This window comes from Ostrea edulis, chromosome 3 (assembly GCF_947568905.1).
Source record: "Ostrea edulis chromosome 3, xbOstEdul1.1, whole genome shotgun sequence".
Lineage (NCBI taxonomy): Eukaryota > Metazoa > Mollusca > Bivalvia > Ostreida > Ostreidae > Ostrea > Ostrea edulis.
The window spans coordinates 76,389,772-76,526,674 of NC_079166.1; the positions used below are offsets into that span (position 1 = coordinate 76,389,772).

Genomic DNA, 136,903 nt, shown 5'->3' on the forward strand with positions numbered 1-136,903 from the left:
GTTCCTCGTGATGGAGTCAATGCAGAGTAGTTGTGATTAGAGTAAAATCTCCTATGTAAAACACGCGTTTTTCTATATATCTGAAAACATTAACAGATGCTTTAAATTAATTATTTCCCATCAAAGTGAACGTGTGGTTTTTTTAGAATTTTTTTTATTTATTTTTGGTTGTTGTTTATTTTTAAACACTGTTTCCTTTCATCTGAATGATACTGTCCGATGTATTCAACTTAACAGGACAGGGTAAGCTTGAGATTTTCTTTCGGACAATTTTACTCACTTTTCGGTTACCTGTATGACAAACAGTAGAAAACCACAGTATTTCTCCCCGGAATATGGTGCCTTGTATGCAATGCCGAGCGTGGTCAATGCTCCAGGTAAACAACACAGCCCCTGAATCCATCCGATAGGCGACACTAAGGCAATGAAACACACCCTGGTACTATGTGCTAAGTTTGAATATTCTGTATTGATAATAAAATACAACCACATTTCCAGGTACAGTTAAAGTATACGATAGTTTTATACGTAATTGAGATCAGGATTAACCTTACATGTGATTATACACGTGTATTTCCTGGTCGTGTTTTCCATTACCAAATCGCTATCAGGGGTTAACTCGCACCCATGTTCCGCAAATTAGTGTTTTTCTAGTGTCCAAGTACAGGTATAATGGAAATATATCATAAAATACAGGTGATATGGTAGGGCGGAGCTATGTGAACTCTAAGATGTATATCTTATGAATTTTGGTTTATCTGAATCTCAGCTGAATTGATAAAACATGTTATATGTCTATTATGAAATACTGTCAAGTCCAGATAGTCAATGTGCATTTAAGTGTGCATAATCTACATGTTTTGTGTGACAATGACTACAATGTTAATCTTTTAGATATAAAAAGGCAAACAACACAGCTGGATAAAGCATCCTAAGTGTGCACCTCGTAAAGCTATGACAATGAGAGAAATGTATCCACCCAGGCAATCAGAATATAGGTAACTCACCAGAGCTCTTTATGCAATATATGCTCGTCAAGCTATCAATATTAAATGTTATTCATTCTGTAATGAATACTTGTATACATGTAAATTCAGGTGATCCCAAAATATAAAGCTTCACCAAAAATGAATGCATCTCCAGACAACATAGACATTTTAAAAATGTCCTTTACCTGCAACAGCAAAGGATGCCTGTGCAAACACAGATTTTTTACTAGATAAATGCAGATATCATTATAAAGCTTTTCTTTACAAATTCTATCAGAGTGTTTTTTAATAAATATTTTTTTGGGGGGTAAAATTTTCAGAGTATAACCGGGAAGGTGCACTGCAGCTCAAAGAGAGCCATGGTTATTGGCATCAAGTTCTCCATCAGCTTTATCTCACAGACACCACTTGTGATTTCATAATTTGAACACCAATGAACATGGAAGTGATTCTCATTCTTCTAGATGAATTATGGGAATTATACTTGGCATACATGTTTGAGCCTTTGTGCCCTCTCTGCAATAACCAACTAGACAGACTTGTGAAAATTCAAATGTCTTCCATTAATTTTATTTTGTTTTTTGCTACAAATGATCAGTGTAAAGATGTGCATGAATCACCATTGTAACAATTTCTTTGACTAGCAACCTTAAATAAATGTTCACTTTATCATTTACTTGAATGCATTTAATACAACTTGACAATGCAGAATAATGTGAGTAGGAAGTTGTACATTTATAGTATCTCAGTCCAAAGGTAAGATTAATATATTGTGGAATTCATATCAGCTATTTCCTTTAGTAAAGGATTTGCAATTGTACAAGAGTCACACAGAGTTGAAAATCTTAGCGAACAGATATATATGTCTGTATTGTGAAAGTATATGATTTAGAATATGGATGTTTTTAATTATTCAATTGCACACTCTACATGAATTTTACTCTTCCTGGTCTTGTAACAGCTGTGCTTCATCCTTACTGAAATGAGATTTTGATGAAAGAAAAGGTGATATGTTCAATGTCACTCCTAATTAAAGTTTATCAAATATATCAAATCCTTTATTAGCAAGAATCATATATTATCTGGCTTCAACGTCTCCAATACACATCAGTGATCAACAATGTCACCATCAGAGGTGGATCCAGGATAGAATTCAGAACAATTGTGCTACACAAGTGATAGCCTTTGCTGTGTGACAAATGTTGCACAATGTAGTTGCTTTCAAATAATGACTAGTTATTCATTTTTAAAGTTAAATCCAGTGTTATGTTTGTTGTATTCATTGCGATAAAATCGGCATTGAGCCCTCTGGCCTGCTAAATGTAGATCCCTTAGATTTAGTTGCAACTTCATAAGAGTCATGAGAAAATGATCACTGGTATGAACCCTTGTACCGCCCATCCTAGAAGTTGTTAAAATGGGCCCATTCTCTTCCTAACAGCCACCAACACATTGATACTTCTGAAGGAAATGATGTATATAACAGCATCTGTAACAAGCATAGACATCAAGTGAATATCATTAAAAGTATTACAGGGGTGGATCAAGAAAATTTGGAAAGGAGGGGGGGGGGGAAGTGTAATTTATATTATCCCCGTAAAAGAGGTATGTGTTAATTAAAATTATCAAATTTGCAACCCAAATCCCCATATTTGACACCACTCCCACCCCTTGTCCCATCAAAAAATATCATCATTAATTAAAACATAATGAAAATGAGAAACTGCATTGCTTTGTAAATGTGTCCTTCCCCCCCCCCCCCTTTAGCTGTCAGTATCCCATAAAAATGTGTTATTACAAGTTTATATGATCAACTATTAATCAGGAAGATTGACAAAACATGGTACAAATAAATACCTGCATATATTTACTTTACCCAGCTAATTGTTTTATTCCCGACCCTTTTGCATTCAGTTTGTCTCCTTTACCAAAAGTAACATACTGAATAATTGTGTCATGTATTACAAGGCTTGAAGCTAACTTTTTGTGTCACCAGTCCAGCCGGACTGATGGGATATAATTTCAACCAGTCCGCAGAAAAATTTACCAGTCCAACAGAGTGTTCCAGAAATAATTAAACATATTTCGGTAATGTTATTAAAATGAAATTTAACTCAATATGCCTCAGACAATATTGTAACACTTAAATGTGGGATTTATATTTACAAATCAGATTCGTCTGATATCTACATATCGAAGCATGCCAAATGTGTGTATAACATTTCATAAGTATAATTTCCAAAATTATGCTTTAGAAAATTAACCAGTCCCATTGGACTGACTAAAACAAATGTCAGTCAGTCCGTCAGACTTTTAACCAGTCACAGACTGACGGGCATATGTTAATTTCGAGCCCTGTGTAATGTTAGTTTTAACTCATAAAAAACTAAATTCTTCAACTTGACAGCTATTTACTATCGAAAATATTCAGTTAAATAGGTTTTAGATCAATCACCCGCTCCTGGGTAGAGCTCACTGCTTCTCAGTTCTCAATCGGCGATTAAATTATAAAAATATAAGTATTATGACTTATTTACCTGCATCTATAAATCCACTTCTTCCTGTTTTTGCATAAGTAGGGAATCTATATAGGTTGTAGGTTCATTTTAACGCTATCATTTACATGTATATATCACTGAACATAAAGTATGATCTACTGAATGCCTCATTTACATGTAAATATAACTGAACGTAAAGTATATACCGAATGCCTCATTTACATGTTTATATCATTTGTAATAAATGTACCTCGTCAGATAGAAGTATTTCACATATAGGAGTATTTAGATTTCAGTCATAGAGAGTACAGATTGTGGGTATATTTATGACAGAGCTCGAATCATTCTCTAACATAAAGACAAAATTATTGTAATGTGATTTGATTAACTAATAATGATCCATAGACTGATGCTTTCACTATGCGTAATAAATCAAGAGATTTATTGTTTGGGGATTTCCTTTCAGTAATTATGTGGCTAAGGCTATAATTGATGTAGTTAAATATTTCCTAAGTAAGCAGTTCGATTTACTGTAACATAAACATCATTTTGATGTCTTCATTTACATTTACATACATCGTAGTACAAACACCTGTACTTTTTACATATATTGTAGTACACGCCCCTGTTCTATATGTTCTTCAATTTACTTTAGTACAATGGTAATCTGGTTTACTGTACATGTGTAGTACAAACATCGGTGTGTTGATTTACGTAGTGCAAACCTTTCTTCTTTTGAACACTGCAGTTATCTATCTTTAAATTCACCTCATTATAAACATTGATTCTTTGATTAATATGGTAAAATAGTATACACTTGTTAACTTACCTTTATGGTATACTTCCTTCTTTTTTATTCTTAGAATCCCATTGTATTATGTTACGTTTAGTTTACTTTTGTATATTTGGGATATTTGGGGCAGTGTATTATGTTACATCGTACGTTTGGTTTACTGTTGTATATTTGGGGCAGCGTATTATGTTACATTTAGTCTACTGTGGTATATTTGGGGCAGTGTATTATGTTACGTTTAGTTTACTGTTGTATATTTGGGGCAGTGTATTGTGTTACGTTTAGTTTACTATTGTATATTTGGGACAGTGTATTATGTTACGTTTAGTTTACTGTTGTGTATTTGGGGCAGTGTATTGTGTTACGTTTAGTTTACTATTGTATATTTGGGGCAGTGTATTATGTTACGTTTAGTTTACTGTTGTATATTTGGGGCAGTGTATTGTGTTACGTTTAGTTTACTATTGTATATTTGGGACAGTGTATTATGTTACGTTTAGTTTACTGTTGTATATTTGGGGCAGTGTATTGTGTTACGTTTAGTTTACTATTGTATATTTGGGACAGTGTATTATGTTACGTTTAGTTTACTGTGGTATATTTGGGGCAGTGTATTGTGTTACGTTTAGTTTACTGTTGTATATTTGGGGCAGTGTATTATGTTACGTTTAGTTTACTGTTGTATATTTGGGGCAGTGTATTATGTTACGTTTAGTTTACTGTTGTATATTTGGGGCAGTATATTTATGTTACATTTAGTTTACTGTGGTATATTTGGGACAGTGTATTATGTTACGTTTAGTCTACTGTTGTATATTTCTTCTTTAGTTTTTTGAACACTGGAATTATCTATCTTTACGTTTACCTCATTATACTGAATATCTAGAACAGGATACTTAAAGAAAACAAAGAAGCCTATTATTAGAATTCCTCTTACCTATAAACACTCTGTTTACATTCATCGCTTATATCATTAACAGATTTGTTTTGACGTTTTTAAAAAGTACAGTAGTAAATATGAAATTGTAATTTGAATATTTCTTAGGAATTTTAAGTCTATGGAAACCAAGAAAATTAATTTATTGTTTAATAATTATCATTAATAGTCATGGTTTTGTTCTTTATCAACTACCGCTTATATTCATGCGATAGTTTGGTACAACAATACAGGGTTTGATACTCATTCATTCAATATGTTCCTAACTGTTTTTTACACTTTGTACGGAATTTGGAAGGGTCGCTTGGATTAGCCAAGTGTTTATTAATACCCATGATAACACAGGTAAACAATAGAAATTAGGGAGGCCACTCATGTTTTTCAGACTTCCGGTAGATAATTTCCCATCTGGCTTGTAGGTCCGTCAATTTACACACCTGGCCAATTTTGATCACCCTCTGGCCAACATGTTCTAATCTTCAAAAAGTGGCCGGTATTATAAGGGTAAATTACACATATTTGTTAACAAATGTACTTTAAATAGTGGCCGATGTCCGGTTTTCAAGGGGGGGGGGGGTGTAAGACTTTCTTTGTAAGGAAATGTTAAGATTTCTGCCAGGACTTTGAAAATCGGCCGATATTCAGGGTGAACCAGTTTCCTAAGGGGCCGGTTTGGAGAAGTTTCACTGTATAGATAAAATCTTTAAAAATCTTCTTCTCAAGAACCACTGGGCTAGGAAAGTAGAAATTTACATGACAGCTTCCTGACATAGTGCAGATTTCAGTTGTCAAAAATTATAGCCCTCGGGGGTAGGTTGGGGCCACAACAGGGATAAAAGTTCTACATGCGAATATAATAGGAAACATCTTTAGATATATGCCAAGGTGACTCAGGTGAGTGATGTGGCCCATATGATTTCTTGTTTTCTGAAGAAAAAAGCTCCTTTAATCTGAATCTCCAAATCCAATGACAATTCTATTTGTTTAAAGAAGTAGTGAACATCACTCTGATCTATATGTGCATCTAACATGTCCATTGAATTATAATTGCTGCATGTTACTCACAAGTCTCTTTTAGATTAATGGTTGAAGTATATATAAATATACAGTTTGTTTAGATGTGATATTAGTGATAGCAATATCTCTGTTAATGTCAACATTTATCTCCCTTTCATATCTCTGTCTCTTCCATAAGTCTGTTTTTCTACCCCACAGTGATCAACAATGGTCCTGACGGCTGTCAGTCAGTATACCATCTCCATATTCACGTAATGGGAGGAAGACAGATGGACTGGCCCCCAGGGTGATTCATGTCCACAAGTCATTATAAAAGAAACTTTCAATTAGATATCGTCATAACATATATTGCATGCATTCTGAATCACGTGTCTAGGAACTGTATACATCACCGTGTAATGTGTGGAAGTATTGTATCAGTAAAATAGTAGTCATAGTTCAAATTAATAAATCATAACAAACATATGATATCATCCAACATACCAGTGCTTTCTGATACATGTATATAACCAGGAGAAGATTGATTGTATATTGTTTAACGTCCCACTCGAGAATGTTTCACTCATATGGAGACGTCACCATTGCCGGTGAAGGGCTGCAAATTTTAGGCCTATGCTCGGCACTTACGGCCTTTGAGCAGGGAGGGATATTGATCTTTATTGTGCTACACCTGCTGTGACACGGAACCTCGGTTTTTTTGCGGTCCCATTCGAAAAACAGCCCCATTCGGTCGCCTTTTCGACAAGCAAGGCGTACTGAGGACTTATTCTAACCCTGATTCCCACGGGATACCAGGAGAAGAAAAAAAATATAATTGTGTGCATTGTATTTATAATTAATTTATAGGAAACCATCATGTTATTTTCTGCCCAGAGAGTAATATAACGACATATCTGTACATGTAGAATTGTGTACATTGTATTTATAATTAATTTATAGGAAACCATCACGTTATTTTCTGCCCAGAGAGTAATATAACGACATATCTGTACATGTAGAATTGTGTACATTGTATTTATAATTAATTTATAGGAAACCATCACGTTATTTTCTGCCCAGAGAGTAATATAACGACATATCTGTACATGTAGAATTGGATTGATATATTGTTTTACGTCCCGTCGAGAATTTTTCGTGATCACTCATATTGAGACCTACTCCACAAATGTATACCTATGCTTAGCGCTGAAGGCTGTAGCGGGGTTCTTTACTGTACCAACGCCTGCTACGACAGGGGACTTCCGTTTTTAAGATCATATCTGAAAGATCAGTGATTTTAACTTTTAAATGCCAAGCGTTTGGCGTAGAAACAATCGCCTCCTATGATAACGTCTTTAAAAGTTTGACGCGGCCATGACACGAGCGGGGCTCGAACTCACGACCCCCCGGTTACGAATCGAACGCTCTGTAGAAGTGAATAGTCTGTAATCTACAATGTAATTTTGATCTAAGCTGATCTTTGGTACCCACGATTTGGTTGTTTTATAAATTACACAATAAAGTTATTATACTTTCATTTAGCGTTGTTCTCTACTTTAGTAATGAAAACAATAGAAGGGTGTCTTTTGAATTCTAGTTAGAACTAGAATCTACAGGTCTCATTCTAGTATTCAGGTGTAAACCTCACAGGAAAAGACACGCTTATATAAACCTGGATGTGGGCGTACCCTATACATTCAGGCAACTCGCGATCAAGAACATAACTTGGCACACCGGAGTTTCAGCATCATTTACCACGAAAAATAAAACTGACTGCAGATTTTTATGTCACCGTCGTACGTTAACAATTGAACATATTTAACTTCTTCTTAATAACTACTATACCAGTCCCATTCTTTTCAAATTTGGTATGAAGCATCATTGGGACAAAGGGGATATCAGTTGTGAATTTCAGGACTTCAGCACCCTTAGGGCCCTAGGGGATTGGCAAAAACTGCCGAAAATTGTCAAATTTTCAAAAATCTTTTTCTCAAGAACCACAGACGTGTAAGAAAAACTAAATACATAGTGATGCAGAACAGGAAAGTCTTTACCAAATTTGTAGCTTTCATGTTCCCCGAGGTAGGAGTTCTGACCCCTGGGCGGTGTCAAATTGGTATTTAGGGTTTATGTGTACAACACTTAAATGACATCTTCTTTAGTGCTATTGATACTAAATTGAAATGAAATGGATAGAGCAGGTAGTCTTTTACCAAAATTGTAAATTTGATGATCCTCGGAGTAGGGATTCTGACTTCAGGGTGAGACCAAACTTAGTATATAGTATTTATGTGTAGGTTTGCTGATACTGTATAAAATTTAAATGCCGACTTAGGAATAGCAGAAAAGGATGTACCAAAAATGGTGAATTTTAAAACCCAGGGGTATGACTTTAAGATGAGTCCAAATCAGTTATATCTTTTGATGTTTTAATGTTAATACGCCTTTATCTAAAGCCTCTCGTCGGTGTATGCACTTTTGAGGGCAGTGAAGTTCTAAGAACACATCTTGGTTTACACTGTTGCTGAACATTAGAATTTAGCTTAGATATTCGGAACGGTACATTTGTTTCTAGATTTCATAACCTGTAGGAGTATCGATACTTGTTCACTAGTGTTCGGGTGACCGATAAGGCCTGTGGGCCTCGTGTTCAATATACATGTATATCCATAAACTCTATCTCACAAAAAATTTAGTAATGAATACAATTTTCACCTTTGGAGTTAATGAACTTTATTTATGATGTCCATTAGATGCCTATGGTTCTATAATAATTATAATGATATTGTAACTTTAATCATATCGATGTCAAAAAAAAAAAATAGTAAAGAAATGAGGCCTACAAATAGTAGACAATCCCGGAATTGTTTTGATTGCATGTAGTACAGAAACAACAACGGAAAATACGGAAAAAAGAACCCCAGAAAAGAACTTCACAGAAATGCACCAAGAATTTCTTGTTTTTAAAGGATTTCAGTTTTTGATGTTGTTTTTCCAATAAAATTTTAGGTGAATATTTCAGAATAATACAAAATATAAGATAATTGCATAGGAAAATGATGTGGTTTTTCAACAATAATAAAACATTTGCATATAATTTTACAAAATTCTATAACAAGTTTTACCACAGGCACCTGAAGTATGGATATTACTAACACCCCAACACCCCAACACCCCCCCATTTTGATATATATTTTTTTGGTGGCAATAATGAAACATTTAGATATAATTTTACAAAATTCTATAACAAGTTTTAGGGAGTACACTATGCCCTTATGTTGTAAAACTTCATGAGATCTTCTGCATAGAATCTTATGACGTTTCAATATTCGAGGAACTACGGTGAATTTCCCTGCCATTGTGTTCAACTGCTTGCCTCACCGTCGTCGCGGCTTCCGTAAACCTGGTAACGTTTTGTTGTTACAAATGGTCGACCAGGTCTTGTGCAATCATTAATGGACCCTGTTTGGCGATGACGTCGTATCAATATCGGCTTATCGTGCTAGGGTGAGCGTTAACACGTCTAACTACTTCCCGCTGACTAACGCCTCCTTGCTATATATAAACTGCTTGACATCGCAATGCATTGATTAAACATGGTGTTGTTTAACTTTCTAATTTTTTTTCTGTTGTTAGTGCATTTACCATCGACAACAGAGTTGTATCACAATCACAAAACTAATTTTTATCCTTTATAGCTTTCGAATAGAGTCAAATTTAAAAAAAAATAATTTAGGGCAACTATTGTACTAGGGATAAGCATGAAAGTAAAATAAGATGTACAAAAAAAAAAAAATTGGAAATTTTACAAAGTACACATTAAATTGAACAGATGGAGCAATGAGCAAATTCATAGGTATGAAGCACTTTTCATGCATGAAAATGGCTCTTGAAAAAAGAGCCATTATTTCGTATAGTATTTAGCACAAAGTTCTCTTCCCTGTTATTAAATTTGGAGAGAGAGAGAGAGAGAGAGAGAGAGAGAGAGAGAGAGAGAGAGAAAGAGAGATTTGAAATTCCATGCATGCCGTGTTTAATACAAAAAAAAAATGAGAGAAATGAAATTCCAGGTCTTGTGTCTAAAAAGACGAGAAATACATGGAGAGAGAGAGAGAGAGAGAGAGAGAGAGAGAGAGAGAGAGAGAGAGAGAAGGGGAATAGGTGCTGGAGGAGGAGGAAGAGAGGGATCCCGGAGGAAAAAAGCAAAGTTGGAGTTTGAGATAGGTGGCTTGGGTAGCGAACAATCGTGCTCGGATATGACCTAAAATTGACAACCATTCGTGTCTACCCTTATGACACGTTCAGTCGCCAGGCGACCAAACGTGCCGATACGACCAAACGTGTCATAACAATGCCGCAGTCATTATTCTGTGACATACATGTACCTTCATACGTAATAGCTCGGGGGCGGATCCAGGAATCCCAGTGGGTCCAGAGCAAAGCTCCTGGATGTTACAAATTTTATAGGCCTTGAAATATGTCTCCTATTTAGTCATTTATACTATATTTCTATCATTTTTGATAAGGTGATATCATTACAATGACGCACATTTTAAGGGTTAATTTTGGAAAAAATAAGTTCTCCCAATAAAGTAATTCAAGAAATCAAAAGATTTTGTCTTTTATTACTCCAGGAGTGGAAGAAATTATTGCTTATTTTATCGTTTAGTACATTTTTCTAAACAAGATACCAGGATTTACCTTAAATTTTCAAATTTTAGGGGTGTGGCTGCGCCAGCTGCGCCCCCTTAAATCCGCCACTGTAGCTAATGATGAGAAAATTGATATACATCTCTACTGCACTTCTACGGCCTGTAAAACGTTGCTATATTCAATATCTTGTGATGTATGTATATTCAACATCCTGTGTGTGTTCAATATATTGTGATATATGTTCAATATATTGTTTTTTATGTCCAAATATGTTGTGATGTATCAGGGGCGGATCCAGGAATTGCGGTTACGGGGGCGCCACTTTATGAGGCAGTGGGTCCAGGGCGAAGCCTGGTGGGGGTCCAAGGGGCGAAGCCCCCGAAAGCTCCTGGATTTTACAGATTTTATGGGGCTTGAAATATTTCTCCTATTTAGTCATTTGTACTATTTTCTATCATTTTAATAAGGTGAAATTAATAAAAATGACCCAAATTTTAAGGTTGTTTTTTTTTTTTTAAACTTAAGATATCCCAATAAAGTAATTCAAGAAATCAAAAGATTTTGTCATTTATTTCTCCGGGTTTGGGAAATTATTGCTTCTTTTATCGTAAAGTACATTTTCCGAAACAAGATAGGGGGGGGGGGGGGCGCCGGCTGCGCCCCTCTAAATCCGCCACTGTGTATATTCAGTAACCTTTTGATATATATCGTATAATTCGATAATTGAACTTCCCTGGCCAATGTACGTATAGATGAATATTATTACCAAGAAAAAAAATATGTGCTGAAAATTAAATTGAAGGGAGGAAGAAAAAAAAAAACAATATAGCGAAGAGGGACATTGTTTAACTATTGTTTATTACAATACAGTGAACATGACATCATTGAGTATAGAGATTAATCGTAGAGGGAGTGTGTGTGGACCCGTCTATCATGATCCGGAATTTTATTCGCTGCCCACATTGGTTCATTAATTAGTGTGAGATGTATGATTTCCTGGTATGTTTCGTGTACCGATCATGAGTGAGAACAGAGGTTGAAGATATTGTTTTCCCTCATGATATATGCATTACTAATTTATTTTGTCAGTACTAATATGTCTTACGGCGTGACCGTGTTTGAGAGCAAAGCAAACAATATTGGCATTAGTATCTAGATCCACAACAGGACTTAAAATATCCCGAAATATTAGCACCTAACGTGTGAGGGCAGAGCTCAGTCAAAGTAATGAAAGTATCTAACTTTAGACATTTTAAAATGATTTTTGATCCGCCTATTTATTGAACGCGGGAAACTCTATGCAACTGATGTAAACAGTGCATTGTGACCACAGGGGGCCTGTCACGAAATATTTGCATTCTTTTATATATGACCCTTCTCTATATACAAAATAATAATTTTATACATAGGGAATGGTCATATATAAAAGAATGCAAATATTTCGTGACAGGCCCCTGTGTTGTGACGTCATATTCAGCGTCGGTGTTTAGCAAATTTTTTATACACAAACAGAGGAGACATGACACAATTCGCTCTAACTGAGGAGTGATTTTATATGATTTAGAAGAAAAAAAAGATTTACATGCTTTTACGGATTTTATGTAACATCTCAGAACGACGTGAACTAGGTTAGACGAGATTCAAAATGGAGAAATACATGTCCACGCGCCAGAGATGGGGCGATTACATTGTAAATGTAATTGATTACGATTACTTTGAAAATCTATGATTACGATTACACATATTTTGAAAGTAATTGATTACAATTACGATTACTGTGAAAAGTAATCATGATTACATGCTTTTGAACAAGAAAAACAACAAATATTTACTGGTTTTATTAATAAGATACATTATATAATACACTTTATATATTTATGTACAGTCTTTCATAAGTATTGGTAACATGATAACTGGTAAACCATTCAGTGACACTTAAAATGTTTATAAGAAATGTTTGTTACACTTTATGAACATAAGTCTCTCAAACTGTGCATCCGTTAATCTACATCTATCAGGGCGAAACACTTTCCCAGCAATACTAAACAGTCTCTAGTATACTAGTTCAGATTATTAAGTTTAATTTAAACAGATTTAGACCTTAGTTGCTATTGAATACATGCAAATACTGTAAGTATAATATCATATAGATATGGATAAATCTTATGATGGCACACATAACATACATAAGCTCTAACTGTTATCTATTAAATAATTATTTTAATATAAATATAAAGTAATCATTGTAATCATTATTGTAATCATAAATTACGATTACTTTGCCAAAGTAATTGATTACAATTATGATTACTTTTCTTTAAAAACAAATGTAATCAATTACGATTACTGATTACGATTACCCCATCTCTGCCACGCACTAGTATTCGAATTGATGCCATTGGGACAAAAATTTTCAAGTTCCATAACTATGGGTTAGTTTTTCATCAGTTTTCTATATTTTCCTTTTAAACATGTATATACGTGTTACCTATAGGGAGAGCTCCGCTCTCATGGCCCTTCGGCTTCGCCCTCTATAAAGTAACCAGTTAAAATTGGATATTTCTTTGAAAAGTCAGCTTCTTAGATTGTCGTACGATCCACTTTCAATATATACCCCCACACAGCCCAGAACTGGTAGAAGTTATCAGGTTATATTAGAAATCCTATTGGTAAAATTAATTGTGAACGCCTGTCATATACTGCTATACTAGAAAATGATGATGATCATTGATGATTCAATTTTAGTTGTTTTACAGTTCCTAACGTTGCATGACATGGGAAATCAAGAACCCGGGATCATGGATTACGTCCACCTGAGTGGGTGGAGATTATTCATCAAATTCAACACACATTCAGGGTAAAATTTGCTCGGGCCTTCCCATACTTTATATTTCTTCCATTCTTAATAAGTTTTGTGCTTGTCATGAGATCTTACCGTTACTTAGGGAAATTAACTCCTGAGTTTTTTAGCACAACTGGGCAGGATGCTCTAGCTGAGTATCTACTGGTTCAATACTGATCCCATTGGTGCCAATATCAATAATGATTAATAATTTTTATTTTTAAAGCTGAATATACATATTAAATCAACAAATAACATTAGTTATATCCTAGCTATTTTACCGACTTGAACGGATGTTTGCGCTAGGGGGCCTTTAAGTGGGAGGAAACCAGAGTACCTGGAGGAAACTCACGTGCCCGAGTGGTTGACCACCATACCTTCTCACATACAGCCACTGCTGATCACGGGGATCGAACTCGGGTCGCAGCGGTGAGATTCTCGGAGAAGCGAGTGCTTTAACCACTACGTTACCTGGACATTCATAAACAAACATATTGATTACACCTTTATTACTGATTCCTATCCAGGTGGAAAAAAATGTGTCATTTCAATATTTGAAAGGGTTTGACCAGGGACTATATTTTGTGGAAGAAAGTTTGATTAATAAACAAAAGTTCTAAATCTGCATCATTTTATAACTTATATAATTCATGATACAAGCATTTCATACTTGGAACTAATTCAAATATTGTAATTTATTATTTTTTTTTCCGAACAGAACATTGTTTTTGAAAACAGTCAAAATAGATTTACTTGAATTTAAAAAAATGAAAATAAAAATTCAGTATTTTGGCCAATGATTTAAAGATTTGATTTATAATCCCCACCTTTTTAGTTCCATTTCAAATTTTAAGACAAGACTGAACATTATGTGAAATTTTAGAAATTAACATTACTCTTAATGTGTCCTTTTTCAACTCAGAAATTTGATATCATGAATTTTTCTGTATGTCAAGTGCCAAAAGGTCATGATTTATTTCCATAACTACTACTGGTTTTTTTTAATCTGTATTGCGAGAAGCCATGATTATGTATCTATTTTTTGTAATGATTGATTTGTGTTGTGTTGACACCAACAGAGAAATCAAGTTTACACAAATAAATCTTGTCTTGAGGGAATTTTAAATTCAGAATGGTCTTGTTAAAACACTGTTGTTCAATAATAATCCCATGGAGATCCGGGTTAGAATAGGTCCTAAGTACCCCTTGCTTGTTATAAGCGGCGACTAAATGGGGAGGTCCTTTGGATAAGACTGCAAAAACCAAGGCCCTGTGTCACAGCAGGTGTGGTACGATAAAGATCCCTCCCTGCTCAAAATCCATAAGCACCGAAAAAAGCCTAAATTGTGCAGCCCTTTATTGGAGTACTGAGGGTCTCTTCTAACCCGGATCTTCACGGTATGCTTGTAGAAATTAAAGGAAATCAGAAAGTTTAAATTAAATCATGAAGTTCTTTAATTGTGATACCTTTCCTTTGTAGCACCATGTGGACCTGATGCAAATACTGACACGTGTTGGTGATCCTAGATATGCCTTCCTTATTTATTTCCCATTGGCTTACTGTTTACACCGGGCCACCGGAACAAGAGTTTTGTGGATTGCCTGTCTGTCTGAATGGCTGAATGGAGTCTTGAAATGGTACGTAACCATGTACATACAAAGTTATCGCTAAAGATTAACCGCTGGGCAAATATCGTATAGTTTGCAAATTCTGTACATGATGTGCCGCCCCTTAATTAAAGGAACATGGACACGCTTTGAGCAGAAAATTTTCTAATTTTATCTTTAGATTATTAATGTTTAGAATGCTTAACTAAGGTATCACTAATGATCATTAAAAATTTGACTGTCAGTAGTTAAGGTTCATGGGAAATACAGAGGTCACAAATACTTTTTTATATAGATAAGGCTCGTACCATGTTTTTGGTTACATAGGTTAAATATACTAGTAAAAGTTTCGTTTAAAGCAGAGTATTTCAATTTATAAGTGAATTGTTAACACAATTAAATATTTTCTAGCATTTGGCGCATCTCATTTTTTAAACATGCTATTTTCTATTAAACAATCTAATATAAACAAAAACATGGCACAAGCCTTGTTTACATAACAAAGAATTGCGAGTGCTGTATCTCACTTATAACTCAACAACTGATATTCAAATTTTGGTTGACCATTAGAAATACTTTAGTTATGCATTGTAAACAATAAAAATGGAAAAATAAAATTTGAAAATTTTCAGATCAAATCCTGTCCATTCCCCTTTAAGAATAAGATACACACAATGAATGGAATTTCTGTGAATTGATTCTGTAAATTAAGTGGTTATTCACGCATGGGGAAAATTTACACTGATTACACGGACAGAGCTGATTACTTGTACGGATTGTCCGAATTTTCCACGGATTTTAAAGTCAAAATACGCTTTACGGATTCACGTTAAGAATCTATGATTTTCCATGAATCTGGAAAAATTCAGTTTCCGAAATTTGCCGATAGGTATGATAGAAAAAGACCTTGTCAATTGAATTAAACTGTTTCCCCGCTGATTAGTCCGAGGAGAAAAGCGAAGTCAATAGGGAACGAGTTTAGTCAATTAAAGTTACCATTGTTTAAAGCGCACCATTGATACTGCTTTATGTCAAACTTTTTAAAAAAGCATGTATGGTGAATGTTAGATTGACGAGAATGCAAACGAAACATCCAAACCCATTCAGAGGTTCAAAACAAGAAAAAAAAATATGCCCTAATTTTAAGGACTCATACAGAGTGCTTTGGCCATGCCTCCAACAATCAAAGAAAGATCACATGGTGTTTTCATGGATATTTCTAACATTACTTTAATATTGAGTATTTATTTTTGTTCCATATTTTATCAAGTTCAAATTGTTTTGAAATTAAGGGATAAATGGTATGGATGTAGGGAATATAATTTAAACGAAATTTATTGAACAAAGAGCATGGTCAAAATTAATACAATCGGCAACCCTCTACAAGGAGATAACCTCGTGGACTCTATAAAAAATTATTTATCAAAATGATGTGGTATTTTATAAGATATGACAGATTTAATTAAAGAATGATGGAAAACCATGATAATTACACATTGCAAATTGTAAAATACAAAAGCAACAGTAAACAGCAACATGCTATTTATATGACAACAAGGAGTTGCATTTTGTTCATATAAAAAAGGGTTTAACAACCCACGTAGCATTTTTTGCTATATTCAACTTTTATACTGACAAAGTGCTCAAAATACTGTCAACTTGGTTCTAGAATACTGACATCAGTTGGACGGGGTAAACAGGTCTGCACAGACATGTAATAAACGTGTAAATTTTCCCCACGTGTATAGGTATAAACATTTGATATACATGTAATATATTTTATAATCAGTTACCACATATTTTTCCCCACATGTAATCTTGGTCGTAAAAAAACGTGTACTTAACACCCAGCATAAACCAGCACTTTTGCAGTAATTAGTTTCCTTCGAGAGAAAAATTATAATACAAAATTGCACATTTTGTTGTTTCAATAGTTTTCTGTCCATGCTGGTATATTTGATTCAAGTTACCTAGAGTATCCATGTGTGTATTGAATGACTTTGTTGAAGGATACTGCACGGACAGCGGCCATATTGGTGGATTAATGAAGTAAAACTACACGACAATGTTCTAAACATTCCTTCTCTGGAACAATACAGTCTCACCTGTGAAACGGGACCAGGTAATGATTAATTTGTTGTATTAATAATTCATAAAAAACACATTATTTGAATGAATCAAAAAATGAAGTTTTGTTTGTTTGCTGTTTTACATTGCCTATAGGTGTTTTTAGTCACTAGCTTTTTGTGAATTAAAACAAATTTTGACCTAAACTAGAGATCTGTAACTCTCTGGGAAAATATTGGGACGCACCATAACTCTGATGAAAAGATAAAGATAACAAACAGTAATCAATCTTAAAACTCATAATTTATAAGGAATGCAAAATAGAGAGTTGGGCAAACAAGGACCCCTGTTTAAACCAGTGGTGGTATCAGGTGCCATGGAGGAGTAAGCATTCCCTGTCGACCAGTCATACCCACCCTGATCCTTATATAATAATCAGGTAAACGGAGTTATCCGTAGTCAGAACCAGTGCGCCAAGAACGGCCCAACAATCGGTATGAAACACGTCAGACAGCATTTGACCCAATGACAGGTTGTATTGGCAAACTTGATCATTTTAACGACCATAAAATTTGTAAAATGCTCACTTTAAACGAGACTGTTGAAATCCCTATGATATTAAATTGTTTGTCATTAGCCTGCCTCGATTTAGAAACTGAGTATATGCAGAACAAGCTCTCACTAATTTCCCAGATAGCTACATTTCTTTTGTTAATTTTGACCTAAGCATAGTACATACTGTCTTATCCATGGGGTTCTTTATAATGCCAACATATCCAGTGGCATAAAACCTCCATTTGTCAGGTGATTTCTGAAATACCAATGACTTTCATTTCCTATACAAGAGTTCTAATTTACTTATTTCTAAACTTCTTTGGTATGAAGCAGCATTAGGATTGGGAATCAAACTTGCATGTAAACATGGTAAAAAACCAGATGTGAAGTGAGTGTTGTATCCACTAGGTTTCTATGACCGATAGTGACCACTGGTCCATAATGACTCACAATAAAAGATAATTACACTGTATATACTATTGTATTATCAGGTAGTCCTTCAGTACTCACAATAAGGGTATTTAGACTGTATACTATTGTACCATCAGGTAGTCCTTCAGTAATCAAAGTAAGGGATATTTACACTGTATATACTATTGTACCATCAGATAGTCCTTAAGTACTCACAATAAGAGGTATTTACACTGTATACTATTGTACCATCAGGTAGTCCTTCAGTACTCACAATAAAGGATATTTACACTGTATATACTATTGCACCATCAGGTAGTCCTTCAGTACTCACAATAAAGGATATTTACACTGTGTATACTATTGTACCATCAGGTAGTCCTTCAGTACTCACAATAAGGGATATTAACACTGTGCACTATTGTACCATCAGGTAGTCCTTCAGTACTCACAATAAGGAGTATTTACATTATACCATTGTACCATCAGGTAGTCCTTCAGTACTCACAATAAGGGATATTAACATTGTGTATACTATTGTACCATCAGGTAGTCCTTCAGTACTCACAATAAGGGATATTTACACTGTACATAATATTGTACCATCAGGTAGTCCTTCAGTACTCACAATAAAGGATATTTACACTGTACACTATTTTACCATCAGGTAGTCCTTCAGTACTCACAATAAGGGATATTTACACTGTATATACTATTGTACCATCAGGTAGTCCTTCAGTACTCACAATAAGGGATATTTACACTGTATATACTATTGTACCATCAGGTAGTCCTTCAGTACTCACAATAAGGGGTATTTACACTGTATATACAATTGTACCATCAGGTAGTCCTTCAGTACTCACAATAAGGAGTATTTACGCTGTATATACTATTGTACCATCAGGTAGTCCTTCAGTACTCACAATAAAGGATATTTACACTGTATATACAATTGTACCACCAGGTAGTCCTTCAGTACTCACAATAAGGGATATTAACACTGTGCACTATTGTGCCATCAGGTAGTCCTTCAGTACTCACAATAAGGGATATCTACATTATACCATTGTACCATCAGGTAGTCCTTCAGGACATGCTATGGTCACTTCAGCTGTGCTGTATTCCATTGGAACATCTTTCATGAAACATGGAATTCAACAGGCAAAGTACTTCAGTCCATCATTTGGAATCCAATCAAATTCACGATTTTTTTTTGAAATTGTTCATGTATGTTATTTTTTAATACTATGTAACTTCTATTGCAGAGCTGTAGAGCGTGTGTTAGTCTGGGTATCTTTTACAGTGGTACTTGTAGCCGTGAATGTATCCAGGCTATTCATAGCAACACATTTTCCACACCAGGTAGTAGCAGGATCGCTGACTGGTAAGTACATCATTGTTCAGCAGGTTAACAGGTTGTAGCCACTGTTAGGATCACTGAGTGGTAGGTATTTAATAGTACTAGGTAGTTGTAGTATCACTGAGTGGTAGGTATTTAATAGTACTAGGTAGTTGTAGGATCACTGAGTGGTAGGTATTTAATAGTACTAGGTAGTTGTAGTATCACTGAGTGGTAGGTATTTAACAGTACTAGGTAGTTGTAGGATCACTGACTGGTAGGTATTCAATAGTTCTAGGTAGTTATACGATCACTGAGTGGTAGATATTTAATAGTACTGGGTAATTGTAGGATCACTGAGTGGTAGATATTTAATAGTACTGGGTACAAATGTAGTTGTACGATCACTGATTGGTAGGTATTCAATAGTACTAGGTAGTTGTAGGATCACTGAGTGGTAGGTATTCAATAGTACTAGGTAGTTGTAGGATCACTGAGTGGTAGGTATTTAATAGTACTGGGTAGTTTTAGGATCACTGAGTGGTAGGTATTCAATAGTACTAGGTAGTTGTAGGATCACTGAGTGGTAGGTATTTAATAGTACTAGGTGGTTGTAGGATCACTAGTTTGTAGATATTTAATAGTACTAGGTAGTTGTAGGATCACTGAGTGGTAGATATTTAATAGTACTGGGTAGTTGTACGATCACTGAGTGGTAGGTATTTAATAGTACTAGGTAGTTGTAGTATCACTGAGTGGTAGGTATTTAACAGTACTAGGTAGTTGTAGGATCACTGACTGGTAGGTATTCAATAGTTCTAGGTAGTTATACGATCACTGAGTGGTAGATATTTAATAGTACTGGGTAATTGTAGGATCACTGAGTGGTAGATATTAAATAGTACTGGGTACAAATGTAGTTGTACGATCACTGATTGGTAGGTATTCAATAGTACTAGGTAGTTGTAGGATCACTGAGTGGTAGGTATTCAATAGTACTAGGTAGTTGTAGGATCACTGAGTGGTAGGTATTTAATAGTACTGGGTAGTTTTAGGATCACTGAGTGGTAGGTATTCAATAGTACTAGGTAGTTGTAGGATCACTGAGTGGTAGATATTTAATAGTACTAGGTAGTTGTAGGATCACTGAGTGGTAGATATTTAATAGTACTGGGTAGTTTTAGGATCACTAGTTGGTAGGTATTTAATAGTACTAGGTACTTGTAGGATCAGTGTGTGGTAGGTACTTAATAGTACTGGGTAGTTGATGGATCACTGAGTGGTAGATATTTAATATAACTAGGTAGTTGTAGGATCACTGAGTGGTAGATATTTAATAGTACTGGGTAGTTGTAGGATCAGTGTGTGGTAGGTACTTAATAGTACTGGGTAGTTGATGGATCACTGAGTGGTAGGTATTTAATAGTACTAGGTAGTTGTAGGATCACTGAGTGGTAGATATTTAATAGTACTGGGTAGTTGTAGGATCACTGAGTGGTAGGTATTTAATAGTACTAGGTAGTTGTAGGATCACTGAGTGGTAGGTATTTAATAGTACTAGGTAGTTGTAGGATCACTGGTTGGTAGGTATTTAATAGTACTAGGTAGTTGTAGGATCACTGAGTGGTAGATATTTAATAGTACTGGGTAGTTGTAGGATCACTAGTTGGTAGGTATTTAATAGTACTAGGTAGTTGTAGAATCACTAGTTGGTAAGTATTTAATAGCACTAGGTAGTTTTAGGATCACTGAGTGTTAGGTATTCAATAGTACTAGGTAGTTGTAGGATCACTGAGTGGTAGGTATTTAATAGTACTAGGTGGTTGTAGGATCACTAGTTGGTAGGTATTTAAAGGTACTGGGTAGTTGTAGGATCACTGAGTGGTAGGTATTCAATAGTACTAGGTAGTTGTAAGATCACTGAGTGGTAGATATTTGATAGTACTGGGTAGTTGTAGGATCACTGTGTGGTAGGTATTTAATAGTGCAGGGTAATTAATTGATCAATGAGTGGTAGATATTTAATAGTACTGGGTAGTTGTAGGATCACTGAGTGGTAGGTATTTTATAGTACTAGGTAGTTGTAAGATCGCTAGTTGGTAGGCATTTAATAGTACTAGGTAGTTGTAGGATCACTGAGTGGTAGGTACTTAACAGTACTAAGTAGTTGTAGGATCACTAGTTGGTAGGTATTCAATAGTACTAGAAAGTTGTAGGATCACTAGTTGGTAGGTATTTAATAGTACTGGCCAGTTGTAGGATCACTGAGTGGTAGGTATTCAATAGTACTAGGTAGTTGTAGGATCACTAGTTGGTAGGTATTTAATAGTGCTAGGTAGTTGTAGGATCACTGTGTGGTAGGTATTTAATAGTGCAGGGTAATTAATTGATCAATGAGTGGTAGATATTTAATAGTACTGGGTAGTTGTAGGATCACTGAGTGGTAGATATTTAATAGTACTGGGTAGTTGTACGATCACTGAGTGGTAGGTATTTAATAGTACTAGGTAGTTGTAAGATCGCTAGTTGGTAGGCATTTAATAGTACTAGTTAGTTGTAGGATCACTGAGTGGTAGGTACTTAATAGTACTAAGTAGTTGTAGGATCACTAGTTGGTAGGTATTCAATAGTACTAGGTAGTTGTAGGATGACTGAGTGGTAGATATTTAATAGTAGTGGGTAGTTGTAGGATCACTAGTTGGTAGGTATTTATTAGTACTAGGTAGTTGTAGGATCACTGAGTGGTAGTTACTTAATACGTACTAGGTAGTTGTAGTATCACTGAGTGGTAGGTATTTAATAGTGCAGGGTAATTAATTGATCAATGAGTGGTAGATATTTAATAGTACTGGGTAGTTGTAGGATCACTGAGTGGTAGATATTTAATAGTACTGGGTAGTTGTAAGATCGCTAGTTGGTAGGGATTTAATAGTACTAGGTAGTTGTAGGATCACTGAGTGGTAGGTACTTAATAGTACTAAGTAGTTGTAGGATCACTAGTTGGTAGGTATTTAATAGTACTAGGTAGTTGTAGGATGACTGAGTGGTAGATATTTAATAGTACTAGGTAGTTGTAGGATGACTGAGTGGTAGGTATTTAATAGTACTAGGTAGTTGTAGGATCACTGAGTGGTAGATATTTAATAGTACTAGGTAGTTGTAGGATCCCTGAGTGCTAAGTTAAAGAACAGAATGGTGCTAAGTTAATAGCTTGTAGCAAATGGTAGGATCACTCAGTGGTACATGTAGGTACCTAATAGTTCTAAGTATATGTAGTACTATTAGGATCAGTGACTGGCAAGTACATGATAGTACATGGTAATGGCAAAATCACTAGTTGATAGGTATTTAATAGTACTATGTAGTTGTAGGCTCACCATATGTAGTTGGTAGGCAGTTAATATTACTAGTTAGTTGTAGGTCTGGACTATTGAGTGCTAAGTACTTTTAAAATAGTACTAGGGAGTAGTATCACAGAGGGGTAGGTATTTAATAGTACTATGTACATGCAATAGCAGAATCACTGAGTGGTAAGTACTTAATAGTACTAGGTTAGTAGTTTGTAGACATTCAGTATGAGAGAATATAACCCACCTTACAGAGCTCTTATTAAACTGAACATGTCAAACTGTTTAGGAATTTTGGTTCTGTATCATATGGCACATCCATTCAATCTTAAATTGTCAATCACATCAATTGATACTAAAAACTATATGCATAAAAGTAATTAACTAGATTTGTCAAAATTAAAACTTACATTTGATACAAACAACAAAGATTTGCATTAGCTAAAGAGGTAATAGAAACCAAAAATGAAAACAAAATGAAATTAGTGCTATATAATGGTATTCCTTACATTGTACCTAGAAAACAATATGGCCTGCTTGAATAAACATTTGAAATGTATTTACTAAGTATCTACAACATTTGTGGGAAGACAGATATAATTTACATGTACTTGCATTCGATGCGCTAGCGTTTGATATATTTTCATGTGTACTTACAGGGATATTATTAGCAGAGGTTGTCAAACATGAACACACATCTGGTCTCACTTTCAAGCATTATGCGATATGGTGCATTGTGTTGGTGATTGGGGTGTGTGTCACATATTTTGGAATATCCATTCTCAGTTTGGATCCTCTTTGGAGCCTCACTCTTGCCAAGAAATGGTGTGCTAATCCAGAGTGGGTTCACCCAGATACAACTCCGTTCTTCGCCTTCACAAGAGACGTGTCATCATTATTAGGTATGAATCACTACTAAAACTGTGTGTCTTAGTAAAAAATAAAATCAGAGGTTGTAATGATCTCTGATAGAAGTTTAAGTTTGTAGAAATGTAGCCATCAAAGGACTGAATATTTCTGTTATTGCAGTATCTGTTAGGATGATGTCACAGATATCAATAGGATGTCAGCATTCAGTTTACTTAAGGAGGTATGCTACACCAGAGAAATTTGATGTAGATGAAAAGTGGAGGATATGTACAACAATATTTTGAAGTTGAAAATTATTATATTTACTTTGTTTTGTCAAAAAATACAGTTTTAATAGAAGGTAATCAGAAAAAAATTTAAAACCCCTGCTGGACTTGAACCTGCGACCTACAGTTCAGTAGTCAGTATTCTAACCTACTGAGCTACTCGGCTAGTTATTTAAATGGAAAAGGAAAAGTCTAATATTGCTGATATCGATTTTTTCATCCATGTTTTTAAAGGAAGTCATCCATTATGACGATGTAGAGTACTACCTTAAAGAAATGGATAACTTCAGTGAATAGCTTGATATCTTATTTCGTTGATTGTAAGCTTTGATATTTTTAAAACATGGTTTAAGTAATGTGCATTATTAAGAATGCTTGGTAAATGTTATCTCTGTGTAATGTCTGTTATCCCCAACTTTGCTTTTGAGATGACTTTGCAATACAATATTTTAGCTCAACTGAGCTGTAAGCTTGTGTGAGCTTTCTGATCACCTTTTGCGTTTCATCTGTCCGTTCGTAAGCTTTTCACATTTTCATTTTCCCCTACACAACTTGACCAATTTCAATAAAACTTGGTAAAAACATCCATGTGTGAAGGAGATCTATGTTTGCTCAAATGAAGGGTCATGCCCCCTTCAAAGGAGATATACTCACGAAAATACAAAAGTAGGGCAACATGTAGATTCAAGTTTGTTAAAATCATGACCCGAGGGATAGAAAGGGCCACAATAGTTTTATATGCAAAAATATATTTTAGGGAAAATCTTTAACAATCTTCTTCTGAAGAACCACTTGGTCAGAGAAATTCTTTACAGAGCAGCTTTCTGATATATTGTAGATTCAAGTTTGTTAAAATCATGTTCCCCGGTGTTAGGGTTGGCCATTGTAGGGAACCAAAGTTTTACATGGGAATATATAGGGACAGTCTTCAAAAATCTTCTCAAGAACGGGTACCTTTAAAGTGCGAAACAAAATTGAAACGAAATCCACCGGAACGAAACTAAACCCACCGAAATGAAACGAAACATACCGAAACGAAACAGATTGTGTAACCAAACTCTTAATTATAATAATTAAAAATGGTATCTTTGGCCCCTGTGAACGTTACCACATATAAATAAAATTCGCCTCCCATTTGATGTAGGCTTTTGGTTTGACTGATACAAAGTTTTAAAAGCTGGAAAGGGGGGGGGGGGTGTTGAGTAAGCACAAAGTACATATCCGAATTGATTAGATACCATGTGCAATTAGTTTCGGATCCATAAATTACAGAACAGAGGGTTACAGCCTCAGAAGTCTGGTGAATTATAAATTTCATGACCCCTGCCCCACCCTAAGAGGCCTTAATTTTGGGGTAAACTGTAAAATTGATGTATTCCTTTAAAAAATTTCCTCTTTACTCCTGGGCATCTAGCAGAGAAAATGAGTATAAAGTAATGATGAGCAAGAAGCCTCAACCAAAAATGTAAATTTCCTGATCCCCGGGGTAGGGCCTGGGGCCGAATTTGGTATATAGTGTTTATGTGTAAAACACTTAAATAACATCTTTGTAGTGCTATTGAAACTAAATTGATATTTAGAAAGAGCTGTTAGTTCTTTACTAAAATTTTGAATTTGATGAAACCATGGGTAGGATATTTGTATCAGGGTGGGGCCAAAATGGTGAGTTATTGAATGTGTGAAAAATAGAAATTTTTAACTTTTCTTGATAAATATTATTAGCTATTAAGAGGCTGTCTACGATAGAACCATGCAAATGGCTATTGATGGACATGTGTCAGAATTTCATGAAACTTGGTATATATCCTTTAGATAACATAACTTGAACGTAAAAATAATTATTTTCATTCCACTCGATCGGTAACCATGGAAACGAGAGACACTTGGTTTTCCCCATTTCTATATTTAGATCTATTGAAAAAAATCAGACAATGTACTTTCTTTTTGGTTTATTGCAAAACCCATGTCTTGCAATTTAATGATACCTATTTCATGATATTGCAGAGACAAATAGGAATTAATAACACATAAGCAATCAAAATTTAATACACAGTGCAATAAAATATCAAAATTTCAAAATGAAGGAAATGCTGAAATTTTACCTAATTTCACCTATTTGCACTGAAACAGGTATAGTTGCCCAAGAAACGCTTCAATAGACATCATATTTGATACATGTGTAGAACCTATCAATTTCTAATACATGTTAAAGGGAATTTGGTCGCAAATGAAATTTAGTGGTATATTGGGGGGGGGGGGGGTGATAATGTCGGTTTTGTAGAGTTAAAATCTTCAGATAACGTAATAATATCATTGCACATGTCATGCATAAGCATTAATGAAGGGTAAAAATTATTGTTTGTTGTACTTTGACCCAATATTGGAGGGAGAGGGGTTATTTTGAAAACATCTTCCACCATTACCTTCCACCAATAAATAGTACATTTATTGTAGCCATGGACAAGAATCGTGTATTCAAAGCGTTTTTGCTTTCTATCAAATTCAGCAGGCAATTACAACATATGATATATCTCTCATGTTTTAAATTCACTCTGCATATGTAGTTTTATTGTAAGTAAAGCCATAAAGGATGTGTGTGTGTGTGGGGGGGGGGGGGGGGATTTTACACTGTAAGTCAGGTAATGTAAAAAAAATTCATGAACATCACATACAAGATCATGAAAGACACATTCATTATAAACATAGAGATTTAATCATTGCAATTCTTTTTTTCTTTTTTTTCTTCTTTTTTGTTGTAACTTTCAACTGAAACTATTGGCAAAACTATCCTATAGAAGAACATTCAATTTTTCTGTACATTTATACCAACAAAAAAAAAAAAAATTAAAGCACAAGTGTGAGTTTTAGGAAATCTGACATCTAGAAAATCCTGAGAGATGTAAAATAACCTCCAAGCAGTGACTAAAAAAAATAAAACAGTTTTCCTTAACCACTTATGAGTTCAGTCATAGATAATATATATTGGATAATAATTGGTTACATTCAATTGCAACAATATCACTGATGACATTCTGGAGGTATTTGTCATTTTCTGGACCCTCCCCATTTTTCACCATGTCAATACAAGGAAAGTAATTGTTTGGTTCCTTGGAAAGCAGGGGTATGACTGTCTTACTTCAGAAACATCTGCAAAATAACAAAACAATTCTTATTATTGCATGAGTTTGCCTATTGTCCGGAACCCCCCCCCCCCCTTGGTCATACAGAAAACCCAGACATATTAGCATCACATGTGTTTTGAACGTTAAATAACCAGAAAAGTTATTATAATATTTAGAGGTTTTATGGCTACGTTTAACCATAAATTACAATTTCAGCAGCTCACTCTTTGGTATTAAAATCCTCCTTGCAATTTGTTCACTGTTTTTATTGCACAAAAATATGCATCTCTTTTAATCATTAAATTTGAATTTAGAGACCGAGATAAAGATTTTCATTTTATTGTGAGAATTTTCTTTTTCAAATGAGTATGCACTGATATACTCTTTGTGATCTAATAAAATTTTAAATTTGATAATTAATTGATTTATAGATGGTGTTTCTTTTTCTAGTGTTTTCATGAAAAACAATATTTCATGGGTCAAGTTGTCTAAACAAGGGGTGAGTTGTCTAACCAAGGTGTTAAGTTGCCTAAACATGGCTTGCCTGAAACATAAAACTGAAAGTAACACAAGATGTGAAACACTAATGGCAACAAAAAACTATAAACAAGGTCCAAAATTTCGATTTGAAAAGAGGTCTTGTCACAAGGATTGTTAATATGAAATATGACAGCCTATCATTCACCCAGTTTTAAAATTTGGGTCAAATTCCAAATTTAAGGTCACAAGGTCAAAAACTTTAGCACAAAAAGTAACTTGACTTGTAACCCATTGATATAAATGCAGGTGTATAAATTTTCAAATCAATAGTTGCAGACACATTGCCAAAAAAGTCATGAAAACTGTTAATGCACAGATGTATAGACAGGCTGAGGCCTGAGGCCAGATAAAATAATGTGTGGTTCTGGTTACACTCCCTTGAAAAATATGGTAGGTAGGTAGGTATTTTATTTCATTTTTTTAAAATTTACTTTTTTAATGATAGATTTTAGATGGAAACACAATTTTCTTTTACTTTCACTTCTTTTCATTTACCATTTATATATATACCTATCAAAATTGGTAGGGATCACCCTAGTTTTGACAATTCTTATATATTTATTTCAAATAAAAAAATAAATACAGGGGGAAAAAATCAGTGCAATTGCCAAAATTATGTTTTTTGAACATGAAAGTAGGAATGATATTTCAACTAGAGTACTGTTTTCAAGCCCTTCCAAGTTTTTAAATCTATTCAACATTTTCAAAAATAAGGAGGGTAATCACTTATTATATTCAAGCAACCTGAGATTTGCACTATTGTTTATGTAAGCACTCTTTAGTTCTACTTCTAAGTCACTTTCTGTCTAATGTTAGATGACTTGTAATAAGTGTTTACAGTTTAGCATTTTAGTGGTATCTATATATTGGCTGAAGGAAAACGGGTCAAAAACCTATATATATATATTGTGGTATATACTATACAATCTTGAAAAGAGGTGTGCATTATATTCGGCAAAATACGGTAACTGATTTTGGAAATGGTCAAAAAATGTTTAGGGTTGGGGGTAAAAACTAGGGACGGTCGGGTAACCGGAACCACACATATTCTTTAATTTGGCCTGTTCACTGTAGGGCTCTTGACTATAGGCAGGGTTTTAATTAAAACAAATATCTTATATACTCTTAAGTTTAATATTTTTTTTATTTGTCTGCAGAGATATTTATACAATACTACATATACATATGGTATATGCTACATCTATAATGTGAACTTGTTGTCTTACATAAAACAAAATTTTATTTATCGAAATCACAGGAAAGTTTCAAAGTGATTAGAAGCATTTCACATATTACTTAAACCTGCATTTATTATTAAGTGTGTAATAAACATGATACAATGTAAATAACAGAATAATTAATAAAATCTTACTTCTTTCTGATTTTCAATTCATTAATCACAGATCTCACAAATATCTCCATAGACTCATACATAAATATTTAATGACATTTGATTTTATTTAAAATTATCTTGATTCCAATATGCACTGCTAAATAAATTTTCTGTTTATAGAACCAAAAAAAACCTAGTAGTTAAACTAGTTACATTAATATTAATGCACACCCCCTCCCTTCAATCAATTTTATTATGGTTTTCTTTAAAAGTTAAAAAAAATGTCTAAAAACTACAATATAAATTGCTCTTACATTCTCCAGAAAAATCCTGGACCTGAATTTTACTTTGTTTGACTTAATTCAGTTTCCATCCATAATTCTATCAACTTATATGTTAGTTGTTAACCTAGAGGGTGTCACTTGAATTCCTATTAGATTTTATTCAGACATTTGTTTGCATCATACCTTTCAACTCTTTCTTTACATCTGTCTTAATATGGACACAATTTTTGTGTTTCTCAATGCATTGTCTTGTCTGCAAACACCAAACACATATATTTCATTATATTTCCTAAATATATTGTAACAGTATTTTAATCTAGAAAATTGTGCATTCAGCAAATTGATATCTTAAAAATTTCAAATTGAAAAATAGAAGTAAAATTTTATAGATTTCATCTATGAGTATTTATGCATAAGTGCATATTTCAATATCTGTTAGTGCAGGAAGATATAAAAACAATTTAACTTACCAGAATCAATGGAACATGTGTTGTCAGCTTGAGTAATGTGGCAGATCTATCGGCTTTGGAGTCACCCCCCCCCCCTTTCACATCTGAGTTAGATTTGTCATGTAATGGGTGACAACATGTTGTTCTTTATTCAAAGTCAATGTCCATGATTGGCATAGGCATGATGATGTCTGTTAAGTCTAGATCATAGTTAATGCACACCAGCTGTGCAGTGCAGTGAACAAAGATTCTGGAATTCACACAATTTCGGATGGACATTTAAAAATCTCAATTGTGCTGAAGTATACTTCTTGCAATCCTGATGTAAATAAACACCCTCTTTCCTTGAAATTTTCACCAAGGCTATAAATTCATCTTCCATCACTTTCCACCAATTCCATGTTGTTGTCATCTGCCTTATGAATCATTTTTCCTTACCTTCTTCCCATGAAAGTTCCACAAAGAGAGATAATTTTTTGATAAAATTTCCGAATTTCATACCCCAAATAAATGACTTTCTATTTATTTGCAACCAAATTCCCGTTTAGTAGTGATAATTTATGCATAATTCTGTGTTTTAAACCACGAAACTATTTATTTTAAACGTTTCTTGGGGTTTTATGACTCACTAAAAATAGCATTCAATTTGAAAGTTACATAATCTTACTAGTTCAAACACTATACGACTTAAATCTGGAGAATGAATTTTAAAGTTATGTTCACCAATTCAAAGGTACCGTTCAAATAGACTATGCGGAACTGAAATTATATGTGATTATTCTGCTTTTGATATTCTAATGACTAGCTGAAAATACACCATTTTTGCGTGAAATTGATGTGTATATTGTGCTAAAAATAGAACGGCCCATTAGGTGTTAGTTCGGGAGGTACTCATCGATTTTTGCCACAAAATATGATATAACTAGTAAAATACTTCTGAAATATCATAAAAAGGTCTGAAAATTTGACAACACCTTCCATAATATTTTTTTGGTTTTGCATGGTTCTATCGTAGACAGCCTCTTAACTATTATTAGCTCACCTGAAGTTGAGGTTCAAGTGAGCTTTTCTGATCAAAATTTGTCGGTTGTCGTCGTTGTCGTAAACTTTTCACAATTTTATCTTCTTCTTCAGAACTACTGGGCCAATTTCAACCAAACTTGGCCAAAAGCATCCTTGGGTGAAGGGCTTTCAAGTTTGTTCAAATGAAGGGCCATGTCCCTTTCAAAGGGGAGATAATCACAAATATGCAAAAATAAGGTGGAGTCATTTAAAAATCTTCTCAAGAACCACTGGGCCAGAAGAGCTGAAATTTACCTGAAAGCTTCCTGACATCAGATTCAAGTTTGTTTAAATCATGGCCCCCGGGGGTAGGATGGGTCCACAATAGGGGATCAAAGTTTTACATACAAATATATAGGGAAAAACTTTAAAAATCTTCTTCTCAAGAACCACTAACCCAGAAAAGCTGAGATTTACATGAAAACTTCCTGACATAATGCAGATTCAAGTTTGTTCAAATCTTGGGCCCCGGGGGTAGGAGGGGGCTACAATAGGGGATCAAAGTTTTACATACAAATATATAGGGAAAAACTTTAAAAATCTTCTCAAGAACCACTAAGCCAGAAAAGCTGATTTTTGCATGAAAACTTTCTGACATAGTGCAGATTCAAGTTTGTTTAAATCATGACCCCCGGGGGTAGGATTGGGCCACAAGGGGGATCAAAGTTTTACATACAAATATCTAGGTAAAATCTTCTTCTGAATAACCACTGAGTTAGAAAAGCTGATATTGGGGCCACAAGAGGGGCGGGGTCAAAGTTTTACATACAAATATAGGGAAAATCTTTAGAAATCTTCTTCTCAAGAACCATTGGGCCAAAGAAGTTGATGTTAACATGAAAGCTTTCTGACGTAGTGTAGATTCAAGTTTGCAAAAACCATGGCTTCCAGGGGTAGTTGGGGCCATAATAAGGACTAAGGTTTTACATGCAAATATATATGAAAAGTCTTCAGATATGGGCCAAGGTGACTCAGTTGAGCGATGTGGCCCATGGGCCTCTTGTTCAAATTCTTTCCAAATTTGGTATAAAGCATCTTTCGGACAAGGGGGGTGGGGGTCAGCATATCAAGTGTAAATTTTAGGATTCCTGCACTCTTGGGGCCTTAGGAGCGGGGCACAAAATGCTCAAAATTCACAAATTTTAAAAAATCTTCTTCTCAACAACCGCACATGTTTAAGAGAAACTAAATATATAGTAATGTAGAGCTGGAAGACCTCTACCAAAATAGTGAATTTCATGATCTCCGAGGTATGGGTTCTGACCCCAGGGCAGGACCAAACTTACTGTGTAGTGTTTATGTGTAAAATACTTTAATAACAAAATATTTAGTGTTATTGATTCTAAATTGAAATTAAATGGATATTGTTAAAAAGCGTAGGTAGTCATATACTGAAATTTTAAATTTGATCATCCCCGGGGCAGGGGCTCTGACCCTAGGGTGGGGCCAAACCTAGTAAATAGTATTCATGTGTAAGTCTTCTGATACTGTATAAAATCTAAATGCATACTTAGGAATAGCAGAAAAGGATGTTCAAAAGATTTACAACCAAGGGCTTTGACTCTAGGAAAGGTCCACATTTAGTCAAATCTTTTAATGTTAATATACCTATTATAACATATAAAGCCTTTCATCAGTGTATGCACTTTTAAGGGCATTGAAGTTTTTAGAACAGGATTTTTTTCTAGAATCAATAGCCTTTGGGAGTAGTGATACTTTTGACCTAGTACTCGGGTGACCGCTAAGACATGTTGGCCTCTTGCTGTTCTACTAAAAAGTTTTTACGTGGATTTAGCAAGTATTGGCCGGTTAATCGAAGTGGATATTGAGGAATTTGTTGACATTTCATATTTTTCAGGTTTTGACACCAACTATATAAATATATCGTATGTAGAATAATTTGCCATATACATGTATATGTTGAATGATTTATTGATGTTTCTTCTTATATTCAGGTTTTGGAGCAGGCATCTCTCTACGAAACAACATGAAAACCACTGTAGATATAGGGATGGGACAGAAACTTGTGTATGTAACTCTGTCTCTTACATTGACAATGGTTGTAGAAAACTTCAAGATTCCGTCAACATCCCCAGTATTCTACGTGATCGGATTCGTCAAATTCAACATAATGATGATTGGCATTGTGTTTATTATACCGTATCTTGTGTTTACAAATAAAAAGAAGAAAAACTAGTGAACATCACTTAGTGTATGGTGTGGTGGCATACGTCCATCATTGAAGGGATGTATCATGGTATGGCATCGTCCGTCCGTCTGTTCGGACCTTGTGGCCAGGATACAGACCGAACTATAAGCTCTAGGATTTTACAATTTGGTACGTTTGATCATCTTGAGTAGAGGACGTTGTCTATTATTTTTCACGATCAAAGGTCAAGGTCGTAGTATCAATTAGTAATAAAATATTTAGGCATATTGCAGACCGAACCGTAAGATTAAGGATATTGCAATATGGTACATTTGATCACCATGATGAAAGGAAGATGCCTGTTTATCAATGTCAAGGTCACATTATCACTTAGTAGAGAACTTTGTAGGTATGATACAGACCCACCATAAGCCTCAGGATATTGCAACTTGGTACATTTGATCACAATGATGAGGGGAATATGCTTATTGTTTTTCAAGGTCAAAAGTCAAAGTCGCTATATCAGTTAAAAGGTCAAACTTGTAGGCAGTATACAGACCGAACTGTGGGGCAAGGACCGTCAAACTTGGTACACATATACTTTATGCCAAGTGGATGATGTCTATTGTTTCTCAAGGCCACGGTTTTAATAGCAGGAAACAGACTGAACCGTTGGGATTAGGACCATCAAACTTGGTACATATATACCTTAAGACATGTGAAAATTTTAGATAGACATTACATAAGTTGTCTGTTTTTATGATGCAAGGGGATTACGTCACACTCCGATGATTGCTGATACTACCTGAAGCCAAGTTCTACAAATTTTGGTGTCAGAAAAAGACCAAATGTTATCTGTTGACGGGTGTATCATGTACTGTTGTTGATACTCTTGATTAAATATAAAGTGCGCCTATAGTAATGAAATTACATGTATGTGCAAAAATGATTTAGTTACGAATGACAGGAGACAATGGAAATAATGAGAGAAGTCTACTGAGCTAGCTTGCTGGTATCAAATCATTTAATTCTTTCTTCTTTTTTTTTTCCTTTGTTTTAAGAGGAGACAATTTTTTTGTTGTTGCAAAATTGAAGGTATCATTCAAAGGCTAGAATTTCCCTTTTGTTGCGTGACGAACGTTTCTTTTAACGGTGTGGCTATGCTGAATAGTATCAAAATCGAGCTCCTGTAAATGAAACAGACACTATCCAACATCTTGAAATGTCTTGAAAGGTTTGCAAACAATAGACATACCCAGCATTAAATTGAATAAAATGAAAGGGAGTCTACTTTCATTCGTTGATCAATTATTGTGATCTAAAGCTGTTATGTTTATACATTTACCGAATGTTGAAGATGTGTGAGAGGAAAAAAAGAGAAAATAACGGACGATGAATTGCATAGATGTTATAAACAATAGAAAATTAAGGGTAGGGTAAGCACGCTTCTTGGACACTGGAGAATCCTTCACGTTGGGCGAATCCATAACGATTTATATGAACTATTTCGCGTGGAGGTTAATATAGCTAAAATCAGCAGCCCTCGAACATTTAATTAGCTGCAGTGCACTACTTATCTGAAAGAATGCATTGCTATCCTTTGCACATTTGAATTTGCTCCAGGAAGAAAAAAGAGTCATCACCTCTCGAACAGCATGACAAGGTTTTCATATTAAACCCACGGTTTGTTAAATTGGGAGTAGATCAAGTGAAACTTCCTGAATTTTGGTGAGAAGAGAAAATAAGGCAAACGTTTTAAGGAAGTTAATATATGGTGATAATATCAGGAAATCAATGTCCCTATCAGTATTTTCAACACGCGAGATGTAACGGAAAGTGTTGTACCGCTAAGTTGTGTTCTGGATCAGTCAAGTGGTTTTGCTTTAAAAAATACAACAATTTGAGAAACATACATTAACGTAATTCTTCTGACATATGACCATGTTCCTTCTCCCTACACCTTCACAGCATAGTTCAGCTTTTTAATGGTACATGTACATTATTGTTAAAGAAATTATGCATATAATTTTGAAATATTACACTAGTAGCTTGTAATACACCAACATAACACGGCGAACTCTCCAAAAATAACAGTTCATCCGAAGCTGGCCCATAATGCTCTATTTTGTCGTGGTTTTAAGGTACATATTATAATATATTTTTCCAATGGGATTTTGTCATTATATTTCTAAAATAGTGCGTAATTCATCATCTTTTTTTAAAGGTTAGTACTTGGTATGATATATAATTTGTATGAGACATGATATTAAAGTGAGATGGAAGATAAAAAGAATTTCAAAGAAGACGAACATCCCTATCTAACAACCAGACATAGCTATCTATACAGGTATATTGCTGTAGATTTATTTCTATGAATAAAAGAAATATAGCTTTCTTTTCTAAGCTATTGTTAAAGTTTACTTAAATAATTTTATCCGGTTTTATGTCCTTGATTTGAATCAGAATAAAACATTGTGTCTTTAGAACATCCCCTTTCAAAGAAAAATTGTAAACAGGAATATATCCAGAAAGTAGACATGGTGGAGTAATGAATATTGGGGTGACATATTTTCTAGCGGGGGGTGGGGGAGTTGGGTGGGGTGTAAACACTTTACAATGATGCAATAATGTGGGCTTAAGTTTTTTTTTTAACAAAATAATCCTGTTTTGTTTTCATATTTCCAGGTAAATTAACAGAAATAAAAAGATAAATCTGACATATATACACAACTCTGTATTAACAGTATGACAGAATCGGGAACAAAACATAATCATAAAATCATATACACTAACTTCTACTGGGAACAAGTCTAAAAGGTCCAATGAATTTATCGTTTGTCACATTTCATATAATTTGGGAGAATCCCAAGAATAGTTCTAATGAATTATTTCGTGGGGTGGTAGTGGTGGAGGGAAGTTGTGAATTGGTAGTTGTATTTTTCTAACTGTCCGCGTATAAATATTCACCTTCCAACGAACTCGCCACCTCTTACGTTGTATCTTTATAATTGTTGCAAATATGTTATAAGTATTCTGGTTTATTTCTACCTTTTATCTGAATTACGAATGCAAGATAAAGCTTGCATGTACCAGTTTTATTTAATGGATTATATCATCAGTTTAGAGTTTTCCTTCTTGAATAAGTTTTTCTTTGCCGTTGTTCAAATATGGAAATCATTACCAAATATGGAACTGGTCGATGAAGCCCAGTGGAACAGGGTTCTCTTCGTTAGTTCGAGCCCCGTTCAGGCTACGGCCGTGTCAAACCTAAGATGTAAACAGTCAGTGTAAGTAATGATTGCTCCGTCACCGAGTGCTCGGTATGTAGAAGTGAGAATCGCGATTCTTTCGAATATGACCTTGAAGATGAAGGTAACAGAAGGTTATGACACAATAAAGAAACCCTGCTGCTAAATATGCGGTCAAAAGCGCCGCTGATCATTTGTCTAAATTTGTAGTACTTCACCTATAAATGGTGACCTATCAATATGAGTAAAAGAACCAACCAACCAAACATGAAGTCAAGGCCAGATGATTTTCAGCTGTTACTTTTAACTTACAGGTCAATAGTATCTATCTTTTTAAATCTACATACTTAGAAATACTTATGATTTTTTTTTTCAAAATGCAGAAAAATCTAAATATAGCTATGAAAGTGTCGACGTTTTGTTTGTTTAACAGGACATAAATAATCACACACATTGCAGAAAACTTTGCATAACCCGTTTAAACCAAGGAAAAGCATTTCATTACATATCAGCGTGAGGCGCTATAGTTTTTCAACAAGAGCCACATGGGCCACACAGCTCACCAGAGTCATGTTGAAAGGGATAATTAAAAAAAATGCTCACGAGGTTTCAGTTCATGTGAATTAAAATGAACTTTACATCTCATATTTACATTCTCATTTATTTCTGTCGGAATTCCCAGCCGTTAGAATATAATTATTATGTTGATCTGCACGCATGTTCTTTACATTTACAGTCATTAGATAAATGGCCACCATTACAATTTGTTGGGATGTTAAAGGCACAACATTAGATATGTAAACATTTTGAAATCATTTCATGAAAATGAAAATAAAATACAGCAAAATGAATACATCCCTGAGTATATTTGGCACCCATTTATTAGCGATAACTCGAAACACGTTCGCGTAATCAGCTGATCAAAGTATCATGAGAAGACAGCATCAAGATAAGAGTTGTCTTTTTCGTCATCCATTTCATGACAAACGGCCGGACACTCCCACATGACATCATCATATGACGATGAGAGTCGAGGCACGTTATCAGGATTTGTATGGCTTATAGTTTCTGTTGGGTTCATTTCACCTAATTCTACCACTTCTATGTAAGAATGAAATCGTTCATTACTGCTATTTTCTCTTCCCTTAGGTATTTTATGAGAATCTAAGTACGGTTGTAAGTTCTGTGGTTCGATATACGCTTCTTGTGTCACTGGTTCAACATACGTGTCACTTCCGGCTATTGGTGATAAATAAGAGTCGTTAGGTTCAGATGACGAACTGGATTCTTCTGTACCAGGTGGTTTTCGTCCCCCTGGAGTCATATTTGCCATTTCTAGACATTGATCGATTTCCTGGTAATCAGACTCCATTTGTTGATAAAAGTGGTCTTTGTTTCCGTAGTGATAAAGTCCGCCATATTTCTTTTTGTCGGTGTCACGTGATTTAACAATAGAATCAACGGGTGCATTGTAATCTTCTACTTTTCTTTTGGAAATGTTTCGCTGTGCCGATTTTGATTTCAAACACTTCTGTATGATCATAACAAGTAGAAGAACGGATATAAACCCTCCCACACCAACAATCAAATAATTGGAATTGAACTGTCCGTTTTCGGGATTACTAACGGCTATAGGCGGTTTTGTTGAAGGCAACACTGTATAGTGATTGGTTATATTGGTGGTGGATGAAATATGTGTTAAATATGGCGGTGATGTTGAGATATTCAAAATCTGATGCTGTGGAACTGTTGTAAAAACTGACGCATCTACAAATAAAACATGAATTAATGTTCATAATTCTAGTACCTTAATAATCAGTCCACTGTTTTATGTGAATGTACGCGAGTACCTAAAAACCCACTATATATGACGTTTAAATTTCTTGCAATAGATTATATTGGTATACTTTGTATACAAACCGGTAGGAACGGATAAATTCAATTTTTGATACTTTAGATTCATGGTACGTGTAATTCTTTGGCATTAGCTACGGTGTATGCTGTTAGATAATATCTACATGTAGATTCATTGAGATGCTATGAAGGTAGTGAATTATGACACTTTGACACTAGCTATGTTGCATATATATGTCGATAATGATTCCATGATACTGTGACACAATCTATGTCATGACGATACTACGTTCACAATGTCAATTTGAAGTATAGATATGACATGACTGTAATGAATTCATGGAAATACTGTGAGACTAGCTATTTCATGACGACAATATATCAATATTACAATAAAATGATACAATGATCCATTGACACAAGCTGTGTATCGTTGCGAGTATAGCAAATCCATGTTGCTTTGTTACTGGCTATGTTATGAGTATAGTTTATTCATGATAATGCTTTGACTTTAGCTGTACTATATGTATGTCAATAAAAATCATGATAATACTTTATTTTGACACTAGCTATGCTATACGGATGATAAATCCATGAAGATAGATTATTTTGACACTAGCTATGTCATGTCGATAATAAACTCATGATATTACATTATTTTGACATTAGCTATGCTATGCCGACGATAAACCCATAATGATATTATTTTGACACTAGCTATCTTATGTCGATGACAAAATTATTTTACACTAGGTATTTTATGCCATTGATAAATACATAATAATACAGCTATACTGTATGTTATGCCGATGATAAATTCATGATACATGTACTTTAATACTATAAATTCCATAAATATTTGAGAGGAATTTCTTGTCGCATAATTTCACGAGAATCAAAATTACTCGCATTTATTTTTCTCTTGCTAAAATACACGCACAGACACTTGATCAACAGTGTATTCGCGACACACACAGACACTTGATCAACAGTGTATTCGCGACACACACAGACACTTGATCAACAGTGTATTCGCGACACACACAGACACTTGATCAACAGTGTATTCGCGACACACACAGACACTTGATCAACAGTGTATTCGCGACACACACAGACACTTGATCAACAGTGTATTCGCGACACACACAGACACTTGATCAACAGTGTATTCACGACACACACAGACACTTGATCAACAGTGTATTCGCGACACACACAGACATTTGATCAACAGTGTACTCGCGACACACACATACACGTGATCAACAGTGTATTCGCGAATCTGTGTTATCGCGATTTGACTTCAAGTTATTTCGCAATATTAAGTACTCGCGTAAAATAAGTAATCTACAGTATTGAAGGTGGTTTGATATAGATCGAAATAAAAAATATAGCATTCCCAGCTCTGATATTGGAGATGCGATGTATTTATTTGTCCTGTTTTAAATATCAGGCGATAGTATATGCCAGAAATGTTTCATACCTAGACCTACTGTCAGCAGATTCCAAAATGTATTTGCAACCAAAAATGAAACAACTACTTATGAAATTGTGTAAATAGATACAATTAAATGCCGAGGGAGTAAATGCATATAGTCTTTTCTTGTAGTTATTTATTAAGATTGGGATATACATGTATACACTCTAAAAATGGTGTTTAGATCCTAAACACAAAGTTAAACACATTTCTTGTGTACAGTTTTGAACGCGTTCTAAATCTAAACATGTTTAACACTTTCTGTGTTTAGGTTTTAAACATGTTCAACACTTCTTACGTTTAGGTTTTGAACATGTTCAACCCAATGTGTTTAGGTTTTGAACATGTTTAAATCTCTTTGTGTTTAGGTTTGGAGCACGTCTAACTAATTGTGTTTAGGTTTTGAACATGTTAATTCTTTTTATGTTTAGGTGTAGAACATGTTTAACCCTTATTATGTTTAGGTTTTGAACATGTTTACCCTTATTGTGTTTAGGTTTTGAACACGTTTACCTCTTTTGTGTTTAGGTTTTGAACATGTTTAGTTCTCCTTGTATTTAGGTTTTGACTTTGTCTCAATTACAAAATGATTTGCTAACCTTATATTTAAAACTCAATCCACAGCATTAAAGAGTCTTAAATAGTAGCTTTCTCTTCTATTATAGGAGAATAACATTGCAAAATCTAGCAAGAATATCCCTTGCATTACAAACTGTGTCTATGGGATCCATGATGTTTCAAATCGAACAATGCGGGTAAAGTGATTTCCTACACACAAAGAACACCGGAAAACACTTATAAACAGATATATTCACAAATACACAGAACAACTTACAAGGGGTTAACAAATACAATAACTACACTGCTGCACTTTCTAAAACACGTCCGATTGCCTAGAGTTCGCGGGTAAGAGAGAGAGAAAATCACGTGCAGGCTCAGAGGACTCCGAGCCCGACCAGAAATACTAAAAATCCACCCCCCAAAATCACTACACGGGTTTGGGCGGTTCTTCTCAAATTACATTGCAAGTCTATTTCTATATTCTAATTGCCGAAACAACACGGTTGACATTTCCGCGATACATGTTAAAGACAAAACCATTAAAAATCACTTATGCACATATAAGAAGTAAACTATACATGGTTAAATATCATCCGGCAAGTACAACTTCAACAATTTTTTTGTCTTTGATATGCTAGTTTTCGCATAACAGGCACTGTCACATGTTGAATTAAAAAAAAGGGGGGGGGCATCAATTGCAACTGATGTTTTCTTTCACAAGATTTAAATGAATTTTGTTCCAATGCAAAGTAAGAGTGATGCATTGGTTTAAATTAACACTAAAGGCACGTCTAATACCAGAGAAAATGAATTACACTCTTTTTTTAAATTCAATATGTATGTGTCTAGACCTGTTCAAGTTGAAATGGAATTCCAGATCAAAATCTTCTGGATACTCCTAAACTCTGCTCATTTCCAACAGGAAAGGGTTGAAGCCCATAGACGGCTCTTCTAATGGTTCCATCAATTTTGGATATCGACCTCGACAGTGTATACTTGCAATACGGCGTATGATGTACACTATGGTCACTATCGGGACCTGGTACACTATAACAGTTTGAAGTATGGCAATTCTGACATGCAATTTTTTCTGCAATTCGAATTTCATTTACAGAAGACAGGAATATTCTACATGAAGACTGTAAAACTAATGTCAACAATGTTACTAAGCTTATCATGTTCAAAACCTAAACGCATAGACGTTTAGGATTGTGTTTAGACGTTTAGGAATGTGTTTAGCAAGTGTTTAGCATGTTATTTTGTGTTTAGATACTGTATTTTTGCATAGCTAAACATGTTCTCAGTCTGAACATGTTTAGGGTAGAACATGTTTATTACACTTCGCGTTTAGGATATAAGCACAATCCTAAACACGTTTAGACCTAAACACGTTTAAAAAGTGTTCCAAACCTAAACATTGTTTTTAGAGTGTATTTATATGCATTACATGTTCATGCGTGAGTATTACTCTTGAATATCTGTTTTGTATGTCATGAAAGGTGAACATAAAGAACAGTGATACATCTCATCTATGTTATTTTAACAGCGATTGGGAAAAATAAAAACTTGAAAAACGTTAATATTAGCTATGTTATAATCTGAACAGAATGGATACCCGAAGCTGTGACTGAGGCAGTATTTAATATTAGCTATGTTATAATCTGAACAGAATGGATACCTGAAGCTGTGACTGAGGCAGTATTTGTAGGCAGACAACCTTTAACATGGTCACAATCTTCTGGGACACACGTAAGAGAACACAATCCTCCACAGTCCTTTCCAAATGAACCAAGAGGACAAGGTGTTTTACAAAAGTCTCCAAAATATCCAGGTACGCAAGCTGCAGATATAGTCAAGTATTATGGGAAATAAATCAAGCTTCCGGAGAAGAGACGGGTGTTAATTACTTTATTCTTTATTTTCTGATGACAAAATGCTTATGATTATAAGTTGTAATAATGAATTCATAGCGTTTTATCTTATTTTCTTCTGTTTTCAATGATTAATTTGTTTTTCTATAGTGTCAAACCAGATTCCCTGGCTATTTTTATGATAAAAAATAGTAAGTAAAGTGAAGTGTTACTAGGAAGTAAATCAAGCTATTTCCTGTTGACACAATGTTAGTAGCGGGTCTATGCTAGGGCCTCGGTGTATAGTCCATGATGGCCCGTCTTAAATGAAGTAGCAATGATTTTATGGGGCTTCTGTTTTCTTTATTTTCTATCATTATCTTTTTTTAATCACCGGATGTTGTAGTAAATTATGACGTGATTATGAGCTAAGATGTTCAGATGATAAATAAAACGTCTTATTATATTGAATTTCACAATTTAAAAAGAACGGGAAATGTTAATTATGTGCTGAAGTACAGAACAGTATAAGAGACACATACGGTGTTTTAGTCTACATAATTCTTGGGGGTAATATGCTTCCTGAAATTATTCTGCTTAATTCGTACAGGAACAGACAATCAATATCTAAAATGTTCAATATTACATGTTTTAGAATGGCTATTTATGATACGGTATTTATAATAGATAGATAGAGATTCTATTTATTTATTTGAATTAATCTTACGAACATTATTTTAAATTTTGTATCAATCAAGTAATCATTTCATCGACTGCTGATAATCGCATAGCGTATATACTCTAACTTGTCAAATGAAATTCATTTACAAAATGTGTAGCTTTGTCCCAAGGTAAATTTCAAGTGTATCAATCTTACAATTGCATTCTCCATTTTCGTCTTTCTCGTAGTTGTCGCAGCATGCACTGGATCCTGCGTCGGTCCTGAATATACATCACATGGGAATTACAGAAAATAAATCTTTTTTTGTTTTGTTTTGATTCTGTTTTAAAATATCATCTATAAATACGTCACCAGTTGAAGATGAAGTACCAGGCATTTGAACCTTGAAAAACATAGTGCTCAGAGTTGTAGCAGTGTTTGGCGAATGAACAATTTCACTATTCACGTCGTAAATTTCACGCGACCAACATACATGTACAGATGGAAACCGAAGCCAAGACCTGAGCACCTATTCACAAAATATCTTACGACTAAGATCAAAATTTACAAACACGGTAATTGCCTTATTTTTCATTTCTTGTAGACTTTCTTAATTAATATGTAAAGTACATCCATGGTTTATAAAAGTTGAATACATATTTGTGACCTTGGGCTCGGTATTTGATTATCAGACAGATTTATTTTTTTCGTCTTAGTCGTAAGATATTTTGTGAATATGGGCCCTGATCCCTAACTACTGGGCTATATGCGCCGTGAAAAAAATAACCCATAGAGTTATCTGAATGTATATGATCACGAACGTTTGCTCAAGTAGATATTTTCAAGGAAGAAAGAGTTGAGTGATTCGATGACTGAGAAATTCAATTTTACCCTGTGTTGAGGCTTGTCAACGTCATATACATAAATTATGCTAGAATGTTTAAACCCAGAGGCAGACCAATGGTTTTAAACCTGTGTGTATAATTTACTCGACAGGCAGCAATTCACTATAACGAAACAGGCAAAACAATTATTTTCAACAATTAATCTGTAAATATGAGACTGTTCTATTTACCGGTATGTTACTATAAAAACATTGTTAGTCATAAACAGAGTGAATTGTTACATCAAATTTATTTCCTCGTTCTACGCTCTAAATGCCTTTAAATGTAAACATGTTAAAATGAAGAATACATTAACAGAAAAAACAATATTCGATCTGAATTTTACCTGTTTCGAATGCAGACAGTTCTACTTTTGGTAATGGAAGATGAACACGCAAAGAGCAGAGGTAAAATTCCAACAGCTTTATAAGCCATTAAATCCAAACAAATACAGATTCTATTTAGATTCATCAAATCCAGGAAATACATCGTACAGTCAACATCAGGAAACTACGGCTTGTTGAATCGACATTTTTCTGATAAAATGGGATTGTCCTCAATATTCAGCAAATATTATCACATTTACATGTAGTGAACAATAATTCTAAAAATGTATTTTGGGATACGATAAAAGACAAAATGTTAAAATGTGTGCATGCCATCAGGGATATTTTGTATATGTGTTTTGTTAAACAGCGGTACTGAAAATGTAGATATGTTAATTCCTTAACGTAATTTCCATGTAAAACGTATACGGTAACAATTTTGATGCACCAGATGCGCATTTCGACAAATAATGTCTCTTCAGTGATGCTCAACCGAAATGTTTGAAATCCAAAATAACTATGAAGTTTTGGAGCTAAATATAGCCTAAAACAGCGTGCCAAAAAAGTGTAGCCAAATTCGTCCAAGGATAAGAGCTATGCACGAGGGAGATAATCCTTAATTTTGAAATGAATTTCTAAATTTTATAACAGCAATTAAATATACATCCGTATTTTCAAGCTAGTAACGAAGTACTAAGCTACTGGGCTGTAGAGACTCTCGGGGACTAACAGTCCACCAGCAGAGGCCTTTAATTGTATCATAGACACAGAGGCAAATATAATACATGTATTAGGAAAGAGGAATGATATTTCAACTAGAGTACTGTTTTCAAGCCCTTCCAAGTTTTTAAATCTATTCAACATTTTCAAAAATAAGGAGGGTAATCACTTATTATATTCAAGCAACCTGAGATTTGCACTATTGTTTATGTAAGCACTCTTTAGTTCTACTTCTAAGTCACTTTCTGTCTAATGTTAGATGACTTGTAATAAGTGTTTACAGTTTAGCATTTTAGTGGTATCTATATATTGGCTGAAGGAAAACGGGTCAAAAACCTATATATATATATTGTGGTATATACTATACAATCTTGAAAAGAGGTGTGCATTATATTCGGCAAAATACGGTAACTGATTTTGGAAATGGTCAAAAAATGTTTAGGGTTGGGGGTAAAAACTAGGGACGGTCGGGTAACCGGAACCACACATATTCTTTAATTTGGCCTGTTCACTGTAGGGCTCTTGACTATAGGCAGGGTTTTAATTAAAACAAATATCTTATATACTCTCAAGTTTAATATTTTTTTTATTTGTCTGCAGATATATTTATACAATACTACATATACATATGGTATATGCTACATCTATAATGTGAACTTGTTGTCTTACATAAAACAAAATTTTATTTATCGAAATCACAGGAAAGTTTCAAAGTGATTAGAAGCATTTCACATATTACTTAAACCTGCATTTATTATTAAGTGTGTAATAAACATGATACAATGTAAATAACAGAATAATTAATAAAATCTTACTTCTTTCTGATTTTCAATTCATTAATCACAGATCTCACAAATATCTCCATAGACTCATACATAAATATTTAATGACATTTGATTTTATTTAAAATTATCTTGATTCCAATATGCACTGCTAAATAAATTTTCTGTTTATAGAACCAAAAAAAACCTAGTAGTTAAACTAGTTACATTAATATTAATGCACACCCCCTCCCTTCAATCAATTTTATTATGGTTTTCTTTAAAAGTTAAAAAAAATGTCTAAAAACTACAATATAAATTGCTCTTACATTCTCCAGAAAAATCCTGGACCTGAATTTTACTTTGTTTGACTTAATTCAGTTTCCATCCATAATTCTATCAACTTATATGTTAGTTGTTAACCTAGAGGGTGTCACTTGAATTCCTATTAGATTTTATTCAGACATTTGTTTGCATCATACCTTTCAACTCTTTCTTTACATCTGTCTTAATATGGACACAATTTTTGTGTTTCTCAATGCATTGTCTTGTCTGCAAACACCAAACACATATATTTCATTATATTTCCTAAATATATTGTAACAGTATTTTAATCTAGAAAATTGTGCATTCAGCAAATTGATATCTTAAAAATTTCAAATTGAAAAATAGAAGTAAAATTTTATAGATTTCATCTATGAGTATTTATGCATAAGTGCATATTTCAATATCTGTTAGTGCAGGAAGATATAAAAACAATTTAACTTACCAGAATCAATGGAACATGTGTTGTCAGCTTGAGTAATGTGGCAGATCTATCGGCTTTGGAGTCACCCCCCCCCTTTCACATCTGAGTTAGATTTGTCATGTAATGGGTGACAACATGTTGTTCTTTATTCAAAGTCAATGTCCATGATTGGCATAGGCATGATGATGTCTGTTAAGTCTAGATCATAGTTAATGCACACCAGCTGTGCAGTGCAGTGAACAAAGATTCTGGAATTCACACAATTTCGGATGGACATTTAAAAATCTCAATTGTGCTGAAGTATACTTCTTGCAATCCTGATGTAAATAAACACCCTCTTTCCTTGAAATTTTCACCAAGGCTATAAATTCATCTTCCATCACTTTCCACCAATTCCATGTTGTTGTCATCTGCCTTATGAATCATTTTTCCTTACCTTCTTCCCATGAAAGTTCCACAAAGAGAGATAATTTTTTGATAAAATTTCCGAATTTCATACCCCAAATAAATGACTTTCTATTTATTTGCAACCAAATTCCCGTTTAGTAGTGATAATTTATGCATAATTCTGTGTTTTAAACCACGAAACTATTTATTTTAAACGTTTCTTGGGGTTTTATGACTCACTAAAAATAGCATTCAATTTGAAAGTTACATAATCTTACTAGTTCAAACACTATACGACTTAAATCTGGAGAATGAATTTTAAAGTTATGTTCACCAATTCAAAGGTACCGTTCAAATAGACTATGCGGAACTGAAATTATATGTGATTATTCTGCTTTTGATATTCTAATGACTAGCTGAAAATACACCATTTTTGCGTGAAATTGATGTGTATATTGTGCTAAAAATAGAACGGCCCATTAGGTGTTAGTTCGGGAGGTACTCATCGATTTTTGCCACAAAATATGATATAACTAGTAAAATACTTCTGAAATATCATAAAAAGGTCTGAAAATTTGACAACACCTTCCATAATATTTTTTTGGTTTTGCATGGTTCTATCGTAGACAGCCTCTTAACTATTATTAGCTCACCTGAAGTTGAGGTTCAAGTGAGCTTTTCTGATCAAAATTTGTCGGTTGTCGTCGTTGTCGTAAACTTTTCACAATTTTATCTTCTTCTTCAGAACTACTGGGCCAATTTCAACCAAACTTGGCCAAAAGCATCCTTGGGTGAAGGGCTTTCAAGTTTGTTCAAATGAAGGGCCATGTCCCTTTCAAAGGGGAGATAATCACAAATATGCAAAAATAAGGTGGAGTCATTTAAAAATCTTCTCAAGAACCACTGGGCCAGAAGAGCTGAAATTTACCTGAAAGCTTCCTGACATCAGATTCAAGTTTGTTTAAATCATGGCCCCCGGGGGTAGGATGGGTCCACAATAGGGGATCAAAGTTTTACATACAAATATATAGGGAAAAACTTTAAAAATCTTCTTCTCAAGAACCACTAACCCAGAAAAGCTGAGATTTACATGAAAACTTCCTGACATAATGCAGATTCAAGTTTGTTCAAATCTTGGGCCCCGGGGGTAGGAGGGGGCTACAATAGGGGATCAAAGTTTTACATACAAATATATAGGGAAAAACTTTAAAAATCTTCTCAAGAACCACTAAGCCAGAAAAGCTGATTTTTGCATGAAAACTTTCTGACATAGTGCAGATTCAAGTTTGTTTAAATCATGACCCCCGGGGGTAGGATTGGGCCACAAGGGGGATCAAAGTTTTACATACAAATATCTAGGTAAAATCTTCTTCTGAATAACCACTGAGTTAGAAAAGCTGATATTGGGGCCACAAGAGGGGCGGGGTCAAAGTTTTACATACAAATATAGGGAACATCTTTAGAAATCTTCTTCTCAAGAACCATTGGGCCAAAGAAGTTGATGTTAACATGAAAGCTTTCTGACGTAGTGTAGATTCAAGTTTGCAAAAACCATGGCTTCCAGGGGTAGTTGGGGCCATAATAAGGACTAAGGTTTTACATGCAAATATATATGAAAAGTCTTCAGATATGGGCCAAGGTGACTCAGTTGAGCGATGTGGCCCATGGGCCTCTTGTTCAAATTCTTTCCAAATTTGGTATAAAGCATCTTTCGGACAAGGGGGTTGGGGGTCAGCATATCAAGTGTAAATTTTAGGATTCCTGCACTCTTGGGGCCTTAGGAGCGGGGCACAAAATGCTCAAAATTCACAAATTTTAAAAAATCTTCTTCTCAACAACCGCACATGTTTAAGAGAAACTAAATATATAGTAATGTAGAGCTGGAAGACCTCTACCAAAATAGTGAATTTCATGATCTCCGAGGTATGGGTTCTGACCCCAGGGCAGGACCAAACTTACTGTGTAGTGTTTATGTGTAAAATACTTTAATAACAAAATATTTAGTGTTATTGATTCTAAATTGAAATTAAATGGATATTGTTAAAAAGCGTAGGTAGTCATATACTGAAATTTTAAATTTGATCATCCCCGGGGCAGGGGCTCTGACCCTAGGGTGGGGCCAAACCTAGTAAATAGTATTCATGTGTAAGTCTTCTGATACTGTATAAAATCTAAATGCATACTTAGGAATAGCAGAAAAGGATGTTCAAAAGATTTACAACCAAGGGCTTTGACTCTAGGAAAGGTCCACATTTAGTCAAATCTTTTAATGTTAATATACCTATTATAACATATAAAGCCTTTCATCAGTGTATGCACTTTTAAGGGCATTGAAGTTTTTAGAACAGGATTTTTTTCTAGAATCAATAGCCTTTGGGAGTAGTGATACTTTTGACCTAGTACTCGGGTGACCGCTAAGACATGTTGGCCTCTTGCTGTTCTACTAAAAAGTTTTTACGTGGATTTAGCAAGTATTGGCCGGTTAATCGAAGTGGATATTGAGGAATTTGTTGACATTTCATATTTTTCAGGTTTTGACACCAACTATATAAATATATCGTATGTAGAATAATTTGCCATATACATGTATATGTTGAATGATTTATTGATGTTTCTTCTTATATTCAGGTTTTGGAGCAGGCATCTCTCTACGAAACAACATGAAAACCACTGTAGATATAGGGATGGGACAGAAACTTGTGTATGTAACTCTGTCTCTTACATTGACAATGGTTGTAGAAAACTTCAAGATTCCGTCAACATCCCCAGTATTCTACGTGATCGGATTCGTCAAATTCAACATAATGATGATTGGCATTGTGTTTGTTATACCGTATCTTGTGTTTACAAATAAAAAGAAGAAAAACTAGTGAACATCACTTAGTGTATGGTGTGGTGGCATACGTCCATCATTGAAGGGATGTATCATGGTATGGCATCGTCCGTCCGTCTGTTCGGACCTTGTGGCCAGGATACAGACCGAACTATAAGCTCTAGGATTTTACAATTTGGTACGTTTGATCATCTTGAGTAGAGGACGTTGTCTATTATTTTTCACGATCAAAGGTCAAGGTCGTAGTATCAATTAGTAATAAAATATTTAGGCATATTGCAGACCGAACCGTAAGATTAAGGATATTGCAATATGGTACATTTGATCACCATGATGAAAGGAAGATGCCTGTTTATCAACGTCAAATGTCAAGGTCACATTATCACTTAGTAGAGAACTTTGTAGGTATGATACAGACCCACCATAAGCCTCAGGATATTGCAACTTGGTACATTTGATCACAATGATGAGGGGAATATGCTTATTGTTTTTCAAGGTCAAAAGTCAAAGTCGCTATATCAGTTAAAAGGTCAAACTTGTAGGCAGTATACAGACCGAACTGTGGGGCAAGGACCGTCAAACTTGGTACACATATACTTTATGCCAAGTGGATGATGTCTATTGTTTCTCAAGGCCACGGTTTTAATAGCAGGAAACAGACTGAACCGTTGGGATTAGGACCATCAAACTTGGTACATATATACCTTAAGACATGTGAAAATTTTAGATAGACATTACATAAGTTGTCTGTTTTTATGATGCAAGGGGATTACGTCACACTCCGATGATTGCTGATACTACCTGAAGCCAAGTTCTACAAATTTTGGTGTCAGAAAAAGACCAAATGTTATCTGTTGACGGGTGTATCATGTACTGTTGTTGATACTCTTGATTAAATATAAAGTGCGCCTATAGTAATGAAATTACATGTATGTGCAAAAATGATTTAGTTACGAATGACAGGAGACAATGGAAATAATGAGAGAAGTCTACTGGGTAGCTTGCTGGTATCAAATCATTTAATTCTTTCTTCTTTTTTTTTCCTTTGTTTTAAGAGGAGACAATTTTTTTGTTGTTGCAAAATTGAAGGTATCATTCAAAGGCTAGAATTTCCCTTTTGTTGCGTGACGAACGTTTCTTTTAACGGTGTGGCTATGCTGAATAGTATCAGAATCGAGCTCCTGTAAATGAAACAGACACTATCCAACATCTTGAAATGTCTTGAAAGGTTTGCAAACAATAGACATACCCAGCATTAAATTGAATAAAATGAAAGGGAGTCTACTTTCATTCGTTGATCAATTATTGTGATCTAAAGCTGTTATGTTTATACATTTACCGAATGTTGAAGATGTGTGAGAGGAAAAAAAGAGAAAATAACGGACGATGAATTGCATAGATGTTATAAACAATAGAAAATTAAGGGTAGGGTAAGCACGCTTCTTGGACACTGGAGAATCCTTCACTTTGGGCGAATCCATAACGATTTATATGAACTATTTCGCGTGGAGGTTAATATAGCCAAAATCAGCAGCCCTCGAACATTTAATTAGCTGCAGTGCACTACTTATCTGAAAGAATGCATTGCTATCCTTTGCACATTTGAATTTGCTCCAGGAAGAAAAAAGAGTCATCACCTCTCGAACAGCATGACAAGGTTTTCATATTAAACCCACGGTTTGTTAAATTGGGAGTAGATCAAGTGAAACTTCCTGAATTTTGGTGAGAAGAGAAAATAAGGCAAACGTTTTAAGGAAGTTAATATATGGTGATAATATCAGGAAATCAATGTCCCTATCAGTATTTTCAACACGCGAGATGTAACGGAAAGTGTTGTACCGCTAAGTTGTGTTCTGGATCAGTCAAGTGGTTTTGCTTTAAAAAATACAACAATTTGAGAAACATACATTAACGTAATTCTTCTGACATATGACCATGTTCCTTCTCCCTACACCTTCACAGCATAGTTCAGCTTTTTAATGGTACATGTACATTATTGTTAAAGAAATTATGCATATAATTTTGAAATATTACACTAGTAGCTTGTAATACACCAACATAACACGGCGAACTCTCCAAAAATAACAGTTCATCCGAAGCTGGCCCATAATGCTCTATTTTGTCGTGGTTTTAAGGTACATATTATAATATATTTTTCCAATGGGATTTTGTCATTATATTTCTAAAATAGTGCGTAATTCATCATCTTTTTTTAAAGGTTAGTACTTGGTATGATATATAATTTGTATGAGACATGATATTAAAGTGAGATGGAAGATAAAAAGAATTTCAAAGAAGACGAACATCCCTATCTAACAACCAGACATAGCTATCTATACAGGTATATTGCTGTAGATTTATTTCTATGAATAAAAGAAATATAGCTTTCTTTTCTAAGCTATTGTTAAAGTTTACTTAAATAATTTTATCCGGTTTTATGTCCTTGATTTGAATCAGAATAAAACATTGTGTCTTTAGAACATCCCCTTTCAAAGAAAAATTGTAAACAGGAATATATCCAGAAAGTAGACATGGTGGAGTAATGAATATTGGGGTGACATATTTTCTAGCGGGGGGTGGGGGAGTTGGGTGGGGTGTAAACACTTTACAATGATGCAATAATGTGGGCTTAAGTTTTTTTTTTAACAAAATAATCCTGTTTTGTTTTCATATTTCCAGGTAAATTAACAGAAATAAAAAGATAAATCTGACATATATACACAACTCTGTATTAACAGTATGACAGAATCGGGAACAAAACATAATCATAAAATCATATACACTAACTTCTACTGGGAACAAGTCTAAAAGGTCCAATGAATTTATCGTTTGTCACATTTCATATAATTTGGGAGAATCCCAAGAATAGTTCTAATGAATTATTTCGTGGGGTGGTAGTGGTGGAGGGAAGTTGTGAATTGGTAGTTGTATTTTTCTAACTGTCCGCGTATAAATATTCACCTTCCAACGAACTCGCCACCTCTTACGTTGTATCTTTATAATTGTTGCAAATATGTTATAAGTATTCTGGTTTATTTCTACCTTTTATCTGAATTACGAATGCAAGATAAAGCTTGCATGTACCAGTTTTATTTAATGGATTATATCATCAGTTTAGAGTTTTCCTTCTTGAATAAGTTTTTCTTTGCCGTTGTTCAAATATGGAAATCATTACCAAATATGGAACTGGTCGATGAAGCCCAGTGGAACAGGGTTCTCTTCGTTAGTTCGAGCCCCGTTCAGGCTACGGCCGTGTCAAACCTAAGATGTAAACAGTCAGTGTAAGTAATGATTGCTCCGTCACCGAGTGCTCGGTATGTAGAAGTGAGAATCGCGATTCTTTCGAATATGACCTTGAAGATGAAGGTAACAGAAGGTTATGACACAATAAAGAAACCCTGCTGCTAAATATGCGGTCAAAAGCGCCGCTGATCATTTGTCTAAATTTGTAGTACTTCACCTATAAATGGTGACCTATCAATATGAGTAAAAGAACCAACCAACCAAACATGAAGTCAAGGCCAGATGATTTTCAGCTGTTACTTTTAACTTACAGGTCAATAGTATCTATCTTTTTAAATCTACATACTTAGAAATACTTATGATTTTTTTTTTCAAAATGCAGAAAAATCTAAATATAGCTATGAAAGTGTCGACGTTTTGTTTGTTTAACAGGACATAAATAATCACACACATTGCAGAAAACTTTGCATAACCCGTTTAAACCAAGGAAAAGCATTTCATTACATATCAGCGTGAGGCGCTATAGTTTTTCAACAAGAGCCACATGGGCCACACAGCTCACCAGAGTCATGTTGGCAGTGATAATTAAAAAAAATGCTCACGAGGTTTCAGTTCATGTGAATTAAAATGAACTTTACATCTCATATTTACATTCTCATTTATTTCTGTCGGAATTCCCAGCCGTTAGAATATAATTATTATGTTGATCTGCACGCATGTTCTTTACATTTACAGTCATTAGATAAATGGCCACCATTACAATTTGTTGGGATGTTAAAGGCACAACATTAGATATGTAAACATTTTGAAATCATTTCATGAAAATGAAAATAAAATACAGCAAAATGAATACATCCCTGAGTATATTTGGCACCCATTTATTAGCGATAACTCGAAACACGTTCGCGTAATCAGCTGATCAAAGTATCATGAGAAGACAGCATCAAGATAAGAGTTGTCTTTTTCGTCATCCATTTCATGACAAACGGCCGGACACTCCCACATGACATCATCATATGACGATGAGAGTCGAGGCGCGTTATCAGGATTTGTATGGCTTATAGTTTCTGTTGGGTTCATTTCACCTAATTCTACCACTTCTATGTAAGAATGAAATCGTTCATTACTGCTATTTTCTCTTCCCTTAGGTATTTTATGAGAATCTAAGTACGGTTGTAAGTTCTGTGGTTCGATATACGCTTCTTGTGTCACTGGTTCAACATACGTGTCACTTCCGGCTATTGGTGATAAATAAGAGTCGTTAGGTTCAGATGACAAACTGGATTCTTCTGTACCAGGTGGTTTTCGTCCCCCTGGAGTCATATTTGCCATTTCTAGACATTGATCGATTTCCTGGTAATCAGACTCCATTTGTTGATAAAAGTGGTCTTTGTTTCCGTAGTGATAAAGTCCGCCATATTTCTTTTTGTCGGTGTCACGTGATTTAACAATAGAATCAACGGGTGCATTGTAATCTTCTACTTTTCTTTTGGAAATGTTTCGCTGTGCCGATTTTGATTTCAAACACTTCTGTATGATCATAACAAGTAGAAGAACGGATATAAACCCTCCCACACCAACAATCAAATAATTGGAATTGAACTGTCCGTTTTCGGGATTACTAACGGCTATAGGCGGTTTTGTTGAAGGCAACACTGTATAGTGATTGGTTATATTGGTGGTGGATGAAACATGTGTTAAATATGGCGGTGATGTTGAGATATTCAAAATCTGATGCTGTGGAACTGTTGTAAAAACTGACGCATCTACAAATAAAATATGAATTAATGTTCATAATTCTAGTACCTTAATAATCAGTCCACTGTTTTATGTGAATGTACGCGAGTACCTAAAAACCCACTATATATGACGTTTAAATTTCTTGCAATAGATTATATTGGTATACTTTGTATACAAACCGGTAGGAACGGATAAATTCAATTTTTGATACTTTAGATTCATGGTACGTGTAATTCTTTGGCATTAGCTACGGTGTATGCTGTTAGATAATATCTACATGTAGATTCATTGAGATGCTATGAAGGTAGTGAATTATGACACTTTGACACTAGCTATGTTGCATATATATGTCGATAATGATTCCATGATACTGTGACACAATCTATGTCATGACGATACTACGTTCACAATGTCAATTTGAAGTATAGATATGACATGACTGTAATGAATTCATGGAAATACTGTGAGACTAGCTATTTCATGACGACAATATATCAATATTACAATAAAATGATACAATGATCCATTGACACAAGCTGTGTATCGTTGCGAGTATAGCAAATCCATGTTGCTTTGTTACTGGCTATGTTATGAGTATAGTTTATTCATGATAATGCTTTGACTTTAGCTGTACTATATGTATGTCAATAAAAATCATGATAATACTTTATTTTGACACTAGCTATGCTATACGGATGATAAATCCATGAAGATAGATTATTTTGACACTAGCTATGTCATGTCGATAATAAACTCATGATATTACATTATTTTGACATTAGCTATGCTATGCCGACGATAAACCCATAATGATATTATTTTGACACTAGCTATCTTATGTCGATGACAAAATTATTTTACACTAGGTATTTTATGCCATTGATAAATACATAATAATACAGCTATACTGTATGTTATGCCGATGATAAATTCATGATACATGTACTTTAATACTATAAATTCCATAAATATTTGAGAGGAATTTCTTGTCGCATAATTTCACGAGAATCAAAATTACTCGCATTTATTTTTCTCTTGCTAAAATACACGCACAGACACTTGATCAACAGTGTATTCGCGACACACACAGACACTTGATCAACAGTGTATTCGCGACACACACAGACACTTGATCAACAGTGTATTCGCGACACACACAGACACTTGATCAACAGTGTATTCGCGACACACACAGACACTTGATCAACAGTGTATTCGCGACACACACAGACACTTGATCAACAGTGTATTCGCGACACACACAGACACTTGATCAACAGTGTATTCACGACACACACACAGACACTTGATCAACAGTGTATTCGCGACACACACAGACATTTGATCAACAGTGTACTCGCGACACACACATACACGTGATCAACAGTGTATTCGCGAATCTGTGTTATCGCGATTTGACTTCAAGTTATTTCGCAATATTAAGTACTCGCGTAAAATAAGTAATCTACAGTATTGAAGGTGGTTTGATATAGATCGAAATAAAAAATATAGCATTCCCAGCTCTGATATTGGAGATGCGATGTATTTATTTGTCCTGTTTTAAATATCAGGCGATAGTATATGCCAGAAATGTTTCATACCTAGACCTACTGTCAGCAGATTCCAAAATGTATTTGCAACCAAAAATGAAACAACTACTTATGAAATTGTGTAAATAGATACAATTAAATGCCGAGGGAGTAAATGCATATAGTCTTTTCTTGTAGTTATTTATTAAGATTGGGATATACATGTATACACTCTAAAAATGGTGTTTAGATCCTAAACACAAAGTTAAACACATTTCTTGTGTACAGTTTTGAACGCGTTCTAAATCTAAACATGTTTAACACTTTCTGTGTTTAGGTTTTAAACATGTTCAACACTTCTTACGTTTAGGTTTTGAACATGTTCAACCCAATGTGTTTAGGTTTTGAACATGTTTAAATCTCTTTGTGTTTAGGTTTGGAGCACGTCTAACTAATTGTGTTTAGGTTTTGAACATGTTAATTCTTTTTATGTTTAGGTGTAGAACATGTTTAACCCTTATTATGTTTAGGTTTTGAACATGTTTACCCTTATTGTGTTTAGGTTTTGAACACGTTTACCTCTTTTGTGTTTAGGTTTTGAACATGTTTAGTTCTCCTTGTATTTAGGTTTTGACTTTGTCTCAATTACAAAATGATTTGCTAACCTTATATTTAAAACTCAATCCACAGCATTAAAGAGTCTTAAATAGTAGCTTTCTCTTCTATTATAGGAGAATAACATTGCAAAATCTAGCAAGAATATCCCTTGCATTACAAACTGTGTCTATGGGATCCATGATGTTTCAAATCGAACAATGCGGGTAAAGTGATTTCCTACACACAAAGAACACCGGAAAACACTTATAAACAGATATATTCACAAATACACAGAACAACTTACAAGGGGTTAACAAATACAATAACTACACTGCTGCACTTTCTAAAACACGTCCGATTGCCTAGAGTTCGCGGGTAAGAGAGAGAGAAAATCACGTGCAGGCTCAGAGGACTCCGAGCCCGACCAGAAATACTAAAAATCCACCCCCCAAAATCACTACACGGGTTTGGGCGGTTCTTCTCAAATTACATTGCAAGTCTATTTCTATATTCTAATTGCCGAAACAACACGGTTGACATTTCCGCGATACATGTTAAAGACAAAACCATTAAAAATCACTTATGCACATATAAGAAGTAAACTATACATGGTTAAATATCATCCGGCAAGTACAACTTCAACAATTTTTTTGTCTTTGATATGCTAGTTTTCGCATAACAGGCACTGTCACATGTTGAATTAAAAAAAAGGGGGGGGGCATCAATTGCAACTGATGTTCTCTTTCACAGGATTTAAATGAATTTTGTTCCAATGCAAAGTAAGAGTGATGCATTGGTTTAAATTAACACTAAAGGCACGTCTAATACCAGAGAAAATGAATTACACTCTTTTTTTAAATTCAATATGTATGTGTCTAGACCTGTTCAAGTTGAAATGGAATTCCAGATCAAAATCTTCTGGATACTCCTAAACTCTGCTCATTTCCAACAGGAAAGGGTTGAAGCCCATAGACGGCTCTTCTAATGGTTCCATCAATTTTGGATATCGACCTCGACAGTGTATACTTGCAATACGGCGTATGATGTACACTATGGTCACTATCGGGACCTGGTACACTATAACAGTTTGAAGTATGGCAATTCTGACATGCAATTTTTTCTGCAATTCGAATTTCATTTACAGAAGACAGGAATATTCTACATGAAGACTGTAAAACTAATGTCAACAATGTTACTAAGCTTATCATGTTCAAAACCTAAACGCATAGACGTTTAGGATTGTGTTTAGACGTTTAGGAATGTGTTTAGCAAGTGTTTAGCATGTTATTTTGTGTTTAGATACTGTATTTTTGCATAGCTAAACATGTTCTCAGTCTGAACATGTTTAGGGTAGAACATGTTTATTACACTTCGCGTTTAGGATATAAGCACAATCCTAAACACGTTTAGACCTAAACACGTTTAAAAAGTGTTCCAAACCTAAACATTGTTTTTAGAGTGTATTTATATGCATTACATGTTCATGCGTGAATATTACTCTTGAATATCTGTTTTGTATGTCATGAAAGGTGAACATAAAGAACAGTGATACATCTCATCTATGTTATTTTAACAGCGATTGGGAAAAATAAAAACTTGAAAAACGTTAATATTAGCTATGTTATAATCTGAACAGAATGGATACCCGAAGCTGTGACTGAGGCAGTATTTAATATTAGCTATGTTATAATCTGAACAGAATGGATACCTGAAGCTGTGACTGAGGCAGTATTTGTAGACAGACAACCTTTAACATGGTCACAATCTTCTGGGACACACGTAAGAGAACACAATCCTCCACAGTCCTTTCCAAATGAACCAAGAGGACAAGGTGTTTTACAAAAGTCTCCAAAATATCCAGGTACGCAAGCTGCAGATATAGTCAAGTATTATGGGAAATAAATCAAGCTTCCGGAGAAGAGACGGGTGTTAATTACTTTATTCTTTATTTTCTGATGACAAAATGCTTATGATTATAAGTTGTAATAATGAATTCATAGCGTTTTATCTTATTTTCTTCTGTTTTCAATGATTAATTTGTTTTTCTATAGTGTCAAACCAGATTCCCTGGCTATTTTTATGATAAAAAATAGTAAGTAAAGTGAAGTGTTACTAGGAAGTAAATCAAGCTATTTCCTGTTGACACAATGTTAGTAGCGGGTCTATGCTAGGGCCTCGGTGTATAGTCCATGATGGCCCGTCTTAAATGAAGTAGCAATGATTTTATGGGGCTTCTGTTTTCTTTATTTTCTATCATTATCTTTTTTTAATCACCGGATGTTGTAGTAAATTATGACGTGATTATGAGCTAAGATGTTCAGATGATAAATAAAACGTCTTATTATATTGAATTTCACAATTTAAAAAGAACGGGAAATGTTAATTATGTGCTGAAGTACAGAACAGTATAAGAGACACATACGGTGTTTTAGTCTACATAATTCTTGGGGGTAATATGCTTCCTGAAATTATTCTGCTTAATTCGTACAGGAACAGACAATCAATATCTAAAATGTTCAATATTACATGTTTTAGAATGGCTATTTATGATACGGTATTTATAATAGATAGATAGAGATTCTATTTATTTATTTGAATTAATCTTACGAACATTATTTTAAATTTTGTATCAATCAAGTAATCATTTCATCGACTGCTGATAATCGCATAGCGTATATACTCTAACTTGTCAAATGGAATTCATTTACAAAATGTGTAGCTTTGTCCCAAGGTAAATTTCAAGTGTATCAATCTTACAATTGCATTCTCCATTTTCGTCTTTCTCGTAGTTGTCGCAGCATGCACTGGATCCTGCGTCGGTCCTGAATATACATCACATGGGAATTACAGAAAATAAATCTTTTTTTGTTTTGTTTTGATTCTGTTTTAAAATATCATCTATAAATACGTCACCAGTTGAAGATGAAGTACCAGGCATTTGAACCTTGAAAAACATAGTGCTCAGAGTTGTAGCAGTGTTTGGCGAATGAACAATTTCACTATTCACGTCGTAAATTTCACGCGACCAACATACATGTACAGATGGAAACCGAAGCCAAGACCTGAGCACCTATTCACAAAATATCTTACGACTAAGATCAAAATTTACAAACACGGTAATTGCCTTATTTTTCATTTCTTGTAGACTTTCTTAATTAATATGTAAAGTACATCCATGGTTTATAAAAGTTGAATACATATTTGTGACCTTGGGCTCGGTATTTGATTATCAGACAGATTTATTTTTTTCGTCTTAGTCGTAAGATATTTTGTGAATATGGGCCCTGATCCCTAACTACTGGGCTATATGCGCCGTGAAAAAAATAACCCATAGAGTTATCTGAATGTATATGATCACGAACGTTTGCTCAAGTAGATATTTTCAAGGAAGAAAGAGTTGAGTGATTCGATGACTGAGAAATTCAATTTTACCCTGTGTTGAGGCTTGTCAACGTCATATACATAAATTATGCTAGAATGTTTAAACCCAGAGGCAGACCAATGGTTTTAAACCTGTGTGTATAATTTACTCGACAGGCAGCAATTCACTATAACGAAACAGGCAAAACAATTATTTTCAACAATTAATCTGTAAATATGAGACTGTTCTATTTACCGGTATGTTACTATAAAAACATTGTTAGTCATAAACAGAGTGAATTGTTACATCAAATTTATTTCCTCGTTCTACGCTCTAAATGCCTTTAAATGTAAACATGTTAAAATGAAGAATACATTAACAGAAAAAACAATATTCGATCTGAATTTTACCTGTTTCGAATGCAGACAGTTCTACTTTTGGTAATGGAAGATGAACACGCAAAGAGCAGAGGTAAAATTCCAACAGCTTTATAAGCCATTAAATCCAAACAAATACAGATTCTATTTAGATTCATCAAATCCAGGAAATACATCGTACAGTCAACATCAGGAAACTACGGCTTGTTGAATCGACATTTTTCTGATAAAATGGGATTGTCCTCAATATTCAGCAAATATTATCACATTTACATGTAGTGAACAATAATTCTAAAAATGTATTTTGGGATACGATAAAAGACAAAATGTTAAAATGTGTGCATGCCATCAGGGATATTTTGTATATGTGTTTTGTTAAACAGCGGTACTGAAAATGTAGATATGTTAATTCCTTAACGTAATTTCCATGTAAAACGTATACGGTAACAATTTTGATGCACCAGATGCGCATTTCGACAAATAATGTCTCTTCAGTGATGCTCAACCGAAATGTTTGAAATCCAAAATAACTATGAAGTTTTGGAGCTAAATATAGCCTAAAACAGCGTGCCAAAAAAGTGTAGCCAAATTCGTCCAAGGATAAGAGCTATGCACGAGGGAGATAATCCTTAATTTTGAAATGAATTTCTAAATTTTATAACAGCAATTAAATATACATCCGTATTTTCAAGCTAGTAACGAAGTACTAAGCTACTGGGCTGTAGAGACTCTCGGGGACTAACAGTCCACCAGCAGAGGCCTTTAATTGTATCATAGACACAGAGGCAAATATAATACATGTATTAGGAAAGAGGAATGATATTTCAACTAGAGTACTGTTTTCAAGCCCTTCCAAGTTTTTAAATCTATTCAACATTTTCAAAAATAAGGAGGGTAATCACTTATTATATTCAAGCAACCTGAGATTTGCACTATTGTTTATGTAAGCACTCTTTAGTTCTACTTCTAAGTCACTTTCTGTCTAATGTTAGATGACTTGTAATAAGTGTTTACAGTTTAGCATTTTAGTGGTATCTATATATTGGCTGAAGGAAAACGGGTCAAAAACCTATATATATATATATTGTGGTATATACTATACAATCTTGAAAAGAGGTGTGCATTATATTCGGCAAAATACGGTAACTGATTTTGGAAATGGTCAAAAAATGTTTAGGGTTGGGGGTAAAAACTAGGGACGGTCGGGTAACCGGAACCACACATATTCTTTAATTTGGCCTGTTCACTGTAGGGCTCTTGACTATAGGCAGGGTTTTAATTAAAACAAATATCTTATATACTCTCAAGTTTAATATTTTTTTTATTTGTCTGCAGAGATATTTATACAATACTACATATACATATGGTATATGCTACATCTATAATGTGAACTTGTTGTCTTACATAAAACAAAATTTTATTTATCGAAATCACAGGAAAGTTTCAAAGTGATTAGAAGCATTTCACATATTACTTAAACCTGCATTTATTATTAAGTGTGTAATAAACATGATACAATGTAAATAACAGAATAATTAATAAAATCTTACTTCTTTCTGATTTTCAATTCATTAATCACAGATCTCACAAATATCTCCATAGACTCATACATAAATATTTAATGACATTTGATTTTATTTAAAATTATCTTGATTCCAATATGCACTGCTAAATAAATTTTCTGTTTATAGAACCAAAAAAAACCTAGTAGTTAAACTAGTTACATTAATATTAATGCACACCCCCTCCCTTCAATCAATTTTATTATGGTTTTCTTTAAAAGTTAAAAAAAATGTCTAAAAACTACAATATAAATTGCTCTTACATTCTCCAGAAAAATCCTGGACCTGAATTTTACTTTGTTTGACTTAATTCAGTTTCCATCCATAATTCTATCAACTTATATGTTAGTTGTTAACCTAGAGGGTGTCACTTGAATTCCTATTAGATTTTATTCAGACATTTGTTTGCATCATACCTTTCAACTCTTTCTTTACATCTGTCTTAATATGGACACAATTTTTGTGTTTCTCAATGCATTGTCTTGTCTGCAAACACCAAACACATATATTTCATTATATTTCCTAAATATATTGTAACAGTATTTTAATCTAGAAAATTGTGCATTCAGCAAATTGATATCTTAAAAATTTCAAATTGAAAAATAGAAGTAAAATTTTATAGATTTCATCTATGAGTATTTATGCATAAGTGCATATTTCAATATCTGTTAGTGCAGGAAGATATAAAAACAATTTAACTTACCAGAATCAATGGAACATGTGTTGTCAGCTTGAGTAATGTGGCAGATCTATCGGCTTTGGAGTCACCCCCCCCCTTTCACATCTGAGTTAGATTTGTCATGTAATGGGTGACAACATGTTGTTCTTTATTCAAAGTCAATGTCCATGATTGGCATAGGCATGATGATGTCTGTTAAGTCTAGATCATAGTTAATGCACACCAGCTGTGCAGTGCAGTGAACAAAGATTCTGGAATTCACACAATTTCGGATGGACATTTAAAAATCTCAATTGTGCTGAAGTATACTTCTTGCAATCCTGATGTAAATAAACACCCTCTTTCCTTGAAATTTTCACCAAGGCTATAAATTCATCTTCCATCACTTTCCACCAATTCCATGTTGTTGTCATCTGCCTTATGAATCATTTTTCCTTACCTTCTTCCCATGAAAGTTCCACAAAGAGAGATAATTTTTTGATAAAATTTCCGAATTTCATACCCCAAATAAATGACTTTCTATTTATTTGCAACCAAATTCCCGTTTAGTAGTGATAATTTATGCATAATTCTGTGTTTTAAACCACGAAACTATTTATTTTAAACGTTTCTTGGGGTTTTATGACTCACTAAAAATAGCATTCAATTTGAAAGTTACATAATCTTACTAGTTCAAACACTATACGACTTAAATCTGGAGAATGAATTTTAAAGTTATGTTCACCAATTCAAAGGTACCGTTCAAATAGACTATGCGGAACTGAAATTATATGTGATTATTCTGCTTTTGATATTCTAATGACTAGCTGAAAATACACCATTTTTGCGTGAAATTGATGTGTATATTGTGCTAAAAATAGAACGGCCCATTAGGTGTTAGTTCGGGAGGTACTCATCGATTTTTGCCACAAAATATGATATAACTAGTAAAATACTTCTGAAATATCATAAAAAGGTCTGAAAATTTGACAACACCTTCCATAATATTTTTTTGGTTTTGCATGGTTCTATCGTAGACAGCCTCTTAACTATTATTAGCTCACCTGAAGTTGAGGTTCAAGTGAGCTTTTCTGATCAAAATTTGTCGGTTGTCGTCGTTGTCGTAAACTTTTCACAATTTTATCTTCTTCTTCAGAACTACTGGGCCAATTTCAACCAAACTTGGCCAAAAGCATCCTTGGGTGAAGGGCTTTCAAGTTTGTTCAAATGAAGGGCCATGTCCCTTTCAAAGGGGAGATAATCACAAATATGCAAAAATAAGGTGGAGTCATTTAAAAATCTTCTCAAGAACCACTGGGCCAGAAGAGCTGAAATTTACCTGAAAGCTTCCTGACATCAGATTCAAGTTTGTTTAAATCATGGCCCCCGGGGGTAGGATGGGTCCACAATAGGGGATCAAAGTTTTACATACAAATATATAGGGAAAAACTTTAAAAATCTTCTTCTCAAGAACCACTAACCCAGAAAAGCTGAGATTTACATGAAAACTTCCTGACATAATGCAGATTCAAGTTTGTTCAAATCTTGGGCCCCGGGGGTAGGAGGGGGCTACAATAGGGGATCAAAGTTTTACATACAAATATATAGGGAAAAACTTTAAAAATCTTCTCAAGAACCACTAAGCCAGAAAAGCTGATTTTTGCATGAAAACTTTCTGACATAGTGCAGATTCAAGTTTGTTTAAATCATGACCCCCGGGGGTAGGATTGGGCCACAAGGGGGATCAAAGTTTTACATACAAATATCTAGGTAAAATCTTCTTCTGAATAACCACTGAGTTAGAAAAGCTGATATTGGGGCCACAAGAGGGGCGGGGTCAAAGTTTTACATACAAATATAGGGAACATCTTTAGAAATCTTCTTCTCAAGAACCATTGGGCCAAAGAAGTTGATGTTAACATGAAAGCTTTCTGACGTAGTGTAGATTCAAGTTTGCAAAAACCATGGCTTCCAGGGGTAGTTGGGGCCATAATAAGGACTAAGGTTTTACATGCAAATATATATGAAAAGTCTTCAGATATGGGCCAAGGTGACTCAGTTGAGCGATGTGGCCCATGGGCCTCTTGTTCAAATTCTTTCCAAATTTGGTATAAAGCATCTTTCGGACAAGGGGGTTGGGGGTCAGCATATCAAGTGTAAATTTTAGGATTCCTGCACTCTTGGGGCCTTAGGAGCGGGGCACAAAATGCTCAAAATTCACAAATTTTAAAAAATCTTCTTCTCAACAACCGCACATGTTTAAGAGAAACTAAATATATAGTAATGTAGAGCTGGAAGACCTCTACCAAAATAGTGAATTTCATGATCTCCGAGGTATGGGTTCTGACCCCAGGGCAGGACCAAACTTACTGTGTAGTGTTTATGTGTAAAATACTTTAATAACAAAATATTTAGTGTTATTGATTCTAAATTGAAATTAAATGGATATTGTTAAAAAGCGTAGGTAGTCATATACTGAAATTTTAAATTTGATCATCCCCGGGGCAGGGGCTCTGACCCTAGGGTGGGGCCAAACCTAGTAAATAGTATTCATGTGTAAGTCTTCTGATACTGTATAAAATCTAAATGCATACTTAGGAATAGCAGAAAAGGATGTTCAAAAGATTTACAACCAAGGGCTTTGACTCTAGGAAAGGTCCACATTTAGTCAAATCTTTTAATGTTAATATACCTATTATAACATATAAAGCCTTTCATCAGTGTATGCACTTTTAAGGGCATTGAAGTTTTTAGAACAGGATTTTTTTCTAGAATCAATAGCCTTTGGGAGTAGTGATACTTTTGACCTAGTACTCGGGTGACCGCTAAGACATGTTGGCCTCTTGCTGTTCTACTAAAAAGTTTTTACGTGGATTTAGCAAGTATTGGCCGGTTAATCGAAGTGGATATTGAGGAATTTGTTGACATTTCATATTTTTCAGGTTTTGACACCAACTATATAAATATATCGTATGTAGAATAATTTGCCATATACATGTATATGTTGAATGATTTATTGATGTTTCTTCTTATATTCAGGTTTTGGAGCAGGCATCTCTCTACGAAACAACATGAAAACCACTGTAGATATAGGGATGGGACAGAAACTTGTGTATGTAACTCTGTCTCTTACATTGACAATGGTTGTAGAAAACTTCAAGATTCCGTCAACATCCCCAGTATTCTACGTGATCGGATTCGTCAAATTCAACATAATGATGATTGGCATTGTGTTTATTATACCGTATCTTGTGTTTACAAATAAAAAGAAGAAAAACTAGTGAACATCACTTAGTGTATGGTGTGGTGGCATACGTCCATCATTGAAGGGATGTATCATGGTATGGCATCGTCCGTCCGTCTGTTCGGACCTTGTGGCCAGGATACAGACCGAACTATAAGCTCTAGGATTTTACAATTTGGTACGTTTGATCATCTTGAGTAGAGGACGTTGTCTATTATTTTTCACGATCAAAGGTCAAGGTCGTAGTATCAATTAGTAATAAAATATTTAGGCATATTGCAGACCGAACCGTAAGATTAAGGATATTGCAATATGGTACATTTGATCACCATGATGAAAGGAAGATGCCTGTTTATCAACGTCAAATGTCAAGGTCACATTATCACTTAGTAGAGAACTTTGTAGGTATGATACAGACCCACCATAAGCCTCAGGATATTGCAACTTGGTACATTTGATCACAATGATGAGGGGAATATGCTTATTGTTTTTCAAGGTCAAAAGTCAAAGTCGCTATATCAGTTAAAAGGTCAAACTTGTAGGCAGTATACAGACCGAACTGTGGGGCAAGGACCGTCAAACTTGGTACACATATACTTTATGCCAAGTGGATGATGTCTATTGTTTCTCAAGGCCACGGTTTTAATAGCAGGAAACAGACTGAACCGTTGGGATTAGGACCATCAAACTTGGTACATATATACCTTAAGACATGTGAAAATTTTAGATAGACATTACATAAGTTGTCTGTTTTTATGATGCAAGGGGATTACGTCACACTCCGATGATTGCTGATACTACCTGAAGCCAAGTTCTACAAATTTTGGTGCCAGAAAAAGACCAAATGTTATCTGTTGACGGGTGTATCATGTACTGTTGTTGATACTCTTGATTAAATATAAAGTGCGCCTATAGTAATGAAATTACATGTATGTGCAAAAATGATTTAGTTACGAATGACAGGAGACAATGGAAATAATGAGAGAAGTCTACTGGGTAGCTTGCTGGTATCAAATCATTTAATTCTTTCTTCTTTTTTTTTCCTTTGTTTTAAGAGGAGACAATTTTTTTGTTGTTGCAAAATTGAAGGTATCATTCAAAGGCTAGAATTTCCCTTTTGTTGCGTGACGAACGTTTCTTTTAACGGTGTGGCTATGCTGAATAGTATCAGAATCGAGCTCCTGTAAATGAAACAGACACTATCCAACATCTTGAAATGTCTTGAAAGGTTTGCAAACAATAGACATACCCAGCATTAAATTGAATAAAATGAAAGGGAGTCTACTTTCATTCGTTGATCAATTATTGTGATCTAAAGCTGTTATGTTTATACATTTACCGAATGTTGAAGATGTGTGAGAGGAAAAAAAGAGAAAATAACGGACGATGAATTGCATAGATGTTATAAACAATAGAAAATTAAGGGTAGGGTAAGCACGCTTCTTGGACACTGGAGAATCCTTCACGTTGGGCGAATCCATAACGATTTATATGAACTATTTCGCGTGGAGGTTAATATAGCTAAAATCAGCAGCCCTCGAACATTTAATTAGCTGCAGTGCACTACTTATCTGAAAGAATGCATTGCTATCCTTTGCACATTTGAATTTGCTCCAGGAAGAAAAAAGAGTCATCACCTCTCGAACAGCATGACAAGGTTTTCATATTAAACCCACGGTTTGTTAAATTGGGAGTAGATCAAGTGAAACTTCCTGAATTTTGGTGAGAAGAGGAAATAAGGCAAACGTTTTAAGGAAGTTAATATATGGTGATAATATCAGGAAATCAATGTCCCTATCAGTATTTTCAACACGCGAGATGTAACGGAAAGTGTTGTACCGCTAAGTTGTGTTCTGGATCAGTCAAGTGGTTTTGCTTTAAAAAATACAACAATTTGAGAAACATACATTAACGTAATTCTTCTGACATATGACCATGTTCCTTCTCCCTACACCTTCACAGCATAGTTCAGCTTTTTAATGGTACATGTACATTATTGTTAAAGAAATTATGCATATAATTTTGAAATATTACACTAGTAGCTTGTAATACACCAACATAACACGGCGAACTCTCCAAAAATAACAGTTCATCCGAAGCTGGCCCATAATGCTCTATTTTGTCGTGGTTTTAAGGTACATATTATAATATATTTTTCCAATGGGATTTTGTCATTATATTTCTAAAATAGTGCGTAATTCATCATCTTTTTTTAAAGGTTAGTACTTGGTATGATATATAATTTGTATGAGACATGATATTAAAGTGAGATGGAAGATAAAAAGAATTTCAAAGAAGACGAACATCCCTATCTAACAACCAGACATAGCTATCTATACAGGTATATTGCTGTAGATTTATTTCTATGAATAAAAGAAATATAGCTTTCTTTTCTAAGCTATTGTTAAAGTTTACTTAAATAATTTTATCCGGTTTTATGTCCTTGATTTGAATCAGAATAAAACATTGTGTCTTTAGAACATCCCCTTTCAAAGAAAAATTGTAAACAGGAATATATCCAGAAAGTAGACATGGTGGAGTAATGAATATTGGGGTGACATATTTTCTAGCGGGGGGTGGGGGAGTTGGGTGGGGTGTAAACACTTTACAATGATGCAATAATGTGGGCTTAAGTTTTTTTTTTAACAAAATAATCCTGTTTTGTTTTCATATTTCCAGGTAAATTAACAGAAATAAAAAGATAAATCTGACATATATACACAACTCTGTATTAACAGTATGACAGAATCGGGAACAAAACATAATCATAAAATCATATACACTAACTTCTACTGGGAACAAGTCTAAAAGGTCCAATGAATTTATCGTTTGTCACATTTCATATAATTTGGGAGAATCCCAAGAATAGTTCTAATGAATTATTTCGTGGGGTGGTAGTGGTGGAGGGAAGTTGTGAATTGGTAGTTGTATTTTTCTAACTGTCCGCGTATAAATATTCACCTTCCAACGAACTCGCCACCTCTTACGTTGTATCTTTATAATTGTTGCAAATATGTTATAAGTATTCTGGTTTATTTCTACCTTTTATCTGAATTACGAATGCAAGATAAAGCTTGCATGTACCAGTTTTATTTAATGGATTATATCATCAGTTTAGAGTTTTCCTTCTTGAATAAGTTTTTCTTTGCCGTTGTTCAAATATGGAAATCATTACCAAATATGGAACTGGTCGATGAAGCCCAGTGGAACAGGGTTCTCTTCGTTAGTTCGAGCCCCGTTCAGGCTACGGCCGTGTCAAACCTAAGATGTAAACAGTCAGTGTAAGTAATGATTGCTCCGTCACCGAGTGCTCGGTATGTAGAAGTGAGAATCGCGATTCTTTCGAATATGACCTTGAAGATGAAGGTAACAGAAGGTTATGACACAATAAAGAAACCCTGCTGCTAAATATGCGGTCAAAAGCGCCGCTGATCATTTGTCTAAATTTGTAGTACTTCACCTATAAATGGTGACCTATCAATATGAGTAAAAGAACCAACCAACCAAACATGAAGTCAAGGCCAGATGATTTTCAGCTGTTACTTTTAACTTACAGGTCAATAGTATCTATCTTTTTAAATCTACATACTTAGAAATACTTATGATTTTTTTTTTCAAAATGCAGAAAAATCTAAATATAGCTATGAAAGTGTCGACGTTTTGTTTGTTTAACAGGACATAAATAATCACACACATTGCAGAAAACTTTGCATAACCCGTTTAAACCAAGGAAAAGCATTTCATTACATATCAGCGTGAGGCGCTATAGTTTTTCAACAAGAGCCACATGGGCCACACAGCTCACCAGAGTCATGTTGGCAGTGATAATTAAAAAAAATGCTCACGAGGTTTCAGTTCATGTGAATTAAAATGAACTTTACATCTCATATTTACATTCTCATTTATTTCTGTCGGAATTCCCAGCCGTTAGAATATAATTATTATGTTGATCTGCACGCATGTTCTTTACATTTACAGTCATTAGATAAATGGCCACCATTACAATTTGTTGGGATGTTAAAGGCACAACATTAGATATGTAAACATTTTGAAATCATTTCATGAAAATGAAAATAAAATACAGCAAAATGAATACATCCCTGAGTATATTTGGCACCCATTTATTAGCGATAACTCGAAACACGTTCGCGTAATCAGCTGATCAAAGTATCATGAGAAGACAGCATCAAGATAAGAGTTGTCTTTTTCGTCATCCATTTCATGACAAACGGCCGGACACTCCCACATGACATCATCATATGACGATGAGAGTCGAGGCGCGTTATCAGGATTTGTATGGCTTATAGTTTCTGTTGGGTTCATTTCACCTAATTCTACCACTTCTATGTAAGAATGAAATCGTTCATTACTGCTATTTTCTCTTCCCTTAGGTATTTTATGAGAATCTAAGTACGGTTGTAAGTTCTGTGGTTCGATATACGCTTCTTGTGTCACTGGTTCAACATACGTGTCACTTCCGGCTATTGGTGATAAATAAGAGTCGTTAGGTTCAGATGACAAACTGGATTCTTCTGTACCAGGTGGTTTTCGTCCCCCTGGAGTCATATTTGCCATTTCTAGACATTGATCGATTTCCTGGTAATCAGACTCCATTTGTTGATAAAAGTGGTCTTTGTTTCCGTAGTGATAAAGTCCGCCATATTTCTTTTTGTCGGTGTCACGTGATTTAACAATAGAATCAACGGGTGCATTGTAATCTTCTACTTTTCTTTTGGAAATGTTTCGCTGTGCCGATTTTGATTTCAAACACTTCTGTATGATCATAACAAGTAGAAGAACGGATATAAACCCTCCCACACCAACAATCAAATAATTGGAATTGAACTGTCCGTTTTCGGGATTACTAACGGCTATAGGCGGTTTTGTTGAAGGCAACACTGTATAGTGATTGGTTATATTGGTGGTGGATGAAACATGTGTTAAATATGGCGGTGATGTTGAGATATTCAAAATCTGATGCTGTGGAACTGTTGTAAAAACTGACGCATCTACAAATAAAATATGAATTAATGTTCATAATTCTAGTACCTTAATAATCAGTCCACTGTTTTATGTGAATGTACGCGAGTACCTAAAAACCCACTATATATGACGTTTAAATTTCTTGCAATAGATTATATTGGTATACTTTGTATACAAACCGGTAGGAACGGATAAATTCAATTTTTGATACTTTAGATTCATGGTACGTGTAATTCTTTGGCATTAGCTACGGTGTATGCTGTTAGATAATATCTACATGTAGATTCATTGAGATGCTATGAAGGTAGTGAATTATGACACTTTGACACTAGCTATGTTGCATATATATGTCGATAATGATTCCATGATACTGTGACACAATCTATGTCATGACGATACTACGTTCACAATGTCAATTTGAAGTATAGATATGACATGACTGTAATGAATTCATGGAAATACTGTGAGACTAGCTATTTCATGACGACAATATATCAATATTACAATAAAATGATACAATGATCCATTGACACAAGCTGTGTATCGTTGCGAGTATAGCAAATCCATGTTGCTTTGTTACTGGCTATGTTATGAGTATAGTTTATTCATGATAATGCTTTGACTTTAGCTGTACTATATGTATGTCAATAAAAATCATGATAATACTTTATTTTGACACTAGCTATGCTATACGGATGATAAATCCATGAAGATAGATTATTTTGACACTAGCTATGTCATGTCGATAATAAACTCATGATATTACATTATTTTGACATTAGCTATGCTATGCCGACGATAAACCCATAATGATATTATTTTGACACTAGCTATCTTATGTCGATGACAAAATTATTTTACACTAGGTATTTTATGCCATTGATAAATACATAATAATACAGCTATACTGTATGTTATGCCGATGATAAATTCATGATACATGTACTTTAATACTATAAATTCCATAAATATTTGAGAGGAATTTCTTGTCGCATAATTTCACGAGAATCAAAATTACTCGCATTTATTTTTCTCTTGCTAAAATACACGCACAGACACTTGATCAACAGTGTATTCGCGACACACACAGACACTTGATCAACAGTGTATTCGCGACACACACAGACACTTGATCAACAGTGTATTCGCGACACACACAGACACTTGATCAACAGTGTATTCGCGACACACACAGACACTTGATCAACAGTGTATTCGCGACACACACAGACACTTGATCAACAGTGTATTCGCGACACACACAGACACTTGATCAACAGTGTATTCACGACACACACACAGACACTTGATCAACAGTGTATTCGCGACACACACAGACATTTGATCAACAGTGTACTCGCGACACACACATACACGTGATCAACAGTGTATTCGCGAATCTGTGTTATCGCGATTTGACTTCAAGTTGTTTCGCAATATTAAGTACTCGCGTAAAATAAGTAATCTACAGTATTGAAGGTGGTTTGATATAGATCGAAATAAAAAATATAGCATTCCCAGCTCTGATATTGGAGATGCGATGTATTTATTTGTCCTGTTTTAAATATCAGGCGATAGTATATGCCAGAAATGTTTCATACCTAGACCTACTGTCAGCAGATTCCAAAATGTATTTGCAACCAAAAATGAAACAACTACTTATGAAATTGTGTAAATAGATACAATTAAATGCCGAGGGAGTAAATGCATATAGTCTTTTCTTGTAGTTATTTATTAAGATTGGGATATACATGTATACACTCTAAAAATGGTGTTTAGATCCTAAACACAAAGTTAAACACATTTCTTGTGTACAGTTTTGAACGCGTTCTAAATCTAAACATGTTTAACACTTTCTGTGTTTAGGTTTTAAACATGTTCAACACTTCTTACGTTTAGGTTTTGAACATGTTCAACCCAATGTGTTTAGGTTTTGAACATGTTTAAATCTCTTTGTGTTTAGGTTTGGAGCACGTCTAACTAATTGTGTTTAGGTTTTGAACATGTTAATTCTTTTTATGTTTAGGTGTAGAACATGTTTAACCCTTATTATGTTTAGGTTTTGAACATGTTTACCCTTATTGTGTTTAGGTTTTGAACACGTTTACCTCTTTTGTGTTTAGGTTTTGAACATGTTTAGTTCTCCTTGTATTTAGGTTTTGACTTTGTCTCAATTACAAAATGATTTGCTAACCTTATATTTAAAACTCAATCCACAGCATTAAAGAGTCTTAAATAGTAGCTTTCTCTTCTATTATAGGAGAATAACATTGCAAAATCTAGCAAGAATATCCCTTGCATTACAAACTGTGTCTATGGGATCCATGATGTTTCAAATCGAACAATGCGGGTAAAGTGATTTCCTACACACAAAGAACACCGGAAAACACTTATAAACAGATATATTCACAAATACACAGAACAACTTACAAGGGGTTAACAAATACAATAACTACACTGCTGCACTTTCTAAAACACGTCCGATTGCCTAGAGTTCGCGGGTAAGAGAGAGAGAAAATCACGTGCAGGCTCAGAGGACTCCGAGCCCGACCAGAAATACTAAAAATCCACCCCCCAAAATCACTACACGGGTTTGGGCGGTTCTTCTCAAATTACATTGCAAGTCTATTTCTATATTCTAATTGCCGAAACAACACGGTTGACATTTCCGCGATACATGTTAAAGACAAAACCATTAAAAATCACTTATGCACATATAAGAAGTAAACTATACATGGTTAAATATCATCCGGCAAGTACAACTTCAACAATTTTTTTGTCTTTGATATGCTAGTTTTCGCATAACAGGCACTGTCACATGTTGAATTAAAAAAAAGGGGGGGGGGCATCAATTGCAACTGATGTTTTCTTTCACAAGATTTAAATGAATTTTGTTCCAATGCAAAGTAAGAGTGATGCATTGGTTTAAATTAACACTAAAGGCACGTCTAATACCAGAGAAAATGAATTACACTCTTTTTTTAAATTCAATATGTATGTGTCTAGACCTGTTCAAGTTGAAATGGAATTCCAGATCAAAATCTTCTGGATACTCCTAAACTCTGCTCATTTCCAACAGGAAAGGGTTGAAGCCCATAGACGGCTCTTCTAATGGTTCCATCAATTTTGGATATCGACCTCGACAGTGTATACTTGCAATACGGCGTATGATGTACACTATGGTCACTATCGGGACCTGGTACACTATAACAGTTTGAAGTATGGCAATTCTGACATGCAATTTTTTCTGCAATTCGAATTTCATTTACAGAAGACAGGAATATTCTACATGAAGACTGTAAAACTAATGTCAACAATGTTACTAAGCTTATCATGTTCAAAACCTAAACGCATAGACGTTTAGGATTGTGTTTAGACGTTTAGGAATGTGTTTAGCAAGTGTTTAGCATGTTATTTTGTGTTTAGATACTGTATTTTTGCATAGCTAAACATGTTCTCAGTCTGAACATGTTTAGGGTAGAACATGTTTATTACACTTCGCGTTTAGGATATAAGCACAATCCTAAACACGTTTAGACCTAAACACGTTTAAAAAGTGTTCCAAACCTAAACATTGTTTTAGAGTGTATTTATATGCATTACATGTTCATGCGTGAATATTACTCTTGAATATCTGTTTTGTATGTCATGAAAGGTGAACATAAAGAACAGTGATACATCTCATCTATGTTATTTTAACAGCGATTGGGAAAAATAAAAACTTGAAAAACGTTAATATTAGCTATGTTATAATCTGAACAGAATGGATACCCGAAGCTGTGACTGAGGCAGTATTTAATATTAGCTATGTTATAATCTGAACAGAATGGATACCTGAAGCTGTGACTGAGGCAGTATTTGTAGACAGACAACCTTTAACATGGTCACAATCTTCTGGGACACACGTAAGAGAACACAATCCTCCACAGTCCTTTCCAAATGAACCAAGAGGACAAGGTGTTTTACAAAAGTCTCCAAAATATCCAGGTACGCAAGCTGCAGATATAGTCAAGTATTATGGGAAATAAATCAAGCTTCCGGAGAAGAGACGGGTGTTAATTACTTTATTCTTTATTTTCTGATGACAAAATGCTTATGATTATAAGTTGTAATAAGGAATTCATAGCGTTTTATCTTATTTTCTTCTGTTTTCAATGATTAATTTGTTTTTCTATAGTGTCAAACCAGATTCCCTGGCTATTTTTATGATAAAAAATAGTAAGTAAAGTGAAGTGTTACTAGGAAGTAAATCAAGCTATTTCCTGTTGACACAATGTTAGTAGCGGGTCTATGCTAGGGCCTCGGTGTATAGTCCATGATGGCCCGTCTTAAATGAAGTAGCAATGATTTTATGGGGCTTCTGTTTTCTTTATTTTCTATCATTATCTTTTTTTAATCACCGGATGTTGTAGTAAATTATGACGTGATTATGAGCTAAGATGTTCAGATGATAAATAAAACGTCTTATTATATTGAATTTCACAATTTAAAAAGAACGGGAAATGTTAATTATGTGCTGAAGTACAGAACAGTATAAGAGACACATACGGTGTTTTAGTCTACATAATTCTTGGGGGTAATATGCTTCCTGAAATTATTCTGCTTAATTCGTACAGGAACAGACAATCAATATCTAAAATGTTCAATATTACATGTTTTAGAATGGCTATTTATGATACGGTATTTATAATAGATAGATAGAGATTCTATTTATTTATTTGAATTAATCTTACGAACATTATTTTAAATTTTGTATCAATCAAGTAATCATTTCATCGACTGCTGATAATCGCATAGCGTATATACTCTAACTTGTCAAATGAAATTCATTTACAAAATGTGTAGCTTTGTCCCAAGGTAAATTTCAAGTGTATCAATCTTACAATTGCATTCTCCATTTTCGTCTTTCTCGTAGTTGTCGCAGCATGCACTGGATCCTGCGTCGGTCCTGAATATACATCACATGGGAATTACAGAAAATAAATCTTTTTTTGTTTTGTTTTGATTCTGTTTTAAAATATCATCTATAAATACGTCACCAGTTGAAGATGAAGTACCAGGCATTTGAACCTTGAAAAACATAGTGCTCAGAGTTGTAGCAGTGTTTGGCGAATGAACAATTTCACTATTCACGTCGTAAATTTCACGCGACCAACATACATGTACAGATGGAAACCGAAGCCAAGACCTGAGCACCTATTCACAAAATATCTTACGACTAAGATCAAAATTTACAAACACGGTAATTGCCTTATTTTTCATTTCTTGTAGACTTTCTTAATTAATATGTAAAGTACATCCATGGTTTATAAAAGTTGAATACATATTTGTGACCTTGGGCTCGGTATTTGATTATCAGACAGATTTATTTTTTTCGTCTTAGTCGTAAGATATTTTGTGAATATGGGCCCTGATCCCTAACTACTGGGCTATATGCGCCGTGAAAAAAATAACCCATAGAGTTATCTGAATGTATATGATCACGAACGTTTGCTCAAGTAGATATTTTCAAGGAAGAAAGAGTTGAGTGATTCGATGACTGAGAAATTCAATTTTACCCTGTGTTGAGGCTTGTCAACGTCATATACATAAATTATGCTAGAATGTTTAAACCCAGAGGCAGACCAATGGTTTTAAACCTGTGTGTATAATTTACTCGACAGGCAGCAATTCACTATAACGAAACAGGCAAAACAATTATTTTCAACAATTAATCTGTAAATATGAGACTGTTCTATTTACCGGTATGTTACTATAAAAACATTGTTAGTCATAAACAGAGTGAATTGTTACATCAAATTTATTTCCTCGTTCTACGCTCTAAATGCCTTTAAATGTAAACATGTTAAAATGAAGAATACATTAACAGAAAAAACAATATTCGATCTGAATTTTACCTGTTTCGAATGCAGACAGTTCTACTTTTGGTAATGGAAGATGAATACGCAAAGAGCAGAGGTAAAATTCCAACAGCTTTATAAGCCATTAAATCCAAACAAATACAGATTCTATTTAGATTCATCAAATCCAGGAAATACATCGTACAGTCAACATCAGGAAACTACGGCTTGTTGAATCGACATTTTTCTGATAAAATGGGATTGTCCTCAATATTCAGCAAATATTATCACATTTACATGTAGTGAACAATAATTCTAAAAATGTATTTTGGGATACGATAAAAGACAAAATGTTAAAATGTGTGCATGCCATCAGGGATATTTTGTATATGTGTTTTGTTAAACAGCGGTACTGAAAATGTAGATCTGTTAATTCCTTAACGTAATTTCCATGTAAAACGTATACGGTAACAATTTTGATGCACCAGATGCGCATTTCGACAAATAATGTCTCTTCAGTGATGCTCAACCGAAATGTTTGAAATCCAAAATAACTATGAAGTTTTGGAGCTAAATATAGCCTAAAACAGCGTGCCAAAAAAGTGTAGCCAAATTCGTCCAAGGATAAGAGCTATGCACGAGGGAGATAATCCTTAATTTTGAAATGAATTTCTAAATTTTATAACAGCAATTAAATATACATCCGTATTTTCAAGCTAGTAACGAAGTACTAAGCTACTGGGCTGTAGAGACTCTCGGGGACTAACAGTCCACCAGCAGAGGCCTTTAATTGTATCATGGACACAGAGGCAAATATAATACATGTATTAGGAAAGAGGTCTATAAGATTCACTGTCTATATTTACTATGTAACCCATTTTTCTACTGGACACAAATCTGGTTTATTGCAGTATACTAAGTATGCTATTGATTGTGGTGGGTAAATATTTTGGTGAATTCGTATTCGTTCATATATACAATGTATATGAAAAGTGATATGCTTAAATTTAGCCATTTTTGTGAATCTTTGGAAATTAACAAAATAGGCCAAATTATACACCAGGCAAATAAATCGGCTAACCAGTGATACTGTATTCCATTTGTGACAAAATGGTAGTCAGAGTTTTAACAAATAGTTCACGCCTACTCTCTTGGCATGGTATACTAAAACATAACATTGTTATAATCAATATCAAGTTTTCATTATTTCTCTCAGTGACTCAAAGGAGCAAAGGGTGATCGCTCCGAATGCTTTTCCATTGTTGATTGATGTGGCTGTTTGAAACGTGATATCAGCTAGTTTAAATTACCATTGGTATGTAATTATTAAAAGTGGATGATAACCCATCATTTTTGCTGTAAGGAAATATGTCAACAAACTTGACACACGCATGTTTATGATTGTTTATCATAATTTATGTTTCATGATTATTTTACAGGGAGTTCTTATCCATTTTGTTTCCAATTTATATATAAATATCTAACAAAGGATAACACGAAAATAGGATACTGGTTGTAAACGAATCTCAAAATCACCTTACTTCCAAGAAACGGATTGAATCTTCCTATTCAAAGGGTGTTCGTTATATCTAATGTAATGAGTTTTATAAACGAAAATAATTCAAGCTGTCTGCATTGTCGTTGATCACGTACAGGAAAAGATATTGCAGGAATAATCAGGACATCTAGCAGTAAACTGGTTTGTAAGATGAGTATCATATGCAGTAATTTCTCGACCCCTGGGCTTAGAGTCCAGGACCCAGGGTTGACTACTTTAGTCATATGTTGAAATTGCATCAAATCTGTATCTTAAAAATCGTCTTTACTTCGGGCCATCAAGGAGGCAAACTCTTTTCATGATTATTATCAACACTCAAGGTTCTACCCAAATTGTGAAATTCAGGATCCAAGGGATTAAGGTTCAGGCTCCATGGTTGTGAGCAGAGGGTCCTATACTATTTGTTCATTGAAAATTCATTATCTTAGATAAATGTAGTCTTTACTACTAGAGATCAATGAGACAAACTCCTCACATGATTATAACGAATATTCAATCCTTTACAAAAGGATTGTGCTAGTTTAGTTATATATTGGAAAAGTACAATATCTTAAAAAATGTATATCAATGAGTTAAATATCTAGTTTTAGTAATGATTAAAACTATTCATAGAATTATTTGAATAGCACATTTTTATTTATTTATTGATTGATGTTTTCCGCCACACTCAACAATTTTTCAGTTATCTGGTGGCGCCCAGTTGCTATTGGTGGAAGAGAGAACCCAGATACAATGTACCTGGGAAGAGACCACCGACCTTCCGAAAGTAAACTGGGAAACTTTCTCACTTACCGACGCGAGTGCGAGCGGGATTCGAACCCGCGCCGACAGAGGTGAGAGGCCACGTGATTTTGAGCGCGATGCTCTAACCATTCAGCCACGGAGGGACTGATCAATGGACGGCGAAGATAAAGAATAGTGCTCATAAATCCCATAAACAATAAAAAATAGATAGTTGGGCAAACACGGATCCCTGGGCACACCAGACGTGGGATCAGGCGCCTAGGAGGAGTAAGCATTCCCCGTCGACCGGTCACAACCACCGTGAGTTCTATATATTGCTCAGATAAACCATTATCCGTAGTCACAATCAATGTGTCACGGTGTCGCAATCTGTATGAAACACGTCTGACAGCATTTAACCCAAGTGATAGGTTGTATTGGCAAACTAGATCGTTATAACAACCATATAATTTGTGAAATGCTGACTTTAAACGAGACTGTTGAAACCCCTGTACCATCAACTTGTTTGTCAGTAGTTTGCCTCGATTTAAAAACTGACCATTCGCAGAACAAGCTCTTGCATATCGAATCAGTTTAGAGAGATATAAATGTTTGGAAAAACACTGGTTCAAGCGATGTATCTTTGTAAGGGTTTTTATGTAGTTTATGAATCAAAAATAGGTACGGTAACTCATCTTCATTCAACCCACCGACTGGGATACGAAGTGTGCCTAAAACTGAACCATAATTTTGAAGAATGTTTATTTTTATATAAGAGCAGTTGAAGTATAATTACGATTACCACAAGTGGAGTTAATGGATGCAAATTAATATAAATAATTTTGTATTCTTTATTTGATGCAAGGTATTGATCACTATTCGTTATCTTCATTTCAGTGATTTTTTTTTTCTAGACCTGTAGTGGTTTAATTTCTGTCTACAGTGACTTATTTTTTCTCTCCAGAACTGTAGTGATTTATTTTCTGTCTCTGGATCTGTAGTGATTTATTTTCTTTCTTTAGATGTGCAGTGATTTATTTTCTATCTGTAGATCTGTATTGATTTATTTCTGTCTCTCGATCTGTAGTGATTTATTTTCTGTTTGTAGATCTGTAGTGATTTATTTCTGTCTCTCGATCTGTAGTGATTTATTTTCTGTCTCTGGATCTGTAGTGATTTATTTTCTTTCTTTAGATGTGCAGTGATTTATTTTCTATCTGTAGATCTGTATTGATTTAATTCTGTCTCTCGATCTGTAGTGATTTATTTTCTGTTTGTAGATCTGTAGTGATTTATTTTTTGTCTCTAGATCTGTAGTGATTTATTGTCTGTCTCTAGGTTGTAGTGATTTGTTTTCTATCTCTAAATCTGTAGCATTTAATTTTCTATCTCTAGATCACTACTTTAGATTCCCATGGGGATCCGGGTTGGAATATGTCCTCAGTATCCTTGTCGTAGAAGGCGATTAAATGGGGCGATCATTCGGATGAGACCGCAAAAACTGAAGTCCCGTGTCACAGCAGGTGTGGCACAATCCCTCCCTGTTCAAAAGCCATAAGCGCGAAGCATAGGCCTAAATTTTGTAGCCCTTCACACAAGCAGTGGCAACGTCTCCATATAAGCGAAATATTCCCGAGAGGGACGTTAAACAATAATTGATCAATCTATTTATCTCTAGATTTGTAATGATTTATTATATGTCTCTAGATCTGTGATGATTTATTTTCTGTCTATTGATCTGTAGTGATTTAGTTTCCGTCTCTAGATCTGTAGTGATTTATTTTCTGTCTCTAGATCTGTAGTAATTTATTTTCTGTCTCTCGATCTGTAGTGATTTATTTTCTCTCTCTAGATCTGTAGTGATTTATGTTCTGCATGTAGATCTGTAGTAATTTATTTTCTGTCTCTAGATCTGTAGTGATTTATTTTCTGTCTCTAGATCTGTAGTGATTTGTTTTCTGTCTCTAGATTTGTAGTGATTTATTTTCTGTCTCTAGATCTGTAGTGATTTGTTTTCTATCTCTAGATCTGTAGTGGTTTGCTTTCTGTCTCTAGATCTGTAGGGATTTATTTTCTGTCTCTAGATCAGTAGTGATTTATCTTCTGTCTCTAGATCTGTAGGGATTTATTATCTGTCTCTAGATCTGTAGTGATTTATCTTCTGTCTCTAGATTTGTAGTGATTTATTTTCTATCTGTAGATCTGTAGTGATTTATTTTCTGTCTCTAGATCTGTAGTGATTTATTTTCTGTCTGTAGATCTGTAGTGATTTGTTTTCTGTCTTTAGATCTGTAGTGATTTATTTTCTTTCTCTAAATTTGTAATGATTTATTTTCTTTCTAATGACTTGTTGTGATTCATTTTAAGACATGGTTGATGGTGAGGTAGGAGACATGGAGAAGCGTGGAATCACTGAATCCTTTCAAGTGAAGCGCCAAGTATTAACGAATGCATTAGAGGCTGCAGTAATGATTTTGTGTGTAGATGGCATAACTAAATCAACTCCAATACTTCGACAACCAGACCACAGGCCCCTTAATTAAGATAATGAATGATACTATAACACAGTTTTGACTTTTCCTAATGTTTCGATGTCTTATTCAATGTTCAAAGTAATTAATGGCCTGATGGTATGGGGCCAGAAAATTATGCATTTGGGCTTGTGTTTTGTAAATAGCATGTGTCCTTGGAGCTAGCTAATTTGAATACTTATCAAAATCCCTCAACGACCCGGCTAGTAAATATTAGAGGTGTGGGCATCCAGGTTTAACACATGTTATATATGCAATTTCATGATTTTACTCTTGTTACGTTGTCCTATGGAGTAACACAATGTAGATCATTTTACGTATGTTTTTAAAGGGTTTTTACCACGATTTTTAATGTAATTAAAATCAGATGGGGTAACCTTAATAAAGTACGTTTCTGCTGTTATATTGTTTCATTACTCCCAATAATTGATACAAGCAAGCATTTTATCTCCATATATTCAAAGCTTCCGCTTCTCAAATCGTCACTAATGAGCTATCTAGTCACGTGATACTTCATGACGTCATACGTGTCAATGTGCTGCAGCAGCTATGTATGTGTGTGTGGATAGATTCTATTGAAAGTAATAAATTATACAGAATGGATAGTTAATGTTCCGACATCGATGACATCCCGTTAGTATTTAATATTCCGCCATACACATTTGAACCTGCCGCTGAGCCATTCCCTCAGCAACCATTTATATTAGCCTAATACTTCATCGACATTGACCACTGGGACGGAAATCCCGCTCACAGAAAGGATGGAACGTTTTCAACTTTTGGTGAATACCTGAATGACACATTTCGTTTGCAAACATTTTGACTGTGTTCCCTTGTAGCTCATAATATTTTTAAAGCATTAGAGGTCTGTATATGTAGAGTGTAACATGCATTAGCCAATGCTGATCTAATTGAAATCAGTTCTTCTTTAACCGTTACACTGGAGAAGGTAAAGATTGATGCATTGACCTACAATGTGTCGAAGGAAACAGTCGATTTACCAATATCGATTTAATTTATAATTTTATTTTTCAAAGGGGGGGGGGGGGGGGGGCGGAGGCAACCAGATTTTAAAATTACCAATCTGATGAAAATTTATCCACTTCTTAAATCGTATAGTGTGTTTAAGAGGGCGGGAAAGAGAGAGACATGGGGCCAATAGTCGTAACCTTTACCTTATAATCATCCCTCTCATTACTTTTTTAAAAATGGGGGGGGGGGGGGTGCCATTCATTATATTGTTGCATTTTTTTTTCACTACGTTGGCACGCACCGTCTTTTTAAAAAAATATAAAGCCGCCGTATTTCAGTATTTTTGACGACTATTAACTGGCTTTTTTCGACTTTTTCTTTTTCTTATAAAGAGTGTATGTTACACAGAAATTTATGTGGTTGCCAGACCCGCGGCGACTTCAATGATTGCCTCAATACCTCGTAGGCTATAAGAGTTCTCAAACTGAAGGCAGTCTCTGATTATGTCCAGTCTGAAGGACAACGAGCCTATTAATTTGTAAAAAGAAATGTCGATATCATGAATTAAATGGGTTAGAATGCTATGTGTAAGTTCGTCATTGAAGATGGTTTTCCGTTGGTTTGGAGTATTTCTAAATTTAGTTCTAGCTCACAAAATTTCTCTGACTTGCCTCGTTGTAAAAGTAAAAAAAAATCGTCTTTTGTGTGCTGATTATTACAACTATAAACTGTACAACACAATATAATGGGACTTGTAACTGTTGAATCTTTCCATTTTGTATCAAGAGCCTGCTGTATGTGCTGTTCACAACTTTTTTAATGTTTCCATGCTTGCTCGCTTCACCGTGATTGACATGTATGACGTCACATACTAATGTCGCGAACATCTCTAACGAGAATATGCATATCTGGCTTTTTGCACTTTCGATACAAAATAATCACTAAAGCACGCTTTATATCGAAAAAAATAATAATAGCACGATTCAAAAAACACCGCATTTTCATATAAATTTACAAACAATAAAAATCGTGGTAAAAACCCTTTAAGTGAAGTATATATGTAGTGTTAAATATAAGATCTAGAGAGGGCACACATATATGTTCAAAAGGACACTTTTCCTCACGGCAAGACAATTTCTGGGCACTTTCATTGTAACATTCTATGATAGTAATAGAATGATCATTTAGCCTCTTTAAAAGTTAATACCTACTGTCTTGATTTTAAACTTTTCAATCAACCTTGTGAAAATAAAGAACAATTGTTTATATCTGACAACAAATATTTTATAGAGAAAAAGGGGCATGGCTTAATTAAAAAGGGCATGGTTCCAGCACACTAGAGGGGTCCTTCCACGATCTGATTAAACTCAGATCCTCGATCCGCTCCTCTTTCTTCATTTTGTCGCTACACGAGTAGTAGTCGTGTAGAACAAGAACAAATGCGGAAAGAGGAGCGGAAAGAGGAGCGGATCGAGGATTCATTTTAATCAGATTGGGTCCTTCCACGTGCTGTTATTCCACCCCACACCATAACGTTACCGCCACCGAATTGTCGACGTTGCACAACACAAGCTTCCTGGTACCGCTCCCTAACGCGACGATACACTTTACAACGGTCATCACTGCTATCCAAATGAAATCTGGATTCAACAGTGAACAGAATATTGGCCCAGTCCTGTATTCTGAATCGCAGATGTCGTCTGCATCGTGCTAGTCTAACGATACGATGACGTTCAAGCAGTATTGGAAGCACCGTTAGACGTCTTAGTCTGATGTTGTGCTTCAGTAGACACTTACGCACAGCTCTTGGACTGATTGGTTGAAGTCCAGGAATGCTACGAGCAGTCAAACTTGTGGTCTGGAAACGATTTCTCAGGTGCACAAGTATAATGTGGTTGTCCTGTCGACACTACGTCACACGAGGTCGCCCAGAACGTGGTCGATCCTGAGTGTTACCAGATTGCTGGAAACGTCTCCATAATGACTGAATGGTGTTCCAATGAACTCCAAAGTGTCCTGCTACAATATATTTGTGCCATTCCAGCTGGAAGCATCCCAACAGCACGATTACGTTGGTTTTCGTTGAGTCGTGGCATGACAGAAGGGTAAATTTTGTCACAACTAAAGTGTTTTCCATAACGAATAGTGTCCAAACAAACCTTTTACACTTCTTAGTCCAAACAGTATTGGCCAGTAAAACTCGTGCGCACAAACACTTCAATAAACTAACTGTGTTCACTAACCATGAAAAAGTCGGTGCATCTGAATCGGGTACTATGAAAAGCGAGAATAACGAACAATGATCAATCTCATAACTCATACAAGCAATACAAAATAGATAGTTGGGCAAACACGGACCTCTGGACACACCAGAGGTGGGATCATAGGATATATCTAATATTGTTAAAAACATCACCTTTATCGATTGTTTAGATTTTATGAATATGAATTATGAATATATATAAATTATACTAAATTTTATAATGCATATATATGATGATATGATGCATATAATGATAGTATAATCCGTGTTTGCCCAGTTATCTATTCTGTATTGCTTATGAGATTTATGAGATTCATCACTGATCGTTATCTCCACCTTTCATTTAACCATCGAGCTCGTATCTCTGCTGGTGAACAGTTTTCCCCCGAGGATCCTTCGAGATAGCAAAGATTTGTCATATATACAATCGTCATATTGGCAGCGTTTGGTACATAAACAAAAATATTGTACCCAAATTAAAGAAGGTGGCGGAAATCCAATTGCCATTGGACTTTATGGCAAACATTTTAAGGTGTCACCTATTCTTCTATTTTATTATGTTTGTATTTAATCAAGATTTATAAGAATTAGGGAGATCCCAATGGCATTCTTGTTTAAGTTGTCTGAGTTGTAGTTTTGATACTCGGGGATTAATAAATGACAATTTTCAACCAACAATATGTATTCTATTGTTAATTGCCAAGAAAAATAACAAAGTTGCGGGACATTAGAAAACCGGTTTCTTCGAATAGTATGTAAAACTTATACGGTACCAATTTTGATGCACCAGATGCGCATTTCGACAAATTATGTCTCTTCAGTGATGTTCAATCGAAATGTTTGAAATCCGAAATAACAATGACGTTTTAGAGCTATTATAGGCAAAAACAGTGTGCCAAAAAAGTGGAGTCAAATTCGTATGTTATATTCTTATAAAAATAGAGAGCATAAAGACTGTTATGCTCCCTTTTTGATGATTCCTTTTTCAGATCCCATGTGTTTGATCTCAAAATGTTTAATAAAAAATGTCAAACTTGTGAAATACTAATTACTAGAACTTCATTTAGTAGTAATCTCACCGGGCGTAGATTATGTACGTTGTCTACACTATTGAGTGTTACGTATGTAACTTAATGTATGTGGGAGAAACTAAGGGTTCACTTAATAAAAGAATATCGGGCACATATTTCAAATAAACACTGGTGAAACTAACTTCTTTACAAGCATTTCACTTAACCGGACATCTCCATTCTGTCCATGAAGGTAAGGATTTGGAAAAAAATACCATCACACAAACAATCCAACATTTATGAAAAACGGGATGATTTGAACTTCTCTATCGTCAACTTCTAATATTTATGTAGCAATATTCCATTATCACCTACATGTGGTGTTTACATCTCTCAACTGATTTGATAGACAAGAGCTTGTTCTGTGTATGATCAGTTTTAAAATAGAAGCAGGCTACTCACAAGCAAGTTGATGGTGCAGGGGTTCAAACAGTCTCGTATAAAATCAGCATTTCGCAAATTCTATGGTTGTTATAACGATCTAGTTTGCCAATGCAACCCAAGTGACCATTCAATAAGATAATGTCTAGCCCTGTATATTGAGCGGTAAATATCCCTACACTTCTACTTTTGCGATATCTCCAAAATTAACAACAATACATTGTGTAAATAAATCGATGAATTTATGTAACCTATGCTAAGAACAAGATCTACAGTGATGCTGTTAGGGTAAACTAGTTAGTGTGCAACCAGTAGGTTAATTTTGACCACTTCAGAAAAAAGTCTAATATGATGTATATAAGAGATGACAAAGACATTAAATCCGCGAATGTATATCTGATATCGTTCTGACTAATATTATTTTTTACAAGCATTCAATTGATCAAATAGTCACTTTCACATAAAAACGTGTGTTTTGGATATCAAAATGTAAATTCGCCTAACAAATCACAACTCAAAACATTTAAGTGGGTTTTTTTAACATCAAAGGTGTAAATTACATTTTGTCGAATATATTTTTACAATTACTGCAAGAATTTAATTGCATTACTGGGTTTTTTTCTATGTGTGTGTGTTTGTGTGCGCGCGCATGTGTGTATGTATACATGTGTGTATGTGTTTTCAAAGAATTTTTTAATCATCATTGAACTTGGTTGAAATTACTTTACTTCTTTTCTTTTAAAGTGGTAAATTCAACGACTTGGATTCCAAAAGGTAAACACAATCAACTCTACCATTCATAGTCATGGATGCCTCATTAAATTCATACCATGTTGTGTATTGAATCCTACAATTAAATTCCAATGTCTTTTAAAAGCAACTTCTTTAATGAATTTCAAATCCAGAACTATTCCCTGATCCGTAACGCCCCTTATTGTTTGTACTGTAACATTAGGGCTTCATGATCTCAATCTATCACACAATTAAACAATTAATTTTCTAAATATACTGTAATACTAATCCGACTAATGAGGGTTACAATGACCTTTTTATAAGGTATTGATCTTTTCCTTGATACTGGTACTTGTGGAAATTGAATGCTGTCGTGATTAAATTTACTCTGACGCAGTCGAAATTGACTTGTATCTAGTGTATTTCGTAGATAAATTTGTGTTGTTTTAAATATTTTCTTTTTCGTTAAAGACTGCAATACAAAGTACAAGATCTGAAATTCGTAATTTGAGACAAAGTGGTCATAGACCAAATAAATACTTGGGCTCGCAAATTCTACTGAAAAAAAAATGGTTGAAGTCTGACTAGTTTACCCTAGATGCAATATGTACAAATCAAACACATTGATATATAATTTCATACTTTGATATCGAAGATTATATATTGATATCTAACATCATATATTGATTTTAGATATCATATGTGAATATCGTAGTTCATACATTCATATTCAATGTTGCATATTGAAATCTAAGATCATACATAGACATTTAATATTCATTGATTTCTAACATACATTGATATCTAAGGTCGTATGTCGATATCTCAATCCATACATTATAGCTAAGACTGCATATTGATTCTTAAGATCATGCTTGGCTTCAAAGATCACGTATTAACATCTAAGATCCCATATTGACATCTGAGATCGCACAGTGACATCTAAGGTCGTACATAGATTCATAATGTCATACATTGATATCTAAGGTTATACATTGGTATCCGACATCATACATTGGTATTTAAATTCATAAATTGATATATAACCTCATACATTGATATTTAAAATCATACATTAATATCTAAGCTGATACATCCTAAACTGATAACTGAGGTTATTCATTGATAAATAAGATAACACACAAATATCTAAAATCATATATTGATATCTAAGAACACATAAAGTAGTATATGCATATCCAAAATGTTACATTGATATTTAAGGTCACATTAATATCTAAACTCATGCATTAAAAAGATGACACCTATCCGGGCTTTTATCAGCATTATGTGCAGTGATATAACTCGTATGTAGTCAGGAATAGTTGAATATCATACAACAACGTGAACAAAGTCTTATCATGAAGAATATGTATATAAATTAGGAAAACCCCACCTAAAATAGTTCCGTATATATTTAATACGCTTTTTTTCCTTAAAAGTAGGTCAAACTCTTAGCTCAAGGTGACAAGTTCAAAGATCATAATATGAAATGAACGGCTTTGCCATAAGAAACATGTACAGTGGAGCCTCGGTAATCCGGACGCCATTAATCCGGACGCTTCACCTTCCGGACGAATTTTCTAGGGAACGGAATTTTTATACATTATTTTGCATTATTAATCCGGAAATTCGTGTTCCGGATCCGGACGGTCACTTTTTACTACAAAACGTTATAATGCATTGAAAATTGTACCGTTAATCCGGACGGTAATTTTGTTTAGGGAAGGTCTGTGTCGGACAATTTTAGCACGGCGTAAATTATAAAGAAAACAAGCCAAACTGTCTAATTGAAGCGATTACCTGTTCCCTGTCAACAACTCCCTATAATTAGGTGGTGTGTGATGATATGTCAGTTAGATAGCACGTGCCGATCGAGACATTGTATTCCAATTTTCGCACATAAGATTAGTGTTGAATTTTGTAAATATATCTGTTGCATATTATTTTATAGTCTTGATCAATAGCCTAATAGTATTAATAAATTAAACATCATGCCGTGATGATAATTTTTAAACTGCTACACATATTAGTTGTATTGATTCGTAAATTGATTATCGGCGTATGCAAATCTAAAGAGTGTAGATTATACCTCTAGATTCTGGATTTTATACTGTTGATTGGCGTGAAATATACATGTATGTTCATGCACATGTATATGTAGTAAGTTTTTAACGTTTAGAATGGCACGCATGTAGAATGTACAATGCACCTGTGTACGATTGATTCTTGTTACGATGTTGTAAAGCTTTATTGCTTTCGAATTCTTAAACTCTGGGTAGAAGTGAAAATGAAAATAAAATTTTGTATGTACCCGTAATGTTAGTTTCACCCGAGTTTTGTTCCGTTATTATCGCATCATGAAAATAATAGGTGCGCGTGGCTAGATCAAAGCAGTAGTAGGTCTTGATATTACGAGCTTAAATGATCTTATTCTCCCGATATTGTCTTGGATAATTATAGAAAAAGAAATATAAATTATGGCAGATTGAATTTTGGTTAAAGAATGTTGTCAACTGACATGATAATCACGAAATTCTTATATCAACTTTGGACGATGAAGATTATTTTAACAGACCGCCAAACCCGTGAATCGTGACAGATGAAAAACGGCCTCTTTAAGAAGTAAAAGTGTGATGAAATGTTTGAAGTGTAAATTATAATGTTAGTTACTAATGATTTATTGACTTATAGTTATGTATATATAGTGTTTCATTATTTGTTTTAGTGCATACGGTACACAGTTTTGTATATTTATTTGTAGGGCTCATATATATGTACAATTCAAGCACAGGCAAATACACTGAACACGTACATTAAATTTTAGTGCTTTGAAATACATGTAAATGTTAACATCATCATAATTGATTTACTAATGAAAATGGTCAAATCCAATGATAGAATGTGTTTAATTCACTATGCATTAAAGATACCCTACAGCTCATTTTGCGCAAAAATCATGAAATCACAATTTTCCTAGCGCTTTTTCTATTTTTGTTACATTGTTGAAAGTATGAACTTTGCGAAAATAACACTTATCTAAATTTAAAAATTATCGTTTTAACGTAAAAATTAATACTTTTTGATGGCCTATACAAAAATATCGAGTCTCCTCCTTTCAGTCTTCAGACGCATGCGCATAGACAGTAAACAGTGCAGCATGTCGTCCAGTGAGAGAAAGTGTAGTTGATAGATTTAGAATTTTGACAGATTCTATGAGAAAAGAGGTAAAAATAGAATGAGATAAAACTCATACGTGAAATAAAATTTACCTTGGTATCAGTTTGACCGTTGGAAAACAAAGAGCTCGGAGAAACCCATGTAGCTCAGTGGCGGATCTAGGATTTCCGAAGGGGGTGTGAAAGTCAAAGATTAGCCACAGTAATCGGCCATTCTGGTGCAAAATGTGGATTTTCATTCACAATCTGTGGCGTAAAAAGGGAGGGGGGATCCTGCCCCCCCCCCCCACCCTAAATCTGCCATTGAGACTAGCTGCGAAGACACTACTTTTGAAAGTAAGTGCTATTTTTATCTGAACACGACACGTGTTAGTTGTAAAAACATCGGTCAATGGGCAAATGGAAGGGTTTCTGCTGAAAAAATGATTTACATAATTACTTATTTTAAGGAGCAGGGCATACTCTTATACTTGAAAGGTGAGTGTGGACCCCCTTGAAGGGGAATTTAAATAATTTCCTACACAACACATTTGCTGTCATTCAAAACCACGTGATGTAAATAAGCAGTCAGAATGAAGAAACCTTTGAATTCCGAACGATCTTCAAAGCGCAGTTGAGAGTAAATTGATGCATCCCAATTGTTCAAAATTGTCAGTATCGATATGAATTTTATCATTTTATCAATACATGTTTTAAAAAAACACTTTATTAAAATGTGGAAAATGAGCTGTAGTGTCTCTTTAATAAAGTAGGCATATATTAGTTACTTATGTAAAGATCGAAAATATGCAATTTAATTATCCGGACGCTTCATTTATTCGGACGATTTTGCTGGGAACCAAAGTGTCCGGATTAACGAGGATCCACTGTATGCAAGATATGAAAGATCTACCTTAGATAATTAGGACACATGTAGGCCGGATTTATATTAAAAATAGGTCAAACTTCCTGGTTAATGTCACATCACACACCATTGCATCACATGAAATGTCTTTTCGTAGAAAATCGATATGTAAAGTTCAAGAGATATTTTAAAGATTTTTCCCGATTACGAGCATTTAACATTTTGGTCCCCCATGGGGGCCACACCCTACCCCCAGGAACAATGGATTGCACACACTCTGTTGTACTCTGTGAGGAAGCTTTCATGTAAATTTGAACTTTTCTGGCCCAGTGGTCTTTAAGAAGAAGATTTTCAAAGAATGTCCATCTGTAATTGAATGTAAAACTTTGATTTCCTGTTGTGGTCCCACCCTACCCCCAGTGATCATGATTTGAGCAAACGTAAATCTGTACTATGTCAGGAAGCTTTCAGTGCAAATATTCATTTAATACAAATTTGAAATGGTGATGATAGTGTGGTGGCTCCCTGTTATTTCTTTTAAATACTCTTTGTGTGTAATTAACTGAAAACCACCACCACCCCCAAAAATAATAATAATATTATCTAGATCATCAGATAACTACGCACTATAAGTTACAGCAGCAAAATCAATATACATTTTGTATCTAACAGTGTTACTTATAACGGATACCTGTTTGTTATTTCTGACCCACCCACCCCCTAAAAGAAAAAAACCCGTTAAGAACAATTTCCTGCTATTTTGTGATTTTGCTTTGCAAATAAAACATTTTGAGAGAGTTTTGAACGTCAACCGATCTACACTATTATATGCAAGTTTTGCAAAGTGCACTGAAATTAAGATATTTTCATATTATAATTCACTTCTCTTTTTTTAAAAGCTTTCGTATAATTAATCCGAATTCAGCTACAACCCTCGAGATGAAAGATGTGATCGCTGGAGAAGACGTCAATCATACATAACCAATCATATTAACTGACTGTTCTTTTTCACACACAATAATCTATTGCAACAATGAATTAAATGATATATGTCTAACTATATGTACAACATTGATAAAACGGAGTCGTTCCCTTAAATTGATTATTGAATAGGTGAGCCTAAAACATATTTACATACGTAGTTCCGCCTTCACAGGCTAGTGTCTTTAGACTCAATTCATTTTCCTTCCTTTGAAATCTCTTCCTTTGCTCGACTAAACCCATCCCAATCCACACCTGCACCAGTTTGTCTTTCTGCGTCCTGTAGGGATTTTTCTAAGTTCTCTAATGTTGCTGCAGGACCACGTTTGCGTTTCCATGTGAGAAGGATGTTGTGTACCACAGTACTCATGGACGTGGGATTTTCCCTCTTCAATCTATCTATCTCCACTTGTGATAATCCCAAGCAGGTGGCAATCAATTCCATATCATTTCCAATCACCTTGTTGAACTTCGACAGATCCCGCTCAGACAAAACAATGGACACACCTGCAATTATTTAAGATCAGACTATCAAATGTATCTTTCGGTTAAATCATGCTCAGATAAAACTGTGACGTTTGTTTCGCCAAGGGATAAACCTGTAATTATTAAAGATATGACAATCAAATACATCTCTGGGTTAAGAACTACCCAAACTCTAACTGCAATACAATGTCAATTATATACAGTCAGATTTTGCCTCTCACCTAAGATCCAGTCGGTGCAGGAATCCTGAAACATACAATTTATGTCCCCCTTATCGATCAGAGAGATTATTATACCGGCACCAAATTGGAAAAAGGAATGGTAGTTATGAAATAAAGTCAGAAATGATCAATTGTTAACGGACGACGGACAACAAAGGACGCCAGTAAATAGCAAAATGTCGCAATATTGATAATTATGTGACTATAGAGTATCAAAAAAAAAAAATAAATATATCAACACAATGTTCGCATACTTTTTAAGTACAGTCTCTAGAGTATACATGATTACACCCAAAAATGAACATAATTTTGTTTGGAAACTCTGAATCTTGAAATACCTTTCAAGATTCAATGATAAATGCTGATGTTGACAAATTATGTACAAATGTAAGATATTAATTATACCCCCTGCAACAAGTTGTGGGGGGGGGGGGTAATACTGGAATCGGGTTGTCCGTCTGTCTGTTTGTCCGTCCGTCCGTCTGTAGACGCAATGGTTTCCGGGCTCTAAAGCATTATCCTTTCCACCTACCGTCACCATATCATATATATGGACTACCCATGGGGTGAAGATGTTCCCTATCGATTTTGGGGTCAAAAGGTCAAAGGTCAAGCGCACTGGACATCGAAGTAGCAATATGCTTTCCGGGCTCTAAAGCATTATCCTTTCCACTTAGCGTCACCATATCATATATATGGACTACCCATGGGATGAAGATGTTCCCTATCGATTTTGGGGTCAAAAGGTCAAAGGTCACGCGCACTGGATACCGAAGTAGCAATATGGTTTCCAGGCTCTAAAGCGTTATCCTTTCCACCTACAGTCACCATATCATATATATGGACTACCCATGGGATGAAGATGTTCCCTATCGATTTTTGGGTCAAAGGTCAAGCACACTGGACATCGAAGTAGCAATATGGTTTCCGGGCTCTAAAGCGTTATCCTTTCTACCTACAGTCACCATATCATACATATGGACTACCCATGGGATGAAGATGTTCCCTATCGATTTTGGGGTCAAAAGGTCAAAGGTCACTCGCACTGGACATCGAAGTAGCAATATGGTTCGGTTTGTCATGCCATTTGTTTTTTACATTCAGAAAAGAGGTAGTTTATACCTATTACCAACACCCTTTGGGAGATTGGGGTAAGCGGGGGGGTATTCTTAGTGAGCATTGCTCACAGTACCTCTTGTTATGTGATGTTTTTGTTCAAATTCAATATTTCATTTGAAGGTAACTTTAACTTGACTGAGTTATCCTTCTCAACCCCCCACTTCCCAGCTTCCTCTGAAAAAAATGTAGATAAATAGCGCAAGAAAAATAATTAAAACAAAAGGTACATGGGCCACATCGCTCACATTAATTAATTTAGCTTGATTGTTCAGTTACTGTGATTTTTAAAAGATTGTTTGTCATCTTTATTCCCATGAAAAATATTGACTTTATGTTGTAATCTAGCCTAGCCCGATAGGGTCATAGGATAACGCTATTTACACCACACAAGATAAAAGAACGAATTTTACCCCTACATACCAGAAGGCTCTATTACAATGCGTATATTCTTCCATCTATTAATTACAGCTTGACTATTTGAGATAATACCTCCAAACTGTCTAATTTACAAAAAAAAAAAAAAAAAAAAAAAAGAGCTGCAGGGATAATTATGGATGCAAGTCCAGATTACTCTTCTAAACCATTGTTGGAGAAACTTAGTGAGCTGACAGCTTATGAGCTACTTGATTTACACAAATACATTTTTCGCGGTTTCTTCCTAAAAGTATTTGAAAATTCAAGGTAAAGGCTGAAAGGTTCAAAATTTTGGAACAAAAAGGTTTTGTCACAGGGAATGCATACATTAATTAAAAAAGATGCATCACTCATCAATCAAAGCTTATGTGCAAGGTTAAAGTTTCGGTTATAGCTTTACAACGTGGATTAAACTCCAAGATCAAGGTCTTTGATAGCAAAAAAGGCCTGTCGCAAGGAATATAAATATGAAATATACGAGCCACACCACTCTCAATTCAAAAGTATTCAGCAAGCTTCCAGTTTCAGATATACAGGACAAAAACAATACACAGCACTGCCTTTGATAACGGAGGCATTACAATTTAATCAAACAACTTAGGAACATTTGCATGTTGATATGATTTAGTACAGTCCTAATAATCCCAAAAATAATTTGTTTTAATTCCTTGTATATTTCCATATAAGTCTTTGATTTCCTATTGTGGATCAACTCTACTTCCTAGGTTTCACGAATTAAACATAAAATTTACACTGCCTTAAAATGCTTGCATATCAATACGACTAATCATGACAAAACTGTTCTTGGAAAGATTGTAAAGATTTGTTCGTCTATATTCTCATGTAAAACTTGTATCCCCCATTGTTACCCAACCCTACTTCAGATACACATGTTATGATTTAAATAAATGTGAATCTAAACTACCTAGGGATGCTTGCATATTAGTATGGGTAAATAAGAAAGGTGTATATTGAGTTGTAAACCTTGTTATATATTATGAATAGGTTGGATAAGCAATTTGTTTAAAACGTGGATAAATTAGTGTTCTGTGATAATGTAACGTGTATTTAAGCTTCCTGACACATAACAAATGTAAAAGGAGATACCATAGATAAATGTATATTGGAGGTTCGAGTTTCCTCCATTGTTTACATATAGGTCATAGTGCAATATCCTTTACCCAGGCGCCTATGCAACAACCTTGTACCTAAAGGCGTTTCGTGAGATTGGAATATTAGTTATACATTTAATATCATGTGCGATATTTGATAGACTCAGCTGATATTTACAGGTAGTTAGTATAATCAGACTATACATAGGGACCACTCAGACGTGCAATCACAGGATATAACAATCACAGAACTTAGGGAAGTGTCAGCAGGCTGCGTGGTATTAACAATTTCTGTGGAAGTTAAAATAACAATTTCAGAATTTCGTCTATGTGGGGTGAGAATTTTAGAAATTTAGCTTCGTGGAAATAACAATCTAAGAAATTAGGCTATGAGAGATTAATAATTTTAGAATTTTAGCTATGTTGGAATACTAATTTCAGCTATGAGAGAATACTAATTTTAGAATTTTAGTGAAGTGGAAATAACACTTTCAGAGTTTTAGGTATTCCATGTACGGTAATGGACCAACATATATAATCGTTGACAATGAAACTAGTTTTTAACCGGATGAAAGGTGTCATGAACATAATCACGATCTTCAATTGAATAAAGGAAACTACATGCAATGATTCTTCCCATGACCGCTGTTTATGCATGCATGCACATCTAATTACTTGAAAATAAGTGATTACTTACACCAGCTTACATTTAACGAATATAAGATATCTGAATGACGACGAACATGACTTTTTTTCAGAAACAATCTTTCTGAGACGTTTATGCTACCATTTTTAAACTAATATAATATATTGTTTCATACAATGTTTAAATTTACTCACGTTTTGTTTTGTCCAGAACATCCTATTGAGAAAAACGATATCATCATTATTACTAATGTACATCATATGAATCAAACTACATGGTGGTACGTTAAATACTCTCTATCTAAAGATAAAATACCTTATTCCAATAATATAGGAGGTTTGATTCTATCAGGATATGATGGTTTTCTATTTCGTGTATAGGGCACGTTTGCTTGCCTTTCCCGTGGATTTCTCTCTCTTCAACAAAATAAGCATTGTGTTCACGGAACACTTCCTGCTTTGAGCATTGATATCCTACAGTGTACATGATTTCCTTGTGAAAGTTACTGGTTAGATCATTGAGTAATCTTTCAATATCGTCGCGGATTTCCAATGTGACATTTTTTGAGATTGAATCTCTGTTGCGCTGATAAACCTGAAGTTGAATGGAATATCTATTCACAGCAAGAACTACAATGTGGTTTTTATAGACAAAATACGCCAAGTTTTTATATAAAGGAAGACGTTCGTCATTTGGGAATCTCCATTCTCCTCTGGTCTTTGTCAAACAAGCAACAATCAGACGGAAATAAATGAAATATGGCAGAAAAAGAAATCGAAAGACCAATACTGATGTTTTACTTTCAATGGATTGCAAATGTTCCTCTTGTTGGATAGCAAATGTCGTCTTGTTCATGCAAGGAATATAATGTGCCTGTTTACCAATAAAGAGGAGACCAAGACGTTCCATGTATTGTAGCAAGTTTGCTTTGTCATCGCGATCAATTTGAAAGTTCAGAGTGCCCCAAAGTTTCATCAATAAATTGTCTTGTATATGGCCGTTTTCGTTAAACTCTAACCAATCGCGGTTGTTTTCGACAATATCCCTGACATGGTTTGGATCGGTTATTATGTTCTTAAAGGAATCAACAAACCACTGGATGTCAATGATGACAGTTTCGTCAAGAGATCTCTCGTCAAAGTGTAGTATAACGCCTATCTCGTGGTAGAATTTCAGGATATCTCTGATTTGTGTGTATTTCTCTTCGTTTCTCCCAAAACAACTTCCCGATAATTCTTCAACTGATATCATTCTTTTCCCCCGTCCTCTGAGTTCTCGGAGTACGACTTCAGACAGCGCCCAGTCTGTAGGAATGGTTTCCTTCCATCTGTCTTGTTGAGCAATTGAAACCATACACTTCTCTAGGTCAGGTAGCGTGTCTTGGAATGATGACCCATCCGACTTAAAACCTAGAACGAAGCAGCGTTCTCTGGTTAAGTGTGACTTCAGATGTTGGTTGTGTTCTAGGAAATCCAGTATGCTGTTGTAGAGTGTGTTAGAATTCTAAAACCCAAATTATGAGAATTTAAAATAGAATCATATTAAATTCTTGAAAATACAAATGTTTATTATAACGCATTATTCAAATGTTACTAAAGATCAGGGAAATATATTGCACAAATCTGGTCAAGTATGTAAAATAGTTTCATGGATTTCATGGATTAGTAAGCTCTGCGTTGAAAATATCTGATTACAAATTAGCGTTATTGCACTCTTGCTGAACCAAAGAATACGAGCCATACATTATAGTAGAGGTTGTGGTAGTCAGTTATGGAATGTTGCATTGTTTGTTTGATATTCGTGGGATTGGTTAACTATATATCGTTAACCGATCGGTGACTGTATTATCTGTCATAATACTATACATCTCATTGCGATCCAGCCTCACCCTGGAATGTTGCATCATCAAGCAGTCCATTTGCAGTGTTGTTGCAAATATTAATGATACAGACCCTGAAGCGTACAACTACACCACTTGTACAGAACGGTACGAAACGATTCTTGCACGGAACGGTGGACGGTTTGCACGAAACGCTGAACGGTTTGCACGGAACGGTGAACGGTTCGCACGAACTGCTGATCACTTTGTAGGCGTGACATACACGCTTTGTGAACGGTCTGCATGAAATGATAGACATGATCTGCACGATTTCAATTTTTAGCATAATTTTGGTTCTTCTTGGGATTAGTTTAAACATGAAATAATTTCAATATAATGCTAATATTCTAGAAGCTTGAGAAAGAAATGATAATTATCCATTTTAAAATGATTGCTCGTGTATGACGTGGTAAATTATATTGTTACGCATTAGCTCAATGGATGATGAACATGTTGGCATAAAACAAATGGATATTGTTTACATTCGGATATAAAAGAAACAGATGAAAAGATTGGGTCGATATGGAATACGGATTATTAAATTTTATTGATCCATTGCTCTATCTAATTCATTCAAACTGAAAGTGAAATGGTCGCGTCTGTTTTGCTATTCTTGTACATTCAATCTGAGCGTAGTTAAAATACATGTGCAATTTGTGTATTCCAGGCTTCTTCTCAATACAGATGTTAAATAAACAATTTTGTATACGTGTATGACAAGAGGTAAGATGATTTAAAAAAAACTTCTCGTCTGGCAAGACTGGGATATTTTCGGGCGGGGGTGGGGGGGGGGGTGTTGTTGAGGGTTGGGTGTGAACGGTCTGTACGAAACGGTAGGGGTGACCTGCAGGCTCTGATTTTTTTTGGCAGTGTTTGGGTCTTCCTACGATTAGTTCAAATTAGAAATAGTTTCAATACAGTGGTAATAATTATACTAGATATTAACAAAGGTTGAGAAAAAAATGATATTGATCCATTCTAAAATGATTGCTCGTGTACGACGCGGTGAATTTCAGTATTTCATACACTTGGCCTTGTTACTAATTTGTAGATCTCATCATCCGTTCAACATTTCTGAAGATTCCATTTATCTACTAGACCTGATTTTTGAGTAATACCAATTTTATGTTCCAAGGTTCTAATGTTCTAATATAATCATGTCCATGTGTCCCTTGTAAATAAAAACCAGTTTTTTAAAGAATTTGTTATTGCCCTTTTAGTTAATCAAAACGTTTAACAAGCCAAAGAGTTTTGCTGTTTCCAGAATAACATAAGGTACAGGGCATAAGCATGGTATCTTTATTGAAAACCAATCAAAACTTGGGGTTACGAAATCAAACTTTTTTTTTAAAAAACTTAAACCAACATAGAACCTATATTTGAGAAAATAGATTATGATATTAATATCAGGGGAGGCTCCATGTCATTTTCACAAAGGGTGGGGTCCGAATTATATTTAGGTAACTCATTTTTTCCATGGGGTTCCAATGTCTTTGGTGTAAATATCAGTAATAAATATTTGAAACTCATAAATCCCAGGGTGGAAGGACGTCACATTTAGGCTCCCTTAACCCTAATCTCCTCCCCCACTGAATCTGCTTCATGTTTTAATTATCAATAGCACAGATTGACCCTTTTAAATATTTCTTTTATTTATTTATTTTTAAATAGAGACCATCCATGCATCCACGTGTTAAATAAGATACATGCGCATGTATTGTGTATACCTACTTTTAAATCAATACTCACATTTAAATGAGAACTTATCATTATCTGAACCCGTGGGGATCCGAGTTAGAATAGGTCCTCAGTACCCCGTTGCTTATCGTAAGAGGCGACTAAATGGGGCGGTCCTTCGGATGAGACCGCAAAAACCTAGGTCACGTGTCACAGCAGGTGTGGCACGATAAACATCCCTCCCTGCTCAAAGGTCATAAGGGCCAAGCATAGGCCTCAATTTTGCAAGTCATCAACAGCAATGGTGACGTCCCCATATAGGTGAAAAATTCTTGAGCGGGACGTTAACCAATATACAATTATTTATTATTATCTGTATTTATAGACCAAAGGATGTTTGGTGCATTTCTCACTTTTTCTCTCTTTATTGAATTACATTGAATTTATTGCGGATTTTGTGTACTGTATTATGGCGTCTCATTAAAACCTCCAGAATTCTTGAATCGTAAATCTAACCATACAATATTCATGCAATAAGTTTACCCTCACCAGGAATGGATCCAATATTTCAACTTGGGGGAGGGGGCAGTAGGTCGCGGGGCGAAGTTCTAGTGGGGGTCAGGGAACGGAAGCTCTTGGATTCTAATGAATTCGTAAGGCAAGAATAACGTTTTTTTTATAAGACATCTTCATCATTCCTTTTAGTCATGAATGATTGGTGATGAGCATAACAAAACTTACCTTTATAAATGACATATTTAGAGGATCCCCCCCACCCGTAAATGTTCATCTTTTTTTTATTTATTTCTTGATCCTCGTCGCACAAACAATAAAGTAATACAAAAGTAGAGTGTATTCCTATTTCACTGGGATGTTTTTGAATATATTAATTAAGTTAATAATCGCTAATAAACTCTAAGTTCCTATTTGAAAAAAACAACAACAAACGAACAAATAACGAACAAATCATTTAACTGCAGTGTGTCTGATGTTCAAACAAAGGGACAATTATCGCCCGACTTGTGTCATTCAGTTACCAGTATTAAAACATAATTATTGTATAGAAACAAGGATTCTGAATACACCCATATAATGGTTAAAACACATGTACTGTCGGTACGGCGTCCAGCCAAAATATCACAAGCAAGTAGGTAAGGCACGCTAAAGAACCCTCACTTCTCAATGGCCGTAAGAGCCGAGCATAGGCCTAAGTTTAAAGCCCTTCACCGGTCTTGGTGACGTCTCTATATGAGTGAAAAATTCTCGAGTGAGACGTTAAGCAAGATACAATCAATCAATCAATCAATACTTACAGATTAACTATCGGGATAAGTAAAGTGAATATCGGGAGATGTAGACTCAATATCCTTCTGTTGTAATCCCACGGTATTTTAAAACGAACTCGATATGTAAATCTTCCGAATCTCAGTCAATATATAGCAGGGTACTGCCAAACAAGTTGTTGTAATAAGGATTTCAACAGTCTTGTTAAAAGTCAGCATATCACATATTTTATGGTCGTTATAACGATCTAGTTTGTCAAAGCAATCTGTCATTGGGCCTGGTGCATTCCATACCAATTGATAGACCGTTCTTGGCACTCTGGTTTTGACTACAGATTGTTCCGTTTACCTGACTAAGAGATAGGGCTTACGATAGGTGTGACAGGTCGACAGGGGCTGTTGACTTCTCCTAGGCACCTGCTCTCACCTCTTTTATATCAGGGATTCGTGTTTGCCCAACGTTTCTATTTGATATTCTTTATATGCCTTATAGGAGTTATGATATTGATCACTGCTCGTTATCTTCATCTTTCACCCTCTAGACCCTGTACACTTCTAATTCTAAAAGCACACGATTCTTTATTTATTTGGTAACATAAGGGATGCTCTGCCAACTGTTATTTGTAAACAGATGTGACTTCTCAGTCATTTAGTCATATAAGTAATTGTTACGTCACAATTGACTGAAAATTGTCCCAATCCATTTACAGTAAAAGAGTATTGTAGCTCAGTAAATGCCTGGTTAATATTGAGGGAAATATCAAAATATGTAAGAATTTTTAAAACAATGTTGTCAGCCCAAACGTTTCACGTTCTATGGGCCATCCCCGAAGTATGGAGCCTCGATTGGTCAAAAGTACAGTATTTCCTAAATATTCAAACATTTATAAAGAATTTGCAATGCAACATTGAAGCAAAGATACTAGTTTTGACTGTCAAAATTAAGAGAAAAAAATAGTATTGATTACTGATTACGCAACAAGGGATTGAAATGGGGGATGATGTACGAAACACGACGGATTTATCCACTTAAATGAAATACGTTTGTTAAGCGGTAACGAACGCAATAGTTCAGAATGTTATTCTGAATAATACACAATCTTTATCCGTTTCTTGAAAATCCATTAAAGGGGCTTTAATTGTCATGTTGTCACTAAAATTTGAATTCAATAACAACTGCTCTGCATTATATATTTCAGTAATAACATAAATATTTAATTACTTCAAGACACTTTTTAACCTCGAACCGACACATGGATATGAAAATTCGGTGATTAAATAATTATTGTCTTGCAAGACAATAATTCTTCCTTACATATTTCTTTACTCTAAAAGCGGTTATCTAACGTAGTTTTTTTTTAAAGTCTATCTTGTTCTTGTACAAAATGAAAGTTTTTATTAGTCATTAATATATATTCCTAGCCAATTTAGAGAGTTTGAGAAAAATATGGCTGTCGTCACTTTCACAGCTAATGGTCCTTTAAAAGATTTACGTGATTGTCTCATCAATATCACAATGCAATTATCTTGAAACTAGAAAATATTCAGCTTGGTAATAGTTGTTAGACATATTAGGATTATTAGACAATATTAAGTTTTCAGGTCAGCCCTTAAAATAAGAATCTAGGTGAGGTTAACAGTATATAACAAATAGCTGTGAGTAAGCATACGATGTTCTCAATGGAAATACATTAATAATCAATCAAACACTATGCTGTTTCTTTTAACGCTAAAACATTGGAATCCGATTTTTGTGGTATTAATAATTACATTTGCGGAATATTTTCAATTATAACAATGAAAGGGAATCGTAAGATAAACAGACAGAGGCTATAGTCCTTGTTATAAAACTATCTTACACTCGATCATCCCGCACTTATAATATTCTTTTGATTTATTTGTATTAACTAATCCTGTACGTTTGTCTCAACACAGCATAAACATAGAGATTGATCATTAATTGAAACTATACAATTGAGATATAGTCGTGTTTTCTAACAGTATAGATAGAAAATTAATGTTGGTATTTGAAATGAATAATGACCAGTTGGTTCCTAAAATCTGCAGAATTTCATCATTAAAAGATATAGAAGAACATACTAAGATGGATACCAGTAAGTGTACATTAAAACTACTGTATTATAGATTCACGTTAGTTAAAATAAAGAACAAAATGTATGTTCCTTGTTTATACATTAAAACTAGCGTATTATAGATTTATATTACCTAAAAAGAAAGAACAAGATACCTGTCCTTTGGTTTGATCTAGATGAGTTCCAACGATGATCACTGGGGCGTCATTGTCACAGTAGGTATGTACTGACTTCAACCAAAACAACAAGTACCCTGTAGAAATAAGGCCAACGAACTCAATGAATAGTTTTTCAGACCACGATATTCCACATTTATGAGGCAGACATGATTTTCTTTCTTATTTGGTTTTAGCAAGATTTATCTTTCCCTTTCAGACTGTCTGTAGCATGGGTTACCTTTCCTTTCTCATGTATATAATTGATTGACTGTTTATTTTACGTCCCATCGATAATTTTTTACTCAAATTTAGACGTCACCAGCTGTGGGTGAAATACCATAAATTTAGACCTATCCTTAGCACCCAGCGCCGTAACAATGAGGATTATTTAACGTGCCAACGCCTGTCGCGAGAAAGGAGTTTGATATTAGGGTATTATCTAAAAGACCAGTGATTCTCAATTCTAAATGTCGAGTGTTATGCGAAGGAGCAATTACTATCTATAGTAACGTTTTAGGCTTTACGCGGTCGAGACGCGAGTAGACCTCGAACTCACGACCTTCCGGTTACGTAGCGAAAGATGCCGTGGGGATTTGGGTTAGAATAGGTCATCAGTACTACTGTTTGTCGTAAAAGGCGACTGAATGGGGTGGTCCTTGTGATTGAGACCACGAAAACTAAGGTCCCATGTCACAGTAGGTGTGACACGATTAAGATCCTTTCCTGCTCAAAGACCGTACAAACGCCGAACATAGGCCTACATTTTGCAGCCCTTCACCGGCAATGGCGACGTCTCCATTTGAGAGAAATATTCTCGAGAGTGACGTTAAACAATATAAAATCAATCAATTTCTACCACTGAGCAACCGCGAACGGTCTCGTGTATATGGTGTATAAAGAAGCAATAAAATTTATATAAAATAGCTTTATATTACTTACTATTATCCGTATGCCAAATTCTGAAACACTTACACCTAAATAATTATGTATTCAATGATTATTCCATTCATATCTAATTAATTACACTTAGCAATTTTGCGTATGAGAGAATTTTTGAATTGAGGCAATCTACTGACAAATAAGTTGGTGTTTGAAGGAATTCAAGTCTCGTTTAAAGGAAATATTTCGCAAATTATATGGTTATTTTGATGATCTTATTTGCAAATACAGCCTGTCATTAGGTTTAATGTGGTCTCAACTGTGTATATACTTTCGAGATACGGATCCACTCAGACTGTTATCGCGCTTTAAACGTAATTGTAGGGCATATGTCACATTCGGACTACAATAGCAGGTAGAACTGTCTTAGTGGGACTAATACCCACGAAGGACACAGTGGATGGTGAGAAATAGTGAATGTGTGCTAATTAAAGAATTATCGCATTCTTTTGACATGAAAATTCTGGAGAGCAATTAATGTAACATTATATATTCTGCAGAAGTGTGTTACTCAGAATAATGAAGGAGTACTTAATATAATTTCTGAATAATATTACATGGATAACTACTATTTAGCGTGCTTGAGCAAGAAAACGTCACAGCAAAGCTCCATTATATACATAATATATACACAAATTTTGCATCAAATCTGTTAATTGGTTTATAAAATATACATTGAAAACTGACAATATCCACTTAATATACCAGGCAACATATGATATATAATTACGATTAATGTTATAGTTCTCCAGATATTGAGCGGACAACATGTGGTCTACCGGCCAACTGACCGACCGACATACCGACCAACCGACAGATGCAACGCAATATGCCCCTTTTCTTTGAAGGGGGAATACATATCTCAATCAAAATAACAGGTGCAGAAGTTCAATATTCATATAAGGTATTTATAAAGTTGTAATGAAATCTGCTCATTGGTGATACAAATATCCTAAGACCAAACGGACGGGGGACGAACATGGTGATTCCAGTATACCACAAACTTCGTCTGCGGGGGTATAACAATTAGATAAGCGCTGTCCTTTGAGTGTATTGGATAATGTGCTTGTCTGGAACAGAAAGTGTAGTAGGAGGTCCACCGGTTTCGTCGCAGTTGATGCACAGTGTCGTTTATCAATATATATTGTGTCCTCTTTCATGGAGGAAAAGTTCAAAAACCCAATGTTCGAAACTCGTTTTAAATCCTACTTTAAATTTTCAAAAGCAAATGCATTATGAAATACTCAGTGTATCTGTTCCTGGCTTGGATTTCTAAAAACAAAATCCTAAACTTAACTACCTTTTAACATGGAATTCTTGTTCATATTTGAACGTGAAATTTATTTAAATCGATGTTGATGTTGAATAGGTGTGATATGTGTTTCGCGTGAAATAAGACCAATACTTTCAACCTGAGGTTCAAGTGAATCGCATTTTAAGTTAAGGTCACTTTGATGTGAAATTCATGTTCAATGCACGAAAAAAAGCCATTCACATGTTAAGGTGAAGCACATTTGAATGTATCGAGGATACTATGATTATTGCCAACACACTATTTCAAGTGCAATATAGTAAATATCACCAAAATAATAAAGAAAGCTGGTGAAAATCCGTATACATTACAACAAACACATTAACATTGAACACACTGATGGTTACTACAACCTGGATTGCCCTGAATGTGCTATCTGTGAAAATACTAATTTATTTCACTTACCCCCGTAGCTCCAGTCAGTAAACATGGTCCCTTCCTGTTCACAGAGTGAAGGGTCAACTTTCTCATCAAATGCCTTAGACATGTTGAGGACTAGAAGATAGAAGGCTCTTCTGCTGAGGTAGACCTGGTGACACGCGTAATAGGCACACTGTCCACCAAAGTCCAAAATACTCAAGAGTTGTTTCCCTTCTTTATCTGTGTCAACTGGTAGCTCTATTAGGAAAATGTCGAAACACAAGTATAGGATAGATAATTCAAAACATTGGATTGTGTTCGATTCTTTAAAAGATTATTTCTTATGAATATCTCTACCCATATGAATATCATCAGATCCAAAATTCAGTAGGTATTTTGCTTGCTTCCCCTGGATATCCGGGTTAGAATAGGTCCTCATTACCCCTTGCTTGTCGTAAGAGGCGACTAAATGGGGCACTCCTTCGGATGAGGCCGCATAAATCGAGGCCCGTGTTACAGCGGGTGTGGCACGATAAATATTCCTTCTTTCCTCAATGGCTATAAGCGCCGAGCATAGGGCTAAATGTTGCAGCCCTTTGCCGGCAATGGTAACGTTTTCATATAAGTGAAAGGTTCTCTAGAGGGACGTTAAACAATATACAATCAATCAACAATACTTTGCTTGCAAGTTCACGTCTCATTCCATACCCGTTCATTCATTTAGATGGGGATATTCAAAACGCCAAATTTCTTCATATTTTTTGCTTGATTGTGAATGCTAGAAAATTATTTTCTGGTATCTTCTCAATTCCGAATTGTCTAATGATACATGTAATTGCTCGATTTTTTTTTACCTTTGCACTTAAGTATTCAATTTTGTTCAATTAAAAGACCATGTCCCCTTTAAAAGGGATATAATAAACAAAGCAAAAAAAAATTTGAAGGTCATTTAAAATTCTTCTCGAGAACCCCTCGCTCAGAAAATATTTTATCTACCTGAGAGTTTTCTGACATAATGAATATTCCAGTTTCTTGAAAGCATAACTCCCGTAGAGGGGTGGGACCACAAAAGGGGGGGGGGGTCAACGTGTTGCATGCGAATATACCAGAAATAATATTTGAAAAGGTTTTGCTCAAGAACTACTTGTCCATAAAATTTGAAATTTACAAGAAGGTTTCCTGATATTGCATATTCAATTATGTTCAAATCATGACCCCAGGGAATAGGATGTGGCTACAAACAGGGATAAAAATTATCAAAAGAATATAAATACAAGTAAACTCAAAAAGAGCACAATTTGTGCTAATGAAATTCCAACATACTGTTTGAAAATCCGAATACCACATATTACGAAAATATTATGAATGAGGAACTACGGCATAGTTTTAACATCGACTTCAGAGTACTTGTGCGTATAATCAGAGTGTAGTTTAATAGTTGAATGACTGATCACAAGATATGCATACTTCATTTTCAAAATTTTCTTGAAGAAGCGAATTTCTATGATGTCAAAACGTTTAGTCTTTAATTCACCTCGAGGAATGGTCGCGTAAGCTCGTAAATGTTTTATAATTTGGCGTTGTTGATATGAGAAAAGTTTTGTGAAAACTTCCTTAGAATCTTTTTTTTTAGAATCTACATTTGATTTATACCACTCCTGGCATATTTCGTGGAACAATACGTTTCTCCTTCACATCAGTTTTAAATATGTTCGCGTGACCTTATCCTTGAAGTTTGACCTACTTCGTACAACTCTGACCTAATCCATATCTCTTAAACGATTTAAGGCAGAACTTTCATATTTTGTAGACAGATTTCTTGTAACAAAATCTTTCATTTCATGTCACGGTATATGACTTTGTGATATTGGCCTTATCCAGAACAGCAAGGTAATATTAGTCAGGTTTGTTTTGAGTCACCCCATATTATGTGAATTCCTTTTCAGCTTATAGTGTGACCTTTGGGGCTAGGTTGAAACAACAAATTATTCACTGAAATAAAGATTGAAATCAAAGGCCTGAAGGGCCTGAGAGTCGACTCGCACTTCATTATTAACTGGAATAGGTAATATTGAAGGAGCAAGATAGTAGTAATCAAGGATGACGAACATCGTGTGTGTAAGTTTGCATATACACGCTTCTTTTAGCAGGATTTATACTTTAATGCACCATGCCTTTGTATTTTTAAGTGACTGAATTTGACTAAGCCATGACCCCTGTCATTCAAATTACATAATATACATATCCAACATGGATGTAAAGAGTCATTGCTAACTGATGATCGTGCTGAACAATCCATGATGTACAAATGGTAAGAATTGGAGGTAAATCATTATGCAGTCATATAATACTTATATCACAAAAGAAAACCCTCAGATAAGCACCACAGTGGTTGTAAGAAGACACCATCCAACAAAACAATTTAGCAAATCAATTCCTTGAGCTTAACCTTTAGTCAATGGTACAATGACTATGTAGTTGACATCTGTAAGAAACATCACTGTTTTACTGTACTGACTTTCAGCGCATATTTTGAGAGTTTATTCAGCAACTAGTCATAAAATGCTACCATCAAAACAATAAAGAAAAACAAGATTGCTACACGTAGCCATGTCCCCCACCGCCGCAAAAAAAAGTTGAAACACAAAAGTCTCATAACTCCTGTAAGATTTGTCGAATTAAAATGACGGCGCAATATGATCAACTACATACGGTGACTAACAATCCTACAACATTTGAACAAAATCCGTTGAGCGTTTTCAGAGGAGTTGCGTCCACAAAGTGTTTCTATAATGTAGCATTTACAAATTCAACAAAGTTCCATAACTCCTGTAAAATTTGTCGAATCAATATGGTGGCATAATATGATCAACTACACATGGTGACTAACAATCCCACATTATATGAACAAAATCCATCGAGCGGTTTCTGAGGAGGTGCGTCCACAATGTGATCCTATAGTGTAGCATGTAAAAATTCAACAAAGTCCCATAACTCCTGTAAAAATTGTCGAATCAAAATGGCAGCAAAATATGATCAACTAGACATGGGGATTAACAATCCTACAAAATATGAACACAATCCCTTGAGCGGTTTCTGAGGAGTTGCGTCCACAATGTGAAGTGGGACGGACGGACGGACGGACGCACGAACACTGGTGTTTTATGTCCCCTTCCGCGTTGCGGTGAGGGACAAAAATCGCTAAAACGCATCAAAGATGCGTATGTCCGAGATGAAGTTTGAAATGTGTTCGGTCGCAATAGGTATATAGTGTGATGATGACCTTGAGCTTTGGATTTCAATAGCAACATGAATCTTGAATGTCATCAGGATTTGAAGTCTGATAAACATGCACCAGCAAGTACATGTATAAAAGTTAGAGACAAACTCAAATCTACAGTATATAGTAATAAAGAGATCTTGACCTTTGACCTTAAAATAAACCTTCCTCTTTTGGATGTGATCAAAATATGCAAGTCTGACAAAGACGCACCAAGTAGTATGAACGTTAGAGACCGGGTAAGCTCAGTCCGTGGCATTTAATGACAAAGCGATCTTGGCCTTTGTCCTTTTGACCTCAAAATAAATAGGAACCTTCCTCGTTTGGATGTAAGTTTCACAAAGATGCCCCCAGTAGTATGAAAGTTAGAGATCGAACAAGCTCAAATATATGTCATTTAATGACAGTGACCTTAACCTTCGACTGTTCGACCTCAAAATATATAGGAACCTTCCTCTTTTGAATGTGATTATGTGATGGAAGTCTCACAAAGATGCACCTAAAAGTATGAAAGTTAGAGACCAGACAAGCTAATTGTGGACGCCGCCCGCCCGCTCGACTGGACACCCATCCTTCGCCAATTTAAAAGCCGAGATTTGCTACGCAACTCGGCTAACAATAAATGTTTGTCAAGCAATACAAATATACAACAACACCCCCTACGTGGTGCAGAATTGATAAAAAGGTTATACACATGCATCATTTAATTGATAATAGTACCAAACCATTTCAAGTCAAGACATTGAGTAGACAATATCGTCCTATGTCCAGAATGGACTGACCCTTGGTCTTTGACCATGTGACCTAAAATAAATAGGAATCATCTACTCTGTATGATGTACCAGTGTGCCATGCTTGGTGTCAATCAAGCTACTGATTCTTTAAGTATTGGAGACAATATATTACTATGTCCAGTTTGACCCTTGACCTTTAATCATGTGACCTCAAAATCAATATGGGTCCTCTAATTCTTAAGATGTACCAGTCTTCCAAGTTTGATGTTCATCAAGCAAAGTGTTCTCGAGATATTGAGTGGATAATATATTCCTATGTCCATTTTGACCCTTGCCCTATAACCATGTGACGTTAGAATCATTAGGGGTCATCTGCTCCTTAGAATGTACCAGTGTACCCAGTTTGATGTCTGTCAAGCAAAGGGTCCTCAAGATATTGAACGGACAGTATATTCCTATATCCAGAGTGGACTGACTCTTCACATTTTGACCTAAAATCAATAGGGCTCCCCTTCTACTCATAACCAACCAAATATCATAACAATCAAGTGAATGTTTCCCAATATCTTGAGCGAACATGTGGTCTGCAGACCGACAAGTGCAAAGGAATCCCCCCCCCCCCCCTCTTCTTTGAAAGGGGGCATAAGTAATTGTTTACAGAATCTCATATACAGGCACATGGATTTAGAAATATGGCTAAAATGGGTTTCCGTACTTAGAAAAAAAAACGTAAGTATTGACTACTACGATGACATTAATGGGCTTCCATAATTCTAGAAAAAATTACAATCGGAATAATGTATTAAGCTTATTAATTTACACTCGTATTTAACCAAATTTGATACGCACTCTCTTTTTATGAGAACGGACCCATATTACATACCACTAAAGGTTTTTGACTCATTTTGTTTTAAGTAGTCAATGCAATGTGCACTTAATTTTTCGCCGCGTTAATTACATATCTAAAAGCGTAAAATTGTTTTAAGAAGAAAAAAAATCTTATTTTTAAAACTGCCATGATATTATGATATCGTGACTAGCATATATTTTGTGTACACGTCCTGTGTCACTTGATTTTTTTCAGATTTCTGCATGTTGCACGTTTTTCATGGGTCTGGGAATATGCGATTACTTTTGAAATTTGACTTTCCTGATGCAGTAAACGACTGATGTACTTATCCATCTAAATGCGGCGAAATTTTAGAGGGTTATGTTTGAATTCTTCATTTATTACCAATTAAATTACTGGTTTGGGTTATTGATATGTTTATAATTACCGAGGGGGTCGTTATATCACACCTTAGAACGTCAATTTTCGAAGCTTGGGTGATGTTTTGATTACAACACATTGACCGCTCGCATCGGCTATTTAATTGATATGAAATTAAAAATATCGAGTCTGTTAAAACTTCATTGCTACAAACTCTCGTGCTTTGCTGAAATCAACATTATTTCCCCGAAAATACTGCTATGTAGTGTACGAGGACAAGATTGCTGCACTGTATACAAATTCTAGTATAGGATTTTTTTTTTTGAGAATCTGCATTATTAAATAATACATTCCACAAAGATTTCTCGTGAAGTTAAATGCGATGGTACACACGAACTATGGTATTTTCACAATTTACGGGCCCCAAAAGGGGATGCGTATTAAATATATTCGGCAAAATGCGGTTAATGTAATTATCTATAACTGAGTCTGACTATAGAATAGTCTGAAAGCGAAAACATGATGAACTGAACGTACGTTCATCGTCTCATCCCGGTAGATTCCCGTAGAAATAGTCGCATTGTGTAGTCTTTGACACACTTTCGAAAAGGCCTCGACGGGGAGTATGATCGGTCGTAATAGACCAATACCATTTTCAAATATTTACTATTCTTTTCCAACCCAAGAAAGCGACATAGTACTTTCTTTATTATAAAAGTTATTTGTTTCATGTTTACGATTCTATTTTTGTAGTCGATATATTTAGACACGCGTACGTCGCCTGTTTAATGTACAATCCCTGTGACACTCCTTATTGACTTAATTTGCTTACATCATGTATTCATGCGCACTATGTTTAGATTCTTTAAAGGTATTGAGGTGACTCATTTAAATTACACTGTTATAAGAATGTCAACATATATGTATGATAGGTCTTCAAAACTTAATGAAGGTGTTCAAAAAAGCAAATGAAATTTATTTGAAGATCTTTGTCCGCGGGAATTATTTGCTGTCGGTGTAAGAATAAACAGAAAGTTTATGAGCCGCGATAAATCCGCACGCCATTGACAGCAAGGATCATCTCGCTTCACGAGCCGACTCCAAAAAAAAATGAAATAAAAAATCTCAACAGGTGAACAGCGACAGGGCTAATGTGACTAATGTGAGCGATGTGGCCCATAGGCCGTTTGTTATCGTTATATCCGAAAGAACCATGGCTTTCACTTCAAATACATGTAACATGTGGTACGTAATGCAACTTATTAAACGTATAAATGTACAAGGTATTCCGTACATATGGCACTAGGACCGAGAATCAAGCCGGGGATTTCCAAGTTTCAAAACGAACGCCCTAAGCATATGGCCACCGCAACAATATGTTTCAGCATAGTTAGTTTCTATGTAGCCGTAGACGTACACTTTAGACAATTTAGTCAAGTTTTGGTATGGTCTCACTTCTGTCACATTCACTTTACCTTAAAGATTCGGGAGATATGATATGACTGATATTGTGTTTTCTGCGGCTCAAACAGTGATACAAATCTAATTACGACATAGTGTTCTTGTTCTACTTTTAATGTGTTTTCTTGATACATGCGGTTTTATATGTTTAGATGTAATGTTTCCTGGTTGTTTTCCATTGTTCTCAAACTATGCGTTGGTATAGAAAATAGAAAAAGAATCACGAGGGTCACTTGATTAACATATATATGTTTTTAAATCGAGGTAAGCTACTGACAAAGAAGTTGATGGTTCAGGGGTTTCAACAGTCTTGATTGAAGTCAGCATTTCGCAAGTTCTATGGTCGTTATGGCGATCTAGTTCGTCAGTACAACCTCGCGATGGGTCAAATGCTGTCTGACGTGTTTCATACCGATTGTTAAGCCGTTCTTGGCACACTGATTTTGATTGCGGATGACTCCGTTTGCCTGATCGGGATATGGGGCTCACGGCGGGTGTGACCGGTCGACAGGGGATGCTTGCTCCTCCTGGGCACCTGGTCCCACCTCTCGTGTGTTCAGGGTCTGTGTTTACCCAACTATCTATTTTGTATTGCTTATAGGAGTTATGAGATTGATCACTGTTCGTTATCTTCACCTTGCATATGTCAATCAATGGATGTCTAAATCATTACGAAGCAGTAGATGTTCTTTGATGATGAAAATGAATTGTCTTTAGCGTTACAGATCCATTTCATTACAAGAAGATCAGGAGTATAAAAGTCTTAAAACTTCATTTACTGCATTTTCTCATCATGTATGTTAATCCTTGAATTATCTTAACCTATTCCAGAATCAAGTATTCTATGATAATGTAGCTTATGGTCACCGTAAATTAAAATACAATGTAAAGCAGCCACGTTGAATCGCGTGGATCCGTCAGTGATTAAACACCGAAACATTGATAACCATAGTGAATGAGAATAATGTAATTTTTGAGAATTATGAATGTAGTGGAGTGCGAGCGAACCCCTCTCCCACAATTTACGAAATTGAAGTCTGGGGGAAAATGGAAGCAAATTTTGGAGATGAATACCCCAACACCAGCCCCTTCTATACACACGTGATTTAAAATGTTGAAGATGGGGTAAAAAGGAAACATTCAATGTTATTTTGGTTCAGATTTCTGAACCCCGAAGAGATACATGTAGGTAGGGTATTTTTTGTGTGGAGGGCTACATACTTTCCATAGTCAAGTATTTGATCTTTGAACGAAATCTTAATACACAACAACGTCCAAGGCCTCATCAATGTTTTCATTTACTAATCAGTACAACGAATACATGTATGGTAATGCGTCATATCAACAGACGTAGATATATAATACATACTAGCTGTGAAAAGAGACAATCTGATTAAAACCAGATCTTCAATCCGCTCCTCTATTGGCCATGTCGCGTTCTTCAATCCGCTCCTCTATTGGCCATGTCGCATTCGCGACATGGCCAATAGAGGAGCGGATTGAAGATCTGGTTTTAATAAGATTGTGAAAGGAGACTGCGTAGTTTAGTCATCCCACTTATAGATTCTTATACATAAGATTATGTCCCCAGGACATGTATACTAATATTTAAAAGAATACATTGTCTTTCAATTCAAACACTAAATAACAGATTATGTTCATTGAAAATAAGGGAGGGGGTGCAAACAATTTCCACTTTGATAGCGTGTATGACCGTCATTTGCGGCGATGCATTCTTCACACATATGACGCATTGTGCAAAAACCTGCTTCGACAGTCAGAACAATGTTACATGTATAACAACGTTATAGTCCCTGCATTGATCTTTGTTGTTTTCCAAATACATGAGTATTTGGTTTCCCCTGGCTTTCGATAGATCGCGCTCAGTTTTATCTCGGATCGAATAAATCAACTTCAGTGATTGGTAGAGTGAATTCTGAACAGCGAGTAAAGTTTTGTTGGAAACAATAGAAATGTGGTGAATATTGGTTGTGGACGGAAATAAATTATAATTCTGTTCTTTGTAATTAGACACGTCTTACTTTACAACGGAAAAAGGGCGATTTATCGGTTTCTCACGGATATTCTGATCGAGGGGCACGGAAGGGGACTAGATAGTGGCAAGACGTGTTCTTTTTTATTTATAGTGGGTAAGGTCCAATCTTAAACGTGTTAAATTCATCATATAGCATGTTAGTATACATTGAACAAAATAGATTAGCATACTAAAAGTTCACACAATACAGTTACTAAAATGTATCCATCAAAGTTCGAATTCCCTCTATCGTCTTTATTTTCCATTATCAGTGTCCCGGACGCCTATGGTTTTTATTGTCATAAAAGATCCATGAATGCTAGATAACACTACTGTTACAGTATGAATTTGCTGATATTTGTTGGTGAAATCCTGGTCTTATATCGTTTTGAGACATTATCATTGTTTGTTTTCTATCATTGATATCAATAACAAATTTTGAAGGAATATCGGCCTTGACGTCAATCTTCCATGTGATCCCCAAACGTTACACAAAGAAACAGCCGGTGGGAAAACACAATGAAACAGTTGTATTGTTCTTTTTTGTAAAAAATGACATTGTTTACATTTCAACAACATTATAAGCCTTGGGGTACATATATTTTGGGATTATGATAGGGTTACGCGATAATCAATGTGTGTGCGTGCGTGTATGAGTGTGCGTGCGTGCGTGCGTGTGTGTGTGTGCGTGCGTGTGAGTATGCGTGTAAGTGTGCGTGCGTGCGTGTGAGTGTGCGTGCGTGCGTGTGTGTGTGCGTGCGTTATGTATTCATTTTACCTTTTAAGCAATCAGATTCTGGAACAATTTCAAATAAGTCTTCGTGTACTTCTAATCCTACAGTAGACTGAACCTTTTTCAGTTCATCCAGACTTCGTTTCTGTAGACGTTTAAGCAGAGTAGATTTCCCAGCCCCTGCGCATCCAACTATCATTGCACGAGCTCTGTGTATTGTTTGAGTTCCTTTCTTGGCACATTCTGCGTATCTTTTTCGCGCATCATAGTCCCATCTGAGAATTTCCTCAGGTATTTTCACTGAAAGTATACAAAAGTAACTCAGCTTTACAAAAAGTACAATAGTATTTTCTGAAGACTTTAACAGGAGAAAACTACAACATGAAATCGTAATAACATCGTGCCCTATCCATAATCACTTTGTGACTATATCTACATGATCAGGATATGAAGTGATTTACACCTCATATAACCAATGATACACGTGCATTCTAAATATGTAGCTTTGAAATGTGCGTAAATGAAATTCAAAATAATTAATTCGTAAAATATATTTCATTTATTCAAATATGCAACATGTAAACGTGATTTTTCTTGTATATTTATGTTTGCGATTTATATATAACTTACTGTAGAAAAAACATGATGTCATCCCTTTTGAATGTGAACATAGTCTAAATGTCTAATTTGGCATTTCGTATAAACTGATTAACTAACACCATGGAATAGTTTTGATAATGTAAGTGGGCGTACTTAGATTTCAGTTATTCTATGTGAGTAGTGATCGTACAGGAGTTCGGAAGTCTTTTGTGTCACTCCACCATAATGGAAATTTCATACACTTAGACTCTGACGTTCTGCCTTATATTCACACCTGGGATAATTTTTCAGCGATAATGTAATACAAACCAATACCAATACCTCGCAAACCAATTTCATTCCTAATCACCATTTAATTCAATTTATTACATTTTCAACAGTGAAATACTGAACTTTATCCAGTGAATAAAACATATTTTCACAAAAGTATTATTTTCACAGTGTGATAATAACAACCGTGACTACTTGTCAAAATATAAATTCATCCGCGATACACAAGATCACCTTCATTTTACGTTATATATAATTGATTTTTTATTTTATTTTTTATATGAATACCTCAAAATAATTTTCACGGGTGGGGGGGGGGGGGGGGTACTTGTATGTTGTGTGATGTTAAACTTAGATTTCTTTCTCAGTTTTCCGTCGGAGCGACTCAAAGGTCGATCTTGTGCTTTGAAGTAAAAGTTGGCCTATATATTTAGCCTACATATATCTTTTGATCAACCAAGTACATGTACAGAAGAACCAAGACGGCAGTTTCTCGCTTCGTCGGTATTCCTTGTGCGCTACAAGTGATTTCTATTCATCATTGTTTATACAGGGACAGCTAAATTTGCTGAAGGAAAAAATGAAGAAAATGTTATTAACAGAAAATTTAATGTTTTCGTTATTGGATATAAAATCTATTTCATGCATGAGATAGGATTGTTTTATATTTTCACGCTTACTTCGCTCTCGTGTAAATATAAACAAAAATTCTGTCTCCCTCGTGAAAGGAATTCTATATCCAACAGCAAAACATTGAATATCCGCTATATACTTCAAGCACTCCAGCTCCTCTATCTCAATCTGTCACCCCCTCCCTTTCAACAAGTTAAGCAGACTTACAACACATTGTACTGGGAAATTAAAAAAAAAAACTTGATTATGTTATCGTTAGAATTGCCACTCTTGAAGATTTCTTCTCTAGATATAAAAATATCAGGCTTTGATGGAATTTTAAAAGAATTTGAACTGAAATCAGTTTGAGACTAGGATGCATTTTTAGGACCAAGTTGAAAGCCCGCGTAAGGAATCTGATACTGTACAAACTGTCTAATAAGATGCTGATCAATGTATTATTACTCAAATCCGAAATTGACGCTCTCAAAAAAACTAAATTTAGATCTCAGATAATTTCATCTTGATCTTTAATGTCGCTCAATGTGATACAATGTGTTGCTTGTTGGTACTATAATGGAATCTGCATCTGCTGAATTTCAATCCGAAACATTACTCATTAATTATGCTTTTCGAATCTATTGAACTGTGACTCACGGGTAATTTTTGTTTAAAGTAATGGATCTTATCTCCTCAGAGGTTCTGAACATTTTTTTTTTTTTTTTAAATTACTTTAATCTAAACCTTATTTTTCTGTATGTTATGATATGCATATATGCGGATGAGAAATATGTGGGGGAATGGGGGGGGGGGGGGGTGTCCTCCACAGTGGCGGATTTAAGGGGGGCGCAGCCGGCGCCCCCCCCCCTTCCCATAAAATTTTCAAATCTAAGGTAAATCGTGGTATCTTGTTTAGAAAAATGTATTAAACCATATAAGAAGCAATAATTTCTTCCACTCCCGGTGAAAAAAATGACAAAATCTTTTGATTTCTTGAATTACTTTGGTGGGATAGCTTATTTTTTTCCCAAAACCCTTAATATTTGCGTCAATTTATTACCTTGTAAAAAATGATAGAAAATAGTACAAGTCACTAAATAGGAGACATATTTCAAGCCCTATAGAATCTGTAAAATCCAGGAACTTCCAGGGAATTCGCCCCATGGGCACCCAACAGGGCTTCTCCCAGATCCCCTGCCTCATAAAGTGGCGCCCCCTTAACCGCAACTCCTGGATCCGCCCCTGTTCCACATGAACGTTTACACCGTTTTAAAGGCCTTATTTCTTATCTCCTTTGAAGTTAGCTCAACAAAACAATGAAACCCATGCCAAGAAATCCCGTCCGTTCTGGACGTTTTGGGTTCAACAGAAGCACATTACATACTGATTAGTATAGTAGCCGCCGCTTCATCTCTTAATTGTGGTCAATGATTTATAACGGTTTTCCTACATCGGAGATTTAACTGAGAATTTCTTGGCATGATTTTTTATGGGGAGGGGGGGGTAGTAAAGTGATTGAAAATATAAACTACTGTATCAATGCACAGTGTGCATCAAAAAGGTATGTTTAATATTCTACAAAATAAGCCGGCATCGGGATCGATCGTCTAATTTGCAAATGTCACCCTGCAAGGTTCACCCCAACAAATATATGCCCCAAATACTTTCCTTTTGTTTATTTAGGTTGTATTTCTTTTCACCTCCCTAACTCCACCTATTACTTCATCGTGTTCTGTCACCATGAATTGGGCTTTTCTTTTTCTATTTTGTGAGCATCTATCAAACGTTCCTTTCAAAGTTTGATATGTATGGAAATCCGAAAAATTGTTTCATGCAATTCTTATGTTTGTCGCTTATTAGAGGGTCAATAAAATTAGAGAGAATGGAGGCAGGACTTTGAAATCTTAAACAAGCGATATAATACATCTTTCTCTTTCGATTTATTTCAAAATATGTTATGATATCCTTCCTTAGCGGTCAAGCGCAAGGGGGGGGGGGTACAATTTGTAATTTTTGCCATTACGCATTTTTACGCCAAGACTGTGGAAAAATTTGGTGTGTAAATTAATTTTAAAACATGACCAAATAAGCCGATATGGAATCAAATTATGTTAATTTGTGTGTTTTAGCTGAATACACAAAACTCCTGACCGTGATGTCAGACATCGGTAATTTGTCATACATGTAGCCATATTGAACAGAGACCCATCCACATACATTGAAACAATGTATACATTAAGTAGTTTTTCAAATAGGAAATTATTGAATGGTTTAATGTACTCCACATGGACACTCATCTTTGCAATCCTTCTGTATCTAATTACTACATTGTAAGTATTGCGGTGATTTTGATTGTCACACCTTATAATGTTTTTGTGATAGACATTGATATACTGTGCCGTTTTCAAAATGAAGTTCTCCCAATTAAGTAATTCAAGAAATCAAAAGATTTTGTCATTTATTTCTCCTGGAATGGAATAAATTATAGTTTCTTTTATCGTTTAATACATTTTTCGAAACAAGATACCACGATTTATCTTAAATTTAAATCTGAATCCGCCACTGCCAAATCCTTTATACATATCGGATTCGTTCGCTTAAAAAGTTGATGTGATACATAATACATACACTGTACATGTATTATACCAGGTGTATATCTAAATTACAAATAAAAGCAAGTTAGATTTAAGAAAGCTGTGTTTGGGGAGAATTGTTGAAAAGATGTTTGAACTTTTACAATGTTGTTTTCTTGGGGGTGGGGGGCTTTTCTTCGTTGTATATGAAATTTTAAAATTCAAATCTTTTTCAGTATGATTTTTTTATTAATGATTTTCATGGCAAGTTAAAGATTTTAAAATACTAATGCATTAGTATGGAGTATATTAAACGGTGGATTATGTAGAGGACTACCCCCTCTCTGTGTAAGTTCTGCTTCCCCTGTTCATAATTACTTTGCAAAATGCTGACTTCCTCAAATTATTATTGCATACAATATTTTCCGTTTTCCGTTCCCTCTTCCGTTTCATTTTCCGGTCCACGTTTTAGCAACACTCGTATATACGTCTGTTGATATGCCGCATTATCATACATGTATTCATTGTACTGATAAGAAAATGAAAACATTGATGGGGCCTGTGGAGGTTGTTGTGTATTAAAATTTCGTTCAAAGTATGTTCTAGTACATGAATTTTACAGGTATTATACTATAATACTACGCAAAAATATTTAGACCCAAATTTTTAATTTAGAGATGCGTCATAGGTATGAATTGATAATGCATTAAAGTGTTGTATACTTTTACATCATTTTTGTTACAAAGTTCAATATTAGGTGACATATGCAAAATGAATTGGAAATTGCAAATGTACACAATAATCATATCATAATTGTCAATGATTCTTAACAAAGGATTGGGTAATCAATGTAGAAACATTCTGTGAATAACAAAGCCAGGTGATCCATGATAATCATACTTACAACGTTTACTGATACTGTGATGAATCTTCCAATCTGACACGGTACAGTGTGTGATGATGTCTAGCTGTAGTCTGTCTATAAATAGCTCGTACATCTCATCCGGTATATACAGACATCTCTCTCCATCACTCCTATTATAATCCCACGGCCGGCAGTATTCTGATATCACGTCACGTGACGCCGTGGTCAGGAAAAACTTGAGATCACTGTCCTCCACCAGACACTCCGTAACGAACGCGTACATGACGTCATGTTGGATGTCGTCAGAGGCAAACGTTATTACATCGTCCTGTCTTTTTATGATTCCATCAGGTAGAGGTTCACCTGTCTCATAATCAGGTGTGGTATTTTCACCAAAATACCTTTCTTTGATCTTATTGAAGTTGCTTTGGTAGGAATCCTCTTTGACATTCAACATATAACCATCAGCCAATAATAGGCAGTACAGCGTGATTTTGTCGTTTGTTGAGTAGCCATGGTATTTACCTGAAATTCGGAAAATACAATTATTTAAATCAATAAATCATCGTACGTTATATTGTGCACGTGTCTTTATCATAAATCAAACTTGTAATGCACAATAACACCAACACACATTCCAGCAGTGTTGTACATGTGTTTTCTAATCAAATGAACCCCGGAGGTTGAAGAGTGAGGTCCATAATTTTATGCAATATACCACTATATGATAATGTCTAATGATGACCATACTTCTATACAATGTACGATTAAATGTTTGTGTTCGATTGTCTTTTAGCTGTGCGTTAATTAGAGAATTTATTTCTAATATGGAGACGTTACAAACGGTAGATGCACAACTTAATACCTTTAATGCAATAGCTGTTATGCAATTCTATTGATTTTTTTTTTCAGGAATGGTGAGTTTCAAACAATTTCTTAGTAATTCTTTACGATCCGAAAACGCCATGCTTATTCAAAACACCAAGAGTTAAGACCAAAACGTATGGCGACAAAAGGTTTGACAAAGCAACCGCCACACTCTGGAATAACCTCCCAAGTTACATCCGCAACGAAAATTCTTTCGAGCTTTTCAAGAAAAATTTAAAAACTTACTTCTTCAGACTTGTTTATCACGATTTTATGTAAGCCATTTCCAGTGACAGTATTGATATTCTTTTTTATGAAACCTTTTTGTATGTATTTTCTGTAGTTTAATCACGATTTTGTGTAAGCCAGAACTAGAATTCATATTCTTTTAATGAAACGAATATTTTTTTTTACACTGTTTTAGGTATGTTCAATTTTTAATTGTAGTTTATTGTTGTTTTAATGTAAAGCGCTTAGAGTAATTATTTTTTATTATATAATGCGCTATATAAATACTGTAAATAATAATGGTAATGATGATATATTGAGTTAGATAGGGTTTTAATGAACACCCCCCCCCCCCCTAATGCCCCAGCCCCGGTTACTATTTTAACAAAATATACAGAGTGAGTTTCATATTAAAACCTAAAGGCATAGAAGAGAGTCAAACCCAAGACCTTTCACAAAAGCTCCATCCACTGTGCCACTGAGGACGATGACAACTTTGGAAAAATTAAACAATACATGTTTTATATCACAAAATTCTATACTAGTATCATATATAATTCTGATCTTTAATTCTGACTGTTATCGACCCCCCCCCCCCCCCCCCCCTGTGACTTCGTCTTCTCAATTTACGAAGCAGATTTTTTATTTCTTCAAAGAATGGTTTAATGATTATGTCAATGCTCGCTAGATTGTAAGGCACACACACCAACAGAAAACGACTGAAGGAGAGCGAACTCTGCTTTTATTTTTAATCATGTACAATATACCTCCATCAATTTATAATGCATTAAATTTGCGGTTTACAGTACTCAACTGGTAAAGAAATGGAGTACAGAGGACAGCGGATTATGATGCAGCATAACGCAGATTCCCTTCTATTCGGCGATACTAAGAACGCGGGTTAATGTCGTTAATAAATGATACACTTCATCTCGAGATACTATTGACTGATTTATTAATTGAATATTGTTTAACGTCCCTCTCAAGAATATTTCACTCATATGGAGACGTCACCATTGCCGGCGAAGGACTGCAAAATTTAGGGATAAGTTCGGCGCTTATGGCCTATGATCAGGGAGGGATCTTTTTCGTGCCTCACCTGCTGTGACACGGAACCTCGTTTTCTGCGATGTCATCCGATCGACCGTCCCATTTTGTCGCCTCTTACGACAAGGGGTACTGAGGATTTTAGATACCATGACAAGGAAAGATAAGCCCAAGATTGATGTAACACAAGAAATAATGTCATTCTTACGGAAGTCGATAGGTGCTAGGCTATATAATCAATACTGATTTAACTGTCGGTCGCCACTTAATTTACGTGTCGGCCGTAACTTCATTTATCTGACTGTCACCACTTATTAATTGGCGGCCACCACTTATTATTCGGCGGTCGTCATATGAATTAACCGACGGGCGCAACATAATTTCACTGGCGGTCTCCACTTAATTCATATAGCGGTCACCGCTTAATATCTATATAACGGTCGTCAGTAATTCCCCCCCCCCTCTCTCTCTCTCTCTCTATCTATCTCTCTCTCTCACACACACACATAAAATGAAAGATGTCCAATCGCTTTCCAATAGTTAGTAATATATATTTGATATACAATTAAAGTATTATTGCTTGTCAGTCGTGCTGTTAATTTACAAAGTTATATAACTCTTTATAATACTAAATGACGATAGATTCGCGTACGAGAAAATCTTTATGTGTACTTTATACACCAACGCATCAGGCACGTAGAACCAGGGTGAGGGGGGGGGGGGGGGAGGGGGGGGGGGCTGACCCTCCATTTATTGACGACGTTCATTCCCCGCTATTTTCTCCTGCAAACTTAAGTAATTTTCACATGTGAAATAACATTAATTGGCGGATTGACCCTTTTCGTGATAGTAATGAATGGTTAAAATTTGGGCATAAGTGAACTTTTTAGGTTCCTTTTCTGCTTGTCAACAATAGTAGATAATTTCTCCTCCGACTGTCCCTACACTTTTAAAAACGATGCCACGTGTCTGCATACTATTCTAAATCTTTCAAAAATAATTACTTAGCAGTATGAATCAGATTGGCTTTGAAATTGACAACCGCAATGTATACATTAAGTGGCGACCGCCAGATAGAATAAGTGGCGGCCGTCAGTTAATTTATGTAGCGGCCGCTCATAAATTAAGTGGCGGTCGTCAGTTCAATGAATATGAATTATATACCCTGGCACCTATCGACTTCCATAGAAAACGATACTACGTACCTGCGTAACTGTGTACCATTCTAAATATTAAAAAAATAATAATCACTCAAATGTTGTGCACGCTGCTGGTGTCAAAACGTATTACACGGCATTACAGCACGGTAACATCTGGGCTGTTTTATATGAATAAAACACTTTACACCAGTTATTCTCTCTCTCTCTCTCTCTCTCTCTCAGAGTAATGTGTTAATAAACTAACAACGATTAATTAAAACATGACAATTGTTTACTTTTTCTCTCATTTTATGACATTCATGATGACGTTACGATTGTAAACAAACGCGATTTCGAAGATATATGTGCAGTGTACGATGTCGCATTTAGGCCTAGCCTATTCTAAAGCCGTCCAGAAACATACACAGCCGATTCGTTAGAAGTAAAAGGGCAGTTATAGATCAGGCTACATCCGATATTCTCACGAGTGAGTGGCAGACAAAGAAAGTTACGGACAAGCAGGCACAACCGCACACATGGTGATACAGTTCTTATACAGTACTGTACAGACGAGAAGGGGGAATGGAAGAGTGTTAGCGATGTAGTACCCGAATCAGAGGATGCTGATGTAGTAATGAGTGATTCTGTAAGTTTTTCGATATACAAGACATTTTCTATGAAAATAAAATCTACAAACTAGGTAGACCTGTACTTAAATTGATCAGCGATCTTCCCGATATCGCCTAGTTGGTCATGAGCGAAGCTCGCTCCTAACGTTCAATGTATCATTATCGAAGCATCAGTTTGATTAAAAGTGCAATTTTGAAATAGCATTGTTTTAAAAATCGCCGACGTAAACAACGAATATTCAATTCATTAAAAAGATTTGGTGTATGTGTCTTGCAGATCTTTTGAGGGACTCTAACATGTAAGTTTGAATTAAACATGTGTTTCTGTGCAGTATACCATTTTATTTCTGTTTAGATAACTTTGGAACAATTTTAGCAAATTATCACTGACTCTAAATTTGTAACTTAGTAAGTCCCTTGTGTCATGCATGATCAAATGCCTTTGACAATAGAAGGGGGGGGGGATCACCCAAAATATCTTTATTTGAAATTTGAATTTAGAAATAGCAATTGTCGAACATTGTCAAAAAAGCCCCCTCCCTTTTTCTACGTGCCTACATTGCCATGAGAACCCCTTACAATTCTAGGTTAACCAGAAAAATATCCGTAACTGTGTCTGTTTAATCAATGTTATACATGTATTCAAAAAACGAAGTGCAAAACGAAATTGTGATTTCGCAGGATACATACATGTACATGTGTTTATTCATCAAACAATTTTACAATGTAAGCGTTTCGTGTTCACTTCAGTGATGTGGTGTTTACACATATACATAGAAAACCATCCTATACAGTATTAGAGACATGCACTGAATTATGGATAGTAAATTTCAGTTAGGCTGCATGCATGCATGTAAGAATTAATTCATACCTAAATCCTCGTACCATGATTATATTCAATATATTTTTTTTTCTAAATCAACATATATTGTCTATGGAAGTAATATCTCTGTGTAACGGCGGGTGACGTGTTAGTTGTTAATCGCGCATAAAAATATGTGCCAAATTACATAATTATAATATACATTTTTATTGTAATCATTTAAGATTACAATTATTGCATGACGAAGTACTCAAAATCACAAGATGAGCGAAACTATTTTGGAGAGTTCATGATGGACTTTTCTTTTAAAATATTATGATAATATACTCCTGATGGTTTAAAACAGAAAAGTTAATGAAGATAACGGATGAAATATCGTAGGGCCTCCGTGGCCGAGTGGTTAGAGCATCGCGCTCAAAATCACACGGCCTCTCACCTCGCGCCGGTAAGTGAGAAAGTTTCCCAGTTTACTCTCGGAAGGTCGGTGGTCTCTTCCCAGGTACATTGTATCTGGGTTCTCTCTTCCACCAATAAAATCTGAAAAATTGTTCAGTGTGGCGGAAAACATAACTCATCAATCATCATTAAGTCGCAAGTTTTAAGAAATGAAACTTATAATTCTTTGTTTGATACATACATCAAACAAAGAATTATAAGTTTTATTTCTTATCATATAATTATGTTTTTAAGATAGAAAAACAAATAGTTTCTCCCATCAAAAAGCTTGAATTAACGTTTCTGAAAAGGCGCGTAGGAATACATATAGGCAAGAATGAAAACAAAAACAAAACGGCATGGCTGTGCGTTCAGGTCAGGAACAGTTACTGTGCAGATTTAAGGTGGGTCCTTAGTCCTGAATTTTTGGGGTTTAGGTAGCATTTTTTTGTTTGGAATCAATAGATTAACATTCAGAGTAATGAAAAAAGGCAAATTAGTTAAGGATTTCCATATTAATTTTCATTACAGTCACTACTGAAGTCATGTACCCCTATGTAGATTTTTATGAAATTCATTGGAAACAGTTATCTGTTGTTATTTTAAAATGAAAAAAGAAATAATAATTTAAATTGCATTTATTTATCAGGAAACATGTCAATAACTAAAACATATTTCATTTTCAATATGTTCATCAAGTTTCAGTATAATAAGTGCAAAATTATTGAATTAGCCTTATTCTCCAAAATGTTAAAAAACAAACTAATATGGACACAACTTCCTTATAGCATGGTTTACATATCATTTTTTCTGTTTATATTAGTAGATGTACATCTGCTATAGTTATTTATGAAAAAAAATCCATACCTTTCCTAAATAATTTCAAATCTATAGCTTCCAGAGTATGTATACCCCAATAAAAAACCTAAGTCTGGCACCATACAGCTGAGCTATTCAAAACCACTGATGGATTAAAATTTTATGTAATTACATGAAAAGACACAGATAATAATTCCTTATCACCTTGATAAAATGTTTGTGAAAAATATAGGAAATCTATTGCATAATGGACTTGATAAATAATTTAATGAAAACAGAGTTATTGTCCTTGGATTCAATATTTTGAAACACATTGACTATTCAAATATAACTAAGACTTTTGAAATATTTTATGGCTAACAAGATTTTTTACAATAACTATTGAAAAAGACTCCAACAAAATTTATGTTCCAGTCATTAAATTATTGACTTTGGAAAATCTTATGACGTCACAGGAGTGTGGAACTACGTTAAATGGATTATACGCCAAATTAAAGGTGCAATGGTTAAAAGCTGAATTAAATATAAAGGAAGATAACAAGTGGTGACTGGATTTATGCAGCATCGTGTTGGAGGAGACGTTGAACACTGGTTGTGTCGTTGGAACGGTGGAATGCAATTCGGCTCCATTTCAATATCGAGGAAAACGTTTAAAACGCACTCGTTGACTGAGCCCCATATAACGCAGTTCAATTTCATTGATATTTACCAGATCAGAAGTCGCCACTTGCTCCGTCATGTTATCGATCTCGTAAAGCAGACGATTCATACCGGGAACTCGTGTAATCTGTCTACTTCTACCAGTAAGTGGTCTACGTCATCAAATTGACTATTCTGCCACGTCATCGCCTATGTATGTTGTTTCTTTAAATTAATTTGTATTTTATTCATATCTTTAGTTGTGTTTATTTTTGATAGTAATGAAAAACAAAAATCAAACAAATGCATTTTGTTATATATAATGCTTGTGTGGAAAATCCCGTGCTAGAAATAGCGCTAAAATTAGAACGGGGAAGGCGCATTCCAGAGAAAAGTAGTCCCGCGTGCTTAGTGCAGATGAACTCCGAACGAAATTTTGACAGAGAAATCAAACGAATTTTTCAACCAATCAGCATCGTTTATAAGTCATCACTTTAAAAGTTATTAAATGATTAGTGTATCCATTACCTAAATATAATGTCTCAAGAAAAATATCTACAATGTAATTAGTTTTGCGCTTTGTTAGCCTTAACTGTCATATCCCTGGCATATCAATTTCATATTTTTCTTTCATCGAGACTTATTTTAACGTAAATCATATATCGATGTGATGACGTTGCGTTTTCACGTCATTTTGACGTTACCAAAATTGATGCAAAAAGCGAGCGCGACGTCTCAGAAATAAGAATTATTTTTGAAATTGGCAGTCATGTATGAATTCAGTGTCGTCCGCCAGATGAATTCAGTGTTGTCCGCCAGATAAATTCAGTGGTGGCCGCCATTTGAATTAAGTGACGACCGCCAGTTAATATATATACCTATGTATATGGCGGCCGCCAGCAAATAAGTGGCGACCATGCACCAGTTAATAAATGGCGACCGCCAGTAAAATGAATATCAATTATATACCCTGGCACCTATCGGCTTCCGTACATTATATGTATATAATTTCAAAAACAAGTTTGAGTTACATGTAGAAAAAGTTCAGTCAACAACGTATGACGACTTTATATGTTACACGAGCATAAAGAGAGAGTGATGGGTCCCCCACCTCCTCCAACATACACCGATATTGATAGATAAAACGAATATGTTTCTTTATTCTTAAACACTTTAAGTTGCAAACTATTATTTGTTATTCTTGTGGATGAAGTCCTATGCTTAATGGTTATTGTGGTGTATATAAGGGTGAACATTTCTCGGGGGACGTGAAATAACCAACCAACTACTACCATCCACACTTTCGTTAACATCACACACACCCTACCTACACTTTCGTTAACACCACATACCACAACCCTTATTTTCATTAACACCACATACCACCACTTATACACCACGTACCACCATTCACATTTCCATAAACACCATTTACACACAGCTAATGCCACATCAGATGCTAACACTTGTGTTTTAACACTTTTTTTCTACACCAATCACACCACTACCTATACAGGTCTGAGAATTGATAGTTTTACATATCAATATCAACGAAAGAGATAGATCTACCGTTATTAAATTGTAGGTATCACCATCATACTACCACTCACATTTAAATTAACACCACCATACTACCACTCACATTTCCATTAACACCACCTATACACCACATACCACCACTTACCACCACCTATATACCACATACCACCACCTGTACACCACATACCACCACCTGTACACCACTACTGCCACATCAGATGCCATCACTTACATCTTCTTTAACATTACTCACACCACTACCTATATAGGTCTGAGAATTGATAGTTTTACATAGCAATATCAACGAAAGAGATAGATCTACCGTTATTAGTTTGCATGTATTACCATCATACTATCATGCATATTTCCATTAACACCACCATACCACCACTCACATTTCCATTAACACCACATACTACCACCTATACACCACATACCACCACCCATATACCACTTACCACCACCTATACACCACTCAAACACCACCTATACAATCCATACCACCACCGGTACACCATTGCTGGCACACCAGATGTCATCACTTACATCTTCTTTAACATTACTCACAAAACTACCTATATAGTTTTGCATTTCTTAGCATAGCAATATCAACGAAAGAGATAGATCTACCGTTATTACTTTGCATGTATTACCATCATACTACCATGCATATTTCCATGAATACCACCATACCACCACTCACATTTCCATTAACACCACATACCACCACCTATACACCACATACCACCACTCATACACCACTTACCACCACCTATACACCACTCAAACACCACATACCACCACCTATACAACCCATACCACCACATGTACACCACTACTGGCATACCAGATGCCATCACTTACATTTTCATTAACATTACTCACACCACATCCTATATAGGTCCTAAGTTTTGCATTTCTTAGCATGACAATATTAATGAAAGAGATTGATCTACCGTTTTTAGTTTGCATGTATCACCACCATACTACCACCCACATTTCCATTAACACCACATATCATCACCTATACGCCACATACTACCACTTATACGCTAAATAACACCTACTCCCCACTATCGGCACACCAGTTCCCATGACTTAGGGTTTCTTTAACACTACTCACACTATTACCTATATAGGTCCTTAATTTTGCATCTCTTTCCATAATATTAATTAAAGAGATCTCAAGAAGAGACGCCGCCGCCGCCAGCGAAACAAGGCCAGGCAGTAATGGGGTAATCAACCTCTAGACAGTGTGGGGGGCTTTCATAGTCCCCCCGGCCCTTTTAAGGGCCACCCACATCTTTTGAAAAGATGCTGTATATCACAATGCTTGAGAAACGTACAAAAACTAAGTGGTAGTGTGTGGTGTACAAGTGGTGGTGAGTGGTGTATCAGTGGTGGTATGTGGTGTTAATGGAAATGTGAGTGGTAGTATGGTGTTGTTAATGGAAATGTGCGTAAAATGCATCTAATGCAGGATACTCTTTTTTCTTCTTTTTTTCCATTTTCAAGAGTAGGCTATAAATAATCAGATGCGGAAAGGGGGGTTTCTTTAGGTGTCAGAAGTGTGTCCTAACTCTTCCTTTGGTAAAAGGAATATAAATATATATACACTTTATACACCACCATACACCGTATATCGTTACCCCTTTACACGCTGCTCGCAATAATTATGTAGAATTAGATTTTCTTACATAACGTAGTGATGATCGGGAGAAAATAGAGGGGCGATTTCAAGGTCACAATATATATTATGACCTTCGCACAAATATAAAAATGTTGAGTGATTTGATGCGAAATTGAAATAATATATTATTTGACAAGAAAAAATTTCACGTATACAGCTTATGTATAGGTTAGACGGCAACTTTACTTGATAACGCCTATCAATATAACGACAACATATAGACATGAATTGTAAGATGTACGTCGTGACGTACTTTTTCGTTGTGATCTCATAAGGTGCGAAGTGCACAGATATCATAGTTGTTTTTATATACTATAAAACTGTTCTGCTATAGCCATAATAGTGTTGATGTCCACAGTACTTTTAGAGTAAAAATGAATTATTTTTAAATATATAGCGTAAAACTATATGCGATCCGGGTTAGAATAGGTCCTCACTACCCCTTGCTTGTCGTCAGAGGCGTCTAAATATGGGGTGTTCTTTCGGATGAGATCGCAAAAACCGAGGTTCCGTGTCACACCAGGTGTGAGACGATAAAGATCCCTCCCTGCTCAAAGGCCGTAAGCGCCGAGCATAAGCCTAGATTTTGCAGTCCTTCACGGGCAGTGATGACGTCGCCTTATGAGTGAATCATTCCCGAGTAAAAAATCAAAAAAAAAAAAAAAATCAATCACATAAGATTCAATACAAAGGCCTAATGCAGAAAGATCTAACTCAAACCACACAATATAGTGAACATATCCATAAACTATGTGCATGTTAACCGAATTCCGTAGCTGAGCTCATTGTTTACAAAATACCCGCGTTTCCGCGAAATGAAAACGAAACCTGGCATGTTCTATTTTTCAATCTTCTAAACGTTACTGGGTCACCAGTGAAGCAAACTGGCGAGAGCGTCGTTATATAACGAGAGAAAGCGGACCTCCTTGAAAACATCCCTCGGAATATCGGAGCTCATTGTTTACAAAATATCCTCGTTTCCGAGAAATGAAACCTGACGCCTATCTATTTTCTGTCAGCTGTTAGACGAGGTCCGTAAATTATGTGTAAATTGTTCATTTGATAAATGTGTTTCATTGAATAAATGTGTAAACTTTTAATTGTTCTTTAATTCTTTTTATTTGAAAATTTCACATAAAGGAATACACCAGGAATACAAAACGCTCACACGCTATCCCCCCAACACCTCGCCTGCTACACACCACCACCTCTCCCCACCTGCCCAGCTTGACCGCGCCAACCCCGCTTGACCGCGCCAGGTGGCCCCGGCCACCTGGCCAACTGCTTGACCCCCTCTATAAAACCCCGCACTCCAAACTACACTCAAAACTGCACTCCGTTGAACTCCCTATCGGACCGCACTCAAAACTGCACTCAGTTGAACCGGCCATCGGGACGCTGTATACTACTCTTATAGAAGTTATGATCTTGAACACTCTTTGTTATTTTCACTTTGCCATGTTCCTCTTATCTGTTGTATTATCCGCTGTATTATCTGCACCTTAATTCAATATTAATCATGATTAATTATGGTTGATATTTTTTACAATATATATTGATAATAACATGCCTGAACTGCTTTCAGTGCATTGATATGACAGCATTATCCCTGAATATGACTGACAATTCGGATTATTCATTTCTTGCCTGCAGTTGCTTATCGCTTTGTTGTTAGTGTAAAGGGTCACTCAGGGCATTTAAATGGAATATTTTGTATTTTATAAATGTATATCAAAACCATATTATGTAGTATGTGTTTATTTATACTGTACATATTCTAATACAAAATATCATGAAATTCAATCCTCACACTACATTTCTTCCAAAAACGCCATCATTTTGAAACACCTGTCACTCTTGCTAAAACTCGTGCAAAACGAGTTAAATACTAATTGCAATTTTACCAGTGTAACTCTTGTAGCTTAATCGAATTCATTCATGAAGATGATTTGCTCCAGACAAACATATCTGTAAGCTGGCAGTATTCAGAACGCTATCATTATTACATGTAGGCCTACATGTACACTTTCAGCAAATGAAAATAACATTCTGTTGTAAGGTATATTTGCATTGTAAAGCCCCTTTGAGCGTACATAGTGTATGAAAAAGGTGCTATATAAATATGGTGTCATTATTGTTTATTTCTAAAATTTAAAGCGTCTATAGAAATAAAGCAAACAAACAAACAAAGACTCATTCATTACAATGGATCAAATATGCAGTGTATTTGATATGACAACGATCGCAGTCCAAAGAATGACACCGTATGCAGCATGAATGCATTAAACTGAACTTTCAATAGTATTAAAATGATAAATGAGAGAGGAGGAATCCCCAATCTAGCCACGTTTTCGGTAGTTTTCAGATGGATCATATCTCTACGAAAGGACACTTTCTTTTATTTACATGTCCATTGATTTTGCCTTTGATATCTGTATCAATTAAAATGATATCCATTTCCCTATGAATGTGAATGGCGTGCAAATGAATCTTGATAAACATATCATCACGTTTTTAACGGCTGGAAATTCACTCACATCTCTCAAACCCTACAAGCAAAATGAGGGTCATTGGGAATGCGGCGGAAATGTGATTTTGTTAACTAATAACGAGTATGTCCACCATTGTCACTAATAACAGTGTGTAGGCGTGTTATTTACGGGAATTGCCTTGTGAGGAAGTTTAATTGCCGCCTCTCATTCAACAATGTTCTTCCAAGTATCTGCGGATTCTGAGCTAGCAGCTGCGCACACACCTACCTAGCTAATCGCACATTGTTTTTAAAGTCCAGTAACATACATGTAGCAGACCAATCATTAACTTTGATACCGTTCATTTAATGAAACTCACCGTGTGTGCACGCGAATTGTCCTACTGAAAAAGATTTCTTCATAAATGTGACACAGATGTGAACAATGAGCGTATTAATCTTTTACTAAATCTCGTACGTCAAAATCAACGACTGGAACTTCCGGCAGAAATGAAAGTAGAATGCAAATGTGAAAAAAAATCATTTTTTGAAAAATGTGAGGATAAGAACTACAACGCTTTACGTCAGCATACTTGTCATGGAGTGGTGATGGGCTTCATGAAGTTTGCTGGCGTTAAGAGTCGCAGTTTTTCCAAAAATAAAATTCATTTTCTAAATGCACATGATCATCAAGTTTTAACTATGGAGTTTAGAAACATTTTTCCAAATGACAAGACCGCCGCGGTGGCCTAGCGGTTAGAGCTTTCGCCCCGCATGTGAAATACCGTGGTTCGAATCCCGGCCGGTCAATTCAATGCATGGTCATTCATAACATTTTTGATATGTTTGATGTGGAATAGCCTATATTTCTTTTCTGGTGAGTTTTTTTTATCATCTATGTCAAATTCGGAATATGAATAAACCCGAGTTATCGTTCATTGCAGAAGTTATCTTCTCATTACGGAAGATATATCGCCCCGCTTCAATTTTTAATATGTTGTAAATATTGGTATTTGATCGCTTTATTTGAAATTCTATGAGATGCATATGGAGAGGAACTATTGCTCAATTCAAGGATCTCACAACACCAAAGACGCTAGAGAAAAGTTCGCAAAACACGTTGTACCACATCGGTCACCTGAGTCATATTGACCCTGTTTTTCTACAGCTGTTTACAAAAAAAAAAATGCAATACTGATTCGTATGAAAAATTTAGACTTCATGTTATGACCCCAACCTAGCCCAGTAGGGTTACGGCATAACCATGATTCAAGGTCACAAGGTAAACAACCATGGTATACATGTAAAATATAAAGCTTTATTATGAGAATTTTATAGAGAAAATATGATTACCCCACCTTAAACAGTTCACAAGTCATTGTTTATATCATGTTCTCTTAAGCGTAGATCAAAATCAGAGGACAGGGTTACACGGTTAAAAGGTCTGGTGCCAAAAGGCTCTGTCACAATGAATGCGTATTATATAATAGGAGAGCCTTGTCACTCACCATTCAAAAGCTATAGGCAAGGTTCAAGTTTCAGACAGATAGGCAGGGCAACGATAATATGCCCCCTACCACCACGCCCCCATCCCACATGTATTTTAGTCCTAGGGCATCAAAAAAACTTGAATACACACAACTTAAGCAAGTTTGCATTTTGATATGATTTAGTGTGGCCAAGCTGATCTTGAAATTAATTTGTTTTCATTAATTTCCTGACTGACTGAACATTAATACTTTAGTCTATATATGTCCTTTGTGTGGATTTTCTCGCAAGCAATGATTGATTGATTGAATATGGTTTTACGCCGCTTGCACAATATTTCAGTCATTTTACGATCATGATTTAATTATCATATGTAAACATTAACTAGTCCTCAGTTTCTTTAGATCAGAATCAGGCTGTCTATTGATTAGTATATCAGCAATTCTTCATTATTAGTTTTTATCGTTATTTTCAAAAACCAAAATTCTATTCAATTAGATATGTTTGAAATCATTTGCAACCAACGCAATAAACATCAGGAACTTTATCATTTCACACTGAACAAATTTACCTGTTGCTAGATGTGCATCAGGCGTCGATAAACCGAACACGTTAATTATTTCGATTGGGATATCTAGTGTAATATTTCTTTGCAATAAATTAAATGAGCACAAAGACATCTATCAGGCCCGTCGCATCAAAGTGTCTGCCCACTTTTATTATGACATGCAAAGTTGGTTATTTTTACATACAGAAGTCGATCTACATATACTTGTAGGCTTACCCCCCCCCCCCTTCTTAAAATAGCATCTCAGGAATATTGTAGTGAAGGTGTAAAATGCAACCTGTTAATTGAAAGTTCAACCTTTGTCCCTTTTCTTCTGCAATTTAGGATTTAGAGCTTTGAATTTCTGTTTTTAAATTTACTTGTCAAGAATTTTCAGTTTTCAATATTGTGAGTCAGCCCCCCCCCCCTTTTTTTTTCTAACGATGTTACTTATCTGATCATATCGAATGCTTTCACTGTGCTTTAAATTTCAAGGTGTCTGTTATTAAAACTGGTTACTTCTGAAATTCTCCATATCAATTACATTATGACTTAGAGAGAAATAAACATCAAACACGGCTATAACACCCAGCCCCTTCCCCAACTCTTCAATTAGACAAATACATATTTTAAAAGTTTTCTCCATAAAATCGAAGCAATTAAAACTTGTTTAATTCCATAGATATAAAACGACCTGTTAAACCTCAGCATAATAAAGAATTTGGGAACGTAAGCTTTACTATGCACTGTTTGTTAATGCTTAGGGTCGCAATGGTACCCCCTCTGAACTTCCGGTGTAAAGGGGCTGAGTGCAGAAATGTAGGTCATTATGGCCGGTTTCTTATGGTCCCGATCTACTTCTCGGGACCCTCAATTACGCTACCTGAAGAGGTTCGCATATTAATATCATAATGACTAAGCTCACCTCTGCTGTCCATGAGAAGAGTATGAAGGTGTTTCCCTCTACATTTCCATATAAAAATCCAATCCCTTATCGTGGTCAAATTCTACCCCCTTGGGTTATGATTTGAACAAACTTCAATCTGCACTACCTGGTGATGTTTACATATTGATATGATTATTCAGGTCCCTGCTGTTATTGAAATTGATTGATTGTTTTACGTCCCGTCGAGAGTTTTCACTCATATTGAGACGTCAGCAGCTTTTGGTGAAATAAAAATAAAACCGATCAATGCTTAGCACTCAGGGTTGTAGCTGCGTGGTTTCTTTAACGTGCCAGCGCCTGCCGCGACAAGGGACTCCCGTATTAAGTTCATAACCCCAAAAGAACCGTGATTCTCATTTCTAGATGTCGATCGCCTGCATGGCGAAGGAACGCTGACTACATATGTTCAAGTTTTAAATCTCGAATTCACAACCTCCCGGTTATGAAGCGAACTCTGTCACTCAGCTCCCGCGATTGAGAAAAAGTTCACAGATTTCTCCTATATATTCCCGTGTAAAAACTTTAATCCCATATTGTGCGCATCCTACAGAACACAATTTGAACAAATTAGAATTAAGGAATTAGGTCTTCTTTTTTTCGTGGAATACCTTATTCCAACGATAAAAATCATTTATCCGGGTTAGAATAGGTCTTCCGTACCCCTTGCTTGTCGTAAGAGGCGACTAAATGGGGCGGTCCTTCGGATGAGACAGCAAAAACCGAGGTCCCGTGTCACAGCAGGTGTGGCACGATGAAAATCCCTCCCTGCTCAATGGCCATAAGCGCCGAGCATAAGCCTATATTGTGCAGCCCTTCACCGGCAGTGGTGACGTCTCCATATGAGTGAAATATTCTCGAGAGGGACGCTAAACAATATTCATTCAATTCATTGATCTGATAAAAGATATGATTTGAGTTGAATTAACGAGTTATTCTTAGACTACATTATATATCATTTCGAGATGGTGTTGTTTACTGTTGAGCAAACGGATTTCTTGTGGACTGAACAATGTAGTTATAAAAGGATGAGTTAGAGATAAGTCCTGTTTAGAGAAAATTGCTGGAATTTTGTTGAGTGGAACTGGAATTATGTGCAAAGTTCGATTTCGGTAATAACGGAAAGCGTGGGACACGTGATAGTCATGATGTGGGATGCCAGGTATAGGGTTCTCTTGAGGGTTGTCACGGCATCCAGGTGGACAAGTGAGTGTTACAGAGCGTTTTTCGAGTTTTATCAGTGAACTTCGAAGGCGTCACAGCTGTTGTAACGTCGTACGGATGCCTCGTCTCGGTGCCCACTCATAAACATATTATGCCGGAGTTGGGAACCATAATCGTTAAGGGCTACGATATTACAGTGTCTCTGAGGCAGTGTGCGGTGGATCTGGTATTTGGGTTCGTGACATGAAGGAAGTTGTCGCAAGGTGCAAACTGGACTATTGTCATTCCCGGTTGAATACATTTAACTCTCAGCCCGAAATTGCAGAAACAGAAGCGCGTTGTCATATTAGGGGGGGGGGGGTGTCTCAAATAGCCATCTTTATTTCATTTTGCATAATTAATTATTATTTATATTTGATATTTGTTTGTTTTTGTTTAATAAATTTATATGTCGATAAAAATATTAAGTTTTTTTTTCTTTTCAGGATTCCCTAATCTATATATAAATACGAAGCATCCAGAGGAATCCCCAACATTCTAATAGAAAGTAGTTCCTGCTATTTATTATTT

The 136,903-nt window shown here is 35.2% G+C and overlaps 4 protein-coding genes and 1 long non-coding RNA gene across 8 annotated transcripts; all 5 read right to left on the minus strand.

The window, feature by feature from the left end:
* Window positions 1–26,866: 26,866 nt before the first annotated feature.
* LOC130052899 (uncharacterized) lies at window positions 26,867–29,995 on the minus strand. The gene is made up of 3 exons (XR_008801270.1): window positions 29,924–29,995; window positions 29,637–29,706; window positions 26,867–27,321 (listed from the first exon to the last, which is right to left on the minus strand). It is a non-coding gene; the product is annotated as an uncharacterized LOC130052899 (long non-coding RNA).
* A 5,837-nt stretch (window positions 29,996–35,832) lies between these two features.
* On the minus strand, window positions 35,833–44,186 carry LOC125676219 (uncharacterized). Of its 3 annotated transcripts, XM_056159065.1 has the most exons (5): window positions 43,998–44,172; window positions 43,659–43,774; window positions 42,984–43,048; window positions 41,935–42,096; window positions 35,833–38,128 (listed from the first exon to the last, which is right to left on the minus strand). In XM_056159065.1, the coding sequence occupies exons 2-5, from the start codon at window positions 43,688–43,690 to the stop codon at window positions 37,290–37,292; spliced, it is 1,098 nt and encodes a 365-aa protein (XP_056015040.1). In that variant the 5' UTR covers window positions 43,691–43,774; window positions 43,998–44,172; the 3' UTR covers window positions 35,833–37,289. The 3 variants fall into 3 exon arrangements, with proteins under 3 accessions (XP_056015040.1, XP_056015038.1, XP_056015039.1); XM_056159063.1 differs by lacking the exon at window positions 43,659–43,774 and having other exon boundaries at window positions 43,998–44,186; XM_056159064.1 differs by lacking the exon at window positions 43,998–44,172 and having other exon boundaries at window positions 43,659–43,986.
* A 7,953-nt stretch (window positions 44,187–52,139) lies between these two features.
* LOC130052888 (uncharacterized) lies at window positions 52,140–60,480 on the minus strand. 2 transcript variants are annotated; one of them, XM_056159055.1, is made up of 4 exons: window positions 60,307–60,480; window positions 59,293–59,357; window positions 58,244–58,405; window positions 52,140–54,435 (listed from the first exon to the last, which is right to left on the minus strand). In XM_056159055.1, exons 1-4 carry the CDS (start codon window positions 60,447–60,449, stop codon window positions 53,597–53,599), a joined length of 1,209 nt encoding a protein of 402 aa, XP_056015030.1. In that variant the 5' UTR covers window positions 60,450–60,480; the 3' UTR covers window positions 52,140–53,596. The 2 variants fall into 2 exon arrangements, with proteins under 2 accessions (XP_056015030.1, XP_056015031.1); XM_056159056.1 differs by lacking the exon at window positions 60,307–60,480 and adding an exon at window positions 59,968–60,295.
* Window positions 60,481–68,450: 7,970 nt separating this feature from the next.
* LOC130052890 (uncharacterized) lies at window positions 68,451–76,804 on the minus strand. The gene is made up of 4 exons (XM_056159066.1): window positions 76,618–76,804; window positions 75,604–75,668; window positions 74,555–74,716; window positions 68,451–70,746 (listed from the first exon to the last, which is right to left on the minus strand). The coding sequence occupies exons 1-4, from the start codon at window positions 76,758–76,760 to the stop codon at window positions 69,908–69,910; spliced, it is 1,209 nt and encodes a 402-aa protein (XP_056015041.1). The 5' UTR covers window positions 76,761–76,804; the 3' UTR covers window positions 68,451–69,907.
* Window positions 76,805–86,281: 9,477 nt separating this feature from the next.
* LOC130052886 (uncharacterized) lies at window positions 86,282–120,697 on the minus strand. The gene is made up of 7 exons (XM_056159049.1): window positions 119,906–120,697; window positions 114,992–115,246; window positions 105,539–105,751; window positions 102,880–102,977; window positions 96,108–97,295; window positions 95,987–96,008; window positions 86,282–92,301 (listed from the first exon to the last, which is right to left on the minus strand). The coding sequence occupies exons 1-7, from the start codon at window positions 120,321–120,323 to the stop codon at window positions 91,991–91,993; spliced, it is 2,505 nt and encodes an 834-aa protein (XP_056015024.1). The 5' UTR covers window positions 120,324–120,697; the 3' UTR covers window positions 86,282–91,990.
* Window positions 120,698–136,903: the final 16,206 nt, after the last annotated feature.

Coding starts and splice junctions, on each gene's coding strand:
- LOC125676219 (XM_056159063.1), bottom strand. CDS start 44,140: ATGTATTTCCTGGATTTGATGAATCTAAATAGAATCTGTATTTGTTTG. Junction 42,097..42,983: donor CGAAAATGGAGAATGCAATT/GTAAGATTGATA, acceptor CTATATCTGCAG/CTTGCGTACCTGGATATTTT. Junction 38,129..41,934: donor TGCCTCAGTCACAGCTTCAG/GTATCCATTCTG, acceptor TTTTATTTGTAG/ATGCGTCAGTTTTTACAACA.
- LOC130052888 (XM_056159055.1), bottom strand. CDS start 60,449: ATGTATTTCCTGGATTTGATGAATCTAAATAGAATCTGTATTTGTTTG. Junction 59,358..60,306: donor ACTGTCTGCATTCGAAACAG/GTAAAATTCAGA, acceptor ATGTATATTCAG/GACCGACGCAGGATCCAGTG. Junction 54,436..58,243: donor TGCCTCAGTCACAGCTTCAG/GTATCCATTCTG, acceptor TTTTATTTGTAG/ATGCGTCAGTTTTTACAACA.
- LOC130052890 (XM_056159066.1), bottom strand. CDS start 76,760: ATGTATTTCCTGGATTTGATGAATCTAAATAGAATCTGTATTTGTTTG. Junction 74,717..75,603: donor CGAAAATGGAGAATGCAATT/GTAAGATTGATA, acceptor CTATATCTGCAG/CTTGCGTACCTGGATATTTT. Junction 70,747..74,554: donor TGCCTCAGTCACAGCTTCAG/GTATCCATTCTG, acceptor TTTTATTTGTAG/ATGCGTCAGTTTTTACAACA.
- LOC130052886 (XM_056159049.1), bottom strand. CDS start 120,323: ATGTTGAATGTCAAAGAGGATTCCTACCAAAGCAACTTCAATAAGATC. Junction 97,296..102,879: donor TAGATCAAACCAAAGGACAG/GTATCTTGTTCT, acceptor TTTGGGTTTTAG/AATTCTAACACACTCTACAA. Junction 92,302..95,986: donor TGTTCTGGACAAAACAAAAC/GTGAGTAAATTT, acceptor AAATAATTGCAG/GTGTGTCCATTGTTTTGTCT.